A 115,463-nucleotide genomic window follows, 5' to 3' on the forward strand; every position below is an offset into this window, starting at 1 on the left:
ATATTACACAAATGTCATTATTTTTATATTAAACAGTACTAATAAGATTATTTTAATATTTTCTACTTTATTCATACAGCACACCAATATAATATTAATATTTTTAAAATTTCGTAAAAAAACAAATATATATATAAATAAGAGACATGAATTAAAATAATATATAATAACTTACTAATCTATATTATTTAAAATATAGTATTTCTAACAAAAGATTCATTGCGGGAATATTTATTTTAAGCTATCATTCAAATTAAAACTTTAATAAAATCAAATCAAATTAAAATTATTTAATATTGAAAATAACAAAACATACCCCCAAAAAAAAGCATTGTTAGCAAATTTCAATTAAATTTTGATTTCGTGATCCCACAATTGACACTGTTGTCGTTTATTCGTGCAAGTTTACTTGCGCGAATCTGCACCGTCCATGGCACGCCGGGTTTCCCATATACGGACGGTGTGGATACGATGGAGCTGGGGTCCCGGATCTCCTAGTATAAGTCGAAGTTTGTACAAGTATGAGGATAGTATTTGGAGATTTTAATAATGTAATAACGACGATCAATTATGATAATTAATTGAGCAAATAAACAGAAGACAGCTTCATTACCAACATCTTAATTAATTTATTTTTATTGTATTTCGTGGAGTCATAAAAATAAATAAATAAATAAATTGTTTAATTTTGGTATAGAATTTAATGTGGTGTCTAACATAAGAAAATTGGTATGATTTTTGCTTAACAAAAAGGAAATAATTTTATTTTTTATGAAAAAATAAATCCTCTTTTTTTCTTTTTTTTTTCTTAGGCCAGATATAAATTATAATAATTTATATTATTATTATAATAATTCTTTGGATAAACTTAAGGCGAATTTTTTTCTTTGATATTGTAAACTTTGGTTTTTATTTATTTTTCAAGAAAGAAAAATATGGTTAGATTAAATATTATAGTATATATTATTGATATATCTTTTATTGGTATAGTAAAAAAATTAAATAATAAAATATTATATCAAATAATTATTAGAATTTAAATATTAACAACAATAAATATAACAACCATAATAATAATAATAATAATAATAATTTGCGAGTGATGGAATGACTTTAAATGATGTATGTGTTTACTTGGGTGTGTTTGTTTTGGGGATTGAATTTTAAATCTATTATTTATCTCATTTTTTTCTTCTAAAAAATATTAAATCAAACACCTATTTTTTATTTTTTATATTATACTAAAAATCAATTTTACATTCAAAATATCACATCAACACTTATTTATATCATATCATACAACTATTTAAATCCAAAACTTTTACTATTTAAATTCCAATTCAAAATCCAAACACACCCCAAGGGGTTTGTTCTATTCTACGTTTCAACTTTTTGTAATACATATATACATACTTCGTCCAGGATGAATGTATTCTTTTGAGATTTTGTATTAAATTAAAAAAAAATAATAATATGTTAGTTAGTTGAGATTTTGTAATAAATTAGAAAATAATAATATGTTAGTAGTTAGTAGAAGTCTATACAAAATTTTGACAATTTTGCCATTTAATTTTATTTATAAAGTAATTATAGAGTTATAGTTTAAATAAAAATGAATAATATTTTGGTATTAGTGTATTATTATTTTTACTAAAATAGAAAATATATAATTTTGAGTCAGACAAATGAAAATGATAAAAATAGTATTTTGAGTTGAAACGGAATGAGTATTTTTTTATTAAATACTACTTTCTCCGCCCCAATCGAAATGATCTATTTTGAGTTTTGTAATAAATTAAAAAATAATACTCTATCCGTCCCAAAACACCGTGTAACATTTGAGTTCGGCACGAGAATTTAAGTGAGTAATATTAAGTAATATAATTTGAGATAATTCGAAGATTAAGTGATGTGATTGAGGAGATAAATGCATATTTATTTGTTTTTTTTTTTTAGTGATTTGATTGAATAAAGCGAAATATATATTTATATATATATAAATAAATATAACTAATTATTTCTAAATTCGAAAATATTACAATAAATTTGGGATAAACAAAAAAAAGAAAATATTGCAAGTGCTTGGGACAGAATAAATATTTATAACGTGAATGACATTGATTTTAATAAATATAAATTTAAAAAATATTTATAATCTATGGTGCAATCAAGTTTACTTCAACTCCAAATCAGGCTTCCACCATTGATGAATCCCATGAGCTTCCCTGAAATTCTCAGACCGGCTGCAGTGAACCGTCAGGTAACCGGACGGGATCAGGCGAACCGGTTACACAAATACTATTTTATAATTTAGTAATTGTACTACCTACGTAACATAATAAATATCCTTTCAACTTAGACTATATTACACAAATGTCATTACTTTTATTTTACACAATACTACTAGGGGCATTTTCGTCCTTTTCACTACAACCTATTATAATACTAATACTCAAAAATCTACGTGCAAAAAATAAACGACTACTTTGCATCGGGACGGATGGGGTATTTAGTCTGTGTCTAAATAAACTTACATAATTTACCAAATGTGGTAAATATTTTTAGAAGGAAAGAATAATAAGTGCATAAAACAAAAGTGTTCACTTTTGTATCTTTTGCCCGACATGGAATCGATCATCGGCCCTTTTTTGCCCAATATTTTAAAAATCACATTTATTATTTACGTGTAGGGGTTTTGAATATTAATTATAAAAAAATACAATATTTATATATTAACAAAATATATATTCTATTCGGCCACAAAATATAAAAAATTCAACACAACATAATATTTCTTATATTGACAATAGGATTTCTCATATTTAATACTCCACCGTCCATTAACAATTTATTCACTTTTCTATTTTGGTATGTCTCACGGATTGCATACATATATCCACACACATATACATATGCATTAAGCATTCCTGACATACGGACGGTAGTTACACTGAATAATGGTTTAATTGTTATCAATCTCATAGTCAAACTCAATAATCAAATAGATGCATGAATGAGCTTGAATTCGTAACATTTAAGTGTTGAATCGTCAAACAACATTCTAGGTGATGATTTGTAAATGTAAAGAATTTTGATGTGTTTCTAACTTACTAGCTATAGTCAACTTCATTTTTTTATTCCAAAGAATTTTGATTGGCATGGACAATGTAATTATGTTATTTTATTTTTTGGCTCTCAACAGCGAGGTCGAATTCATCATCATCTCCGGCAGGTCGATGTCGTGCACTCACGTCAGCGGCTTGGCGGCGCTGCTGAAACAAGCCCACCCTGAGTGGTCGCCGGCGGCGATCAAGTCAGCATTGATGACCACGGCGTACAACGTCGACAACAACGGGAATAATTTAACGGACCTCGCCACCGGGGACGTGTCCAATCCGTTCTCGGGCCACGTCGATCCAAACCGAGCAACGAATCCCGGCCTGATCTACGACATCGATACCCAAAACTACGTCGCGTTTTTGTGCAGCATCGGGTACAATGCGCGGCAAATTACGGCATTCACGAAAGATTCGTCGATCGTGGATTGCAACACAGTCGGGCTGAAAACTCCGGGGGATTTGAACTACCCGTCGTTCTCGGTTGCCTTCTCCGGCTTTCAAACCGTTGTGAAGTATAAACGAAGCGTAAGAAATGTCGGGAAGGAGGCGAATGCCGTGTGCGAGGTGACAGTGCACGCACCGGACGGCGTGGAAGTGACCGTGACACCGAGGAAATTAGAGTTCGCGAGAAGGAAGACACTCTATCTGGGTCTACAGAGATACGGATAAATCTAATAAATAAATACAATGGTAATGGTAAGAGTAATTAGGAAAACATTTCTCTTTCGTATTTGCAAAGCTTTATTCTCTTGGTTCTGTTGCCACGCAGGTGACCCACATTGCTCTCCAACCCATTGCCACTTAATTTTTAGTACGATTTTCGATTTATATTAAAAAAATATAATATATATAGTTTTGTACAAAATATATAATATATAATTTATAAACTAAAAAATATAATAATTTAACATAAAATATTACTCCATCCGTCCCACTTAATTTATCTACCTTTTCTATATCCATCCGTCCTATATAAATTCTCTCTTTTATTTTTTGGAAATATAATTATACACTTTAATCATATTTTAAAATTTAAAATTTAAAATTTTTTTATTTTAATTAACTATTCATTCATTTTAATTTATAATTATTTTCACTAATATATTTCTTAATTAGTTACTAATTACATCATACCTAAAACTTCGTGCCGGACAAATTAGTTGGGTATTATTTTTTTTACACTACTTTAAACTAAAAATACAAAATTAATACACCAGTAAAATAAATTTTAAATTATTAATCTATTTAAAATATCATTAGTAATATAATAAAATTAATGATTATAAATAAATATATGTAATTGTAGCATTATATTCAAATAAAATATTATATTTTTATAGAAGCAATAAAATATAATTTAAATATAAAAATATATATACATATAATATTAAAAAAAGAAATTATTTTAATTTTTATTAGATTAGATAGGAGGGTAAAATATTGTTGGTAAGTTTTTAAATTAGGTAAGTAACCGTTAGCATAATGATTTTGATTTTAATTTTAATATACACATAAGATTAAAAAAAAAATTATTTTAATTTTAATATACACATGTGAAATTATATATGGAAGTTTTTATTTTAGGTAAGTAGCCGTTAAGCATAATGATTTTGATTTTGATTTTAATTTTTTAATATACACATAATATTAAAAAAAAGAAATTATTTTAATTTTAATATACACATGTGAAATTATATATGGAAGTTTTTATATTAGGTAAGTAGTCGTTAAGCATAATAATTTTGATTTTGATTTTAATTTTAATATACACATAATATTAGAAAAAAGAGATTATTTTAATTTTAATATACACATGTTGAAATTATATATGGAAGTTTTTATTTTAGGTAAGTAGCCGTTAAGCATAATAATTTTAATTTTGATTTTAATTTTAATCTACACATAATATTAAAAAAAGAAATTATTTTAAATTTAATATACACATGTTGAAATTATATATGGAAGTTTTTATTTTAGGTAAGTAGCCGTTAAGCATAATAATTTTGATTTTGATTTTAATTTTAATCTACACATATTATTAAAAAAAGAAATTATTTTAAATTTAATATACACATGTTGAAATTATATATGGAAGTTTTTATTTTAGGTAAGTAGCCGTTAAGCATAATAATTTTGATTTTGATTTTAATTTTAATCTACACATAATATTAAAAAAAGAAATTATTTTAAATTTAATATACACATGTTGAAATTATATATGGAAGTTTTTATTTTAGGTAAGTAGCCGTTAAAGCATATATTATAAATATTCATGATTTTGATTTTGTATACATTATTATAAGTTTTTGTGGCTGCAATGCAAATGCAATGGGGTACGAGCAGGGCAGGGCAGGGGGGGTTCTTGGTGGGGCAGGGGCATGGTGTGCTTACAGGAGGATCGCCAGAGTTCAAGTGCAGTGCGCAGGCGAGTTCGAGAAGCAGAAGCTGGAAACCAGAAAAGAATAGATTCAAACAAGGAGACAATAAGGGAGGGCGATCCAGAGGTCAAGTGCAGTGCTTGGAGGGGCAGGGGCAGGTGGAATTCCGAAGGTTTTCTGAAGAGGGTTCTGGAGAATTTCGGGGATCCAGCTGTCGACACTTGTGTTTGTGTTCTCGACGAGTAAGTTTTGAGCTTTACTTTTACTGCTCTAGTGGTAATTTCATTCTACAATAATTTTGGTGAAGTCTTCAATATTTACAAGGGTTTAGAGCCTTTTTGGCTGCTATATTCATTGGTAAAATACAAATTAATTGTTGCTTTATTTCGAGGATTTCTTTTTGTCTTGTGTTAATCATTCAAGAAATTATAGTATAGCACTTTTCTTGGAAAATTTTAGAATCCAATCTTGGAACTTTTGGTTATGATGTACCTAATAATGAATGCTTTTGGATTTGACTAGTAGCATGTGATTTGTTAGTTATTATGGATCGATGATGTTGTGTGCTTATTTTGTAGGAGATACAAGAGACCCTTCTACCCTCATATGTACAAGAGACTGTCCAAAAAGCTGCTGAAACACATCAATAAAAATGGTGGGATGATCCTATCGGACAGCAGCACCGGTGGCGATGGCATTTCCTCCTCGACAAGAGATTCTAATTCGGGAGGGAGCGGCCGCATGATCGGACTACCGAACATATATAATAGGGAGTAGTTCTTTATTTTTCTTTAATTTTTATGCATTGCATTTATTTTATCATATTGCATATAGAGTTAGGATTATTTTTACGTCCCGGGACTTGCATGCATGCATTAATTTTGTTTCTTAATTTTATACTAACATATATTTTAGTGTTTTTTGCTTGTAGGTACAGCTTTTGGGGAGAGCGGCAGGATGAGCGGACTACCGAAAACAAAACAGGGAGTTTTTCTTACTTTTCTCTTTTACATTTATGCATTTCGTTTATTTTATCATATTGCATATAGAGTTAGGATTATTTTTACGTCCCGGGACTTGCATGCATGCGTTAATTTTGTTTCTTAATTATATACTAACATATATTTTAGTGTTTTTTGCTTGTAGGTACAACTTTTGGGGAGAGCGGCAGGACGAGCGGACTACCGAAAACAAAACAGGGAGTTTTTCTTACTTTTCTCTTTTACATTTATGCATTTCGTTTATTTTATCATATTGCATATAGAGTTAGGATTATTTTTACATCCCGGGACTTGCATGCATGCATTAATTTTTTTTCTTAATTTTATACTAACATATTTTTTAGTGTTTTTAGGTTGTAGGTACAGCTTTTGGGAAGAGCGGCCGGATGAGCGGACTACCGAAAACAAAACAGGGAGTTTTTCGTACTTTTCTCTTTTAGATTTATGCATTTCATTTATTTTATCATATTGCATATAGAGTTAGGATTATTTTTATGTCCCGGGACTTGCATGCATGCATTAATTTTGTTTCTTAATTTTATACTAACATATTTTTTAGTGTTTTTTGCTTGTAGGTACAGCTTTTGGGGAGAGCGGCAGGATGAGCGGACTACCGAATACAAAACAGGGAGTTTTTCTTACTTTTCTCTTTTATATTTATGAATTTCGTTTATTTTATCATATTGCATATAGAGTTAGGATTATTTTTACGTCCCGGGACTTGCATGCATGCATTAATTTGGTTTCATAATTTTATACTAACATATTTTTTAGTGTTTTTTGCTTGTAGGTACAGCTTTTGGGGAGAGCGGCAGGATGAGCAGACTACCGAAAACAAAACAGGGAGTTTTTCTTACTTTTCTCTTTTACATTTATGCATTTCGTTTATTTTATCATATTGCATATAGAGTTAGGATTATTTTTACGTCCCGGGACTTGCATGCATGCATTAATTTTGTTTCTTAATTTTATACTAACATATTTTTTAGTGTTTTTTGCTTGTAGGTACAACTTTTGGGGAGAGCGGCAGGATGAGCGGACTACCGAAAACAAAACAGGGAGGTTTTCTTACTTTTCTCTTTTACATTTATGCATTTCGTTTATTTTATCATATTGCATATAGAGTTAGGATTATTTTTACGTTCCGGGACTTGCATGCATGCATTAATTTTGTTTCTTAATTTTATACTAACATATTTTTTAGTGTTTTTTGCTTGTAGGTACAGCTTTTGGGGAGAGCGGCAGGATGAGCGGACTACCGAAAACAAAACAGGGAGTTTTTCTTACTTTTCTCTTTTACATTTATGCATTTCGTTTATTTTATCATATTGCATATAGAGTTAGGATTATTTTTACGTCCCGGGACTTGCATGCATGCATTAATTTTTTTTCTTAATTTTATACTAACATATTTTTTAGTGTTTTTAGGTTGTAGGTACAGCTTTTGGGGAGAGCGGCCGGATGAGCGGACTACCGAAAACAAAACAGGGAGTTTTTCGTACTTTTCTCTTTTACATTTATGCATTTCATTTATTTTATCATATTGCATATAGAGTTAGGATTATTTTTACGTCCCGGGACTTGCATGCATGCATTAATTTTGTTTCTTAATTTTATACTAACATATTTTTTAGTGTTTTTTGCTTGTAGGTACAGCTTTTGGGGAGAGCGGCAGGATGAGCGGACTACCGAAAACAAAACAGGGAGTTTTTCTTACTTTTCTCTTTTACATTTATGCATTTCGTTTATTTTATCATATTGCATATAGAGTTAGGATTATTTTTACGTCCCGGGACTTGCATGCATGCATTAATTTTGTTTCTTAATTTTATACTAACATATTTTTTAGTATTTTTAGTTTGTAGGTACAGCTTTTGGGGAGAGCGGCCGAATGAGCGGACTACCGAAAACAAAACAGGGAGTTTTTCGTACTTTTCTTTATATTTATGCATTGCATTTATTTTATCATATTGCATATAGGGTTAGAATTATTTTTATATCTCGGGACATGCATGCGTTAGAATTACTTTTCTTTTATATTATTTTGTTTTTCCTATACATATGTACTAATATCTATTTTAAATCTTTTTAGATGCATACGAGAGGGAGTGGCCGGATGATCGGACGACCGAATACATCATAGGGAGTAATTCGTCTTTTCCTCTTACATTTATGCATTTAATTTAATTTAGCATTATGCATATAGAAATAGATTTATTTTTACGTCCGTCCCGGGACATGCATGCATTAATTTTGTTTCTATATTTTATATTAACTTATTTTTAAGTGTTTTTACTTTGTAGGTAAAGCTTATGTGGAGACGAGGGGATCCGCAAATATCCTTCGATCTCGATTTCAAATCCAAGGTAAGTGATTTTAATATTATTTTGTTGTTTCCTATACATATGTACTAATATCTATTTTAAATCTTTTTAGATGCATACGAGAGGGAGTGGCCGGATGATCGGACGACCGAATACATCATAGGGAGTAATTCGTCCCTTTCCTCTTACATTTATGCATTTAATTTAATTTAGCATTATGCATATAGAAATAGATTTATTTTTACGTCCGTCCCGGGACATACATGCATTAATTTTGTTTCTATATTTTATATTAACTTATTTTTAAGTGTTTTTACTTTGTAGGTAAAGCTCATGTGGAGACGAGGGGATCCGCAAAGGTCCTTCGATCTCGATTTCAAATCCAAGGTAAGTTATTTTAATATTATTTTGTTGTTTTCCTATACATATATACTAATATCTATTTTAAATCTTTTTAGATGCATACGAGAGGGAGTGGCCGGATGATCGGACTACCGAATACATCATAGAGAGTAATTCGTCCCTTTCCTTTTACATTTATGCATTGTAGTTATTTTAGCTTCTTACATATAGTAATAGTGTTATGTTTAGGTTCCGGGATTTGGATGCATTAAGTTTGTTTCTAAATTTTATCCTAACTTATTTTTTAGTGTATTTAGTCCGTAGGTAAAGTTTATGTAGAGCCCACTACTATCCAATCCATATACGATATGAAAAAAATAAAGATTTGGGTCTAAAAATTAGATCCAAACTATTTATAGGTCGGGCCAGCCCAGCATGGTTGAATAACCAAACCGATTCGAGGCCTCTGCAAATTGTTACGTGCTAGGCGCAGTCCAATTTATTAAAATAATTTAAGTAAAAATATTTTTTTAATATAATATTAGCTTTAAAATAAAATTAATAATTAATTATTTAATTTCTTAATTATCAATAAAAGTATTTTGTTCTAATTATATCAATTTAGATTAATATAATTTATTGTTTAATAAAAAAGGCAAATTATTTATGAAATCTAATATTAAAAATTTGGGCTGGGCTGGCCCGGTATAATTTGAAACCGGGCCATGCCTTGGTTTGGGTTTTCAAGCCCAATGCAAAATCAGGCAGGGCCTATTGGGCTTGAATTTTAAAACGGCCCGCGCCAACCCAAAAAAATATTACTCCCTCCCTCGCAAAAAATGCACAAATTTTTTGCATGGCGGGGGAGTAATACCAGCTTTAAATTGCCATATATTTTTTTTCCAAATATGATATAACTTCTCAAATAATGGAAGCAAGATACCTTGAAATATGAATCCACCAATATGCTGAAGCCTTTTTCTTTAAATCCACCGATATGCTGAAGCTTTTTCTAGGAATACATTTGTATCGAACTGCAATTGTGCCAGAGAAGTCATTTCCCAATACTTTTGTATATACCTCTTGAAAGTAAGAGATTTAAGTAAAAAAAAACACAAATCAGGCTTACACTGGTCTTTTATATAACTGTTATTATGAAATTGCCCAAAGCATTATTATTACGAAATACAGTTCATCAAATTTTCTAAACTAAAACTACTTTAGTACCAGCTCGCAAACAATATGTTCATAACTCAAGGGAAGACAAAATTGCCCGTGAGAAAATTATTAAGCACAAAATGACAACTATTTTAAACGTTTTAAATAAAATTTGACCCATTTGCCTTATGGAAATATGTTCAACAATTAGTGGAAAAAAATTAATGTTCACACATACATACACATGAATACTAGAAATCATATTACTCTTTTTGTACATTTTTTTTATTTTAAAACTCAAAAGGTAACAAAAAGTACATATTCATTTAAGTAACAGGATGCAATACTTCAAACACACATTCGACTATGCATACCAGCAACGCCCCTAGGTCTATTTGCAATAGTTTTATTTGTAAGAGGAAATAAAATATATTAATTGAGAAGATAAATATTGCATTCAAATAATATAATTTAAATAAAAGAAAATTTCTAATCCTCCTCTCTTTAATTTTTATTTGCAATAGTTTTATAATTGTTTTTTAATTATAAAATAGAAAAAAAAAATGAAGCTATAAAAATTTTTTTAAAAAAAAATCAGAATATTTCACATTAAAAATAATATATAATAAATACTAACCTTCTACTAAAATATTATGGTCATATTTGGGTTGCGAACGAAAATTTTAAAAATATTGATATTATATTGATAGTTGATAAAAACTATGAGTATAAAAAATAGTAGAATTTGTGTAACAATAATGAAAAAATAAAATTAAATCTGCAGGATACGTTACATCACTAGTGATTTCATTAGTATTATAAATATAAAAATATTAATATTTTTAAATTATAAAAATTTTAAAAAGTTATTTATAAAAATAAATAAAAACAAAACGGTCATATTTTAAAAGATATATTTTTTTTTATAGTAATCATTTCATTAGTATTTTAGTAATATATATATATATATAATATGAATAATTTTTAATTTTAAAGATTTTAAAAAAAATAATTGTAAAAATAAATAGAGACCATAGCGGTCATAATATAATAATAAGATTTTAAAAAGATCTTATGACTAATGGTTTTCTTAATTACTAATCACCAACAGACTTAGATTGGGCAAGAACAAAGAATGAAGGAAAGGTAGACGAGCTAGGGATGGAGATGGAGATGGAAATGAAAAGTATTCTGAATAAAATGAGACAGTCGAGAGAGTTAGTTACTTACTTGAGCATAGAGAGCAGAGAGCATTGCAGCACATATTTCCCATACAGAATGAGTGATGCATATACGTACCCCCATCCCTCCTCAGCAATGCCCACTCACTCTGCTGCAAGAAAGAAAAGGGAACACATATAATATAACATCCAATACTTTTGTTTTTCTTACAGCAAAAAAAAACTTAAGTCGACACAACGAGACCATAAAAAATCTATTTAAATAAATGATGGAATGAATGAATGAATTAAAATCTGCATTGTGACTGACATTCATGCAATGTGACTGATGCTCTCTTAATTACCGAATCATGTGACCTTTTTAGCTTTCTGACTTCCTCCAAGAAGGATCTCTGTTGATTGAGAAAATCTAGATAAAATAGATACCAAAATTGACATGTTATAAAGTTTTCACTAGCATATAGAATAAGACTAACTGTTCAGAAACTGGTATGCCAAAATGCATTCTAGCCAAGTTGATAGAGCTATGAATCTCCATACATCTAGCACTAATGTCAGGTTTGATGGACAAGTGCTAAGGAGGATGCTCATGGAACAAAAAGTAAAAACCATATGTACGTAGATATGAAATCCATCAGTAGTACAAATAATCACTGTGATTTAACTAAAACAAAAATTTGTTGAGTTACCTGATCCATTGAGAATCTTGATAATGTTACGAGTAGCACCCCTAACCACAAGGCGAAAGTCTCTCTTCAAACCAACATACTTGGCATATTTCTACACAACAAAAAAATAAATAACTAATAATAAATGAGAGACCAAATTTCAGAATCTATATCAACATGATGAGACTATAGATATAATTATAATTGGTATAAAAAAACTTCAAATTGCACTTTAAAACAATTTTTCAAATAACAATACATTATATATATATATATCAACATTGAACTTCTCGAACCAAAGCTCCTCCATATTGGTTTAGGCATCAAGCCAGTGATACAAAGCAAATATAATAAGAAAATTCTAGGAAGATGAATGTGCAACAAGTTGCTTTTTACCTCATTGACAGGTGCCTCATTGTCTCTTATAACTGCATCATGCCCGTCGATTTCCTTTCCAAATTCTGTCTTCAGAAGATCCCCGAATTTCCAACAACAACACAAGTTTGAAACATGCGAGGATGAAAGGGTGGCTTTGCAGGTAGGAGCACATTAAGATGTTCCTCACAAACAGTCCTGTTGTAGCATTTATCTCCTCCTCTACAATGATAAGAGAATAAGAGGAAATAGACATTGATAAAAATTTCAGACTGCAGTTAATTTTTGAAATTGAACACCCAAAGACAGCATACAGCATACAGCATGCACTCTCCCCTTTGTCACTATTCTCACCTAATTCAAACACCAAATTGCAACAACCAACCAAAACGAAACCAAGATCTTAAATGAGCACGGTTTTGTTCTACAGCGGGTGCTATCTTCTGCTCATTTTCTTCCAAAATGCCGGGGATCATTTACTTGTGCTTTTATGAATCTTTTTGCAAATACAATTTTCTATACCTCGGCTCTATGCAAAAAATCAAATCAAATCAAACCACTATTTTTCTATTCAAAAAATTCAAATCCAAAACATCGAAAACATCCCGAACCCCACAAGTAAACACTAGCAAGATCTCAAAAGCCAAAGCCAGTATAGTAAATCAACTTTGAAGACCCCATCCATGAGAAACAACTAAAACTGCAAAAGCATTATTCTATATCATCATCCAATCACTCACTGATCTTTAATCTACTCATTGAAATATATCAGGATCAGATCAGATCAGATCATCACCATAATCATCGCTACACTGCTACAATACTCACAAGATGATCAACATAAAGATGTATTATTAACTGGAACAAGGAGAGCTTCGAATTCATACCTGATCAGAATCGCTGATTCATTCACTCACACAGTAGGCTTCCGCTCGAGTTCATTCCCAGGATCATCCGTGCTCGGAAATGCCTGAATTCCAGTCACCATAGCATCAGGCGGACCTCACCTCTCCTACACCGCTGCTCCATCTCCTCAACCTTCTCCCGAAAACAACGCCTCCACAGATCCATCCCCTTCGCATTATCAATCGTCCAATTCCGATAGAACACACCTTGCACTCTCCCCCTTATCACCATTCTCACCTGATTCAAACACCAAATTAGAACGAAACAGAAATTTATTAATGAAATTGAGAAATCGCTTACAGTTTTGACAGAGGCCTCCTCCTGCGGCGAGTTCAGCGAGGACATAGTAGAGAATAGAGTGCGTAGACGGCGTCGGAGCAGAGGAGGAGGAGGAAGACGAAGACGACGGTGCAGCGGAGGAGGAGGAGGATGAGGAAGAAAGAGAAGTATGATGAGGCCGTAGCGTAGAAGAAGAGGAGGTCGCGCGAATGTCGGCGGCAGAGCGCATTGGCATTGCTACGCCATTGGAGATGCTTCAGAGAAATCGTGGGTTGGATAGCGATTTTGTAAGGGTTTTGCTTCAGAGAAATCGTGGTTTGGACAGCGATTTTTGTAAAGGTTTTGGATTATATTTGATGGATAAAAATATAAATAAAAAATTATTTAGATGGTAAAATATGTAAAGATATGTAATAATTATAAATATGGAGGATGTGGAATATAAATAAAAAGCTAAATAAAAAAATGTATATGAATAGAAACCGATAAAAAAAATGATTCAGAAATTAAGACTTTAGGAGAATTAACCAAAATATATATATTGTTAGAAAATTTTAATTAAATTTTGATTTCGTGGTCCACAATTGACACTATTGTCGTTTATTCGTGCAAGTTCACTTGCGCGAATCTACACCGTCCATGGCACGCCGGGTTTCCCATATACGGACGGTGTGGATATGATGGAGCTGGGGTCCCGGATCTCCTAGTATAAGTCGAAGTTTGTACAAGTATGAGGATAGTGTTTGGAGGTTTTAATAATGTAATAACGACGATCAATTATGATAATTAATTGAGCAAATAAACAGAAGACAGCTTCATTACCAACATCTTAATTAATTTATTTTTATTGTATTTCGTGGAGTCATAAAAATAAAATAAATAAAAAATTGTTTAATTTTGGTATAGAATTTAATGTGGTGTCTAATATAAGAAAATTGGTATGATTTTTGCATAACAAAAAGGAAATAATTTTATTTTTTATGAAAAAAATGAATCCTCTTTTTTTCTTAGGCCAGATATAAATTATAATAATTTATATTATTATTATAATAATTCTTTGGATAAACTTAAGGCGAATTTTTTTCTTTGATATTGTAAACTTTGATTTTTATTTATTTTTCAAGAAAGAAAAATATGGTTAGATTAAATATTATAGTATATATTATTGATATATCTTTTATTGGTATAGTAAAAAAATTAAATAATAAAATATTATATCAAATAATTATTAGAATTTAAATATTAACAACAATAAATATAACAACCATAATAATAATAATAATTTAATCTGTAGTGATTATGAGGTTCAGAATTTAGAGCTCAAGTTGTCGAATGATGATTATATATTAATAATAATGTAATAATAATAACAACACTGACTAATTAGAGATAGATCATATCATAGTAATTTGCGAGTGATGGAACGACTTTAAATAATGTATGTGTTCACTTGGGGTTTGTCCTATTCTACGCTTACAACTTTTTATATGTATATATACACTTCGTAGTCCTAGACGAATGTATTCTTTTGAGATTTTGTAATAAATTAAAAAATAATAATATGTTAGTAGTTAGTAGAAGTCTGTAAAAAATTTTGATAATTTTGACATTTAATTTTATTTATAAAGTAGTTGTATATATAATTACAGAGTTATAGTTTAAATAAAAATGAAGGATATTTGGGTATTATTGTATTATTACTTTTACTAAAATATGAAATATATATTTTTTGAGTCAGACAAATGAAAATGATAAAAATAGTATTTTGATTTGAGTATTTTTTATTAAATACTACTTTCCTTTCGATCTATTTTGAGTTTTGTAATAAATTAAAAAATAATACTCTATCCGTCTCAAACACCGTGTAACATTTGAGTTCGGCACGAGAATTTAAATGAGTAATATTAAGTAGTGTAATTTGAGATCATTTGAAAATTAAGTGATGTGATTGAGGAGATAAATGCATATTTATTTGTTTTTTTAGTGATGTGATTGAATAAAGCGAAATATATATTTATATATATAAATAAATATAACTAATTATTTCTAAATTCGAAAATATTACAATAAATTTGGGATAAACAAAACAGAATAAATATTTATAACGTGAATGACATTGATTTAAATAAATATAATATTTATAATCTATGGTGCAATCAAGTTTACTTAAATAAAAAAAAAAAAACAAAAAACAAATTCTATATTTATTTATACAGATAAAAATGACAAAAATATACTTTTATCGCCCCCTAAAATTAAAATACTATTTTTTTATGCTAAATTTATATTATTATCTTAACAAATAATAATCAATTTGATACTAATTTTTTATTTATTCTACTATTTTTATCAATTTTTTTAATAAATTTCATCATTTTATATTTTATCTACTTTATTTAAATATTAAAACTATTACTCTATTTGTCTCAATTGAAAGTACTATTTTTATCATTTTTATCATTCTTACTAAAAATTATTCATTTTTTATTATAGTAAAAATAATAACACATTAATATCAAAATACTCTTAATTTTCATATAAATTACAAACATATTACACATATACATAAAATACAAAGTACAAAAATGTTAAACTATCTCACTCCCTCTGTCCCAAACATGGTGCAACACAAGATTTCAGCACAAGAATTTAAATAGGTAGTATCAAGTAAGATAATTTGATAATCAAGTAATATGATGATAGATATAAGTGTATATTTATTTAGGCGAAGTGATGTGATAAGATAAAATATAATATAGTATAGATAATTATTTCATATTTCGAAAATATTGCAAAGTATTTAGGACAAATCAAAAATAAATATTGCACAATATTTAATTAAGACAAAAAAATTAAAATATTACTATATTTACTCTATTATAAAAATAAAAATATATACTTTCATTCGAAGTATAAAGAATATTACTCCCTCCGTCCTATTGAAAAGTTGTCATTTTCCATTTTCGTTCGTCCCAAAATACGGTTACCATTTTCTAATTTAGTAATTGTACTACCTATCTAACATAATAAATATCCTTCCAACTTACACTATATTACACAAATGTCATTACTTTTATATTATACAATACTACTAGGGGCATTTTCGTCCTTTTCAGTACAACCTATTATAATACTAATATTAAAAAATCTACATGTAAAAAGTAAACGACTAATTTGCATCGGGACGGAGGGGGTATTTAGTCTATGTCGAAATAAACTTACATAATTTACCGAATGTGGTAAATATTTTTAGAAGGAAAGAATAATAAGTGCATAAAACAAAAGTGTTCACTTTTGTATCTTTTGCCCTACATGGAATCGTCGGCCTTTTTTTACCCAATCTCTTCACGTCCTTCACATAAAGTAATATTACTTCTATTCGATTTTAAAGACCATATTTATTATTTACATGTTGAGGCTTTGAATATTAATTATTATATCATAACATAGTACATATCACATAAAAATGGCAAAAATATTTTTATTAATGACTTATAATACTAATATAATGATTTTTGTACAAAAATTTATAAAAAATTCTTACATCACATCATCTACACCAACACTTCACTCAATAATCATCTCTAGAGAGAAGAGTGGGAGCTAAGCATTTTATTTAATTTACTTTCAATATTTTCTTATTTATAAATAGATATTTTTAAACTATACCCTTTTTTTTTTTTTTTTGTCTTACATATTGTATCATATTTATTACCTACATACAATTTTAGTAGTAGCATACTTAGTAAATAATTAAAATTATATTAATAAAAATAATTAAAATATAATAAAAGTAAATTAAAATTAAAATAATTTATTAGTGTATTTAAAATTTTAAAAATTATAGAATAAAAAAATTAAAATTTAATTGGAATATATAATAAATTTTCAACAACATGCACATAAAATATAAGATTGAGAGAGTGATTTATATAAAAAATCATGATATCTAATGTTCGATTGCAATTTAAAATTAATTTGAAATGAAATGTTTATTTAAATTTTTATTGATATAATATTTTGTAAAAAAAAATATTTTTTATTGAAAATCATGCAAGTCGAATAATATAAATTTGTGTTTGAAATCATCAATAAACCAAAAAAACCCAAAGTAAACAAACTGAAGGGTATGTTGTTTGGTTTGGATTTAAATTTGAGTTTAAATTTTGTAATTATAGTTTGTACCTGTTTGGTATTTTATGGAAGAAAATTATATACTTTTATTAATAAATGATATTTTAATAAATAGGCCAAATTAAATCCTCAACAATAAATATAATAAATAATAATAATAATAATAAAATTATTGTACTGTATAAGTACATATAGTGCAGTTTCAAAAGGGGGAACCAAAATGTGTTTCCCCACTTTGCCCCAAAATATGAACTTTTATATATTCCCGTGTCCATGTAATAATTATGTTTATTTATAATATATATATTTTTTATATAATACAATAAGTCATAGGTGAATCATGTGTAATAAATAATATTTAAAATTATCAAAAATTTTAACTCATAACTTCAAAATCCCAAGTCTATTCCCGCTGCACCAGATAATTTCTTACAAGACTAAAACACTTGTTTGTTTGTGGGGTTTGAGGTTTGACTTTTATAGTTTTAAAGAGTAAAATTTTGAATTGAAAGTGTTATGAGATATTTTGATATAAAATTAAATTATATTATTATTTATTATATAAAAATTATGTGTTTGATTTAATATATTAAAAAAAATTTCAAAAAAAAAATAAAACACTCGAAAATGCTATAACCGAATATACATGTTTGTTTAAATTTTAAAATTTTAGATATTTATATTGTAAGACAAACAATTGTGAAAGTACTGTACAAAATATATAGCTAAGTTAAAAAAATAGAGTGTGTTTGTTTAGGAGTTTGAATTTTGAGTTGAAATTTGAATATTAAAAATTTTAAATTTGAATAATTGTATGATGTAATTTAAATATGTGTTGATATGATATTTTTAGTGTAAAATTAATTTTTAATATAATATAAAAAATAGGTATTTGATTTGATATTTTTGGAAAAAAAAAAATTAGTGAATAATTAAAAATTTTGGAAATCTTCTAAACAAACACAACCTTAGTGAACACTAATTAGGGTTTGTTTGTTTGGGGGTTTGGATTTTGAGTTGAGATTCGAATAATAAAAATTTTAAATTTGAATAGTTGTATGATGTGATATAAATAGGTATTGATATGATGTTATGAATGTAAAATTGATTTTTAGTAAAATATAAAAAATAAAAAATAAGTATTTGATTTGATATTTTTGGGAGAAAAAAATGAAATGAATAGTAAAATTAAAATTCAATCCCGCGAACAAACACACCCTAACATATAGCTTTTATTATTATTATTATTATTATTATTTAAATACCAAAATAACAAACCTCCTGTTTTTTGTCCGGTTTTGTACACGGCTGCTGATTGGTGCAATGGAAAGGAAGAACACGACTTTTCTCTAAAAGCGTGTTTTTACCATAACGATTTTACTTTTGGAGAATCGATTCATGCTTACGAGGGCTTTAAAAGCGTGCTTTTGAGCTCAATTTCAACATACACACATATATAATTTGTACTATTATGTATAAATTTTATTTGTTAAATCATATCCACAAATTCATAATCAATTATTCCTTTCATGATGTAAAAATAAGTTTATTTAATTTAGATATAAATTTCAATATGGTGGGTGAAATATATTTTAATTTAAATTTATAAAAAATCTTGAGTTATTTTATTTTATAAATTCATCTTGTATTGATCGAAATAATGTATGGAACTCTTTAGATGTAAGACTTTGAGAGAAAAAACAAAATGATACTTCATCCGTCATAAGACAATGTATTATTATTATTATCATTTCCGTTCATCTAACTAAAAATTATCAATTTTTTAAATTATAGTAAAAGTAATTATATCTATATCAAAATATCTTTATTTTTTTTAAAAAAATATTTATTTCATATGTATTTGTAAAATTATTTTACATACTTTCACTAACCAATAAAATGTTACTATTATTATTAATCCACTGAAACAAAATGCATTGAATTTGGACGAAAAAAAGTACAATTTATAAAATATATATAACTATATACTGTGAAATAAAGAAAATAAATATAAAACCAAGAAGAGCCAACTGTAAACTATCATAGTTTTATAAATAAGCAAACATAGAAATAATTTATACTCTCTTTATTATAACTCAATGTATTTATTTTATTATTTTCGTTTGTCTCACTCAAAAATATTTATTTTAATTATTGTAAAAGTGATTCATATATAGACATCAAAATACAACAATTTTTACCAAAAATATTAATTTTCTTTATCGTTACAACGGTGGTGAAAGTATATCCTATTATTTCTTAATTTTCTATAAAAACAAATGTATATTTTGAGTAGGGACTAAAAGTATTGAAAATACATATTCATAAAACATACACTTCCTAAGTTTTTGTAGTATTGAAATTTTTAAATAAATAATAAAATAAATTATTTGACGTGATTTTATTTATTATTATTATTTAATTTATATGAAAAATGCCAAAATTTGAGAAACATGTAAGTAAACAGAGCCATAATTTTAATTTAAGAAAATGTCAATCAATTCAATTAAAGTTTCGATTGAAATATAGACAATGACAATTACAATTACAGACGATATTTGCTACTTTTACGAATGGCAACAAAATTCTTTTTTTTTTTTTTTTTATATAATAATAATAATAATAATAATAATAATAATAATAATAATTAAAGAATTATTCATACATTGTAGTGAGTGGTAATTTGACTTTACGTTGAGTTCACATTAATTTAATTAATGGGTAAAAAATAGAGTTGACAAAATTAAAGTGAACAATTTTAGGGGTCAAATAATTGTTTAACGAAATTAATTGACATGAAATAAAATAGTATATTAATAAATAGGTAATTAATAATAAAGTGGATGGGAATATAAACTATTAATGGGGAGTGTTATGCAATTTGGCTGTAAAGAAACTAAAAGGGGAATTTTTCAGCTAAGCATTAGTAGGAAAAGAATTAGAATATTCCCACTTTTGAAGGATTAAAATATAAATATAACACAAATACATTCACACACACATCCCTAATTGGACTGTCCTTAAAATTCACCTCCTTAACATTCCTACATTCGGAATTTCAGGTCTTTATACTTTACAAATTTAATTCAAATGTATTTATTTTGTCATTTTTTATAATTTAAATATAAAATATTTTGTCTTTAGTAAGTATGAATTTAAATTTAAATTTAAACTTATTTATATCAATATCGTTATATTAATTTAAATATCTAAATAAGATTTTTTTTACATATTAAAAATATCATCAACTATCATTAAAATTTATTATGAATATTGATAATATGATTTCCATTTACGAAGATTATGGTTTTAGTAATTTAAAAAAATATAAATGTGTTTCCTTATAAAATTATTTAAAATTTTTCTAATTGATAGTTATTTTTTAAGAATAATTCAAATAAAAACACACATGTTTAAAGTAGGATTAATATATCTTTTTAAATTAAAAAGAAAAAGGAAAATGCAGGAAGCTTCTATGGAAACTGTAAGAGCATTTATAGAAAATAAACATTACTCCCTCCGTCCCACATAATTTGTTCCTATTTTTTATTTTTGTATGTCCACGTAACTTGTCCTTTCTATTTTTGGAAATATAATTATGCACTTTAATTGCATTTTAAATTTTAAATTTTATAATTTTCTTAATTTTAATTAAACTGTTTACTTATCTTAATTTATAATTATTTTTTTAATTTAATTAAACTATTTACACCCATATTACATGGGACGGAGGGAGTACTTTATTACTCCACTTTCAAAATATATTTTTATTTTATTTTTTCTCAAATACAATATATATAAGTAAATTTAACTATATTGTATATGAAAAATATTTTAAATATACATATATATATTTATATTAAATAAAAAAAATTAAGACAGATAGTTTTACATACTAAAAGTACATTAACTATTTTTTAAATAGTAGTATCATTTTTATTTTGGCCAAAATAATAAATACATATCTGTTGTTGGACAGAAAAATAAAAAAATAATAATAAAAAATGAAAATAGGGATGGATAAATTAATAATAATAATAATAATAATAAAAGTAAAAATATTATTATTATTATTAAAAAAAGGTGAAAGAGAAAGTACAGCTGGGGTGGAATTGGATTGTCGGATAGTGCCATTTTTATTTTATTTTTATTGTCCCTTGGCTAAACTAAAATGATTTCTCTATTTTATTTTATCTTTAATTCGTAGAATCCTCCAGATTAATTAAAGAAATAGTTAATTTTTATTTTACATTTTATATTGATTAAATACATATAATTTTTATTATTATTTAAAAAAATTGTTGTTATATTTTACACGTAGGAATACCATTCTTGAGTGGGGAATACTCTTCAAACACACTTTAAGAATAAAGTTACTTGTACATGTATGATGTATCATTATTATTAGATAAAATATATATATATATATATATTGTACTAGTATTTATTATTATAATGTTTTAATATACAAGGTTGGTTTGTCAATGTTTTATTTATTTATTTTTTTTTTTAAAAAGAATAATTAATGAATATAATATTTTTTAATAGAAAATAAATGTTTAATAGTTTGTTGTTATATAGGAAGAATAACTCCTTAATATCTATAAATTATTTTTGACACATATTTTTATAAGTAATATATTTAGGGTGTGTTTGTCTGGTGGATTGGATTTACATTATTCATTCAATTTTTTTTTCCCCAAAAACATTAAATCAAACACCTATTTTTTATTTTTTATATTATACTAAAAATTAATTTTACATTTAAAAGATCACATCAACGCCTATTTATATCACATCATTCAACTATTCAAATTCAAAAATTTTACTATTCAAATCCCAACTCAAAATCCAAATCCTAAACAAACACACTTGGATTTCTACACATCAAACTAAATTAACAGCATTCAAGGAAAAAAAAAAAAAGGTTATTGTGATATTACGTCAATACTTTTGTTAGTGCATATATATTATGTGTAAGTATACATTTGTAAGACTTCATATTTTACACAATTTGATCGTGTTTGTGGATTTTTTTTTATTTTTTATTTTTGATGACGTGAGAACCCGCAACTGCTACTCAAAAGTGCGCATTGGATAAACCTCCGGCCGAATCTAATACCTTGCAAACTAAGTCTTTTTGGTTCATTCACATATTTTACATGCTACAAACATATTATATGATTTTTTTTTTGATATATTTTATGAATTTATCGTTTAGTCGTTGTGTGCAATAGTATTAGGCGAGAGCTTCGTCTGGATTAGGATATTCGACCCCAATATATTGTAATACTTTGACAATAATAGACGATAATAGTTGGACAAATGAATGACTTAGTCGCGTTGTCATTCAAGGATTAGACTATTGTAGTTGAGATATATTTAATTTAATCATTCATGGTAGATGTTGATTATTAATTATAGAAGCTCCTAGTGAAATATACTGGTAGTTTATGATCATATATCAAATTACAAACGCTACTCCGTTAGAGAGCGCAAAGAGGAGTAGAATTTTCAGATTTTTCTTTGATGGTTTGAGGTTCCACGGATTCTATTACATTATATGGGGTAGGATTATACATGAATGTACTATATTTTTTATGAAACATTATTGGACGTCTGGTGGTTAATGGCGAAAATGTCTGTTTATGGGGATTCGTATAGCAAGTATATGAAAGTGACAGAATGACCATTATATTCTTATGGATTTAGCAGATCTTTTCTTTTTGAGTCGATATTTTTTAGCTATTTGTTGATAATGATCTAGTGAGTTTGGTATTATTATAGGGTCGATATTATTCGGATCTACTCAGTCAGATGGATATATATATTTGCATTATTAGTTGAGTTCGACAACCTTATTGCATTATTTCACTGGTAGCATAACTTGATACTTATTTTATGGATAACGTAAGGTTACACTTTGTTTTATGCTGACATATTTTATGTTTAATTTTTAAAATGAATTTAATTCTACACTATTAAAAAAATATCTAGTTAACGTATGCATAACACCTTCTTGACATGAGACGGTCTCAGTATATAAAAAGATGGGCTGAGTGAGTAACTTTATTTTTATGTATTACTCTCTCCGTCCATTATCTATCTATCAGTTTGTTTTTTGCACGAAGTTTTAGAAATATTATTATTATATTGGAGTGTGATATGAATAAAGTAAAAAAGATTAAAATAACTTTATTAGTATTGTGTGATATAAAAGTAATGACATTTGTATAATATATTGTAAGTTGTAAGGGTATTTTTAATGTTAGTAAAAAATACAGTTACTAAAAAAATAAATATTTTATTATGGGACGAACCAAAATAGAAAAATAGATAGATTGTTAAGGAACAGGAGAATATATGTTAATTAATTACTAAGTAGAAAAATCTCATGATTATAGTGTGTATTTTGTACAAATTCAGAAACTGATTTGTATGAGTTAAAAAAAAAATGATAAACTTACGTATGACTCTCTTTATTATTTTAAATTTTAAATAGATCATGAAAATAGTTCCGCAAGTAAAAAATTTTCGTTAAAATAATCTATGTGTCACTAACGTGACAATGATATGATAATTGTATTAGCGCCGGCGAGTCCGGCGCCGAAGGACTATTTTAGCAAAAAAATTTACTTGTAAGACTATTTTTAAATATGATCTATTTAAAATTTTAAAATAATAAAACGGGTCAAGTATTGAACTAAAAAACCAGTTTACTCTTAAAAAAGATATTTCTATAGTTAATTTCAATCGTAATTGTGTATTTTGGATCTATAGTAGAATATGACGAATTAATGATATAGTGTGATTATAACATATTCAATATGATCCAACTGAAATTATTACACTAATGCTATACATAGTCCACTGAAATTTCTAAAGTTATAAATAAAGTTACATAGAACATTGAAAATTAATTATATTTAAAATATTATATATTTAAATAATATATAATATATTATTGATTAATTATAAAAAATTCAATAATTTATATTATCAATATAATTCATTGTATTTGTCATGAAAAAATAAATTTATCCAAAAATAGTAAATTATCAAATCCAATGTATTTTTATTTTTTATTTTTTGATAACCCCAATGTATTTACTTTTATTAGGTCAGGGTTACGTGTAAAATGACATTTTATTTAAGTGTTTAGTTATATACACACATATACTTAAACGTCACATTGGCAATAATTAACCCCTTAAATAGTTTAGTATATCACTTGTAATTAAAAATAATAAAAAAATAAATATTTAAATGTGCTTTGTTGATAATAATATCTACTTGGGGATTGTTTGTTTGAGCGATTTTGCAAAAATTCTACTACTAATTCAAAATATATTTTTCAAAAGCATCAAATCAAATATTTATTATTCATTTTCTATATTATTCTAAAAATTAATTTTATATTCAAAAATTATATCAACATATATTTATATCACATCAAACAGTTATTCCAATTTAAAATATTTACGGTTCAAATCTCAATTCAAAATTCAAACCTCCAAACAAACACACCCTACATATATCATCAACTATATCGTTGATGTAATGATTACTGTCGTTATATTCGTTAATTGCAAATATAATACATGTCTCCTATTTAATTATTTATTTAGGGTATATATATATTTATTTTATTTTTTTTTTTGGTAAGAAATATTTTTCTAAAAAAATTAATTCTCTCTATCCAACATTTTCGTGTATTTCCTATAAATAGGAGAATCTAGGTAAAATACAATAAGTAAATAATCAATAAGTATATTACTAAAAACAATTGTTATATAATATAAATAATTATAAATTAAAATTAATATAACTAATTAATTTAATTAAAATTTAAAAAAAAATATTGACTATAACATTTAAACTATAATTAAAATATATAATCATTTTTTCTGAAAAAAAAAAAAAGAAAAGATAAATAAGATGAGATGGAGATAAATAGAAATAATAGACGAAACAGTGGGATGGAGGAAGTATATTACACACATAAGTTATTTTTTATATTATCTATCAATTTTTTATACCTTACATTAAAAATAATATATCTTCAAACAATTTAACGAAATAAACTATTTTTTGGATTTTTGTTTTGATTTATGTGATAGTTAAATAGCAAAAGAAATTTACAATGTAATTTTCTAATTACTTTAACTCATTTGATGTGATAGATTGGATTTAAGAGTAGATTTTAAATAAATGCATTTTAATCTTCGTGTAAACATAACGCATGGCTTGAGGATAAAAATAACGATTTTTGCAAACATATACTTCCTCCGTCTCCAATCTATCTATCCATTTGCTTTTTGCACGGAGTTTTAGAAATATTAATATTATATTGGGATAAAGTATAAATAAAGGTAAAAAAACTAAATTAACCCTACTATGATATAAAGGTAATGACATTTGTGTAATATATTGTAAATTAGAAGAGTATTTGTAATGTTAGGTAGACAGTACAATTACGTAGAAAGGAAACGGATATTGTGTTATGGGACGGACCAAAATAGAAAAATGGATAGATTGTTAAGGAACGGAGGGAGTAGAATATATTTTGTTAGTGTGATAAATAAATAACAAGAATGATAATTGAATATACATGAATGATATTTTTTGTAATTTTCTCTAAAAATATTTATTTTTATTGAAAAAAAATTAAAAATAGAAGGATTTAATCTTGCATCGTGTATGATATTATGGAATTATTTAACTTAATTTATATTTATTAAATATATTTTAAATAAAAATAATTTACTAAAAATAAAAATATGTCAAATTTGTTATAGGATGAATGAAATATTTTTATATATCCAAACATACATATACATTTTTTTATATATAAAAAATAATAACTTTATTATATATATTACAAATAATTATAAGCTTATATTTATTTATATAAATATTATTATATTAAATTAAAATACAAGAACACAAACTCTACATACAAAATATAAACTCTACCAAGTGGCATTTTAAATATAATATTTTTTAATTTATTAATTAAAAGTAAATATATATCTTTGTGATAAATAAAAATAAAATATTTTAAGAATAAAAAATAAATACACATTGAACCCTAACAATGAATACTCCAAAAACAAAAACACAAACAAACACAAATCCTTAATAAAATGGAAGTGGTGATAAGATAAGATAAGGCATTGGCTGGCCAATTAAAATAATGTGTAAATCTTTAATTTAATTTAATTTAAATTAAATTAATTATTTAATTAAACATTTGCATGTGATCATGATTAATAGGAAATTATTAAATTAATTTGAATGTTTACTTAATTTAATTTAATTTTATAAATTAGTGGTGACTGTTTAGTAATCAACATCATTAGTACATCTTATCAAATGTTGGGTTGGGCATTTGCAGAAACATCTGCAATTATTTTCTGTCTGAATTTTAGATATATGCTTTAATATATGGCAAAATTGTGCAAAATTCTAATGTCGTTTCACGAAATTGCATCGAAATTTTTTTATTTTTAAAATTGAATCAAATTTACTCGTGACGTTTATTTCATTCGGTCATTTTTATTACTCGTGACATTTATTTCATTCGGTCATTTTTATTTAATTATATTTAACCTATGCGCACTCAAACTATGAATGAGTTTCAAAATTTAGATTTCTAAACTTTTGAAATTATAAATATATTCATTTATTTTATATTTAACTTAAATAATAATAAAAAAAAAGAAATAGAGAAAAATATATTTTTAAAACAGACCAGACCTATTCAGCCAAAGTCTGGCCTGGACTATTTTCATCCCTAATCAGTCTCACATAATTTATCTTTTTTCTTTTTAGAAAAAAAATTATATACTTTAATTATATTTTAAAATTAATCATTTATAATTTTTTTAATTTTAATTACACTATTTAAATATTTTAATCTTAATATATAATTATTTAACTAATATATTTTTTAATTATTCACTATTTATATTTAATTTAAGCAAATATTTGAATATTATCAAAACAAAAATAATAATAATAAGTAAAAAACAAAATAGGAAGACAGAACAATACAAACCAAACAGTATTGGTACAATTGCATGGAAATAATTTCACCCCAAATATTTGAATTATGAAAGTGGTGCCCAAAATAGGAAAACACAAATAAATACTATAAATAAAGAAAATAAGTTTATTACTCTCTCTCTTATCTATTTTTTTTATTTTTGTTCGTCCCACATAATTTGTCTTTTTTTATAAAATATAATTATACACTTTAATCATATTTTAAAATTCATAAATATATATTTTTATTTAAATTAAACTATTTATTTATCTTAATCTTAATCTATAATTATTTTATTAAATCATAATTGTTGTCACTAATATATACTTTTTAATTATTTACTAATTATATAATATCTAAATTTTCGTACTTAAATTAAAGAGGACAAATTAGCTGAGACGAAAATAATATTATTATTATTTTTATTATTTTAATTTATAAGAAAGTGTGAGAAAAAAAAAAACCAAAAAAACCAAAAAAATGAAATTGAAATTGTCCCATGTGAGAGGGACAGAGGCAAATGAATACAAAGTTACAGTACAGATTGAATAATTGAAGTGGGCTGAGCCTGAGTGTCCTGTTTTTTGTGGGCCCCTCTCACCACCATACATCCATCACATGTCACTCTCACTTTCAATCCAATAATATTCATATTACATTTTTTTTAATTTTTATTATTCATATTACATTTGTGTTTGTCTGGGGGTTTTGATTTTGGATTGGGATTTGAATAGTAAAAATTTTGAATTTGAATAGTTGTATGATGTGATATAAATAGGGTTTGATGTGATGTTTTGAATGTAAAATTGATTTTTAGTATAATATAAAAAATGAAAAATAGGTGTTTGATTTGATGTTTTTGGGGGGAAAAAATTGGATGAATAGTGGAAATCCTCCAAAATCCTTCAAACAAACACACCCTAACTGTATTTATATTTTATTTAAATTTTTTAATCTATAATAATAAATTCATATTACATTGAACGAATAAAGTACTATTCTCTCCATTTCGTAAATATAGTCTTAATTGAGTTGGACACGAGATTTAAAGAAATATTGATATTATATTGATAGTTGGTAAAAAATATAGATAAATTTTTTTTTTGTCCTTGTGAGTGTATTAGTGTAAAAAATAGTGGCAATTGTGTAATAAAAATGAAAAAGTAAGGATAATTTTATAGTGATATGATTATTTATGAAAATAAGACTATTGTTTTGGAACGGACAAAAATGATAAACAAGACTATTGTATTAAGACGGAGGAAGTACTATATTTTAATAATAATTGGTGATTGTTTTGGTATATAAAAGTATTTTAAAATTAATGTGAGAAAATTGATGTAAATAAATATTAACGTGAGAATACCGAAAAAGAAAATAGCTACTTTATATTTGAATAACAAAATGTATATTAGAAATATAATATAATTTGCAATCAAATACTTTCTATTAATGTATAGATATTTTTTTTTTTTAGTAATTGTAGACTTCCTTATTAAATACAAACATTCCAATTTTATTACATATTTACCATTATAATATTAATTTTATATTCAAAAGTAATAATAAAATTATTTTTATATTATTTTTAACTGTTCATTATAATTAAAATACTATTTCATTTTGTCATGTAAACTTATGTCCATTTGACTGGACATAAATTTTTAAAAAATAGATAAAAATATATCATTTTATAGTAAAAAGTAGAAAAAAAATAATATTTTTTTTACTAAAACGAGAAACAAGAATATTTTTATATGACAACTAAAAAAGAAAAGTAGACATAAGTTTGAATGACAAATATTATTTTTTAAATTCTATTTTAAAAAATCATTATATAAATTAACATGTTGATCCGGCTAAGTCAGCATGATGCTGATTTGACTGGATCAACATATACTATAGTGGTGACCATCGTATATTTATACATATCTCAATATATTTATAATATAAAATATATTATATTAAATTTAACATATACTATTTTATATCAGACACAAATGTACTTGTTAATAATAAGTACTATAAGATTGGGGCGGAAGGAGCACTCGTGAGTTGACACGGGGACTATGGAAATTAAAAATATTGTTCTTTTACATTAATTATAATATTAGATAATACTTTTTTCGTCCGTTTTGAAAGGGACGCTTTGGGTTTTTATAATAAATTAAAAAATAATAATATTTTATTAGTTAGTATAAGTGTGCAAGAGATTTTGATATTTTTCTCCTTTAATTTTTTTATAAAGTAACTGCATGTGTAATGATATGTTTGTAATTTAAATAAAAATTAAAAATATTTTAATATGAGTATATGATTAATGTTATTAAAAAAAAAAATTGTACTTTTGAGTTGAACGGACAAAAATAATAAGTTGAATTAAGATAGAGGAAATATATTTTTTAATAAAAATATATTATTTTAATATATAATAATTACAATAATAATAATTAGGAGAGTGTAGCCAAATAGAAAAAATGTTTCCAATAAATGAGGGTAAGATGAAATAGGGAGGTTCATAAATGTACACACTATTTTCAGCAAAGCATAAATGGTCTCTCACCCTATTGCTCTTTTTGCTTGACACTTGTCTCTCTTTCTCACTCTACTCATACTCATATTCATACCAATAACATTTTTTTCCACACTTTTTTTTTTCTCTCTCTCTCTCACTCCTTTAGCTAATATACCCGTAACGAGTTGGATCGAGTCGAACTTAATTTTTTTTATTATTTTTATCTTTATATTTTAATTCGAGTCAAATTTTTATTTTTTACTTTATGCGTCTGTTTCTAAGGTCACATTTACTTTTTACGTAATTGTATTTAATATTAAAAATATCTTTATATTTGTATAAATTTTTATACAAATGTCATTCTATTAGTATTACAAGACGCTAATGAAAATATTTTTGCAATTTTTTCTTAACTTGTACTACATTTTGATATAATAATTAATATTAAAAAATCAATACGAAAAAAATAAATAAGATCCTTAGAACCGAATGGAAATTGTATTATTTTTATCTTTATTTTTCATTATATTTGAATTCGAATCGAACTTTTTTTTTTCCAACTAAAATGTGTTTAAATTAAGAATAATCTTATATAAATAGTGTGTTCTTTTATAAAATGTGGTTTAATTTTTTCATTATATAAATATAATATTTTAGATGAAAATACATAATTTTATTTAATAAATAATCACATTCAAATTACTGTTAAAACTAAAAGAATATAACAAACTTATAAAAAAAAAAAAAACTGAGTTTTGCAATAACTTAATAGTTAATACTCAACCTATTATTCAATTTTATGTTCAAATATATGAAAATACATTTTTAATGAGAATGAATAATAATTGATACAAGTTTTATAATAAAAATATAAATTATAAAAGTATATTTTTTTTGTTCCCGATAAAAGTATATATTTAAATTTTTTGTTGTAAATTAAAAATAATAGTATTTTATTGGTCAGTAAAAGTGTATTAGATAATTTTAATATTTTTATCCTCTGTATTTTATGTATATATAATGATATATTTGTAATTTATATAAAAATTTAAAATATTTTAGTATTAATACCTGATTATTTTTATCCTAATATAAAATAAATATTTTGAATTAGATAAATAAAAATGATAAAAAAAAATAATAATTTCACCTAAAACCGATGGAATACCATACTTTTTACTAAAAAGATAAAAGAATTATATTTTACGATGATAACAAAAATAAATAAATAAATAAACATCCAAAGAAAAATTATACTTTTCCCGTTGTATTTCAAAGTATCATTTTTATTATTTGCATATGTTTCATTCAAAAGTATTTTTTTTTTTATTTTAGTAAAAATAATCATTTACTAATACCAAAATATCTTTAATTTTTTTTTTAAATTACAAATATATCATTATAAATATTCGTACAATATTATAAAATTAATTAAATTGATTTATATTTGTTAAATATATTTTAAATAAGAATAATTCACTAAAATTAAATATATGCCAAACTGTTATCGGATGAATGAAATATTTTTACATATCCAAACACACATATATAATTTTATTTTTTTTTATAAATATGTTAAAATTATCTTATACACTTATATTAATTAATAAAATATTAGTATTATTTTTTTTTATATATTATAAACTTCTAAAAAAATATTGTAGAACAAGACGAAAAAAATATACTCTCTCTGTCCCATAAGTAAATATCCGTTTGTTGCACGGAGTTTAAAGTATATTAATATTATATTGATACATAGTAAGAATAAAGTAGAAACTAAAATAATCTTATTATTAGTATTATGTGATATAGAGGTAATAACGTTTGTGTAATATATTGTAAATTGTAAGAATATTTGTAATGTTAGGTAAATAGTAAATAAATAAATAAATAAATAAATAATGGACCAAAATGAAAAAAATTGAATAATTTATTATTTGTTTATTAAAAAAAGATACTCCCACAATCCTACATAATTTGTTTCTATTTTTTATTTTCGTCCGTTCCACATAATTTGTCCTTTCTATTTTTAAAAATATAATTATGCACTTTAATCGCATTTTAAATTTTAAATTTTATAAATTTTTTAATTTTAATTAAACAGGAGTAATAAATTGCTAAAACAAACGATGGTACGTTACTTACCTTTTTTACCGGAGCCAATCAAGCGAAAAGGGGATTGTCATATTGCCAATTAGTCCTTCAAATTTCCAAACTTTGCACAAGAACCCCCCTGCATATTTTTACCACAATAAATTAAATCGCCTCTTTGCTTACGTACACACAAACTTTTTCTTCTTCTTCTTCTTCTTCACTTTCACCAAATTCTCATTAAAATTCTTCAAATTACGACTGTTCCAAAATTCCCCAAACCTTCAAAAGAGCCAACACAGCAACAAAGAAGCTCAGATTCCCTTTCAATTCTCTCTCTCTCTTCTCTATCTTTGTCTGCTGCTGTTTTTTTTGCTGCTTCTGACGCCTATATAAACGCCCATACCTCCATTGCACTGATTCTCCTTCTATCTCTTCCCAATTCCAATTCCAATTCCATTTTCAATCCCCACCTTGTTTGCTTTTATAGTATTTCATTATTGTTGCTGTTTCTCTCTCTCTCTCTCTCTCTCTCTCTCTCTCTCTCTCTCTCTCTCCTTCTCACCTCTCGCAGGAAATTAGAGAAATTGAGGAAAGGATAAGAAGCAAATGTATGCAGAAGCTGGAATATCGTATCCTTACTTCCAGAGTTTTCCTCAAGAAGCTGTGCCATTCGATGACTTCTCCTGCTCGCAGAAGCTCAATTCTTCATCGGTGATTGATTAAACCCTAATTTCTCTATTTGCCGCTAAAATTTGGGGATTTTTTCGTTTTCTGCTTTTAAATGCATCATTATTGTGGCCAATTTTATTGTTATTTGGTATATTTTACTATATCTTTAGTTCCAAATCAATTGGGACGATTAGACTAAAGTTTTGGAAAATTTTGAAAAGAAAGTATAAAATTAATATTTGATTTGATATTTTATAATAAAAAAATATATTTTATATAATATTTTTTTAAAGAACATAGATAATAAATGAGTGAAAGTTAATTAGGTAAAAAAAAAAAAAGCTTTTTTTGGGGATATGGACAAATTGTTGGTTAAAAGTCCCTTTTGTTATAGCGAAAATGCTGGTTTAATTTAAGTATTAAAAAAAGAGTAATATTTGTGTAATTCTTATGTATTATTTTTTTATTAAAAAAAAATTATAAAATAAAATACTTTTTGGGGAATTTGGACATTAATAAAAAACTAAGGGTGTATTTGTTGGTTTTAGTTTTTGGATTTGAATTTTTGAATAATAAAAAGTTGAATTTGAATAGTTGTATGATGTAATATAAATAGAGGTTAGTGTGATATTTTTGGATCATAATTGTAAAAATGGTAAAACCTACAAAAAGAACACAATGTAAGGCAAAAAGACAAGTAATTTCACATTTCTTGGGGGGATTTTTTGGTTAATTCTTTTGGATGTATGGAAAGAATAATGAAAATAAATTGAATTGAATAGAATTAGATGAGCATGAAGAATGTTTGGTGTTATTCACTCAAATTAAATTTGCCAGCTGAAATATAAGGACAGAAATATGCTTTCTCTTTTTCATTTCCACATAGACAGTCTCTCTCTCTCTCTCTCTCTTGAATTCTAATTTTGTTTCTCACTCTCTAGTATTGTTCTTCTTTCTTTCTTTCTTTCTTTTTGTCAATCTTGTGATGTTAACCAGTTGTTAAAGATTCAGCACTGAAGATTTTAAAAAGGCTTAGAGGATTGATTGGCTAAAGTCTAGTGGGATTGGGATCATTATTTTCATACATCATTAATTCAACCATTTTATTTGGATTTTTATTTTTATCACATTATTAGTTTGATTTTTTATTATTATTATTATTATTAAAAATTATGCTGAGCAAATTGATCGCAATTAAATGGAACCTTTATTGGTGTTATTTTGGGGAGGCAAAGGCTCCAGGTAGGTGCTTGTAGTTTGTTTTTTTTTTTTTTTTAAATAATAATTTGATATTCGGAGATAAAATATATATTTTTAATTATAATAAATACTGGATTTTTATTATAGTGTGTGAAAGAATAATAAAAAAGCCATGAAAAGAAAGTTGAAATAGAACATTTTTTTTTTGTTTTTGCATTAATTTTACTTTACAACTATCATGATTTTTTATAAACATATGTCCCATAGGGTCTTTTGAAATTTTACATTAAATTAGAAAATAAATATTTTATTGGTAGTAAAAATTTGTCGGATAATTTTAATATTTTTGTCCTTTGTAATTGTATTTATAGTGTAATGTTTGTAAATTATTTTAAAATTAAAAAATTATTTGGTATTAGTTGTAATTTATTTTAAAGAATAAATTTAATTGGGACAAAAGGGGTATTATTTTTTCTATAAAACATTTTATATTGTTTAGATTAAAAAAAAAAATTAAAATCAAAATGCTAAACAACTTAAGAAAGAACACACCTTTGGATGTATTTGTTCGCGTGTTTTGGAGTTTAAATAATTATTTGATACGATATTTTAAATATAAATTAAATTATAATATAATATAAAAAATTAAAATTTTACTTTAGTTTATTATTTTTTTTAAATAAAAATTAATAAAATAAAAATTATTGAATAATAGAATTTGAGTCAATAATAATAATAATAATAATAATGTCCTGTGGCGTGTGGGGTGTGGGGGACATGGAAGAAGCTGTCGAGCAAACAAATTGTACTTTGTTTACTTGCCTGTATTTATTGTCTTCTGGGTTCACATATTTTTGTTTCGTCTACTACGTTGTTTGTTTGTTGTCTTTATGAAATCTAAATATGTCCTGCTGTTCTTTTTCTTTAATTAGACCTTCTACAACTCTTGGATTCCAATTAATTCGGTTCGGTTTGGATTCGACGGTTTAATTTTCAGGGCAACGTCGCCGTCGCCGCACTCGATAATAATCTCTGGGGCGGCGATCTCTTCCAGGCTCCGATCGACGACCCGATAATCAACATTGACCCGATGACGGCAGCGATCTCGATGATTTCGTGCGGGGACGACATCATATCGACGCAATCGCTGGCAGTTTCGGACATTGAATCGTCGATTGAGAGCGGACAGATCCTCAGCGAGGTGTTCTACGAATGCAGGAAGGATCTTTTAGCGAAGGAATGTAATAACGGCACGCCGCTGTCGGAAATCCCAGCCAGCGATTCGGGCAGTTGCTGTCTGAATTCGACAATTACGACGACGACGATGACGGACAGCGCCCAGGAAGCTCAGCTGAAGCCCGATTTCCTCGATTTCCCGATCCTCGACTTTAGTACGGTTTACGGGATGCGGAGAGCCTTCAGCGAAGGCGACATTCAGGTCTAATTTAGTTATAATCGATCGCATATTTTATTTATTTATTTATTTATCAAGGAATACATATCGATGAGTATTCGTTTAATCGTAATTAGCTCGTCCGATGTATCGAAGGCGATCGAACTGAGAAACGTTTAGATGTTTTCTGGTTGGCATCTTCGACAGGATAGGGCAGGGTGATTGATTCTCGGTTTTTATGACAGACTCTCGGACATTGTAGTAACGTAAGCTTCGTACAGTCGCAAATCGAGCAGCAGCAGCAGCCGGCGCCGAGGTTTATTACAAGCAGCAGCAGCTTCCCGTCCGAGGATCGGAGGGAAAAGCTGTCCAGATACCGCAGCAAGAAGTCGAAGCGGAACTTCGACCGCAAAATTAAGGTAACTAAGGGTGTGTTCTTACCTACGTTTTATGGTTAGAGTACTGACTAGAGTTAATTAACATCTCTTATTAGCCTTAATCAACGTATGAAATATTCTCCAGTCATTCAAATTTATGTCAACTTTTTTTAGTTCTTCCGAAAAAAATATAATTTTGATTTCTTTTTTAGTGAAAGAAGTACAAAATTACTACAAAAACAAAAAAATGTTTTAAATTTTGTCCATTGTTATTAGAAAATCATGCCAAACTAAATGGTCGTTATTTTCGACTATGGAGGGAGTATAATTTTACAGTACATGATTTGAATTAATACAATATATGTTCTATAGATTGTTAGTATGTGTTATTAGTTTTTGTAATGTATTTGTATTATGTTAACATATACTTCATTCGTCTCAGAAAATTGGTTTGGTTTTTTTTCATTTTCGTTTGTCTCAAAACAATTGTTCTGTAACGGTGGTTTCTAAATACAAAGAACTATCCATACTTTTATGCAATATTTATACAAATATCACTTTAATCTATTTTTTCAACTCTAGTAAGGGCAAATTAGTCATTTACATTATATTTTATACTTACTTTGAATTTAATATTATTATTCCTTAAATTACATGTCTATTCTCAATAAGACATCTCTTTTGGCATGAAAAAAGTATTTTGTATCGTCAGTTTAGACCTCATGTGTTGTATGAATAATATTTCATGTGTTGTCAGTGTAATAATCGTCATCAAATTGTATAGTAAAAAAAAAAAAAAAAAAGTAAAATTACGATGTCTTAACATTTGGGTCGATGGTTTGATTTCATTTGACGATGGATTGGTCGAATTTGCAGTATGCGTGCCGGAAGGCGTTGGCGGACAGCCAGCCGAGGATTCGGGGAAGGTTTGCGAAGACAGAAGAGACGATGGCAGCGACGACGACGGCGGAGAGCTGGAAAAAGCAATGACTCATTAGAATGTTCGTTTGTTTGTTTGTTTGTTTGTTCTTAGGAAGTAAGGAATGATTAGTTATTAAGGAAGCAATAATATTGTAATAGTAATAATTATTATGATATATTAATTATAATTATAGTTTATGGCTATGTAGTAATTAATGAATGAGTAAATAAGGATGGCTTGTACTAGTATTGCAATAAGAATAAATAATGTTGATTATTGTGTCTCTATTTATGTTTGTGTATGTATATGTAAAATGTACCTTGAAGATCTGTCTCATTTGCAATTAAATCCATGCAGTTTCTAAATTTGTCAATCTACTCCATAAGATTTTTTGTAATTTTCACTTCTCCCACTCTCTTTTTTACTTATGATCATGGCAAAAACTTTTCTCAATCTGCACTTTTTCTTCTAAACATGCTCAAAATTTGTCAATGATCTGATTTCTAGTTAACAATCTAAAAATACAGCATTAGAAGTATATATATATAAATTTCGTACAAAAAAAATTGTTCAAAACATAACAAAATATTATTATATTTATCACATATCAATCATTAAAAAAAAAAAAAAAAAAACAAATCTATATAAAAGCGCTGAAGGGAGTTAATATAATGTGTACACAATATATGTTAATGATTGGTTTTAGTATAAAATTTATATTAATTTAACACAAATACTTGTTAATAATTTATTCAAACACATTCCAACTTAAATCTACACTAAAATGGGAGTAATTGTTTTGGTGTTGTTAGCTTTACTATGATGTTTTGTTTTGTTTTTGTTTTTGTTTTTTTTATTTTATTTTATTTATTCACAGTTTAAAGCTCTTTCTAGATAAAGATTTTTTAAATTTATTTTGAGAATTAATTTTTTTTTAAATACTAAAAATTAAGTATTTCACGTAATATTGTTTATTTTATAATTAAATAATACAGAAAACATAATAATAATAATAAGAAAAGCGCCTCAATGACTTGTTAGTTATAATTAGACATTAAATTGAACACGAGTGATCAAAATAATCAATCGAAAGCCAAAAAAAAGTAAAATAAATAAACTAAGACCAAAATTACTAAAATAAAAATCATTAGCAAAAGACAAAAAAGTATTAAACTTTATTCTGTTACGAAGCAGAAATACACGTAAATGTAACAAATAGCCTAAACTTAGTACACAAAATTGGATCAATATTCATACCCATCTCTTCTTACACTCAAATCTATTTCAAAATTACCCTTTCAGGCAACACCCCGCTGTTCATCCAAACTCCACCGGCGCCGGCGCCGGAGAATTTTGTCCGTTCCCTCCAAACCACCTACCCTAACAATTTTCTTGCCCATCTCTTTGTTTCTTACACACAGATTTATATATATATATATATAATGAATTATCAGACAATTAGTTCTTACATATAGATTAATTCTCCGACGCCGGAGCACACCAGAAAACCTCCGGCGGCCCGCCGGCGGCCGTTATTCTGAATTATACGAAAACCAGAAACAGAAAATTCTTCTGCAAAAAAGAAATTCGAAAGCCATAAATACAATAATGGTCAAGAGACAGTAACATTTCAGACAACCTTAACAAAAAGCCCAAATCAATTCAGACCTCCATGGCAGCTACCTTCGTATTTGTCCGCACGCCATTCTTTCTTTCGTTTTGTAATATTGCAAGAATTGGGACTTCTGCCATTCCTAAATTCGAAGCTTTTTTTCCTTCATTTATTACTATTTTATTATATTGTCTTTGTTGTTGTTACAGGATGAGTTATTACATACACTTAGTTTGTATCTATCTATACATCCCTCTCTCTCCTCTATATATATATAAAATAACTGAGTCGTTCTTTTCTCTCTCATAGAGAAGAGTCGCAGAGAAGGTGGATTGGCGCAGAGATCCCTAACTTCGTTTAACAATTTCAATCGGACGTCGGCAATCGATTCCGCCGTCGGAATTCGATTTCGCAGCCGGAGATTCGTCTGCGCGGCGGCGATTTTGATGGCGGAGAGCTTCGGAAATCGCAATTAGGGTTTAGGGTTAAGCAAATTGGGGGAAATTGGGGAAGATGATAATCAAGCGCAACTTGAAATCGGTAATGCCGATTCTGAAACGGTCGCGCGCCAGAGACTCTACCGGCGGCGACGACGACGAGTCCTCGTCGGCGGCGAAGCGGAAGAAACGGAAAATCGCGAACGGTTACTACCCAATCCATCTCCTCGGAAAAGCCGCCGCCGGTCTAATTCCATACAATAGCTACGGAATTAAGAAGCTCCTCTCAATCTCCGCCGCCGGAGAAATTGAGCGCGGCGGCGAGGCGTCGGAGTCGAGGTCGAAGCCTGAGGAGGCGGCGAAGGAAGTACCGCGGCCGCCGCTGGTCAGAACTTCGCGGGGAAGAGTTCAGGTACTGCCGTCGCGATTCAATGATTCGATTCTCGATAATTGGAAGAAAGAGAAGAGCGTAATGAAAAATCCAGAGAAGGATAAGGACTCCGACATGGACGCAGAGTACATTCCGATTAAGGTCAAGGACAAGAAAGCACAGAGAATTAGGAAAAGGAATTCGGACAAGACGACTAAGTTCTCGCCATTGTCGGAGGATGAAATAGCAGAGCTTAGGGAAGGGTTGAGGAGCTGCGACAGCAAGAAGAAGCACAAAGCTTCTCGAAACTTCGACGACATCGACGGCGATGAGCTCGACGACCACATTCGAATCCTCGGGGTCGATAGACTGTACAGCTGCAATGATTTCGGAGAAGGCGATGTAGTGTGGGCTATATCGGCGAGGAATTGTCCGGCGTGGCCAGCGATCGTGCTTAACCAAGACTCGCAAGTTCCATTACAGGTTTACAATTTCAGAGTCGCCGGAACTGTCTGTGTAATGTTCTTTGGTTACTCCGGCAACGGCACTCAGAGGGTAAAAATTTCGAAATTGCTTTAGCTATATTCTATTGTTTTTGATATGTTTACGACGAATTTAAATTTTGAAGTACTTATTTCGACTATGATTTGATAGGATTATGCGTGGATTAGAACCGGGATGATCTTCCCTTTCGTCGATTATGTAGACAGGTATTTTTAGAACTTTTGGCACTATTCATTATTGACGATAATTTTTTTTTTCAAAAAATCACATCTAATAGGGTCGTTTATACAGAAACTTTTGAAGTTTTGGTAATGATTGGTATAGGTATTTGATTGGATGTTTACGAAAAAAGTTGCTTTTGAAGAATAGTATCGAAAGTTTCAAAAGTATCTATGTAAAGAGAGGCCGATTTTTTACTATATATTCAAAAGATTTTTCAAAATTCCAAAATTTCTGTTAAATTTGTTGGTTTAGGTTTCAGGGACAGACGGAATTGAAGGACAGTGAGCCCGGTGTTCTTCGGTCGGCGATAGAGGAAGCATTTTTAGCCGAAAATGGCTTCAACGAAATGTTGATGGTTGAAATAAATGCGGCTGCTGGTAACTTGGAATATCTCCGTTCGTTTACGCGAGGTGTTCTTGAAGATTCTGATGCAAATCAAGATCAATGTAGCAATTTTGTAGAACAGGCGAGTTTTATATCACCGATCAAAAAATGCATTTGGTTACATTAAAAGCATAATTTATTGATTGATGAAAGAATATACGATTATGTTGATCAGGATATACACGTGACGGAAGGACTACAAACGTGCGAAGCCTGCGGGCAGAGTATCGAGCCTAATTGGTCGAGGAAAATGAATAATTCAGCTGCACGTACCAATCGTTTGTGCTCGGCTTGCGCCAGGGTTTGTGAATGTTCTTTATTCATTTTCTCATGTCGTCGTTTTCGGAAATTTCTTCAACTTGTTAATGATGTGTTGTTTGTTTCAGCTGAAAAAAATTAAACACTTTTGCGGCATTTGTAAAAAGATTAGGAATCAATCAGACAATGGAACTTGGGTAAGCATACGGATTGTTTGGCATATGGTCGTGGTTTATTCGACTGGTAATCTTATACCAATTTGTCGTTTCGCTAAAATTTTTAGGTGCGGTGTAATGGCTGCAAAGTTTGGGTCCATGCCGAATGTGACAAATTTTCTAAAATCAAGATCAAGGTTGTTTCTTTTGTGAATATATACACAGACTATATATCTTTATGTAAATTGGGGTTTTGACTATCGAGAAATCGTGTTTGCTTGTATTCTAGGATTTGGGAACGGAGGACTATTACTGCCCCGAGTGCAAAGCTAGGTTTAATTTCGAATTATCCGATTCAGAAACTTTCCCGGTTAAAGCGAAGTAAGTTATACATCGAATATATCATCGCCGGAATCGGTTGTAGCTTATAACTAATATGATTCCGAATGCAGAAATTGCAAAATGAACGGAAAATTTGTGTTGCCGGATAAGGTCTCCGTCGTTTGCTCTGGTGTGGAGGGAATTTACATCCCGAGTCTTCATTTGTAAGAATTGATCATTCTAGAAATGTCGTCGTTTGCGATTGAATGTTCGGTTAGAAGCAATTTCATGTTTTTCACTTTTTGCAGAGTTATTTGTAAATGCGGATCGTGTGGAATGGAAAAGCAAGCCCTTAGTGAATGGGAGCGGCACACGGGCTCCCGAACGAAAAACTGGAAAACGAGCGTCAGGGTGAAAGGTTCCTTAATGTCTCTCGAACAATGGGTCAGTTCTCGAACGCATTTAGATATGTTTTGAAAGTGGTTTGGAGTTGTCGCAGAATAGTTATTTGATGTGATATAAATAATTACATAATGTGTTAATGTTGTATTGATGAATAGTGCAAAAATGATTTGAAAATATAGGTAAACAGAGCCTAGTTTTTTCGATTTTAGGGTAATTTTCGACCAATCGAAGATGTTTTACCTTATTTTTCTACTTGTCTTTTCTCCTAACAGATGCTGCAGATGGCAGAGCATCACGAACGGAGTCTTGTTCCAGTGAAATCCGTCAAACGTCGCTCTCTCAAAGAACGGAAACAGAAATTGCTTAATTTCCTTCAAGGTTCTCTCCTAAGTATATGGTTTTCAGTATTGCCGTGCACGGATTATAAAAATTAACTCTGCTGTTGTTTTATTGCAATAGAACAATATGAGCCGGTTTACGCCAAGTGGACGACGGAGAGATGTGCGGTATGTCGCTGGGTCGAAGATTGGGACTTCAACAAAATTATTATTTGCATTAGGTAATTTCAAACTTACCTTGAAGTAGTAGTACTAGTAGTATTAATACAATGAATGTGATGTTTTGAACGTAAAAAAATATGGTGGTTTTCCGCTGTTTTTCTCAGATGTCAAATTGCCGTTCATCAAGAATGCTACGGTGCAAGAAATGTTCGCGATTTCACTTCGTGGGTTTGTAGGGCGTGCGAAACGCCCGACATTGAACGGGAGTGTTGCCTATGTCCTGTCAAAGGTATAATGATCGAGGAATAAATTTACTGTCTTGTTCCATTACGGATTCCTTGTTCTATGAAGTTGAATTATTGTTAGATAATCGAATTTGATAGATAGGTGAAGAAATGAAGAAAAAATAGGTATTTAATGTTATATATTTTGAAAAAATAGCGTTAGCTGATGAATAGTGTTAAAAGTGATATTGTGTCGGATGTTTAGGGGGCGCTTTGAAGCCTACGAACGTTGCGCCGTTATGGGTTCATGTTACGTGTGCTTGGTTTCAACCCGAAGTTTCTTTTGCGAGTGACGAAAAGATGGAACCGGCGCTCGGAATATTGAGAATCCCATCTAGCTCGTTTGTAAAGGTAATTATCTCGTTTTATTTTGTCGCCGCTAATTAGGTATATTATTCGACTTGTTTCGATATTTCAGATTTGTGTGGTGTGCAAACAAATTCATGGTTCCTGCACACAATGCTGCAAGTGTTCGACATATTATCACGCAATGTGCGCGTCGAGAGCCGGATACCGTATGGAGGTCAGACGACAGCTTGTGGTTTACGATTTCATCGTTTATTCGAAATTCTTAACATGTTGTCGAAACTGCAGTTGCATTGCCTGGAAAAGAACGGGAAACAAATTACGAAAATGGTTTCGTACTGCGCCTATCACCGGTACTGATCCGCACTGCTTTATTACACTTTGTCTTTCATTCGAAGGTATAAATGAAAATGATCGTAAATATCGTACAGGGCCCCAAATCCGGACACGGTTCTGATCATGGAGACGCCGAAGGGGACTATCTTGGCTAAAAGCCTTATCCAAAGCAAACGCCACACGGGCGCGAGGCTAATCTCGACTAACCGGTTGAAGCTCGAGGAACCGCCTGTCGATGCAGATGAAGTCGATCCGTTCTCCGCTGCTAGATGCCGTCCCTTCAAAAGAACGAAACAGGTTCGTAAAATGTACTATCATCTTGCCGTATGAATCGTATTTGATTATAGAGATGGAAAGGGTTAGGAAATACGATTTGTTCTTGATTGCGTCGTAGATTGGAAAAGAAGCCGTCGTGCACCAGATCATGGGACCTCGGCATCATTCCATGGGCAGAATACAAAGCTTGAATATAAATCGGGTACGCCCACGCCCTTTTAATCTGTTTAGGGCGTGTTTGTTTGGGGATTGGATTTCTAATTCACTATTCATCCTATTTTTTTCCTCCTAAAAACATCAAATCAAACACCTATTTTTTATTTTTTATATTATACTAAAAATTAATTGTACATTCAAAACATCACATCACCACCTATTTATATCACATCATACAACTATTCAAATACAAAATTTTTACTATTCAAATACAAAATTTTTACTATTCAAATCCCAACTCAAAATCCAAACCCCCAAACAAACACACCCTTAGATTATCCATGTCTTCGAGTAAGTCGCTTACGCCTTTCCTGTCTGAAACAGAAGTTAGAAAAGCCGAAGGACTTCTCCACGTTTAGAGAACGGCTTCATCATTTGCAGGTAATATCTGTTCGGCGCTATTGATTTCTGCTGCTTAACTTAATCGCTCACCTTGTCAACGCTTTTCTGCTAATCCAGAGAACCGAAAAGGACAAAGTCTGCTTTGGCAGATCTGCAATACACGGATGGGGCCTGTTCGCCCGGCGAAACATCCTGGAAGGAGAAATGGTACGCAAATTATTTATCGATCAATAGAACTAATTTCAGCACATATAATCGTACACACATCATATACTACTATTGATTTCTTTATTCGATCAGGTTGTTGAGTACCGTGGCGAGCAGGTTAGGCGCAGTGTTGCGGATCTTAGAGAGGTGCGCTATCGATTGGAGGGGAAAGATTGCTACGTAAGATCATTTTCCTACGAAATTCCATTCTACTGGACCCCAATCTGTTCGTCTACTCTAAAATTCTCTAACTTTCCTACTCAGCTATTCAAAATCAGCGAGGAAGTTGTTGTAGATGCTACAGATGCTGGAAACATTGCTCGGCTGATCAACCATTCCGTAAGTAATGTTGATACGAATGCCAGCGAGATATTTTTAAACTAAAAAATCTTGGTTTTTTTTTTTTCCAGTGTATGCCCAACTGCTATGCGAGGATCATGAGCGTAGGTGACGATGAAAGTCGGATCGTACTCATCGCCAAGACTAATGTGCCTGCCGGGGATGAACTAACGTACAATCTCTCTCTCACTTTCTTTCTCCCTACGGCTAACATATTCGACTAAATGTCATCAAATCTGGGCTAACCCGATATCTAACCAATCGGTCGGGCGCGCAGGTACGACTATTTGTTCGATCCGGATGAGCCAGATGAATTCAAAGTACCCTGTCTATGTAAAGCTCCGACCTGTCGAAAATTCATGAACTAGACGAGGGAGCGCGGCTACGATCCCACGAGATGTCGAGAACATATGTTTCTTCAACAAAGGAATAGATTCTTCATTGTGAGTTCTAACACAGTTAGGTCACACTGACTTAGGACACTGTAAGTCATTCACTAGGGAAGGAAGAAGATGGTTGTTATTCATTAGGAAAGGAATATATACATATATATATATGTTCTTCCCCTTTGCCTCTTCGTTGGCCTCATCATCTATCACCACGATATTTATAGTGGCAGAAAGTAACAGACAGTATAGAGTTTCAGGCATTCTGTATAAATCAAACATACAGACGAAGTTTCTGATTCGAAAATGTAAGACACGATGTACTTCAGAAAGCCCTAATTTCATCTAACTAGTTCGTTTCATTGTTAACATCTTCTCTAAATTGCTCAGAATTGCCATTTTCTATGTTAATTATAATAATTGCAGCTTCAATTGCAGGTCTTTGTAAACAAACACCAGTAAAATTAACAGTAACGATGGTGATGGTGGCATAGTGTCAACAATTTCGCAGTTCATCGTCAAGAGTACCAAAAGTTCCAGTAAATCAAAAATTACCTCGCCGTAGTTCAGGTCATCCTCTGATCGCCGGAGAAGCCTTCATCCGCCGCCGCCGTCACTCAATTAAGCCTTGCCTTCTCGGCTAGTAACTTCCATCCATTAAGATCCACAACCTTCTCCATTCAAAAATCAGATTCAGATTGAATTCTATGTATCTTCCGATCGGAAGGAATCTTCAGCAGATTTTGCTACGCACAGTTTAATTCTGCATCTCTTAAAATTTCGACAACTCGTTCTATAATTTAAGGGTGAAAAGTAAAACACAGTAAAGCATCAAATTTATCTTTGGGGGGAATTAGCCTACAGTTAAGGCGCGTACGGTGCGTGCAGTTTGAATAGAGGTTCAAGTAGCTATAAAAGGACAAAAAAGATATTTCACAAATGGCGGACGCATTCTTGCGAGCGACTCATGTCACAACGCTCCAGCCTCTTACTTGCACGCAATATTCACGTTCTTCGTCGCTATTAATTCCACTCTTCTTCTATGGTGATTAATCCAGCCTCTCGTCGTCCTCTCCGTTCCGGTAAGTCGCTGGTGAGTTTTATTTCATGGAATCACCGATCAATTCAAGGAAATAATTACAGCAGATTTTCCGATGTTTTTTACTGGATGTAATTGATTAATTTCAGTAATATAAACTTGTTTTGTAGTGATTTTGTGGTAGTATCTGTGGATTTATGGAGTTGATGATGTTTGCTCGGTTTGACTTTGACATTGAGCTACAGTTGGAAGTTTTTGCGAATTTCATTTCTCTTACTTATGTGTGTGTGCTGTTACGCAGAGAAAACAAATCGATCGAGTGCGTCGATCCTGTTCAGATTGTGATGGCGTTATGTCTTGGAGTAAGATCGAGGTCGTTGTATGATTTCGCCGGAACGCCAAATTTGAAAGCGGTGAATCGCAGCAATTCGTCGATCAGACTAGGAAATTTACATTTGGTTGCAGGAGGTAGTTGCATTAGAAACCATAGCAGTATCATCAAGTGCTTAGCTTCGAGGGAAAATGTTAGTGAATTAGAATCTGTGGAGAATGCTGGTGTGAGTTACTGGGAGGAAGATGATGATGATGATTTTAGCCATGTGATAAAGTTTAAGATGTCCGACTTTAAGATTCATGATCGTGTTAGCATTGGCCTCAAAGATAGGGTATGTGAAAATTTATATGATCGATGGCGGCACCATTACTGTTATGGTAATATACTTGGTCTGAGTTGTGATGCAGGGTGATGAGCTAGTTTATGAAGCCACTGTGAAGGAAGCTAATAGGTTTGTTTCGATAATAGGTTCAGTTTGCTGTCTGTTAGTGACACAATCGATGTGATTTACAAGTTATAATGCTAGTTTCTTTCTAGATAATGCAGTCCATTGTTTAACACAAGGGTTGTGCTCCGGCAACTAATAAGTCCTCGGGCTAAACGAAGGGGGAAAAGGGCAATTGAGGTATGATGCTGTGGTAATGTTCTTGTCGGGGATCTTTATCATACTTAACTGTCTTCTTATTGCATCCTTGTTCTAGGTTTTGAAAAGATTATCGCGCCAGAGGCTAATGTACCATTCTTATTCAATGCAAGTACATGGGTATGTTTGCTCTCCCACAACCAGCGACAGTGGTTCGTTTGTTCTAGTCCACGGCGTAAGTTGCTTTCTCTGGAATTTTTATTTATTTATTTATTTCTTTGGATGAGTTGATTATTGATGATTAAGTTCTCTGCATTTTTTAAAATGCAGTATCATGGTAGTTATTCCTTGAGACACTGGTTTCAACAATCAGATTGGCTTCCAACTCTGGAAGCTACTCTTGCTTTGGATGAGGAATCTGTCAGGAAAGTTGGGGATGATACTGTAGGGGGTCCTGCAGTTTCGCGCCAGCTGCGCCTTATTCGAATTTTAATGCGAGATCTGTTGATTGGAGTATGATCTTTTTCTTTTTTTTGAATAGGAATTTATCCTTTTCTGTGCCATAAGGATTGATAATTCATGGAGTTTGTAATCTTTTGTGCTTGTTCCAGGTGAATTATTTACATAGCCATGGACTTGCACATACAGAATTGAGGCTTGAAAATTTGCATATTAGCCCTGTGGACAGGCATATCAAAGTTAGTATAACTATTTCGCCATTTTCGTAATTTTTAAACCGAGTTTCTTGAATTACATAATATTTTTGTTTTTTTTCTACATTTCATCGCAGAGATGGAGAACCTAAGACTGATATTGAATCACCCATTATTGGTGCTATTGTATTCAGACAGTCGAATTGTCTAGTTAACAGGGTTTAATATGCTATAAATTTTCTCGTGTACAGTTTCATCGTTCTCCGGTGCTAGTCCTTTGTTCTTATCCTTGTCTCTGCTTATCTTAGGTTGGGATATTGGGAAGTGCTGCCGATCTTCATGATTGCAGTCCAGAAGACAACAAATTGGAAAACTACTTCGATAGGCGAAAGATGATGATTGCATTCGACATGAGGTATCTTTGCTCCATCATATTAGTCCTCGTAACCTTTATTTATACCTAGCCTTAGAATGAACTTCATACTCGTTCAATTGCATTTTCCAGATGTGTAGGATATATCATGTCTAAAATGGTCCTGAGAGACCTCATGGATCCGACAATTTTTGCCAAGTTCAAAGCATTCCTCTCCAAGGTAATTTCTTCTTCATCATCCACATCGATCAGTTTCCTGAATCAATACCTCCAAGCTGAATGTCATATCCTTCATTTTTCTTTCAGGGAAATGACCCTTCATGCTTGCGGGAGTTTTTGATGCTTATTATTGGTCGAAACTCTTCTCCCGAAAATTTGGGATTTCAAGTAAGTGTATATTTTTCTTTCCCCATAGTTATGCCGATAGAGCAAGATTCATTGATTAATACGTTCTTGTAGATACTTGATAAGAACTGGGGGGCTGGTTGGAACTTGCTCTCTTTACTTCTTGCAACAAAACCCTCACAGAGAATAAGGTAGATGAGTTTTCCTACTTATGGTTAGATCTCACAATCGAAATGAACAAAAATAAAAATGAAATACAAAGATCATATATTAATGCTAGAATTTTTACTATATTAACATACAATTTTGTGATGGAATCAAATATAATATCGTTGTTATCATCTTCAACTCTTTTAATTTAACGAACTCAAATTATCTACTTCCACAGTTGCTTAGAAGCTTTGAGGCATCCATTCCTCTGCGGACCAAGATGGCGTGTCGACCCGAAAATGGACATGATCAGATGGAGCTTGGGTTCAACTGCTGTCCGAATCACCGAAGAATACATTTACGGAAGGCAGCAGGTATTGCGTGAATTTTCCTCGTCAAACTCTCAACTGTAATTATCTAAAAACAACTTGTTTTAGCTTCCGGGATTTGAAATGTCGCGGTTGAAGAATGCTGATCAGATTTCTTCGATAATACAGTTTTACCAATCCCTCTTCATTTGTTTCTTCAGCGACGAAGAATTGCACACTTCATCGAGCTAATGGAAATGTTGAATCCTTATTCCAAGCCGAAGGTAAATACATTATAACCGAAGATTTCAAGATAAGAAATGCATAATTTTGGTATTTATATTGTCTTGCGTTATTCAGCATTGGGTAGAACTGCTCCCCGGCAACTGGCGCCTTCTATACAGCACAGGCCAACAAATCGGGCTGACCCTCCGACAGCCGTCAACCCGAGTCCTCATCCGCGACGTCCGCTTAAAAATATCGAAACTCGCAAAGCCCCACGCGACGTTCTCCATAGAATCCGACGTCAGCTTCCGGGTCATGCAAGGTCGAGATTGGGCGCACGACAAAGCTGGAACCGAAGGAAAACTCCACGTCGAATCCCTCTTCAAGCTACGAGCCGGGAGGCGACTGTACATCAAGGAAGAAGAAGCCGCCCCGAAGATTCGATCAACGACCACGCCGGATGTTCGGGACTCGGTGATGGCGAAGCTATCCAGCAAGAAATGGAGGAAGATCGTTCCGATCAAGGAATTCCCGTCGACTCTTCCGGTGGCTAAACTTGCGGCGGCGAGCGACGTGGAGATTAGTATGAGGTTGGAGGAGCCGCTGAGCCGGGAAGTCGAGACGGCGAGAGGAGTCATTCGTGAAGCGATGCTGCAGCTTCCGCCGGAGCTTTTCGACGTGTCGAAAATCGTTTGCGGGACGTACGTTGATTCGAGGTTAGTTGTGCTTAGAAGCGTAAATGGGTCTGCCCTTTTGCTCGCTAGATCGTTTGTAAATGAAGTTGGTAGTAGTTAGGCCTTAGCCCCTTCTTACACTTGCATTGCGTCGCTAAATTAAACAGTTGTACTAAGTAGTAATAATACCAATTGTTTGCACGCACACCCGCACACACCCGCACCTATTAGCCCTTATTTTTGTTTTCTTCTCTGGTTTTTTTTAACGTGTAAATCTGCGCCTGCTACAGGTAAATTCATGCAAACTTGATACCCTGCATAGTAGACACGATATATATTTAATTTTATATATTATAATTATACTATTATTGAACCCATTCGGAAAAATTGAATTCAATTTTCAGGTGTAGGACTCTAGATTTAGGGTTTTTAAAAAATGGGTTCTGAAATACCCTAATCGTCTACAGAGCGTTGACTTGCTCCCCAGATAATCAATCTACTTCTTAATTACACTCTAGTTGAGTCTTTGAAGTACTTTGGGATTATATCCCACTCCTTATAGAGATTTGTTAAATCCTTATGCATTTTTTTAATTGTTCAGTCAAAATATCTCTATTTTTTACTTTTCACCTTACTTTTCAAAAGTAAAATAGACATTATATTATATTATTATACTATGTATCTATAAAATATACACAAGTAAAACTCAAAAAAAAAAAACAAAAAACGAAGAAGTATATTAAACTATTCAAAAGAAAATGACAACAAATGTAAAATATACTCCTTCCATTCCTGTTGTCGGCACGAGTTATATTTGAAGATGTTCTAAAATACTTATAATTTTACTACTTTGTACAAAGTTTTTTCTTCTTTCATATTTATCAATACAATTTATAAAATTACTATAAACAAAAAAATAAAAACAAGATAGTCCAAAAACATATATATATATCAAAATTATATGACTTGAAAAATAGTGCCGCAACATAAATTGAAATTGAAACGGAGGTAATAGCACAAATTTAAATCTAATAATTAATTAATAGTATTATAGTAATGCATAAGTATCAGCTAATCATTTTAATAATCAACAAAAAAGTAAAAAGCACGGTAAACTAAACAAGGTGAAGATGACATACCAAATTGATTGGTGTGTTTGTTTGGGGGTTTAAATTTTGAGTTGAGATTTAAATACTAACAATAGTTGAATTTGAATATAAAATTGATTTTTAATATAATATAAAAAATAAAAAATAGGTGTTTAATTTGATATTTTTTTGAGAAAAAAATTAAAATTAACAGTGAAAATCTACACAAATTCTTCAAACAAACACACTGAGTATCATCTTAATTCATATAAACTTATACTATTTGATGTTTATTTATAAATTAATAACATTAGATGAACAATGTCAATAATTCTCTCTCTCTCTCTCTCTCTCTCTCTCTATATATATATATATATATCAATATAATAAGTGTAATTATTTAACCACGTACAAAAGTTTGAAACATATACTTCAACCCAAAAGGCAACTCAAGGCAACTCACCAACTTGTAATCCATCAATATTATTTTTTATCATTAATTCCTATATAAATAATAAGACATATTTTGTCCTTAGACCACGTACAAATAACTGATTGTTATTACGCTGAATTTTATAATATCAAATCTAGCATACTTAAAGTGTTTTGATTTATTTGAAATATTTTGCACAATATATATTAAATACAATATATTTCAAAAAATTGATATAATTAGCATAAAATATATTCTTTCTGTCTAAATTCAAATATCATTTTTACCATTTTCGTTCGTTTCATTTTAAAATATCATTTTTTTATTTTAGAACAAATAATCAATTGTTAATACTAAAATACCTTTTAATTTTTATTTAAATTATAAAGATTCTATTACACATATAATTATTTTATATCTAAATCAAATGACAAAAATATCAAAAATTCTTACACACTTCTACCAATTAATAAAATATTACTATTATTTTTTAATTTATTATAAAATTTTAAAAATCCCACTTAGTCTTATAAGAAGAGGGAGTATAATACTAAAAAAGAAAAAAGATTTAAAACATATCGTACACACATTAATTTCCCGTCGGACTTGATTTGCTAAATATTAGATTCGATCGAAAATTTACCCAATATGCATTTTCGGATAGCAGCTGCGGTTCATACGTTATTCTAAAAAAAAAAAAAATTAAATAAAGTTGAATATTCTTTGAAGTTGTAGCCAGAAAAGTGCATGAAAGGTTTAGGGTCAGTGTCAAAGAGATCAATTGTCACTGTGCATGTGCCCTTCCTCACCTTCAATCATTGCTCTGTCATATTTAATTTTAAGATCCCTTTGACTTAATTTTTTTTTTTAAATAATAACAACTTAAATATACAATATAAATTTTATAAAAAAAAATAAAAATACTTATTTCATCACCGACCATTTTTTTATTTTTGTTTATTTCACTTATTCTGACATTTAAAAAAAATTATATATTTTAATTTTATTTTAAATATTTTTATTTTAATTTAACTAATTAGTTATTTTAATTTTAATTTAAAATTATTTTTATTTACACTCATACATTTTTAAATATTTACTAATTATACATCTTTTACATTCTTATAAATTTTGGGGAAAAATTATGATATTGTCTTATTGATTATCAAAATAAGGAGTCTATGTGTATAGACAATACAAAATAAAGTCGATAAACTCAAATCTAAGTAATCTAATATATGAATAAGATCAAATCTACGTATAAATATAAAACTGAATATGTAAAATATCTCAACATTCTCCCTCAAACTCAAGTGGTATAACAGAAACCAACTTGTGTTTGATGAGAAATTTGAATATAAACGCAAAAAGAAAACATTAATAAAATTAGCAGTTAACTCTCTACCCACATGAGTAAAAAATGAGATGACTCTCCACCGAAGCAAAAAATGAGATGACTCCACCGGAGCCGAAAACAACATGACTCTACCGGAGCCGTCGAAAACAAGATGACTCTCCACCGAAGCCGAAAACGATATGACCATTGGAGCCGAAAACAGACAAATCGCAAACATCGGACAGATCAGATCTCATGCATGCAACAGATAAATAACAAACAGATGGCAGATCATAGACAGATTTTCGCCAACAAATAAACAATGAAAGATGGCAGATCGCACGCAGGCAACAGACAGGCAACGACAAATGACAGATCGCACGCAGCAACAGACAGTCAATGACAAATGGAAGATCGCACACAACAATAGATGGCAAATCGCACGCAGCAACAAACAACAACGGACATATGGCAAATCGTTTCAGATCACTCGTAGGCAACAGACAAACAGCGAAGATTTCATATTGCACACAGGCAACAGACAAGCAGCAGACATATGTCAGATCGGAGACGAGACGAGACAAATTTGCAAAAAGACAACTTGCAAAAGCATTAACTCAAAATCACAAGACCTCTGGGTACAATCCAGGTTGAATGTACCCGGAGAAATACGGGTTGGTAGGCTATATCTGCGGCATGAGAAAAATAGGAAATAGGCTGATACTATGTTAGAAATTTTGGGGGAAAATAATGAGATTGTCTTATTGATTATCAAAATAAGGAATCTATATATAGACAATACAAAATAGACTCGATATACTCAAATCTAAGTAATCTAATGTATGAATAAGATCAATCTACATATAAATATAAAACTGAATATTTAAAATACCTCAACATTGTATGTACAATAAAATGGACACAGTAACACAGACGGAGAGAATAAATATTTGAGTATGATTTTAAAAAATATACTCTCTCGATCTACACTTAATGCATCTATTTTACCATTTTAATATATTCATCTTTAATGTATTTTATTCATTTTTTCGTGATTGTGATTTTTACTTAAATAAAAAATATATGTATATTTTACACAATATTATAAAAATATATGTTAAAAAATATATATATTTACATTGTGAGTAGACGGAGGAATCATATTAATAAATAGTATTAAATTTTTTAAAATTGTAAATATAAACAAAGTCGTAATTGTTAAAAATTCTTAATTTATTTTAATTTTTTAAATTAAGGAATAAGAAATACTCGACTATTTATTTAATATTCTTTATTTATAATTATATATATTTCTATTGAAGGGAATTATTGATTATTTATTTCTGACCCTTTGGGAGCAGAAAGGACTGAGTAGACAAGTTGTGTTTTGGTTAGCCACACCATTGCTGCAATGGCCAATCATTTTTCTTCCTTTTTTTTTTTTTTACAATTAAATATATAGAGCATAAATAATTATAATAATTTTTTTACATATATTTTTAATGCAAGTATCATGTGTAACATATATACTTCCAAAGCTAACAGTAATTAGTAATGTGATCATTTTTAGAATAAAATATTTACGTGAATAAAGTAACCTAACCTCAGGTTTGTACGGAGGCTCGGAAATAAGTTGCAGGGTTAAATATGTAATTTCCTACCCCTAACACGTTAAATGCATTGCTGCGGTAGGTGTTGGAGTGTTAGATCTCACCTAACACAATTTAATAAAATGATCATTACTCAATTTAATAAAATGATCATTAATAAAAATTATTATTTATTGATTTAGTTTAAATTTCTATTATACATTAATAATATTCTTTTTTTTTAAATAATATATATATATATTGGGTTTGCTTACTTTATGTTTTTTTATTAATGTATTTTTTTTATGTTAAATATGGATAACTGTCAATTGTATTTGTAACATAAAAGTACTTATGTATTAATAAAATGGTTAATTTTTCATGAATAAATAAAATATATATTATATGGTGATAATGTATGTATTGTATTTTTTAATAATAATATTCATGAAAAAATTGTTCTTATTTAAAAATACAAACCTATTGTTTATAATAATATCAGTAGTTATATATTTTAAATACCTATAAAGAAATATTCATTTGTTTTTTCATGTAGTTTTAGAAATATTAATATTATATTGAGATATAGTAGAATAAAATAAAAATGACTAAAATAACCTTGTTAGTACGTGTGATATAAAGGTAATGATATTTGTGTAATATATTGTAAGTTGTAAAGGTATTTGTAATGTTCGGTTGATAGTACTACTATAAAAATGAAATGGATGCTTTGGGACGGACTAAAATAGAAAAATGAATACTTTGTTATGGGACGAATGAAATATTATTGAAATTGATTCTCTAACATTAAATTATATGATTCTCTGCCAACAATTTTAAAGACTAAAATTAAAAGAAAGATTCCAAAATTAAATAATTAGTGTATAAAATTTAAACCACGTGTTATAATAAAAGGGATTTTGTGCTTTTTTTTTGTGATAATATTTATTATTATTATTATTATTATTATTATTATTATTATTATTATTCTTTTGTTGTTCTTTAATCAAACAAATTCTTTTTCTCAACCATCAACTTTTATTCCACCACTTTACTTTATTATTATTATTATTATTATTATTATTATTATTATTATTATTATTATTAGTATATTTTGAATAAAAAATTATCTAATGCAATTATATTTAAAATAAATAAGTCAATCATTTTGTATGACTTGATAAATAATGCCATAAAATCAAGATAATGTACAATGAAAGATTGTGTGTTTCCTTAAAGTTTTTATTATTCTCAATAATCACTCTTATAATTATTTTTTATTGAAATATATATTATAAAAAAATATATCATATTATTACTACATAAATTCAAATTACTAACAGAAATCCAAATAAAACAAACTAGGATTTTGTTCATTTTGTATCTTTATATGGATATTTTTTTTTTATGTTAAATATGAAAATCGTATCGATAATATAAAAAAATAATATTTTATATTGAATTATTAATTTTTTGTGAGTAAGTAATATATATTATATTGTGCTAATGTATATATGTGTCTATTAAAAATAATATTTTATATTGAATTATTAATTTTTTGTGAGTAAGTAATATATATTATATTGTGCTAATGTATATATGTGTCTATTATATTTTTAAATAATATTTACAAAGAATTGTATTACCAAAAAATTGTTGCATTGAACAAACCCGAGGTCATTGAAAGGTAAAATAAAAAGATCAATTATTACTTGTGGTAAAATTTGTTTGTGTTTCAGGGTTAGTTGAAAAATATATATATATTTTTTTTATGATATAAGAACCCGCAGCCGCTACCCGAAAGTGCGCACTGGGTAAACCCCCGGCCGAATCTAATACCCCGCAAACTAGGCCCGACAGGAAAGTCACACTAAACGAACCGTGTGTGACAAGTGACCTGAGGTGTCAGGAGGTTTGAAATAGAGATTTTTGGAGTTTGAATTATATGAGATGAAATTAGTATATCATACATAATTTCTTTAAAAAATACATTAATTGTTGATGAATAGCTTCAATTTAAAAACTTTATATATATAAATAGAACTTAAAATTTTGAAATAATAGTAGAATTTAATATTTTACATAAAATATAAAGTTTTGAACGTAATATTTTTTATTTTTTTAAAATGTAAAAATTATATATAGTCACAATAACAACAAACTAAAATGGAATAAAAATCATTTTGGTTTTGAAAGCGAATGCAGAAATTACTTCATATAAAATTGGTTATCATGTGTGTGTTTACCTAACTATTTTTTATTCTTCCATTGATATTATTAAATAATATAATATACATATATAATGAATTATACACATATATAACATATATATATTATTTTATTTAACAACAAAAAAAAGTTAACAAATTAATACAAATACTCCATCCGTCTACTCATAAAGTATACAATTATTTTTGGCGCGGTGTTTAAGAAATAATAATATTTTAATTATAGTGAGTAGTTAAAAGTAGTGTACTGACACTTTTGTCTTTTACTTTTTGGTGTAAAAGTAATGATGTGATGTAACGTAAGCGTGTTTGTGTAAAAAAATAAGATATTTAATAAACTGTTTATTTTGTAATTGGACGTCCCAGAATAGAAATATGTATATTTTCTAGTTGGACAGAGAGAGTATTATTTTTATATTATTGACACAACTTTTGATACAAAAAAATCATTTATGAAAAATACAAAACAAACACAAATATAAACATAATTATATATATGTTATATTTTATTATTATTATTTTAAATTTGGATCTTTTTCAGAAAGTAAAGTATTTGTAATTACACAATTTTTTTTCTACAATTATTTATCAAATAAATTATCAAAATCATACCTTTTGAAAGACCATACAAAAATAAATAAATAAATATAAAATTGAAAGAAGAAAGTATATGTAAGGAATGTTAAGGTGCTGGTGTATTTGTTCGGGGGATTGGATTAAATTTCCACTATTCATCATATTTTTTCTCCAAAAAAATATCAAATCAAACATATATTTTTTATTTTTTATATTATACTAAAAATCAATTTTACATTCAAAACATCACATCAACACCTATTTATATCACATCATATAACTATTCAAATTCAAAATTTTTACTATTCAAATCCCAATTCAAAATCCAAACCCCCAACAAATACACATACGAAGTGAAAGTTGACTTATAGTATATTGTTTAAATTAATACAATATGCATTATAAATTTATATATTTTATTTGAATTATGTTAACGTGTCCTGTGAATTATATATTACAAATTATAAGAATATTTTTAATATATACAGTATAATTAATAAATATTTTATTTTGAAATCTACTAAAATAAAAAATATTTTATTAAACAAGGAAAGAAATATAGAGTCTGTTTGTTTACTGTTTTTATTCTAAGTTTTTTTTGATTAAATTGTACAAAATTTATACGTGATTTCACGAAATTGTGTCAAATATTCACAAAATTGTGTCAAATCTTCCGTTCTTCTAAAACTGCGTCAAACTACCTCGTTATTTTATAAATTATGCATCTAACCCCGATGGTATTTATTTAATGGTATTTGACCTAAATGCGCCTCAACTGCAAATAAATTTTAAAATCTCAATTTCTAAACTCCTAAAATTACAAATATATTTATTTTTCTTATATTTAACGTAAAAAAACAATAAAAATAAACTCTTAAAACCTGAGAAAAATAACTATTTTTAGTATATTTACTATTTTATGAGACTAAAGATAAAGAAAATTGAATATATTTGTAATTTTAGAGTTTAGAAATTAAGATTCCAAAATTCATTCACAGTTTGAATAGCATTTAGTTCAAATATCCTTAAAAAATGACAGCCAAGTGGTCAGTCGCACAGTTTATGAAATTACAAAAGAATTCGACGCAATTTTAGAAATATAAAAGATTTTGCCCGATTTATGAAAGTGAAGGTAGGTTTGATGCAATTTATTTTATTTTATTTTTTCATATATTTGTATAATTAATATAAAAAATATTAATATTTTATACTAATATTGATTTTTGTAAAAAGGAAAATAAATACATATATTGATAGTGATATGGAAAAGAATGTCGGCAATCAAATCCAAAATTTTAGTAAAGAAATAAAATATTTTTAATCGATATTAAAAAAATACATTTTTATATAAGTAAAATATAAAAACACAAATTAAAAAATAAAAATAATATATATATGCAAGCACGACAACTTTAGGCTGAAATCGCCGGACGGTTACAGTTACAGTTACATATAGCCGCGTCTTTCAAAATTATTAATTTCCCCGAATGGGTAAGTGCGATGTATGTATGTCGTCATGCCTTACGTCACTCTAATTGAAACTCAAAGACGACGTCGTCCTGTGCACCATCGGTTAACAATTTGGTATATGTCGTTGTTTCGGGTTTGATGATTTTGTTTGGTTGACCAAATTATTAGTTTTAATTAATTATTTTTTTTACAGATATTTTTTCTGTTTGTTAGAATTCTTCTGCCTGTCTGTAATAAAAATACTTCACTCGTCGTTTTGACTGGGTTGTTAGGGCAAAACAGTGGACCACGGTCGGGACTCCGGGGGCTCCCATAGAAAATTTTCAATAACGTGGGCGTAATTATTTGTTCTGGACCTCTGATCCAGGGACCTTTCAGCTGGTTCGAGGTTTTACCCGGCACGAAGCGGTTAAGTTCGGCTCCGAACCTGGAGGCGGCTTGACGGCATTCGGTTGAAAAGACGAGTTTGCCCTCATTACGTCAGCCACATAGTGGGCCCCACCACGAGCGGTTGTCGCGTGCCGCATAGCTCGGCCGCCACGTGTCACTTCGCATTAAACTGGTGAGTCTGACTGTTTGTTTCGATGTTGTCTTTTTGCCTGTCTATTAATGTCATTATTTTTTAAAATTTATTAATTATTGATTTGATAAGTAGATAAAACTTCATCCTTCCCGACTACTGTTCTTTTTATGGTAGATATGGAAATTAGAATGAGTAAATAATTAAAATATATTAGTAAAAAAATTGACTGTATATTAAAATAATTTTAGATTAAAATTTAAATAATTTAATTAAAATTAAAAGAAATTATAAATTATAAATTTATAAATTATAAAATTTTAAATGAGATTAAAATATATATAATTTTTTTTTAAAAAAATGACAGAATAAATGGAACAAACAAAAATGAACACTGTAAGTATAAATAGGAGGGATAAAGTATTTTTTTTTAATACTTACTTTGTCAGAAATAAGTTTTTAAAAATTTTATAGTAAATTGAAAAATAAGTTATTTTTTTCAACTATTTTAATTAGTGATATAATATTATTTTATTATTTTTATAATTTATAATATTGATAATTTTAAAATAAATTTAATATATATATAATTAAAAATCTTAAGAATATTTATTTAAATATTTTTAAAATTATATAGTAAGAAAAAAAATATGTGCAATATGAAAATTATTTTGTAAAAAAAATAATATATTCATATAATACAAATAATTAAAAATATGCTTATTTATTTATAATTAATATTAACTAATTTTATAATAGAAGTGGAGTTTTAAGTGTAAATTAAAATATTTTTTTTAAGAGATAGATAGAGTAAATAAATTTTGAATGAATCCTAGTGATTTATGATATGTATCACGTACTTAATTAAATTGATTTTATAGCCTATTAATGGATGACATAATGGTGTGAAATAGACTTATATCCGTGAGGTCATGGTTCAAATTCCGACGCTTCCAGATCACCAGGCCTAATTTGTCCGAGATTTACACAGTACACATTTAGCATAAAATAAAAAATACATAGTATATTTTTAATAACGGAACATGACATATATTCTGGTGATGGTATAAATAATAGTTTTTGTATTTAATATTAATATTTTTGTAAAAATATATGAAATGTATTATACTTTTTTCGTCCATCTAGAATGTTTACATATTTTTATTTTGGGACGTTCAATTACAAAATTAATATTTCATAAAATACCCTGTTTTTTTCCACAAATACTTTTACTATACATCACATCATTACTTTTACAAAAAAAAAAAAAAATAAGAGCAAAAATGTCATTACACTATTTTTAACTACTCACTGCCAAAAGTAAATATAAACTTTGTAAGTGGACAGATAGAGTATATATTAAGAATATATCGCAAACAAAAATTAATTGGATGAACAAATTATGAACATTTTGTGAGAGGTGAATAACAATAATGTAAAAATTAAAAATGTAAACCAAACAATAAATGAATGATATGTTGTGAATTTCTTTTGTTGTCGTAATAATATACCCAACCTGTCCAACATATTGTGCAATATTTAATTTTCAGCATGAAAATTTAAATGGATAATAATATTAAATAAAGTAAATTGAGAATGAAGTAATGTGATGAAAAAATTGTATATTTATTTTTTATTTACTTTATCTATCTACACATTCTATAATATTTTTTAAATAAATAATTAATTATATCTCCTATCATTATATCACTCAAATAATAAAAAATGGGATGATTATATCAGCAATATGTTGATTTTTCACATCAACGCTCGTTATATATACAAACGACACACATTGCTATTGCATACAACACATACATACTGTGTATAATAAAGGTATGTAGTGTTTTTTTTAATAATAATAAGTGTGTTGTATACAAGTATGTCATGTACTAAAATTAACTGTTGTGTGTATTTTACGAGACTATAGCATATTTTGTTAGTTCATATGCTGTATTTGTATTATATTAACACATGTAATGTGTTGTCTATAATAATATTGTGTGTTATTGAGACTATAACATGTGTGTTTTGTTTATGTATTGTATTTGTATTATATTAATATATACAATGTGCTGTTTGTAGTAATATTATGTGTTGTCTAATAGACACGATATATTGTTTAGCACAAATGCTGAATTTTAAATTTTGTAGCCGCTGCCAAGAAAATATATACATCTTTTTTTAGTACACTACTTAATTTTTAATTTATTATATTTAATATTGCCTACCTAAATTGCCGAAACTCAATATTTTACCATATGTGGAAGGACGGATCATTATTTTTTACTTTTCATGTCCGAACATTAGCCAAGAATGAGTTTTATTATAAAAAAAATTAATATTCAATATAAAATATTATTTTTTATTTTATTGATATAATTTTTTTATCTAAAAAATATTGTAAACTAAAAAATTAAATATAACAAACATCTTCATAGATACTATTCTCTCCGTCACACCTAAGTCACACCTAACATGTTCGGTTAAGATTCCGTTACCGTAGACACAATAATTTAAAATAATTATAATTATTAAATAATATATTAATAAAAATAATTACTAATGTTAAAATTTTAATTAAACTATTTATATTTAAAAGAATTATAAATTAAAAAATTTAAAATATAATTATTTTTAAAATAAAAAAGTAAAATGAGATGCGGAACAGTAACCAACGGTAACCATAACCGCAATGTGAACATTATAAGTGGAAAAAATATATTTATTTATTTTATTTTATTTATTTATTTATGATAGAACACAGTTTGAGAAGTCTTGCCCATTCTATAAATCGACACACCAATCGGCGCGGCGAGGCATCGCGGTTTGCACACTCCTCCACCACAAACGGCGGCGGGTTTCCTCTTCATTTCGTTCTTCTCAGTAAGCATCTCTGTCAACCCTAGCCACGCCATCCTTATCTGTTTTTTTCCCTAATTTGCCGTATGTGAGAACGGATTTTTGAAGCTCTTGTGTTCTTCGCCGTCGTTGATATTAAGGACTGTTTCTGTGAGGTTTTATGCTATTTAATTTTTTATATCTTCGTTTTTTCAGATTCAGGATCGTTTAAATTCGGATCGCTCGTTCAGTTCCTGAAGATCAGTGGTTCTAACTGCTTGAACCTCCTCAAGTTTCACCGAGATCTGACGGGTTACGTTCGTGTGTTTGTTTGACTAAAATATTAATATCAATTTTGAAGAAAAGAAGCTGAGAGAAGTTACAGTCCGTTCCGTTTCGGTAATTTGGGGTTAAGAGAAATATGTCGGCGGTTTCTGGATCGGGGATTCAGGTTAAAGGCAGCGGCAGCGGCTGTGGTGGTGGCGGTGGCGTTGGAGGTTTGGTGAAGCCGAAATGCGCCCGGAGCCACCAGCTGAATGCTGTGTCGGCTTTAAGCGGTAAGGCTGGGGTTTCTCGGGGATTTGTGGGTAGGCCGAGGAAGGTGAACTTGTACAATAGATTTGTTCACGGCGCGAGGCTGCGGAGCGCTGGTGCAGCTACTGGCTCGGATTTCTCCTCGGGATTGCAGAGTTTGCATTTCTGGCGTACGGACGGGCCGGGCCGGGCTCCGAAGCTGAAGGCGGTGGTGAAGAATGCTTTCTCGCAGGTCCCCGAGAAGCCGGTAGGGCTTTACGACCCATCATACGACAAGGATTCGTGTGGTGTGGGGTTTGTGGCGGAGCTTTCTGGAGAGAGCAGCCGGAAAACGGTACAGTACTGGTCACTTGCAAATTGTTTACACTTCAAATTTTTTTTTTTAATTTTTTTTATTTTTATGTATGTATTTGTTGATAATTCGTGTTTTGGATGAGCAGGTTACCGATGCTATAGAGATGTTGGTGCGCATGGCGCACAGAGGGGCGTGTGGTTGTGAGACAAACACTGGAGATGGAGCTGGAATACTCGTGGGCCTTCCGCACGATTTTTTCAAAGAAGTATACTCTTCTACTCTTTGGATCTAAGGAATTTGAAAATTATGATATATGGTTATGCTTCTAGTTTCTGTAGTTGAATTTATGTTTATTTGACATTTTGAATGAAGATTTGATGGAGGGAAGTTGAAATCTGATTTGTTGAGATAAATGGATTAAGTCATATTCGAGCTCAGTTCATCTTCTAACAATGCATAGTGCGATCGAATCTTGAATTTTGGTGTTGATGGTTATGAGGTAATGTTTGCAGGCTGCTAAAGCGTCTGGTTTTGAGCTGCCCCCACCCGGAGAGTATGCAGTCGGCATGTTTTTCTTGCCGATTTCGGAGTCTCGGAGGGAGCAGAGTAAATCTGTATTTGCTAAGGTAATTGGAGGACAACACCTTTTGTGATTTTCCTGCTATGGTTAATTTTCTGACACATGTTTTGTTGGTCTGATGAAATTATAGGTGGCTGAGTCACTTGGCCATACAGTTCTTGGATGGCGTCCTGTCCCTACTGATAATTCAGGTTTGGGACAGTCTGCCATTGAAACAGAACCAATCATTGAGCAAGTGTTTCTCACACCAAGTCCGAGGTCAAAGGCTGATTTAGAGCAACAGGTATTTACAATTTCAGGTTTTGAAATTATCATTCTAAATTGCAGAGTTATTCAATAGTTTATTTGGCATGTTGTATTTACGATTTCAGGTTTTGAAATTATCATTCTAAATTGCAGAGTTATTCAATAGTTTATTTGGCATGTTGTATTTACGATTTCAGGTTTTGAAATTATCATTCTAAATTGCAGAGTTATTCAATAGTTTATTTGGCATGTTGTTGGCAGATGTACATTTTAAGGAGGGTAGCAATGGTGGCTATCCGAGCTGCATTGAACCTTCAGCACGGTGCAGTGAAAGACTTCTATATTTGTTCGCTTTCATCAAGGTTTGTCTGCTCCCGGGCTCTGTTCTGTCGATGTCATTGTGTAATTTTTAATTTTATTTACGGTTTTTCACAGGACTGTTGTCTACAAGGGTCAGTTGAAGCCCAATCAATTGAAGGAGTACTACTTTGCAGATCTTGGTGATGAAAGGTTTACGAGCTACATGGCCCTGGTAAATGTTTTATCCATTCTCTGTTTAATTTCTCTGCTGACTCCATACTTCGGCAACGAACAGCATGGGATCACGAATGATGCAAGGCTGAGGAATGACTTCTGAAGCATTGCTGTATGATCTCTTAAGTTCTTCCATACCCTTGATCACTATTTGAATTTGGATGCTGGATTGGATTCTTTGGTTGAGTCGGTAAGGAACCTCATTATGAAATAAATAATGTTTGCAGAAACTTGGCGTTCTCCTAACAAACCAATTTTAAGACCAAATCCTATTGTACGGTAAATTGGAGATCGTGATTGTCCAGTTAATCTATCGGGTCACTATATGATTTGTAACGGCTTTGGTGTATGATGCCCTGTAAACAAACTTCAGTCTAAGTTGTGAATACACATTTAGTGATATCTTCTTCCTCTGAATTCTTTGTTTAGGTCCACTCCAGATTTTCGACAAACACATTTCCTAGCTGGGATCGGGCTCAGCCCATGCGTGTGCTGGGGCATAATGGAGAAATAAATACGCTAAGGGGTAACGTCAATTGGTAGGTATCTTGCTTAAGTTTAATGTCGCTTGTATTTTCATTTCTTTAGATATCTAAGTAGCCTTTTAGATTTTACAATTCTCTATTAAATTTGTATACGCCTTTAACCCCTCATGTGCATATGGTTGGAAATTTTAGGATGAAGGCTCGAGAGGGTCTCCTAAAATGCAAGAAACTTGGCCTTTCTAAGGCCGAAATGAAGAAGCTGCTGCCAATTGTGGATGTCAGCTCGTCTGATTCAGGTTCTTCACTTACCATAAATGCTCGCTTAATTAGTTTGGATGGGAGTAAAATTGTGCTGGTTCGAGACTATGTACCACCATGCTCTGCAGTGTCAAAAATATATTTGGTGTTCATTGGGCTTGCTGTGTTTTTTGTTTAGGTGCATTTGACGGTGTGCTTGAGCTATTAGTTAGAGCTGGCAGACCTCTCCCTGAAGCCATGATGATGATGATTCCAGAAGCGTGGCAGAATGATAAGAACATGGATCCTCAACGAAAGGCTTTATATGAATATTTTTCTGCTCTGATGGAACCATGGGATGGACCTGCTCTTATATCCTGTATGTGTTTCTAGAAGATGATAATTTTGTGTGACTGTGCAAACTTCTATCTTCTTATGCTAGTTCCATTTTCAGTTACCGATGGACGATACCTGGGAGCTACATTGGATCGGAATGGATTACGCCCTGGCCGCTTTTACATAACACACAGTGGCAGGGTTATCATGGCAAGCGAAGTAGGTGTTGTTGATGTTCCCCCGGAAGATGTATCCAGGAAAGGAAGATTAAATCCTGGTATGATGCTTCTTGTGGACTTTGAGAAGCATGTTGTTGTAGATGACGAAGCCTTGAAGCAACAATATTCACTAGCAAGACCCTATGAAGAGTGGCTCCAGAGGCAAAAGCTCCAGTTGAAAGACATCGTTGACTCTGTTAGGGATTCTGATAGGATACCTCCTTCTATAGCCGGTGTTTTGGATGTCAGTACATTGCCACAAGTTCTCCATTATTGACGATTTTATTCATTTTCACAGACTAACATGGGTAATTGCATTCTGATTTTTAGGCATCTGCTGAAGATGAAAATATGGAGAACATGGGAATTCATGGATTGTTGTCACCATTAAAGGCATTTGGGTATGTACTCTTATGCTAAATGCAATATATATATATATATACATTTATTAATTTTTTAATGTTACCAAACAAGAGAATAATTATTGTTTCTGTGCAGCTACACTGTTGAGTCCTTGGAGATGCTGTTGCTCCCTATGGCAAAAGATGGCATGGAGGCCCTAGGTTCGATGGGAAATGATGCTCCTCTGGCAGTGATGTCGAACAGAGAAAAACTAACATTCGAATATTTCAAACAGCTGTTCGCTCAAGTCACAAACCCTCCTATTGATCCTATACGGGAGAAGATTGTTACTTCCATGGAATGCATGATTGGCCCGGAAGGAGATCTTACAGAGACCACAGCAGAACAGTGCCACCGGTTGTCACTTAAAGGACCTTTGCTCTCCATTGAAGAAATGGAAGCAATGAAAAAGATGAACTACCGGGGCTGGCGAAGCAAAGTTGTTGATATTACCTACTCAAAGGATCTTGGTAGGAAGGGATTGGAGAAGACTTTAGACAGAATATGTAATGAAGCACATGATGCAATCCAGGAAGGTTATACTACACTAGTGCTCTCTGATAGAGGTATTATTCTGAACCATGGAACTATCATTAGAACAGCATTTACCTTGATACTGTATGTTTGGAACTATGATACTTGATCAATCTAATGTTTTATCCTATATTTCTGTAGCCTTCTCGTCAAAGCGTGTTGCAGTCAGCTCCCTCCTGGCTGTTGGTGCTGTACACCATCATCTTGTGAATAATCTGGAGCGAACTCGTGTTGCACTGATTGTTGAATCTGCGGAACCTCGTGAAGTGCATCATTTCTGTACACTTGTAGGATTTGGTGCGGATGCTATCTGCCCGTATTTGGCAGTTGAAGCCATTTGGAGATTGCAAGTTGATGGAAAAATTCCACCTAAAGCAGCAGGTGAATTCCACACAAAGGAGGAGCTTGTGAAAAAATATTTTAAAGCTAGCAACTATGGAATGATGAAAGTCCTTGCCAAAATGGGTATCTCAACTTTGGCATCGTACAAGGGAGCGCAGATCTTTGAGGCTGTGGGTCTTTCTTCAGAGGTGATGGAGCGGTGCTTCAAGGGAACTCCGAGTAGAGTGGAGGGTGCCACTTTTGAAAATCTTGCAGAAGATGCATTTAACCTGCATGAGCTGGCTTTCCCAACCCGTGCCTTGCCACTTGGTAGCGCCGAGGCTGTTGCACTCCCAAATCCTGGAGAGTATCACTGGAGAAAAGGTGGTGAAGTCCATCTTAATGATCCCCTGGCCATTGCAAAGTTACAAGATGCTGCCAGATCCAACAGTGTAGCAGCGTACAAAGAGTACTCTAAGCGTATCCAGGAGTTAAATAAGTCCTGCAACTTGAGAGGACTAATGCGATTTAAAGAGGCTGAAGTAAAGATTCCTTTGGATGAAGTCGAACCGGCAAGTGAGATTGTAAAACGCTTTTGTACTGGTGCCATGAGTTATGGTTCGATATCGCTGGAAGCACATACAACTCTTGCCATGGCAATGAACAAAATTGGGGGCAAGTCAAACACTGGTATGCTTATTTATTACTTATAATTTTCTGTGTAAGGGCAAATGAAGCACCTTATTTTTTTTTCAAATTTGAATTTTCTTGATCTTTTCCCCCTTGGATAGGTGAGGGAGGCGAGCAACCATCCCGCATGGAGCCTCTTCCTGATGGTTCAAGAAATCCAAAGAGGAGTGCTATTAAACAGGTTGCCAGTGGAAGATTCGGAGTTTCTAGCTATTATCTTACAAATGCAGATGAGTTACAGATAAAAATGGCTCAGGTACTTCACCTTTCTATTACGACATGCTATTTTATGGTATGTGCTGTATTGTCCCTCTTGTTTCATATGCTTGCATTGAAACAAAGGTTCTTGTTGTTTATGGATTTGCATTCATGGACAGATGATGCCGTGTCAGCAAAGCACCTTATAGTGTCTTTGCATCCTTAAATGTAACCTACATTTGACATTTGGTGAGAATGTATATTTTACATGCTTTTGGCACGTATTTGTTAATCTTTCTAATATTGGAATTTTGATTCGACAGGGAGCAAAACCTGGTGAAGGGGGTGAACTTCCAGGACACAAGGTCATTGGTGATATTGCTGTGACTAGGAATTCAACAGCTGGAGTGGGGCTCATTAGTCCTCCTCCCCATCATGACATCTATTCGATTGAAGATCTCGCACAATTGATTCACGACCTCAAGGTAGTTGTTCATCATCTTGCCGTTGAATTCTGTGGCTATCCGTTGTGACTAATCTTGCATCATGGTTCTTCTTGTATTATGCTAGCAGTTGATTGTTTTCTTCCTTGTTTGTAGAATGCCAATCCGGATGCTCGTGTAAGTGTGAAATTGGTTTCTGAAGCTGGCGTTGGAGTGATAGCTGCAGGTGTTGTCAAGGGTCACGCCGATCATGTCTTGATCTCTGGTCACGATGGAGGTACAGGAGCTGCAAGATGGACTGGAATAAAGAATGCCGGTCTTCCATGGGAGCTCGGTCTTGCAGAGACCCACCAAACCTTGGTTGCTAATGATCTTCGTGGTCGGACTGTCCTTCAAACTGATGGGCAACTGAAAACTGGAAGAGATGTCGCCATTGCTGCTCTGCTTGGTGCAGAGGAGTTTGGTTTTAGCACTGCTCCTCTTATTACACTCGGCTGCATCATGATGCGGAAATGTCACAAAAATACATGCCCTGTTGGTATTGCAACTCAAGATCCAGTTCTCAGGGCAAAATTTGCCGGTGAGCCAGAGCACGTCATCAATTTCTTCTTCATGTTGGCCGAAGAAGTCAGGGAAATCATGTCTCAACTTGGGTTTCGAACACTGAACGAAATGGTCGGTAGGTCAGACATGCTTGAACTGGATTATGAAGTGGCCAATAATAACGAGAAGCTCAAGCACATTGATTTATCCCTATTGCTTCGACCGGCTGCTGATATCAGACCCAATGCTGCGCAATACTGTGTGCAGAAACAGGATCACGGTTTGGATATGGCTTTGGATAACAAACTGATATCTTTAGCTAAGCCTGCCTTGGATAAGGGTCTTCCAGTGTACATCGAATCGCTCATCTGCAATGTAAATCGAGCTGTTGGAACTATGTTAAGCCACAACGTGACGAAACGCTACCATCTGGCAGGACTTCCTTCGGACACAATCCATTTAAAGCTCAGCGGAAGTGCTGGACAGAGCCTTGGCGCGTTTCTGTGCCCCGGCATCACATTGGAGCTTGAAGGAGACAGCAACGATTATGTTGGGAAAGGTTTATCCGGAGGTAAAATAATTGTTTACCCCCCTAGAGGCAGCAAATTTGATCCGAAAGAGAACATTGTCATTGGAAATGTAGCACTTTATGGGTCCACAAGCGGAGAGGCGTATTTCAACGGAATGGCTGCGGAAAGATTTGCAGTTCGTAATTCCGGGGCTAAAGCTGTTGTGGAAGGTGTGGGCGATCATGGATGCGAGTACATGACTGGCGGAACTGTCGTCGTACTTGGCAGGACTGGAAGAAACTTTGCAGCTGGGATGAGTGGAGGCATTGCTTATGTTCTTGATGTTGATTCCACTTTCCGATCGCGATGCAATGCGGAGTTGGTCGATCTTGATCCGGTTGAAGAGGAGGATGACATTATGACGCTCCGAATGATGATTCAGCAGCATCAGCGCCACACGGGAAGCCTACTAGCTAAAGAAGTGCTCGCCGATTTTGACTCTCTGTTACCAAGATTCATCAAGGTCTTCCCTCGCGACTACAAGCGCATTCTGGCGAGCAAGAAAACCGTGGAAGCAGCCGCGAAAAAGGCCGCAAAAGAAGCGGATGTGAAAGAAGAGGAAGTGTTATTGGAAAAGGACGCTTTCGAAGAGCTCAAGAAAATGGCTGCTGCGACTGCTAATAACAATCCAACTCGGGTAATTCGTCTTTCTTCCGCAATTGAACTTTACAATAGGAAATAGTGCTGTGACATTTTCTAACCGGATTTTCCGAATGAATAGGTTGAACAAGGTGAGCAGGTAAAGAGACCTACACAAGATGAGCCATTAAAGAGACCTTCCAAGGTTGATGATGCTGTCAAGCATCGGGGCTTCGTAGCTTATGAGCGAGAAGGCGTTTCATACAGGGATCCAAACGCTCGGATCAATGACTGGAATGAAGTTATGGAAGAGTCTAAACCTGGGCCACTGTTGAAAACCCAGTCTGCTCGGTGTATGGATTGTGGTACGCCATTTTGTCATCAGGTAAGCAAAGTTTTTGTCGAGCATTTATCGAGGTGTTATTACTCTTTTCTGTCGAAAGATGCGGCTTAAAGAGAATGCAACCTTGCAGGAGAACTCGGGATGCCCTCTCGGGAACAAGATACCCGAATTCAACGAGTTGGTTTATCAGAACAGATGGCGCGAAGCGTTGGACAGACTTTTGGAGACGAACAACTTCCCTGAGTTTACAGGCCGCGTTTGCCCTGCTCCTTGTGAAGGTTCTTGCGTACTCGGCATCATAGAAAATCCCGTCTCTATCAAGAGTATCGAGTGTTCCATCATTGATAAAGCTTTCGAGGAAGGCTGGATGGTGCCACGACCCCCTGCCAAGAGAACCGGGTAAATTTTTACTGTATTTTATTTTCCGATGTGTATGAAGTGAATTTCAAAATGAATGTTGGTTTATCCCGTCTCGTCTCTCTATCAGGAGAAGTGTCGCTGTTATCGGAAGTGGCCCTGCCGGCTTGGCTGCTGCCGATCAGCTAAACAAAATGGGTCATGCCGTGACAGTGTTTGAGCGTGCCGACAGAATTGGCGGTCTAATGATGTACGGCGTGCCAAACATGAAGGCCGATAAAGTCGATATAGTGCAGAGACGGGTCGACCTCATGGAAAAGGAAGGAGTCAAATTTGTCGTCAATGCTAACGTTGGAAAAGACCCTTCGTATTCGCTCAATCAGCTTCGTGAGGATCACGATGCCATTGTTTTGGCCGTAGGCGCCACAAAACCGAGGTGCGCTATAATAACCCCTCCCCTCGATCTCCGATTCTAAATAAATAAACTCGTTGAGAAATTTGCCGAATCGAAAACTTTTAATTTTGTAGGGATCTCCCTGTTCCGGGACGAGACCTCTCCGGAGTCCACTTCGCCATGGAATTCCTACACGCCAACACGAAAAGTTTGCTCGACAGCAACCTTCAGGACGGTAAGTACATTTCGGCTAAGGGCAAGAAAGTCGTCGTGATAGGCGGAGGTGACACCGGCACGGACTGCATCGGCACATCGATTAGACACGGCTGCAGTAACATCGTAAACCTCGAGCTTCTTCCCGAGCCGCCACGGACGAGAGCTCCCAACAACCCGTGGCCTCAGGTTCGACTCGCGCTCTTGAGCTATTTATATCTCGGTTGAAATAAATGCCCGTCAATAAAAAAAATGCGTCGAATGTTTTGACAGTGGCCTCGTGTATTCCGTGTGGACTACGGACACCAAGAAGCTGCGACCAAATTCGGTAAGGATCCGAGATCGTACGAAGTGCTGACAAAGCGCTTCATAGGAGATGAGAACGGCGTCGTCAAGGGGGTCGAGGTTGTCCATGTCAGTTGGGAGAAGGATGCCAGCGGGAAATTCCAATTCAAGGAAGTCGAAGGTTCTGCGGAAATTATCGAGGCGGATCTGGTGCTGCTGGCGATGGGATTCCTCGGCCCGGAACAGGTCAGCGATACAATGCAATGAAAGAAAATTACAATAAAATAGTTGATGTAACGTGTTTTTTTTTTTTTTGTCGATTATTCAGACGCTGGCGGAGAAACTGGGATTGGAGCAAGATGCGCGGTCGAACTTCAAGGCGGAGTACGGGCGATTCTCGACGAATGTGGAAGGGGTGTTTGCTGCGGGGGATTGCCGGAGGGGACAATCGCTGGTGGTGTGGGCGATATCAGAGGGAAGACAGGCGGCGGCACAAGTCGACAAGTATCTGATGGCGGCGGAGGGCGGTGATGCGGCGGCGGAATGTGTTGAGAGCCAACAGGACAGCAATAGGGAGAGAGTGATGACATGAAATGAAATTAAAGAAGGTATGCTCTGTCTGAATTTGAATTAGCTTTAGCTGCCTTGCCTTGTGTGTTCACTTGTTTGTTTGTTGAAAGAGAGAGGGAACGAAGGAGGATTTAGGATTTGTTTCGTTATGCATTTGTTTTTTCTCTGTTCGTTCTAAATAAGAAATATTGGTAAATGGTAATGACTATGGTGGTTGGTACCTAGTAATAATAATGTACAGTGTTTAGCGTGTGTTCATTTGTGTTTAATATTTGTGATGATTTGATCCGGTCAATAATTAAGACAAGACAGATATGCTATATATATATATTTAATAGTAGTTTAATGGAGCATTAACATAACATAATATAATTATATTTTAATAATAAATGTTTGTTTAATTAATAAATAATACTAAAACGAGCACAAGTGGCGTGGGCCAACCAGTCGTTGTTCTTAGGTGCATTTCATATCCAAAACAGCGCATCGTATAATGTTAATATAAATACAATATATATATATATATGTTATAATAACAATAATTAATTTTAGAATATAATATATTTTTATATAGTATACATATATTATTATGAAAAAATAGCTGTCTTGTCTTGTATGTAATAAAAATATATACTATTTACATATATTATAGATGCTGATTGACATGTAAGAACAAATATCACATATTTTTATTATATTTGTGTATAATAAAAATATGCTATTTACATATACACTAATTTAAAAAATCTAAATATATAATAAATATATTTGTGCTATTTATATATATTATAAATGTTAATTTTAACATGTTTCCTCCGCCGCCAATTCTGACGCGGCCGTCAATCCTCACCGTTCATTGTCAATCAACGCCCCAGATCCTTTCTTCCCTACCACTATATATTCAACACGTCAACAATCCATTCAAACCACCCACCCTACAAGACCCCTTTTCTACAAAAACATATATTAACAAACCTTCATAGCCTTTTGAACACCAATTGCACACAAACAAACTATTCGACAAAATGCCTCCAAGAACCCTCTTATTATTAGCATTCCTATCTCTCCCAATCCTTCTCCTAACCTCCCATGCCCAAAAACCTCACAACACATCCCTTTGTACCACTTCTTCTTGCGGAACAACCACCATCACCTACCCTTTCCGACTCCGGTCCGACCCGCCCGACTGCGGCTTCCCAGACCCGTTCTTCGCCCTCGAATGCCATACCAATAGCCCAATCATCACCATAGGATCGCAGCATTACAACGTGCAAGCGATCACCTACGGCAACTATTCCATTAGGCTCACCGATCCCGGGATCACCCCCGGAAACTACTCCACATGCCCGACCTACCCCTCCCTCGACTACGGCAACTCTTCCCAATACATGACCTCTGTTTACATCTACAACATATATTTTGCGTTCATCACTTGCTCCCGACCGGTGAACAATCCGGCGTACGTCGCGAATCCTAGCTGCGGCAATGCCACCGCGTTCCCAAACGCTTCGCAGGTTTATGGCTACGTCGCAGAGAATGTCAATGCGTACAACAACTTGGATAAGTCTTGTGTCGTGGATAAGGAGGTTCATGCGTCGTCGGCGACCCCTTTTGAGGTTCGGACCTATCCATATTCGACCATCCACGACTTTTTGTCGCATGGATTCGAGTTCTCGTGGTATCAAGTTTATTGCGGGGACTGCAATCCTGCCAATGGGAGATGCTCGGTGGAGAACGGCAAGGTTCGATGCCGGCATTATTGCTTCGAACATACGCCGTTATCGGAACGAAGCTTTCGATGTAAGTGATGATGTTCTTGATCTTCATATCCTTCAAATCTATTCATCTTAAATGGATAAAGACTGTAACTTTCTTCTCCGATTTTTGCAGGCAAATTGGAGTACTATTACCGTGAGATGATCCCTCCAAATTGATTGGATTTCTTGTTTGAATTGTTAGCTCTTTGAATGTTGATTGATTCTTTCTTTTGTTTCTTCTTAATTGCAGCTTATATTTTTCTGATCATCCTTCCTGCCATAGGTAAGATTCAATTCAATCCAGATGAATTTGTTAATGATAAATCCACTAACCTGTTGAATTTTGGTCTTCTTCCTAGGTGGAATCTTACTGCTGAGATGCTTGTGTGGAGTTTCATTTGCTGTTGCCGTTCTGCGGTCCAGAAGAAGAAAGCAGCAAGAAGGTGCTTCCATGGCGGACGAAGAAGATAAAAGTCAAGCTGTAGAATCCATAGCATAGCCTGAGTGAGCGAAGAATGTATAAATTAATTAATAATCTGGAAGGAATTTGTGGTTGGATGTGTATCATATATATTATTGTATAGGAATTGTAGTTAATTTTGATTTTGATTTTCCCCAAAATTAAAAATTATGTGTAGTGAGTGATAAACCAAACCCTAGCCTAGAGTTAGGAGTATGAGAGATTCTCTACCAATAAGTGTTCGATTGTGAAATAACCATAATCCATTGAATGAGCTACCAATTTCAACATTATCAAGTCAAATTGGAATTTTCCTACTTGAAGAAACACTAAATTCAAACAACGGTTGAGTTGAAGACGACGCCAGAAAGGATGTATTGATTTTGTGCGTTTGTTTGTTTGTGTGGATATGATGTAGTGTGAATTTAAAGTGCTAACCGTTGATTTTCCTGTAGAGATATGGCAGCGGCGGTTGTTGTGTGTCTTCCATCTCCGACCGTCTCTGCTGCAGTGAAACTGAAAGTGAAACCTAACCGTCATGGATACACTTCTGCTCGACATCCGCAGAGGAGCCTAAATTACGAATCGCTGAAAGACGATCTTATCCGTCAAGCAAATGGCGGTCGCATCCGGGAAGCAATCTCCACTCTCGATTCGATGTTCCGGTCCAATCTCACCCCCGATCTGACCGCCTACTCGGTGCTCCTGAAATCCTGCATCCGCACCGGCAACTACGACCTCGGTCGATTGATCCATTCCAGAATCGTCGATTCACGCCTCGACCTTGATTCCATCGTCCTCAATTCGCTCATCACTCTCTACTCCAAAAGCGGCGACTGGAGGAAGGCGGAGGAGATCTTCGCTTCCATGGAGGACGAGCTCAAGGATTTAGTCTCCTGGAGCGCCATGATCTCGTGCTACGCGCACAACGGATTGAATTCGGCAGCCATTGCAGCGTTCGTTCAAATGCTAGGGTTTGAGAAACTCCCCAACGAATACACCTTCTCCGCTGCGATTCGAGCTTGTTCGAATCCACAGCACGCGACGATCGGATTGACAATATTCGGATTTCTGATGAAAACAGGATTCTTCGATTCCGACGTCTGCGTAGGCTCCGCTCTAATTGATCTGTTCAGCAGAGGCTTTGAGGATTTAACTTCTGCACGGAAGGTGTTCGACGAAATGCCTAATAAGAACACCGTGGCTTGGACTTTAATGATGACAAGGTCCACACAATTAGGCTCCGCCGGAGCAGCAATCACCTTATTTCTCGACATGATCGGCTCCGGCAACGTCGCCGATCGCTTTACGTTCAGTAGTTGTCTCTCGGCCTGCTCGGAGCTCGGTTCGTATCAACTCGTCTGGCAAATGCATACATGGGTCATCAAGAACGATCTTTCTCGGGACGTCTACGTCGGATGTAGTTTAGTCGACGCATACGCCAAGTCGGGATCAATCGATGAGTCGAGGAAAGTTTTCGACGCATTGCCTGAGCACAACGTAATGTCGTGGACGGCGCTCATCACGGGATATGTCCAAACCGGGAACGGCGACGGCGAAGCCGTCGCTATGTATATCCGGATGATAACCGAGGGTCGTGTCGAGCCGAATCATTTCACGTTTTCCGCCTTGTTGAAAGCGTGCAGCAATCTTTTCGACCGGGGATTAGGCGAGCAAATTCACGGCCGTGCTGTTAAGGCGGGAGTCGCTTCGATTAGCTGCATCGGTAATTCGTTGATTAGTATGTATTCCAAGTGCGACCGGATCGACGATGCGCGGAGAGCCTTCGAATTCTTGTTCGACAAGAATCTCGTCTCTTACAACGCTATGGTCGACGGGTATATTAAAAGCCCGAATTCTGACGAAGAGGCGTTCGCGCTTTTCAATTCTACGATTATCGTCGATTCTTTTACGTTCACGAGTCTTTTAAGCGGCGCCGCGAGCATCGGCGCGCTCAGTAAAGGCGAGCAACTACACGCCCGGTTACTAAAATCCGGGCTCGAAACCAACGTAAGCGCGTGCAATGCGCTTATCTCGATGTACACGCGGTGCGGCGACATCGAAGCCGGGTTTCAAGTATTCAACAAAATGAACGACCGCAACGTCGTATCGTGGACGGCGATCATAACGGGATTCGCAAAGCACGGACTTGCCGAAACGGCGCTCGACTTATTCGACCGAATGCTCGACTCCGATGTCCGACCGAACGAGATCACCTACATCGCCGTCCTCTCCGCGTGCAGCCACGCCGGGCTCACAACTGAAGGCCGCAACCACTTCAACTCCATGCAAACCCGACACGGAATAACCCCTACACGCGAGCACTACGCGTGCATGGTCGACATCCTCGGCCGCTCCGGAAATCTCGACGAAGCGACCGAATTCATTGCCTCGATGCCGTACCCCGCCGACGCCCTAATCTGGCGAACGCTCCTCGGCGCGTGTGTCGTACACAACGACGCCGAGCGCGGCGAGCGCGCCGCTGAGACAATCATCGAAATCAACAAGAGGAACGGAACCGTCGATCCGTCGACGTACGTTCTTCTATCGAACCTCTACGCCTCGGCTGGGAAATGGGCCGAGGTGGCGAGGGTCCGGAAATCGATGAAGGAGCTCGGAATCGCGAAGGAGGGCGGGTGCAGCTGGATCGAAGCGTCCGGAACGGTTCACCGGTTCTACGTCGGCGACACGGCGCATCGGGACGCGGTGGCGATATATGAAAAGATCGAAGAGTTGATGGAAAAGATTAGAGGAATTGGATATGTTCCGGACACGAATTTTGTGTTGCATAAGGTAGAGGATGAGGAGACAAAGGAAAAGTATTTAGGGCAGCATAGTGAGAAATTGGCATTGGCTTACGGACTGATTCGGACAAGTAAAGATAAGAAGGTAATAAGGATATTCAAGAACCTTAGGGTTTGTGGGGATTGTCACAATGCAATGAAGTATGTGTCGATGGTGATTGGGGATAGGGAGATTGTGGTTAGGGATTCAAATAGGTTTCATCATTTTAAGGATGGGGTTTGCTCTTGCAATGATTATTGGTGATTAATTTTAATTAGTATATTAAAAATGACAGACAATATATTGTTTTAATTATACTCAGTTTATATCTTATTGTGTGTTTTATGAATATTTTAAAATTAGAGCAAAAACTAACTTTGTTGGTCTCATTCAATATTAAATCACAAAGTGATCCGTATTTGGACTAAGTCCGTAGTAATTAGTTTCTAAATTTTTCAAAATTTTCATACTAGCTGGCGCCCGCGTTTATATGTCCATTCAAAAATATTTTTTTTATCAAAATAATTACACATTACTATCAACACACTTTTTTACATATGCTGCCAGGAAAAAGTATTACCCCTTCCATCTTAATTCAAAATACATTTTTTATTATTTTCGTTTGTACTAATCAAAGTATCTAATTTTTATTTTAAAAAAGATATACATACACTATTACCAAAATATTCTAAATTTCTATTTAAACTACAAATATACCATTCAATATACAATTACGTTATAATACGTAAAAGGCAAAAAATGTAAAAAAAAATAAACTCATATATTTCCACTAACTAATAAAATTCTATTATTTTTTAATCTATTATAAAACTTCAAAAGATCTATTTGATTTAAGACAAAAAAAAATTAATTTTTTCTCTTACAAAATGCCCTTACGTTTTACATTTTGAAAGATTTTAAAAAGTAAGTTAGAGTAATAATTAGTGATAGTTTAAAAAATATGAATAATTTTGTGGAGACCATATTTACTAAATAAGAAAACATGTCAATTATTTTGGAATAGACAAAAATAGAAAAACAAGACAACCGTTTTAAGAGTATTAACTCAAAGTATAATCAAACATGTCTTACGTCTCCATGAAATATATTCCCTCCGACTCGATCCTAAAAAACCATTTAAATTTTATAATAAATTAATAAACAATAATATTTACCATTTAAATTTTATAATAAATTAATAAACAATAATATTTTATTAATTAGTTGAAATATATAAGAGACTTTAATATTTTTTATCTTACAAAATTTTATAAATTCTCAGTATCATTCAAATTTATGTTATTTGTTTTAGTTGTCCAAAATATTATTACTTTATTTGTTTCTTTTTATTTTTATATTATAAAAGAAAAAAATTACTTTTACTACTTAATTTTAGATGATGGAGAAAATACTTATCTAAATATAAAAAGTCAAACAAATATTTTCGATGTAAATCAAAAGAACCACCATCAAAATATCATTTTCGTTGTCTTTTAAACAGTACATGAAAATAAAATGGAACTCAATGGAACTATCATAAAATTATAAATTTAAGTGAAAAATATCTCACTGACATATACACACACATTCCATGGATCATATACACCATCTTCCCAGTTTCAATAAATTAAATTAAATTAAATGAAAGGAAAAATGCCTTCAATTAATTAAAGTTAGGACAGTAGTGTGACACGAGGTACGAGGTGAGAGAGAGTTGTGAGACACGTGTCGGCTTACCCGTCCAAGTGGTCAACATCCCAAAATCTTCCCATCCCATGCATTAAACGTACTTCCTCTCGTCACGCCCACGCGCCACGTGTCCTCTCTCCCTATCGCTACAGCCTACACTCTGTCCCTCTCCCTACCAAATCCACGCGCCACGTGTCCTCTCAACCAATGGCAGCCGCACACGTACGCCCCCGCCGGATCCTTAACACGTGGCGCCGATCCGCCGCTCCGTCGTATTTATTGCTGGACGGTTCAGATTCCGCTTCTAAACTCACTACTGCATTTTTTTCAATCTCATGCAGCGCTTTTCGTGTTCCGTGCCGGTTTTTGCTCCCCATCGGAGATGATTTTTGGGAGTTTGAGGCAGAGATCTCCGGCGCCGGAGGAGAGTTGCCGACGGCTTAAGTCGCTGTCGGATTCCAAGGTTGAGGATGGAGATTTGGGGGATAATGAAGCCAGGAGGACGAGAAGCTTTCGCCGGAAAAGGATGGAGCTCCGGCGATTTAGCAGGTCGCTCTCCGCCAGTAAATCGGAAGAAGATCTATTGTTTAGAGATGAATCGGTGAATCGAAAGCGATCGGAAGGGGAGGAGGAGACGACGACTGAGGAGAAGTCATCGGAGATCGACGGCGGATGCTCCGGATCGGAGGCGGCGACCGCGTCGCACGGAATGGTGTCGATCATCGGTCGTAGGAGGGAGATGGAGGATGTGGCGACGGCGGAATTAGGTTTTCTGAAAATAGGCGGTCGGAGCTACGATTTCTTCGGCGTCTACGACGGCCATGGCGGACGCCGCGTCGCGCACGAGTGCGGCGTGATGCTGCACAAGGTGCTCGCCGGAGTTGTGGAGGAAGACGAAACTAGCGGCGGCGGCGGCGGCGGCGAAATAGACTGGGAGAAGACGGTTACCGCCGGATTTAAGAAGATGGATGAAGAGGTGAATAAGAGCGGCGCGGCGGTGGCGACTATGGGTACGACGGCGGTTGTGGCGGTGGTAGGCGAGACGGAGGTGGTAATCGCCAACTGCGGCGACTCCAGAGCCGTCCTCTCCCGCGGCGGCGCCGCCGTACAATTATCCGACGACCACAAGGTAACAAACACGTGAAAATTCCTCAAACAGAACTCCAAACTAACAAACGATTCAGAAAATTTTCCACCAAAAACTACTCCAAATCACGAAATAAACACCATAAACACCACGAAATCGGATAAATCACTTGATAATCATCTATTACTCTACGCTGCTAATAATCGCGTACCTTTCTGCACACGAATCTCAACGAGCAGGCAACCACACTTAATCACCATTGCTGCTTAATTTTCTGCTCCGCAGCCTGACAGACCCGACGAATTAGAGAGAATCGAAATCTCCGGCGGTAAGGTCATCAACTGGAACGGCGAACGAGTCCTCGGCGTCCTGGCCACATCCAGATCCATAGGTAAAACACACATCTAGAAACTTCTAGATTTATAGCGATTTCAGCTCAAAAATGGCGGTTACTACACACATCTAGAACCTTATAGGTTTTTCACGATTTCAATTCAAAAATGGCGGTTTCTGCTGCAGGAGACTATTATCTGAAGCCGTACGTGATTCCAGAGCCGGAAGTAAGAGTATTGGAACGAACAGACAAGGATGAGTTTGTGATATTAGCAAGTGACGGATTATGGGATGTGGTTTCGAATGATCTTGCATGCCAGGTTGTTCGGCGGTGTTTGTTCGGCCAGATACGGCGGAGGACGAGCAGGAGGAGGACCGCCGCCGCCGCCGGAGTGAGTATCGCCACCAGCCCGGCGGCGGAGGCGGCCGCAGTGTTGGCGGAGCTAGCCATGGGGCGGGGCAGCCGTGACAATATAAGTGTGGTTGTGGTAGGGCTGGAGAGCAAGTGTAGTGTAGTCCTAGTGAATCAGGAAACTAAGGTAACGGACAATTAATTAATTAATTGGAATTATTATTGTTATTACCATGGACGTGTTTGTATTATTACCAAGGTAAGGGTGTTTGTTGGTCTGTTTTATTGCCATGTGAAGATCGATAATTTTTAAGAACACAGATCAAATGAGATCAAAAGTACAGACATCATTTCCTACATGAAAAGACTGAACTTAGTACAACATACTACTGTCTAAATGCAATAAGAAATAAGAGGATGAGTTATTGTTTATGCTCAAAATATACTTTTTTTTATCAGTAAATTTTTTATTTGATTTTGTACTGTGATTAAAGTAAATTAATATTATATGGATTTATAGTGTAATAAAATATTATAATATTTATTATATTCGTAAAATTAAAGTAAAAATAATGTGATATTAAGGTAAAAGTAATGTAAAAAAGTAAATTGAACTATTAGTGCCTAATACAAAACCTGTAATGTATTTGCTATAGTTGGATCTTTATCTATTAAAATTATAGTCAATTATAGTTGGATCTTTATCTATTAAAATTATAGTCAATTTTATTAAAAAAATTATTGCTTGTTTGTGGTGATTAACACCAACAAATAAAATCAACGTACGATTTTCTTTCAAAGAAGTTGTGTCTTTAAAATCAATATTATCTGAATTTTGTCATTAATCCAAAATATGCTTGTAATAATAGCATGTTAATCCCACTTGATAAATTTTAAGTTATATAGGTCTTTATTTTGCAATCTTTGCAAATATTTTAGGACTTTTTTAATATCCTCGACTTTTTATATTGTGTCCTCTTAAATCTTTAAGATCTTACTTGATAAATTTTAAGTTATCTTAATTTTCATTTTTTTTAATCATTAAATCATGTGAGACTTTTGGAGCAAGTCTCTACATGTTAAGCCACATCGATTCGAGCAACATGAGCTTAATCTATTATCAAAAAAGAAAATAAACTTTTTGGATAGTGGTTAGTTGATATGTGTGTTTAAATATAAACTTAAATAGTTTGTATTTATCGTTCTCTTTCAATTGAATTTTTATCATAGTTTTATACTTAATTCCTGTTATTGTTCGTGGAGTTTTCATATTAATAATTTTTTTTATCTTCTCCCCATATACTTTTGGTACAACAAAAATTATTATGAATTTTATATTTTTTACTTGATCTCTATGCATTTTGCGTCTTTTTATATAAAATATATTTTCTTAGCATAGGTTGAGTAAAACTAAAATGTTTTCTTCTCCATTCTCAAACTTCATTCTAATCTGTTGTATTTCTGTAGAAAAAATATGATGATTATTCGTTTCAGCACTAATTTTCATATTCGTAAAATCTAGAAGACGAATACTTAATCATTAGTAACTCATCAATTTTTATTATATATAATATATATACATTACTAATAAATATGCACAATATGAAAGTATAATCAAAATACAAAATAATAAAGAGAAGGAATCAAGCCTGCCTACAATAACAGACCTCACAATAAAAATAAATAATAATAATAATAATAATAATAATAATGAATTTAATAAAACAATGAAATGAGTTAGTCGGTCAGCATTTAATATATTTTGTTCAAAAGCAAAAAAAAGAAAAAACGATTTTAAAGTCTAAAAAAAATAAATATTTTTTAATTTTTCCAACATGTCGAAGAATATACACAATATAATCAACAATGTAGCATAACAAAAAAGGAATAAAATGATTATTAAATTTGGTATAAATTGATAAGTAAGCGACGGAAGATAGTTGCGAAGTTTGAGAAATTTGTCTTAGCTCTTTTCATCCATAATTATGATTATTGAGTGTTTTTCGATCTTAAAAGGTTGAGGCGGGAAAAAAAAAATTTAAAAAAAAATGAATACTATAATAAAGACCAATTTATAAATAAAATAAATTTAGATTTTGGTATTAAATAAAATAAACAATAGTAGTAATAATAACAATTACAGATGTTTTAATTGGATATGATAGACCAGATAAATTAGAAAGATTTAGAGTGACAATTCCATTATCTATTAAATTTCTTTTCTTCCTTATATTCATTTGAATCAAACATACCCTAAAAAACATAAAAAGAAAAGGCATACCTTGCTACCAAACAAATCTCATTATTGTTGTTATCAGTGCTGCTTTCTAAGAGCAGACACCATGGAAACTTGTATTCAATGCCTTTGTTCAGACCCTCTCGCCAGGACGTGTCAAAATCATCAAACTCTTCTCCAATTATATTTTACTCACAGTTATTATTTACAAATTTTTTATCTCAAACTCTCATTCTACTGCCCTCCTGAGTCCGACAACATCAGCATTGGAGAGACTTCCCTCCCTTGAAACCACATTCAATCTTCATGCTCCAATAAGTAATTATTCTCTATTTCTTTTCTTTACATTTTTTCTTTGTGTCTCCTCAAATTAAATAGAACGTGTTCATTTTAAATAGCAAATTTTATTCTTCGACACCAACCCCAAATCAATAATGCAAACCATTTCTCAATCGAAGAACCCTAACAAAAAATTGCATATAGAAATTTTTATTTTTTTTTCCTATCAGACAAAAATTATATTTGACACACTGTATAATTGTAATTTGTCCCCAAATCCTTACCTTTGTTTAAACCATTCGGCGGAATCCCTTCCTCGGTGTTGCGGGAACTAGACAACCTCGACATCATAGTTCACACTCGTCAATACGAGATTCTTTCCAGAGAGACAAAATAATGAATTTCACAGATGTGTCGGTAGAAGAGGAGAAGAGAAATAAGAAATTGAGAGAACACGTCGGTCAAAGTGGTCTTGCCTACACCAAGCGCAAGCGATTTGAAGTCGAGATTCTGCTGTCAAATCTACGGTCGTTGCAGAGTATTTTTTTAGTACGTGAGGCAACACCCTCAATCTATAATCTCAAAGATAAATAACAAAAGTAATAATATGATGGTAAAATAGAGTATTTGTAGAAAATATAATATTTTTGAAATAATACAATTCAAAATAGAAACATGTATAATTTGTGAGCAAAATGAGATAGTATAAAAATTTTTAAAAAATTAAAATATATGTTTAATTATTTCAATAATTATATTTTGCTAAATATATATCATATGAATATTATTTTGTAAAAAATACTTATATAATACAAATAAATAAAAATAAAAATATTTATATATAATTAATATAAATTAATTACAAATAAATAATTTTTTTTATGTATATAATATATTTTTTATTAAAGTAAAAAAAATTAAATAAATTTTAAGTGTCTCGTATAATATATATTTTTAAAAAATAAAATTGAAAGTATACAGTAGTAACTTTTTATATAATATTATTGTATTCCCATAGTATTCGTAATTCCGTATCCATATTTGTATTTGTATCTGTGTTGCATTCGTATACCGTATCCATATACCGGAAAAGTACGAGACACCTCCTCACGACTTACCACATCTCCCCCAATTCTCCTTCTGACGAAAGCGACGCCCGAACTTCTGGATTCATAACATTAATGGCCTATTTTTTCGCATTCTGCGTTTGCTAATTGTGCCCCCTCTGCAATTCTGCTGCCAATTTTCTGTTCCCTTGTTTCAGGAAATTTTCGGAACATCGCCAGCGAGCCACTGGTGCGTACTGATGTGATTTCTGTTGAATTTCTGATCCTGCAATGTCCTTGTAATTTTTAATTCCTAAAATTTTAATTAGAATTGAGTAAGTTTTGTGTCGTCGGATTTTTATAAACCCTAGCATGCTTTTGGATTGCAATCTTTTCGTCGTTTTGGTGTAGTAATTTGTCATTTTGGCTACATTTCGGATTCGTCATTCTGTAGTTGCCTGGAAATTTGCTACAGTATTTTGTATAGTGTTCTTCATCTTATTCATATTTGTGTTTTGAGGTTTAGGTTTACAGTTTTTGCAAATTTAATGAATGTATTTACACCTGTTTTGAATTTGTTCTTTTGCTGTTTCCAATTTTCATGTATCCAAATTGATGATTTTTGTTTCGGATTTAGTGTTGGTGCTGCTATGCATAAACCCTTACTTTAGTTTTATATATTTTTCGGGTGATCAGAGACTGGAGACTCAGAAGAAAAGGATAATATATGGAGGCCGGCGTAGGAAAAGATTCGGAATGCCCGAGGACTATGGATGGGAGTGTGATTAATGCTGAGACTGTTGCGATCCCATCTTGTTGTTTGAAAGCTAAGGGGTCGGATCCGGAGCTCGATGCCGTATGCCATTCAACTGTAGTTTCTGGATGGTTCTCAGAGCGCCGGTCATCCACTGGTATAACAACATATTTTTGTCTCTGTTAATGTTGTAAAGGCAAAATTGCATAAAACCCAAGTAGTTTCGTGAAATTGCGCGAAATTGTTATACTTCCAAAATTGCGCCAAGACTCCTTTATGGTTTCATAAATTTTGCACCTATCTCTCTTAACTGTCCTTATTTAAGTGTTTGACCTTTACGTGCTCAAACTGTAAATAAGTTTCGGTCTTTGAGAATCTCAATTTCTAAACACTTCAAATTACAAATATATTTATTCTTCTTATATTTAACTTCAAAGAACAATAAATATATTCAGAAATTTGGTTCCAAGAATTATTTTTATTGTTCTGAAGCTAAACATAAGAGGAATAAATATATTTGTAATTTTCAAAGTTTAGAAATAGAGATTCTGAAATTCTTTCGCAGTTTGGGTCCGTGTAGGTCAAACACGGTTACACAAGAATGGCTAAGGGAGTTAGACACATTGTAAGTTTGACACACTTTTGGAAGTACGAAGATTTGGACCAATTTCGTGAAATCACAAGTCGATTTTGTGCAGATTTGCCATGTTGTAAAATATAGATTGGGGAAGGCCTCATGTTTAATGATGTTTGTTGGAACTATTTCAAACTACAGTTTTAACTCTCGTGTTGTAGTAATGATTGCTTGATGTTAATTGCAGATGGAACTGTGAAGGAAGTGTTCTTTAATAATCCCATGTGGCCAGGTATTTCATTCTATTCCAAATCGAAATGGTGAAATGAATTGGGCGAAAATTTCATTTATCAATTTGCATAACTGGAATTAGGAATTGACATTGATATTCAAGTATTACTTTGTAATTTTCGTAACAAAAGCACCTTTCTGAGCCTTATTTCACCTTTAGACTGATTTCCGAATTTAATTAATTCTGTTCTGCGATTCGCATATATTAAAGTATTCTTTGGATGTGAATTTAGAAATGAAAAGATAAGAATATTCAGGAACTCTTGGCTGCAACATTTTTCTATACACAATATTTTAGTAGTTGCTGTGCTAACCAATCTTTGATACAATTTCTCCGTTGAATAAAATTATAATTATAAGACGAAAACTAGAATAATATTGATGTTTATCAGAACAAGATTTTTTGTTTTTTCAGAGAAGGATTGATTACTCATATTAATCAAATTCATTTCAACTCCCGCATGATTTGTTTAGTTTCATTTTCGATACAACTGTTTCATTTTGCAATGAATTTATAAAAAATTTGTGATTCTCAAACTCTTCGGAACCTTGTTTCCTTAGGAGAAGCCCATTCCCTGAAAGTGGAAGAAATTTTGTTCAAGGAGAAATCGATGTACCAGGAAGTTATGGTGTTCCAGGTTCTGCTTCCCGACTGTTCCTTTTTAGTCTAGTGTGGTTTTTCTGTTTTTTGAAGCTCAAATCATGGGTACTTCGGCCTTCTCTTGTCTTTGCAGTCCACAATGTATGGGAAAGTGCTAGTGCTAGACGGCATTGTTCAACTGACCGAGAAAGATGAATGCGCTTATCAGGAGATGATAGCCCATCTCCCTCTCTGTTCCATCAAATCCCCAACAAATGTAACCAACATTTTTTACAGAAATTTGCTCCCCCCTACATTTTTTTTTGTTTTTACACGTCTGCTTACACCGATCAAATTCTTTAGTGAAATTGTCAATTGGTCCTCAGGAGTTGAATTATATATTGGTTGTGTGATGCTAGAGTCGTAAACTCTTGATCTGTAGTCTAAACTTTTTTATATTCCCTTTTCTGGGAATGCAGGTATTGGTAGTAGGTGGAGGGGACGGTGGAGTTCTTAGGGAAATTGCCCGTCATGATTCGGTGAAGCTGATTGATATTTGTGAAATAGATCAAATGGTTATCGATGTAGGTGAATTAATTCTGCTGCATTGTTACTTTCGTAGATATCATGTATTCTGTTTTACATTATGTTCGTGCAATTAATGCTATATGGTTGCCTGCGTTGCAGGTAAGCAAGAGATACTTCCCGGATTTAGCAACCGGTTTTGAGGATCCTCGCGTGCATCTTCATCTTGGTGATGGTAATCCTTATATCTGTTATACGTCCTCAAACTTGTAACGGGCGTGTTTGTTTGTGGATTTGAATTTTTAGTTTGGATTTTCTAGTAGAAAAAAATTGAATTTGAATAGTTGTTTGATGTAACATAAATAGAAGTTAAATATAATATTTTGAATGTAAAATTAATTTTTAGTATAATATAAAACATAAAAAATAATTATTTAATTTGATATTTTTGGAGGAAAAAAAAAATAAAATCAATTTTAAAAATCTTATAAAAAATCTACAAAAGAATGATGCAGTTGATTTTATTATATTAAAGTAAAAATTTGAGCTAATCTTTTGCTTCGACTCGTGGTTTAATATAACTTCTTTCGCATTTAAAATGGAACCAATAAACAGCTCTTTCGATGAAATGTTTGTCTGTCTAAAATGACAATTCCTATTTCTGTGTCTCGAGTTAGTAATCATCCAGTTATATGCCATTTCTCTTTCGACAGCTATCGAATTCCTTAGACAAGTGCCTGAAGGAAACTACGATGCAGTAATTGTAGATTCGTCAGATCCTGTGGGTATGGGATGCCTTCATTCTATTTACTTGATGCACCGATCTATTTTGTTCAATTTAATGTAGCTTTGTTTTCAGCGTGTTCATGATATGTATAACACTAATAATTCTTTGTGTTCACACTATTCTTGACAACGAGCCTTTATTACAACACTTGCTTCTTACAGGCCCGGCTCAAGAGCTTGTAGAAAGACCATTCTTTGATATGATCGCCCGAGCATTGAGGCCCGGTGGGGTTCTTTGCAACATGGCGGAAAGTATGTGGCTTCACACACATCTGATTCAAGATATGATTACCATATGCCGGGATACGTTCAAAGGTTCTGTTCGCTATGCCTGGACTAGTGTTCCTACATATCCAAGGTATAAAAAAAACTCGCCTGAGCTGCACACACACTCTAAACTACGTCTTGGAATGCCCGTTTTTGTTTATTCTTTTTGGGTAAAAGTACGTATAACTTTTAATTCGCATATGTGAAATGTGATTTATGTATAATAAAAATACGGGTTAGGTATGCATATATATATATTCTTGTTAACTGGTTGTTGTAGAATAAGGTTTGTTACAATGTGATTGTTATAGTAACAATAAATAGGCTCGGTTTGGATAAAGGTTCTTTTGTAGTTTTGGAACTTTTTATATGATGTTTTGTGAGACGAAATAAATATTTGAGATTTTTTTTTAAGTACTGTTAATGAATAGTGTTTATTTATTTATTTTTTAAGTATCTTTGTCAAAATTTTCGAAAGTATATATGTAAACAGAGTCTGAATGTTTGCAGCGTTTGTATGTGTGTATGTTTTCAGTGGTGTAATAGGATTTGTATTGTGCTCGACGGAGGGACCTCCCGTTGACTTCTTGCAGCCGATCAATCCTATAGAGAACCTTGAGGAGAATTCCCTTGAGAACAAAAGGCAACTTAAGTTTTACAACTCGGAGGTGACTTTTTCGACTTGTATTGTAAACATACCCGAGATTGAGCTTATTGACGCTACTAAAGAAACTCATTTTCGTTAACCTGGCCGGGTTTTGTTTTGTATTCGCAGGTTCATCGGGCGGCCTTGGCATTGCCTACTTTTGTCAAGAGAGAGGTTGAAGCTCTTAGAGATTGAATTGAAATGAAACCTTCCTTCAAGGTTGATTCATCAAGTATATATATATAACACAGACAATATTTGATGTTCAAACATGTATTTGGAGATATATATTATTGAAATTATATTTTTGGATATTTATTTTTTATTTGAAATATTATAATGTATTTATTTATAAGAGTGGGTACGATTTGGTTATGTGTAAATATACATATATGTGTGTGATATTGTTCTCCGAAATGATCGAGTCATCGGACAAACTTCACATTTGTGGAATAAACTAATGGAGGTTGGCCCGGCATGAAAAAACCAAAGCTATCCGAAATGACCATCTCATAAGTATGTAGTAATTATTACTAGTACTTGTATTGAGTATTATTCTTCCGTTACAATTTAAAATTAATTTAAATTAAAATAAATTTACCATAAATCAATTATATAAAAATAAAAATAAAAAAAAAGCTGAAAATTTACGTAATAAATACCATACTAATAACAGTTATAACAATAATATACATACATCTTACAAACACCACCACCAACGTTGAAGCCTTCCTATAACCCCCCGCCCCCCCCAAAAAAGAAAACCCTTATAATACATTTCTAATAATTAATAATAATAATTAATAGAAAAAAAATTCGACCGTACCGTACCGTACAATACAACACTTATTTTCCAAATTTCCTTACTTCTCTTCATCGGTGAAGTCTGGCTCCGCCGGCTTCTGCAGCAGTATCGGCGATATCCTCTCCGGCAGCCGCGTCTTCCTCGTCCGGTTCCGCCGCAACGCCCGGAGCGCGTTCGCCGCAAATCGCGACGCGTAAATCGTGGCCCCCAAGCTCGGCGAGCTCCCACCCCCCCTCGCCAGCGCGTCCTGCAGCCGGTTCTCCTCCTCCTGGAGCGACTCCTCCAGCTTCTTCCGGGTGTACCTCCGCCACGCCGCCTGTATGAAGCATGCCGCCCACGTCCGCCACTGCTGTGAGTAGAATCGGAACGTGTGCCGCAGCTGCTTGCTGTGCAGGCGCCGGAACTGCGACGCCACGAACTTCAGGTCGTCCGCCACCAGCGCAAACGCCTCGACTTCCGAGAGCGCCTGCACCGTCCGCGTCGAGATCGGGAGGTTCGATGACGAGTGCGGGTCGAGCGCCCACGTCAGGAGCTCCTCGCCGCAGAAGTCGCCGGCCTTCAGCTGCTCCGAGTTGAAGAACCCGGTGCGCCCGCCGTTGGTCGTTACCGTGAGTAGTTTCCCGCGCATTATGAACAGCATTTCGTCGACCGGGTCGCCCTCCCGCACGATGTAGCTTTCCTCGGTGTACAGCACCGGTTTCAGACGATCGCACATCGCATCCAATAGTCGATCGTCCATTTTCTCAAACATCGGCACCTAAATCATAAATAAAACAAAAAAGCAAAATTTTCGAAACTCAGAGTAAATTTCCCTTTAGTTTAAAAATTGCATAACGTTCTCTTATACTTTAAAAAATGTTTGAAATAAAACCCCTACATAGTTTCACAACTCAGTGTATTTGATATAAAACCTCTACATAGTTTCACAACTCAGCGTAAATTCATATTTTATTTTAAAATTTGCATAGCGCTCCTTATACTTTAAAAAATATTGTATGGAACCCAACAGGGAAGTTTTCATGCAGTGAGGTTTCATGCAATATTTTTGAAATTATAAAAGAGCGTCATACAATTTTTAAAGTATAGAAAACTTTTACGCTGAATTTCGAAACTACAGAAGAGTTATGAACAAATTTACCATAAAAAAATTTTGAAACGCTCGAGAAATCCGTTGGGCGAGAAGAATCAGACAAGAAACTCACCCGCCGGAGTAAATCAAGACAGAGATGGCGTTTAATGTCTCGTCGCAAGTCCTTAGGAAGATTCCGGACGAGATTCTCTTCGTCGACACCCCTCGTCTCCTGCCATTTATATTGCTCGTATCTTCGGATTCGTTCTTTTAAGCTGTAAGGAAGCAGACGGTGCGACATCCATTGCTCCGCATCGCGTCTTTTGACGCGCATCTCCTCTAGTCTCAGCGTTGTCGACTGCAGATACGTCTGTCGAACGGCATTTTTGTAGTTTATTAGAACTTTGCAATAACAAAATTGCTTCTAGTTTAATCAAAAAAAAAAAAAAACAAATCGAAACAACAAACGCACCTGCATATTTCCGATAAGAAACGAGAACAGCACCAAACCAGCTATAGATATGAAAACGGCGAAGCAAATCTCCCAGATATACGTACTCGTTTGAAGGTTCTGGCCGAGGGAGCTGCAACATTAGACGAGACTCAAAAATGTATACTGGATTCGGAAAACTCTACAAGCAAACAATAAATCCACAGTTATATACGTCCACTTTTTTCACTTTGCGCAATGCCGATTATGTATATCCTTAATAAAAGAATTTGAAAAGAGAACAGAAGAATAACCATATGCTCACCAAAATAAAAAACGGTAGAAAAAATTCCACAACAGCAGGCGAGAGCCGATGTCTGATCATAACAAAAAGTAATTTCAGTGCATAAAAAATTTAGGACCAAAAAAATACCTTAGATTCTGCAAACCCCACCAGAAACAGTAAAAGAATTTCTCGGGAAAGTTCTTTGATTCAACAACACCAGATTGAAGAGCATCAAGGAATATCCCGAAGTCAAAAAGTGTGGCATTTGGATCCAGTATCGGGCAAGAGTTGTTCAAATATTGTGTGAATCCTCCTGAATCCTTAGCATCACAATAAAACGAAGAAGAACGACATGCAGATTGATCTCCGCAAGCTCTCTTCCAGCAATTTGTTTCACGTTCTATAGAAAACAAATACCAGAAGGCTCCGAGCACCTAACAGGGGTCACAAGTAAAGGCAGGAATATCAGGGTGGTGTGGATATACAATCAGGGCTTGTTTAACATAAATATCACAATTAATACTCCAACAAAGTAAACATGTACAATTTTAGACTTTAGGATTTACGATTACTCGTATTTTCTTAACAATATCAATTTATTTATTTTTTCCTCCATACTAATAAATCAATGGACAATTTTCTTACAACGCATAATTATGATGTATCATGCAAGTGTTTTCCAGATCTTGTGTATCAAAACATTTTGACATAGGTAACTACACAATTTGTGATTAGCGGCAAAATGAAGATTGCCTTTCCCTTGAAGAGGGTCGGAGATCATACATTCTAATGTCATTTTTGCACGTGTGAGTGGGGTTATTCAAATACATACTTGTTAGAGAAAATTCCTACATTTTCCAGTATAGATTTTTCTTGAAATGAAGGTCCTACTACTTTGCAACTCTATAGAGCATATAAACGTGGAGTTGATGTGTTGCATAGACAACATTTGGGAAAAAAGTCATCCACATATCACTTACGCAGTTGGGACACTCAAAGTGGCAGCGAACACTAAGCCAGCAATAGGGTTGAGTGAGTGGTGTCTAAAAAGATTAGTTATGGCTAGTGAGGCTATTCTTGTGGATGTTGTAGGCATATGTGAATGCTTGTTATGCTTGCTTAGATTTGTTTAATGGTGTTTTAGATTTTATTAGGCGAAGCATATTGTAACTTGAAAAGAGGTATATACATAGGCAACCTTCCAATCTAGATTATCAAGTTTGTGTCCATTTTACCTTTTTTGTCTTTGGAATTTTCGAGTGTTATCAGAAAGTTAGCAATTATTCTAACATGCATTGACATACATGCTCTTACTTTACTAATCTTGATTTTCATGTTGCATATATGTACCCCATCTTACGCTCTAAGAATAATAGCCAACCCCATATACAACTGTATATATATAAATATATATTCCAACTAAACTTATTTCCAAAATGACAAATGAAAGATACCAAAGTGCAGTGCAAAGATAACAAGCAAGTATCATTGAAAAGGCATGCATAGGGTAGCAATTAAAAGAATATAGGAAATGAGCATGGTTTAGTATACTTTCATGAAGCTTCGTAAACACACTTACATGACTGGCGAGCATGTACAGAAAAAGATTGAAGGCAGCACCAGCCCAAGCTGTTTCAGTGAGTATGCCTGAGGTTCTTGTCACTTCTTGATATAATGGATAGACTCGAAGAAGCCTTGGTATATATTGAAGGATCACCACAAATTTTAGCAAATCCTTTGCGTTCAAAGATCTATCACCTTTCAACTCGGGAATGATGATGAGAATTACAATCTGAAAAGTTGCAAGATTATCAGATACAGAAATAGACACCACATCGAAATAAGTTAGGTGTAAACTAACTCATAACAACTAAGGATCTGAAACAAAAAGGTGGGCACATCTAAAAGTTCATTCTAATATTACAATATATATATATATATATATATACACTCAGACGTACAAGTGTGCTTTATCCCACTTATAGTTACAACAAAATAGCATGCAAGAACGACACTTTTACCTGAGGAAGTGGAAGAACAGCAAGGATATCAATTACGAAGTACGAACGCAGGTATCTTTTGGCTATTTCCCAGGAATCTTGAATCAGGATGCCTCTTCCAAACACCCGCGAAGAAGGGGCAATGAATCCCGTACGAAATTGAAATATAATATGTGTGAGGTAAAAGAGATCTGTGAAGGATCGCAAAATGCTAGCAGCAAGTTCCATCTTGCGGTCCAAATCAAGGCATTTTTTATCATTGTTGATAATGGGGATATAGAAAAACAAGGGATCCAAGGAAATGGCAATCACACAAGACAGTACAAAAATCTTATTCCATTTCTGAAGAAATGACCCTTGAGGATCAAGAATTTTCTTCCTCGATACCCCACCATCTGCCCGAGACTTTCCAAAAGAGAAGGATCTTATTGTTCCAGTGAACCTCTTGATCCTTTCAGAACCAGATTCAAATCCTCTCTGAAACTTGTCTGAGACCAAATATGCTGCTGATCGGAGTCTTGATAGCTGCACTCCACCTTTACTAGGCGATTGTCCATTAAAACTTTTCTCAGATCTCCAGTCTTGAAACCTGGAAGGTAAAATTAAAATTGTTTGAAACAAAGACATAAATTTGTTAACACTAGGCGAAAGCTGTGAAGGTGAAAGTAACAGAGTAACAGAGAATATACATCTACAGAACTTATCTAAACCCAAAACTATTGAGCAAAGATGGATATACCAAGGTATGATGAACAGACCTCACAAACTTCTCCCGGTACATAACTCCCACTCAAACCAGAATTGATGCCAAACAAACAAATGACCTCAAATTATAGGAGCAGAAGGACACTTGCTACTGATTACAGTGGACTTCGGTGAAGGTCAAGCCCTATAAATGTGATTGAGCAACTTTCATTAGAAATAGCACATTCCCAGAAAAAATTCTACAGCACAAACTGAACTCTCAATCACTATAGCAGAATCACACAATATGCAGAAAAATGGACAAAGACCATAAAAAAATAAAAAAAATAAAAAAAAAAAAAATCGTTAGAGAGCTGATTACAAATCAATGTAAAAAATAAAAATAAAACCATATCAAATACCTTATTATTTTTAGCTTTCCATTAAATCATCCACAAGGTTTGATCAGCAAAAAAATGGTGGGGGTTGATAAAATGCAATCAATACATTTTCTATATTCAAAGTGTGGATAACAACATTAGTTTAGAATTAACTATCAGTTATCAATTTCCAACTCAACCTTCCTAAATCGACAAAAAAACCCCAATAATTTCCTACCAAACATAACCAAAATTGGTTACTTCATCACTCATCCAATCAAACACTATGCTCACGCAAACCAAGTCGAAAAACCTAAATCAAGGACAAAAATACAAAAATCGAAAACCGAATCCAAAACAACTAGCAAATAGCAGACATCAAACAATCACCACACAACATTAAATCCCAATTCCTTCTCCGATACACCAAAAAAAAAAAAAAAAAAAAAAAAAACCCCGCCTACCGAATCAAAACTCACCGGAGCTGACTAACACAAGAATCTAACACACAATCAAATCATACAAACAGCAGCAATAATACCACGCCGTAGTTATGAGTTGTTTCAATACAGTCCACAGAGGTCAAGGAAGCTTCACGGATGCTTCCGGCTCCCTCTCCCCAATAATTGACCCGATTTTGCACCTTCCGCCAGTAAAATCTCTCCGCAAGTTGAGCTAAATCTTGTGAATTAGCAGTTGGATTTTGGAGAGAGACGGAGTCAGGAGTCCACCCATAGTACAGTTGAGATGAACAAGGATGGCTAGGGAAAGTCATTGGCGGGACCCATTTCCTTTCCGGGTTACGACTTTTCTACGATCCGACCCAGTCGTCGTTCCTTCAACCCTTTTATAGTGCAGCATTTCCTTCTATTTTCATTTCGCTCCTTCATATATATTGCCTTTTCTGATTCTGCCCCTTGAGGAGTTATTGTGATTATACTATGCTTAATTGTGTTTAGTGGGTTGTTAATTAATGACAATCTGATAATTATGTCTCGTTAATGAAGATAACTGATAATTAAATTATTTTCTTTTTTTATTTTTTTATTTTTCTCTCACTTGTAATAAATATAAAGAACCGATAAATAAAAATATATTGATTCTACAATTTGTTAATATATTTTTTATTTAACTTTTATAATATTTTAGCAATAATTTAATGGAATTTGATGTTAAAATAATAATAAAAAATAAAGAAAATTTTGAAAAATTTAACAAATTATCAATCTTATTCTTATACACTTAATTATTTATAAATAATTATATATAGGGTTGAAAATCATAAATAAATTCATATACAATATAAATATTACAAATTTTTATAGTTGCACACTTACACTAGTATTCTATGTTGTGTTATATAAAAACACATATTGTCCTGTATTTATATAGTATATTGTGCTATTGCCTCGAAATCGATAATATATTAATATCTTGTGTTATTTTCTTTTGCTTCTAAAATTTATATACTTTTATTTTCGTCCGTTTAATTTAAAGATTTTTATTATCTTTTAAAGTAATTATGTATCATATCATTATTTTTTTTTATAATATATTATATTATATTATTAAATTTAAATCAATAATATATTTATGTTTTTAATGTTTATATGTTTATATTTTGGTTAGTCTAATTCAAAATTTTATATTTTTTTAAATTTATTTATTATTTTATTTTTACTTTATTATATATTTATATCTAAAAAGTAATAATAATTTGGTCTTTATGCTATTATATATATTTTTTAATCCAATAAAAAAAAAGTATATTACTTTCATCCATCGCCAATCTATCCATTTGCATTTGGCATAGTTATTTTTAACATTAAAAATATTTTTATATTTGTATAATTTTTTTGTACAAATATCATTACATTAGTATTATAAGACACCAATAAAAATATATTTTTTTCGTTTTTTCTTAATTTATACTATGTTTTTATATAATAATATTTAAAAATTAACATGCAAAAATAAATAAATAGATAGATTGACTGTAGACTATTACATTATCATATATTGATTGGGCCAAATCAAAATTATATTAGTTTGATCCGATGTGATATCATATGATATGATAGGATAAGATATGATAGGATATGATTTAAATTTTAAAGTTATTATATTTTTTTTTTCGCCAAATTTATTTTTACTTTTATTTTTCATGCTTTCGTTATATTACTTATATTTTAAGAAGTTAGAAAGTCCAAATTCCCTAACTAAACCGCGGTTAATTCTACCTTAACCACAGTTAAGGTTACCGATAAAAGCATATTAACCCTACAAGTTTTGAGGACCTAATCCACTGCAAATTCTGTTTTTCAGATTTTTGATTTGCCAATTACAATTTGTCCTCTGCGTTCGAGGTTTGACTGTAGGATTCAGTCTTAAGGCTAATCCCAAAAGGAGGGAATCCTGACGAAAACCGAATTCCAAAATAAGGCGGTAATATTCCTGTTTGCTTTTTAAGTACTGAATTTTATTTGAATTTTGGAATATTTGGCGTTGAATCAACGGTTTCCGAACAGTCTGTGAATTTGGAGCGATCCTGTTGCTTTCGTTTTCTGAATCATCCGAGATCCATTACGTCGGCTCATATTCGCGGAACTCGGTATGTTATCTGAATTTTGAGTTTCTACTGTTTTCGGAGTGTCCTTACCGTAATTGTTTGAATCGCTATTTCTGATTTCTAATGCTGTTGGAATATGGTTTTTATGAGTTGTTACTGTTTTTACCTTCGGTTTTGATTTAATGCGTTTTTGAGCTATCTGTAGATATCTTCAACATAACTTGTCCATGAATCAGGTGTTAGATGAGAGCGAACCTTAGATCACTGAGAATGCTGTGAATATATATATATATATATATTATACATACATAAGGAAGAAGTGATAGAACCGTTTTGAAAGTATGGAGTGCAATAAGGAGGAAGCCATGAGAGCAAAATCAATTGCTGAGCGGAAGTTATTAGAACAAAAGGATTTCTCCGGTGCAAAAAAATTTGCTCTGAAGGCAAAAACTCTGTATCCAGATTTAGATGGTATCTCTCAGATCCTGACAACTCTCGACGTATATGTTGCTGCAGAGAATAAGATAAATGGAGTTGTCGACTGGTACGGTGTGCTCGGCGCAAACCAATCAGAGAACGACGAAACAATAAGAAAACATTACCGGAAGTTGGCTCTTGCCCTGCATCCTGATAAGAACAAATCAGTTGGTGCTGATGGTGCATTCAAGCTTATCTCGGAGGCGTGGAGTTTGTTATCGGATCATGGTAAGAGATTGGCGTATGATCGGAGGAGAAGCTCCATAGGACTTCAGATGTCGTCAGTTCCTAAAACTCGAAAGAATGGTTCGAATGTATGCTCTGTGCCAACAACGCCTCCATCCTATCGAAGAACCGATACTTTTTGGACTCTCTGTCATCGATGCGGGATGTATTTTGAGTATTTTAGAAAGTACATTAACTACTCGCTGCTTTGTTCGAATTGTCATAAATCGTTCATGGCTTCCGAGACAGTTCCCCCTTCTGGTGTTTACAAAACAATGGATCAGTTTCCGAAACAGAGACCTCAGAATGTCCCGATTCCTCAAAAACCAGAGAAAAGTAGAGGAGTTTCGAGCTTTAATCCTTCTACAGAGGCTAAAGCAGCTCAGGCCGTGCGTGTGAGTCAAGATAAGTTGAAGAGAGTGTACGTAGAATCGTATGATTATGCAGGAAAGGAAGGTTTCGATGAAAGGAAAAAGCTTGATGATAAGCCGGGAATTACCAGAGATTTGAATATGTCCGAAATTCGTAAACTGTTGATTGCAAAGGGTCGAAAGGAGATTATACATACGTTGAGCATTCCGCCATCAGAGATGACGAGAAAAGCTTCGAACAAGGATCGATGCAGCTATTCCGATCCCGAAGCCTCGGTGATGACTGTTCCAGATCCCGACTTCTACGATTTCGATCAGGACCGATCAGAAGCTTCTTTCAGCGACAACGAGGTCTGGGCTGCTTACGACGACAACGACGGAATGCCGCGATTCTATGCTTTGATCAGCAAAGTAATCTCCCGGGAGCCATTTCGGTTGAAGATCAGCTGGCTTAACTCCAAAACGAACAGCGAATTCAGCGCCATGGATTGGGTTCGATCCGGATTCTACAAAACTTGTGGAGAATTTCGCGTTGGCAGATACGAATCGTGCAGATTCATGAACGCCTTCTCGCAGAAAGTTCATTGGTCGAAAGGCCCTCGCGGGAGCATCGTAATACTCCCAAAAAAGGGCGACGTCTGGGCTGTCTTCAAGAACTGGTCCTCCGATTGGAACAAGAACACCCCGAACGAAGTTGTTCGTAAGTATGAAATGGTTATCGTGCTCGATGATTACATCGACAAAAAAGGTATTTCCATAGCTCCTCTTGCGAAGGTGCTCGGTTTCAATGCGATTTTTCGAATTAATAGTGATCGAGAGGCGATCAAGAGGATACCCAAGGAAGAAATGTTCAGATTCTCGCATCGTGTGCCTTACTATTCGATTACGGGTAATGAAGCTCGAAATGCGCCTAAAGGATGCCTGGAGCTCGATCCGGCAGCTTTGCCGCTCGACCTCGTGCAGGCGACCGACGATGTTCTTGTGGCTATGTAGAGTGGCTTAGAACACGTCGGAATTCGATTCGGGTATGGAAATTCGGAAAAACTCATCGTTTTCATGGGAATATCTTGCTGCATTGCAATGGAACCAGGTATTTGAATTTGGCTATGGCTTTTGTTATTGAATATTACTACTATTGATTGATTATATGTATATATATATATATCCATATTATATGGAATTAATCGTATTTTTGAAAGAGAAGTGAGTTAAAATTGAAGTTTTCGCCATCAATCATTCAAATATGTGATATCTTCTTTTGGTTGTCTTAATCAATGGTTTTTTTTTTGATGTGATGGCGTGTTTTGGAGTTTTTTTTTTGTTAGTTTTAGAAAATTTTGGCAAAAAATTTAAATATTAGATGTGATATAAATAGGTGTTGAATATAATATTTTGTGTGAAATTAAAATTTTAAATAGTAAGTATTCTTTCTGTCCCTTGTTAATCTTTTCTATTTTGATCCATATGCATTTTCCTTGTAAGTAATTTAAATATTATAAGTAATTTACTGTATACTTAATATTATAAATATTTTTTCAATTTACAGATGTCTTTACTTTATAGTTTAATTTTTTAAAAAATAAATGGATAAATAGATATGGGACAGAGGGAGCATTTGATATATATATTCGAAAAAAGTTAAATTACTATAGATAAATAGTGTTAAGTGATAAAGAAATGTTCATTTCATCTAGTAAATTATATAAGTTTGTTTGGTAACGAAGATAAAAGATAATGATAGTTTAATGTTAAAAGTAAAAATAGGTAAAAAATTAAATTGAAAGTATTATAAAAATTAATTAAAAGATTAAGGTTAAATTGCACAAAATTCATGAAATTACACCAAATCTTTCGTACTTCTAAAATTGGTCCAAACTCTTTTGTGGTTTTATAAACTTTGAGTTTAACTCCTTCAACGGTCTTTAGGATAAATATAAATATAAATAAATATATTTGTAAGTTCAAGAGTTTAGAAATTGAGATTCTAAAATGTGTTCGCATTTATGTCAAATACAGTTACATAAAGACCGCTGAGGGGGATTTGATGCAGGGGATTTAGTACAATTTCATGAAATCATGAGTGGATTTTGTGCAATTTAACCCGCATATTAATACAAAAATAGTGATGAAATAATAAAAAATAAATTATTATTTATTAAAAAATATATAATTATATATTTTAATAAATTTTAAATTTTTTAGAACAGACACAAAAGATGGAATGACTGATTGATCTACAACAACTTGGCTATTATTTACAATTTCATTATTATTATTTTAAAAAATATTATATTTGTACAGGAGCATAATATATATTATATATAACACAATTTGAAAAACAAAACAGATAACACATCATTCTTATTCGAAAGCAGAGTTATTCCACACAAAATTGACACATTTTGAATACTTTATTGGACAAAAAATTGTCACATTTTGAATACTTTCGACTGTTTTTGTTTTTTTATCTCATGATATAAAAATTCGCAATTGCTACCAAATGTGCTCTAATTTTCCGACAGGCCACCCAACATATAGCACACAAAATATCCAAATGGAACTGAAGAAGCATATCATTTTTTCCTTATAAAACATTGTTCATAGAAGACCAAACGCGTGAAAAGAAAATCCATTTACACACAAGCTATATATGATCTCAAAGGATTTGTTTTCTAAATGTTCCAATTTCAAATTCAATTTGATTTCATGTTTGGCCAACGAGGACATCCTTATATGGAGTGGGGGCCTCCATGGCCATCTCCGCCGCCCTCCGCCGCCGCTGCTCCTCCGTAAGCATCACTCTCCTCTGCTCATCGTCTTCTCCGGCGATGAGGGGCCTCTGCCCCTCCCTTATCTGCACCAACCGCTCGTGCGCGCCGCCGCGGAGCTTCTCCAATCTCAGCCCGTTGCACTGCTGCATCTTGAACACTTTCACCACGTTCGCCAGGCCTCCGACGAATAAAACGAAGCTTCCGATTAACCCTAGCCACACCCACGACTCCCCCTGAAGATGATGAACAATTATTCGAGAACTGTTCTTTTTAAAAAAATAAACATATACGTTTTCTCTAAGATATTAATATATCACATATATATTCATTATTTTTATATTTCCTACGCAGTTTCCATCGCTCTACATATTGCACAGATGCATGTTATTAATAATGAAGTCAGAGATCACCAATAAGCATGATACAAATCTAATAAACTCAAATAATAACCACTTAATCTAATAGACTAACCACTGAGCTTTGAATAATAAATTTGGTTATATTCTTTTGTAGATTTTACCATTCAGATTTTTTGTCACATCAAAATTATCATATCAAATAATTATTTTTTACTTTTTATATTATACTATATATTTATTTTTTTATTTAAAACATCACATCCATATATATTTATATCACGTCAAAAAACTATTCAAATTCAATTTTTTATTATTAAAAAATTCAAATCCAAAATCTCAAACCCACAAACAAACACACCCAAAGGGTTATAACTAAGGGTGTATTACATAATTTTAAATTTTCTATATACTAACTATTAGTCTGGACTATAAGTAATGGTTATAACTAGGGATGTGTTCCTATATCAAATATCCTTAGATTTCTATTATTCACGAAAAAAATCTTTTTTAAAAACATCAAATCAAACATGTATTTTAATTTTTTATTTTATGTTAAAAATTAATTTATATTAAAAATATCACATCCAGAACCAATTTATGTCGCATTAGACCATTATTTCGAATACCCTAAACAAACACCCTAAATAATAATAATAATAAATACGTCAGGGAAATTCTGCAATAGAACTCACCAAAAGCTCGACGCCGTGGTGGTGGTGGTGGTGGCGGCGGTGGTTGTGGCTCATCTGCTCGCGGCTGTTGAAAATGGAGCCAACGAGAAATAGCAAGCTCGACATGAGGAACGGAATCAGGACGGTCTCCTGAAGGATCTGGACATGGCTGTCGGACCTCTCGTAGATCTGACACGAGTTGTGGATCGATCCTACCAGCCATAGAATCGGCGCGGCAATGTACATGCTCAAGGCCACCTTCTCCATCTTCAAGTGCTTGTACCCTTTCTCTGCCTGCAATTTAATGGTGGTTAGTTTTGAAAAATTGTTATTATTACAGATCATTTACATTTTGCGAAAATTTTCAAAATTGTATAAACTAACTCAAATATAACAATCTAATCTCGTGAATATAACCAAATAAGAACAATATGAGGTAGATTTGGAAGGTGACTCGGTCTTTACCAAAAATAGATTCGAAAATGTAACTTACTCATAATGGAATTAGAGTTATAGACAAACTCCACTCGAGAACGGACATTTATATCAAGGGTGTGTTTGTTTGGAGGATTGGATTAAGTTTTCACTGTTCATTCCATTCCCCAATAATATCAAATCAAATACCTATTTTTTATTTTTTATATTATATTAAAAATCAATTTTTTCATTCAAAACATCGCATCAATACCTATTTATATCACATCGTACAACTATTTAAATTCAAAATTTTTACTATTCAAATCTCAAATCAAAATCTAAACCCCCAAACAAACACACCCTAAATAAACATCATTTAATGTGACATATGTCGGAAATATGTCTTCAAGTTCCATTGTCTCACTCATTCGTGGATATGGGGATATGTTGATTAACTCCCATAAAATAATTCAACTACATTTTTACAATTTTCTGTCAACGTATCATTTTTCTAAATAATTACACAATAATATTAAAATATATTAATAAATTACACATATATTACATACACAATTAATAAAATGTCAACAACCTCTTGTACAATTTTACTACAAAAACCACAAGAGGTTCCTTCCCTCCTCAATTGAGACAGTCATTAACCTCAGTGATTGGCTAACTACTGAGAAAAGTATTCTAGATTGAGCTTATATAAAAATCTGTAGGAATTATGTATATTATTAATAATGAAAATAGGATATCTAATATATATAATCATATAACAACACATTAATCAAGATAATATTAACAAATTTTCTAGAATATTCCAGACTCACCTGGATGAGAAGGAACAGCGTTGCGAGGAAGAAGAGTACGGCGCCGGCGCTGTAAACGACGGGGACGGCGAGCTCAACCAGCGCCAATTGCATATCGTATTCCAACAACGGCAGCCGGTAATCGATTCCGGCGAGATGTGCGATTAAATCGTGAACGTTCACCACGACGATGAAGAGAAATCCGATGAGCAGCAAGACGAGCCCCGATCTCGGCTCGCTCGAGAACTGAGCCGCGAAGCCGCTCATCAACAGCACCGTCGCGAAGACGTACAGGCCGGCGTTCATATATTCCGACCGGCTCCGGGACATTCTCGGCCCGTACGCTCGCGACTCTCGAGCCGACGCTAACTTCACCATTTCCGCAACCAAGTAATTCTCTGCAAAAATTTTCGGACACAATTGGAATTATATATAAAAATCTCGAAAATGCTTTGCACTGTCTGAATCGCGATTTGGGAAGAAGAATCAGTCAAACGAAGCAGGGAGCAGAGAATTGGGGGGATTACGTGGCTTCGTGCATGAGCAATAGGTACAACTGCAAGCCTCAGCGCGACACGTATACCCATGGCAGGAGGTTCTCTTGCTTCCTAATCGCATCGTTTCTCGTGCCTAAATTATTGTTTGAAAATTTCGATTTGATTATTTCAATTTGGAAGATTCCGCTCCGATTCGAGTAAGGATTTAGGGTTTCTCAGTGAGAGCTCAAGCTTGATTACGAGAGCTACCTGTTCGACGTAATGCTCCTACGGATTAATGATGATTGATGTTGAATTTACCTTTTCTGATTTAGCGCAGATGCTCGAGGTTGAAGACGATTCATTTATATAACTAACCGTTGGAGTACTCACTGATCGCCATGGATCCAGCGAAGGAAGCTTCTCTGGTACAGTACAAACTTTGTTCTGCGATGTTTCTACTTTCTAGAATTTATTGATTAAAAAGGAGTAGAGAGGATACAAATTATTCCAAAACTCCATGGAAGATTTGCTTAATTTCTGCCTATGTTTGCATCAGTAACTGCCAATTGCATCTGCTGCTGTTCTTCATTCGCCTTAACATATTCGCCTGATGTCTGTTCTTCACCGCCTTCATTGACCGGTAAATGTTGGATGAATTTCATCTCACCATTGATTTCCATATTCCATTTTTGAGGTGCTTCTGTGGCTTTCCTTTTCCTGTATCTGCAGTAGAGCAGTAGCTGGAGGATGCCGAGAGGGCATCCGACCAGATTTGGAGACTGTGGAACACATTATGAGATGTATTTGTTAGAAATTCATCCATTTACATAGAATTAGGGGTAAAGTAATACTAAGATTTAGGTATACTGAAAATTTCTGTAACATACTTGTTTTTACATATTTTGATTTTTGGTATTGATACCAAAATTATTTTAAAAATTTTATTTAAAAATTATCAAATAATTTTAAATTTCGATATTTTAGTATGAAACTGCATATTGACCGCAGATCCTTTGCTGATCCGGCCATATCAGCACAGTGTTAATTTGACCAACATAGGGCATATGGATGATCAGTATATATTCATACATATCTCAGCATATGCATAAGACAACTGAATTATAATAGTATAATATATGTTATGGTATGAACAACTTTTTATATAATTTTTTTTAATATGTCTGAAAAATCTGCTATTGTATATGGTATGATCTAGTATTTTTAGTACACCTTATTTGTAAATAGTAAAAAAATATTTGATACGATATCTTTTGAAGGAAAAATAGGTATTTGATGAGTTGTTTGTGAAAAAAAAAATTATTATTGATAAATAATATCGAAAGCATTGCAATAAACGGACATGTTCTTGATGAGGCAGAGATTGTTATGCTTATTAGCTTACTGCTAGAAATAAGTCGTGGCTAAGAAGTCCGTAAGCCATCCAAAGGGAACTCGCTAGGAACGAGAACAACGACAAGTAGAAAGGCATGAATTCGACGCTCTTAGTTTGTATCACTTGTTTCTGCAAGCATAGTTTACGAACATACAATGACTTCATAAATGCTCGATTTTTTGTTAAACAGGGGAAGCAGAAAATATTTGTTCGTAGGCGAGAAAGAACTCACCACAGCGAAAAGCGGCGAGCCATACATTGCGACAGATGCTACAAGTCCGACGCTGCCAACAAATACCTTCAGGTGCTGGTGATCATGAAAAACAAACGTCGATAGCAGTGCAACAAGGCAGGACACTACGAGCACAGGTAACATCCCCATGGCCATCTTCCTCTGTAATTTCATCGAATTATCATATTTATGCTTCGGCTTAAATTTATTTGCGTATTACGAAATGGTATGAAAACATAACCTTTTGATTAGCCGAAGAGAAGTAGAAATATATTAGTATAAAAGAGAGCTCGAGGAGAACTCCCAATCCATTAATGGTGAACACTAGAAAGTTTTCCCACTTGTAACTCACGACTGGCGACGCATACCAACTGTAGAGAAAACAGTTCAATAGGGCGATGATATATGGCACACACGAAAACTCTTCGGTGCTTTTGTTTCTTATCACTCTCGAGAAAGTTAATCTGAAATTATTTAGTGCACAATATAAGTCGGTACACGTAGTCTACATCGTACATACATACATATATATGTGCGTGTGTTTTTTATGGTTTTAACGTAATTAACCAAATAAATAAACGGTTTTGTAGTTACATCGGTGCAGCGTAGAGCAGCATCGAGGCAGCATTCCCTGCAAGAATCGTCGAAAAACAGGTTACTCGTTTTCAAGCTTTCACATACTTTACATATGCAATACGAACAAATGAAAATTTGTCGTGAAAGTACCTAGAATGCCTACTGCAAATCGAAATCTCTCCTCCATGTTTCTTGATGCCGAAAAATTACTCGGAAAACCTAATAATTATTCTAACTTCTCGAACTACATAGCATGATTGCATCCTTTAGAGGGTATATATAGTAGAATATCAACATGCGATAGGAGTAGCCGATCGTGTGCATGTGAGGCTCAAAATACTACCTTTAGTGAGTTGGCATGAATGAAGTATTCTTACTTAAGAGTTCTATTCATATTTTTCGGTGTTGTTATCATAAAAGGGGCGAAAAGATTGAAAATTCTCGATGTTTGATTAAAGATGCATTCTTTCGTGACCAATTCTAGGTGACATTAAATAGTAAGTTAGGACAATGAAAGATTTAGCCAAATGGATATCTCATTCAAGAAAGTCGGTAGTTGCATTCCCGTAAAAGGAATGCATCGGCCGTGAGGAATATGCATGGTCGATCCGAGCATTTGTTTGTTTCGTTTTGTCCTTCATTTCATAAGATTTTATTACTCGATTCTTATCGACATATGGTTCCGTTGTGCTTCGAATTGCTCTGTTCCTTGTTGATAGTTTTTTCTTTGTTGTTAAAGTTGTATTTGTTTACCATCTTCTTTGGGTTAATCTCAACAACACTCTCAAGAGAATTGGCCAAAGTATATAATTATTTTCCAATTAAAATTAAGATATTAAAGTAATATTATTAAAATTAAAAAATTTAAAATAAGATTAAAATATATAATTTTTTTCTAAAAAAATGTCAAATCATTTTTCTAGAGGATCTCCTCTCCTACCACACTTTGAATAAAGTAGAAAGATGATCGTTTTTTGTTTTTTATTTTTTATTTATTATTTTTGTACATTTAATAACAGGGAGGATAATAGGAACATGGCATGTTCGTCACCTAATAATGTGAGTTTTATCTCATGCCCTTGTGCTTGTTAGTTTAGTGTTTTTATTTGAAATTATTTTTTGAGGTGAGGTATAGAAATTGTGTTGGTAATATAAAAAATAATATTTATATTAAATGTTGACTTTTATGAGATGATAAAATATATATATTGTAAGTCGTGTTGAAGAAGAAATTTGAGAGAATTTTTTATCTTGAAAAAAAAATAATAAATTAAGATACAATCAATTGACATAATAATAGATTGTGTCTATATTTTTTATTGTCTTTCATCCCCAAAGACAACTTTCATGGGAGTTCTTGATCCAACACCCAACTTTTTCCATGAACGCAAGACTATTATTTGTGAATGTGATTTATTATATGTGTTTCTAAAAAAGTTCCAAATAAAAGATCAATTAAAGATACAATATCTTGTGATTCTTGCCGAAAATTCTAATAGCTTGACATTAATGGAACTACTTTGATTCTTGTGTACTTTGCATTTTCAAAGATGTATCGATATTGATCATTCTTGCTAAGAAGAAAATGATCGGTTGTTTTTGCCAAAAAGGAAATCCTAATATAGGAAGAGAGGAGAGGGAATCCGAGGCAACTATTTCTTTATGTGTTTGGTTTATTTGTTTTCTAAGGAAAAGGGAAGAGAGGCGACAATTTTAGAAGAAAATTTTTATTTAGAGAATGATAGATTTTCTTTATTATTATTATTATTATTATTATTATTATACGTCACATAGTTGATTTTACGATCATTGGAATAATTCGTATCAGGAATGGGATGGTCGGCTCCTTCTTTACCCAACTACTTCACTTCCTTCACATAAAATAATATATATGTATATATATATTATGTATATGTGAATATATAAATATATGTATAATTTATATATGTGCTTAAAATATTTTTATGCGATTTATCAGAGCAAGCTTGCCAAAAGTCAGGTGGGTTCTTAGACTTCCTCCAGAAAGGATCCAAAATCGTATTCATAAAAATAATTTTAAAAAATGTGAAAAATGAAATAAAGATAAAAGAGAAAAAATAAAAAAATTTGCTCAAAAATGATCTGAAATCGTATTCGCAAAAGTAATAAATTAAAATAAATAAAGGTGAAAGAAAGCTGAAAAATATAAAAAATGAAAAGAAAAACAAAGAAAAAAATAAATAAAATCAAGAAACAATTAATTAGATTTTATTTTATTAATATCTTGTTATTATCCCAAATTTATCTGTAGTTAGATATTATTTTATTTGGGTCGTGACTTAAGTTTGGATCTTTGCTTGAGTTAAACAATTAAATTATCTTTTCTTTCATTACACCCAAATTATATATATATATTTTTTTGGATTACCATAATATAATAATATCTATTTATATATTATATTATATATATATATATCTATATATTTTGACACTGTGTATTAAAAAAGATTGAGAGGAAGGGCGGGTACATGGGGCCAACGATCCCATACCTTCGTATCAATATATGAAATCAATGGTCAGTATATGATCATGTATACTATAGCTGCCAAATCAACGGCCAGTATTTGATCATGCGCTATAGCGTGAACTTTGAAAGCATAATATTTTTTTTATTACTAAATCTTCGTAAGCATTTTAAATTCTACATTTTATAACCAAAGAAATAATTCAAAAAAAAAACAAAAACTATTAATAAATTTAAATTATTAGTAATTGGCTCCCCTTAATTATAGCCAATTGACAAACAGGTACCAAAGAGAAAATATACATGTACGCATATCCTATTTCTTCTTTACACCATCCATTTTCTCGTCCGTACACATATACATACACTACATATTATATATATATATAACGGAATCCTTCCCCCAAATCAATTCATAACAAACCCTAATTTGAATATCAGTAACAAATTGACGAAATTCACTCTCTTCCTCTCCCTCCCTGCGGCGGCTCCACCACCGTAGCAGCTCAAATTCATCCACCGCAGAGGGGAGAATCACAAATAATATCACAAAGTTTCCGATCCAAATATGGAGATGTTGTTTGGCAGAATTCTCGCCGCTATCGTCATGATGCTGTTGGCGTCTGCCGCCGCCACGGCCACAGCCTCCGCCGTTGATGCCCCCGCACCTTCCCCTACCAGCGACGGTAAGTGAAAATGCGTATGGTTTTTTTCGTATTTTATTTCATCGATCAACGGATTGAGGCAGTAAAATGGAACAGAATCGTGATTTTGTGATTTTTTTTTTTGGTATATATTTTGTAATTTTGATTTCAGGAACAACAATCGATCAAGCTATTGCGTACCTTCTGATGCTGTTGGCTTTGGTGCTCACGTACATCATTCACTAGATTTTTTATTTTCTACTCTTTGTTTTTAACTGATTATCTCTGATTCAAATGTAGACAACGAAATTAACTTTCGAAGAAAGAATCTGCATCTTTAATTGATTTATCTGTCGTTCATTTCGTGTATATTTCTTCGATCTGCTCCAATTTTTTTTGAAGAAATTTCTGGTGCTTATAGGAATGTTCATTCTTTTTTGATACTGTAAACGTGATCAGCTAAGAATAATACGAATATGATGCAAGTATGATTTGAAAAGGACAACAAGCGAAATGTGAGTTTTGTTAGTGGGTCGGCCCAAATAAATAAGGTCCATTTGTATAAAATTATAGGGATTTTGGGCCTATTTGAAATATATCGGCAAGCCCAATAATAAGTTTATTGTGCAAATATAGAGGCATAAAATAAAGGACATATCATCTTTTCATTTGGCAAGCACTTTCATAAACTAGTTTATTTTTTTAAGGTTGCAGTTATTACGATGCTGATTTTCTAAATTATCATTTGCAATATATATCAATAGCATATGTTATGTGAAATAAAGGTATATATTATTTGTTTATAATTGCAAGCATATTGTATAAAAGTATGTCATATGCTAAAATTTAACTGTTATGTGTAATGTATGAGACTATATCAAGTGTTGTTTATACAATGTGGTATCTATAATAATATTGTGTATTGTCCAACAACACACGATGTACTAAATTGCTGTTAATCAATACATAGTAATTAGAGCGGTTAAATAAACTAAATGAGTTCCTGAGTATATGCTATTTGAGTTCATTTCAAATATGAATTTGAAATCGAATTAAAATATGATATAATTTGAGCTTGACTCGCAAAGCTCGAACTCGATCTCTAGTTCAGAGTTCAATTTGAAGTTTATATATATATTAGTAGTAGGTGTGTTGATTGATAAACACCATTTAGAGATGGTGTATTCATTGTAACTTATATTTCAATGTTTCAATCAAATTTTATTTTCTTTTTATTTTTTTTCAATTTATTTAATTTTTTAAATTTTCTTCTCCTTCTCTAATTTCTTTATTATCAAAAGTTTAGGTAATGCATTTAATCTAAATTAAGAATTTAATCCCTCTAATTCCTCCAAAAAGAAGCCCATATGATTGAAAATTTTTTAACCCACGTTGACAAATGTATAGTAATAATCACACTTACAACAATTGATCACAATTGAGTTGTTCTCTCTTTCATTAAACTAATAATTTCTTAAGCCCAAATAATATATATATATATATTTTTTGGGATAACAAATACAATCAAGCTACTATTAATATAAATATATATTATAAATTAGAAACAAAAACATATTGAATTATTATTCAGCATTGAATCCAAGACAAATTATAATTATAAATAGAATCCCAGCATTTAAAAACTTTCTAGCAGTTGGTGCAAGGAAACGTCATTTTCAAATACTCTGTAATTAATAAAACATATCAGCCCAACAAAAAATTTTTTAAAAAAAATAAAAATAAAAAAGATTAAAGAAAAATTGAAGGTCAGAAAGCAGTGTTATTACATAAATTAAAAAAACAAACAAATAATCGAGCATCGCCTAGAAATCCTAAACGAATTAATTGCGTTATTGGGAATAAGAGGCTGTATTATTTTCAAGTTTTATTTTAGTTTTTTAGCTATATAAATATCAATTTTTTCTCATAAAATATAAATTAAAAATAAAAATCAAACATTGAAAATTTGATTTTTTTTTCATCTGTTTATTAATATACTCTCTCAACCCTTTAAGTAAGCATATGTTTGCTTTTTATACAAAGTTTAACATATATTAGTACTAAATTGATATATAATAAGATTAAAATAAAAATAACTAAAATAATTTTATTAATATTGTGTGATATAAATTAATAACATTTGTATAATATATTGTAAATTGTAAGTATATTTGTAATGTTAAGCAGATAGTATAATTACTAAAAATGAAATTAATATTTTATTATTGAATTAATCAAAATGAAAAAATTGATAGTTTGTTAAATAAAAGACCGAAAGAGTATCTTTTATTTTTATAAAATATTTCATTCAATTACTATTAAAAATTAAAATATACACAATTGTTTTTATTTTTTTAAAAAATTAAGTAGGCCTTGTTTGTAATTTTCTTTTTACCCATGCAAAATATCTCACCACTTAATCTATAAGGATTTGATAGTTTAAATATAAAATATTTGGCTTTTGAGGGTTGTTTTAGGCTGTTATGACCATAGACACGGGTGTGTTTGTTTGGGGGTTTGGATTTTGAGTTGAGATTTGAATAGTAAAAATTTTAAATTTGAATAGTTGTATGATGTGATATAAATAGGTGTTGATGTGATGTTTTGAATGTAAAATTGATTTTTAGTATAATATCAAAATTTTAAAAATAAATGTTTGATTTGATATTTTTTGAGGAAAAAATGAGATGAATAGTGGATTGAAAATCCAATCCCCCAAACAAACACACAGACATGTGTTCTCTTTATTTTTCTATTTTACACATTTTTTTTAAAAAAAATTAATACATTATTCACCTTCATTATTTTTATATTAATTACACAATTTTTTATATTTTATATAAAAATATATTATTTTATTAAACAAACACACCATGGTAGTGGAATGTACCAACAAGCGCCAATATTATTTTGTAATTTATTTTTACAAAAATATCTCAGTTTAGAAAAAAAAAATCACTATCGAAATTCCACCAAAATAGCTTCGTACATTTTTTTTTATGACTTCTTAGTAAAAAAAAGTCATCAATTTATATTAAAATTATAATTTTTTTCCCGTAACTTTGATCAATTTTTTATTTATTTATAGTGATATAGTCAAATGTGTATGTATTAATTGAAAATCGTATATCATAAAATTATTAGATGAAGCACACCTTATTATGTAGTAAATAATTAAATAGAATACGGATAAATTAGGTTACCTACAGTGGGATAAATTAGGTAAGAAAGGGACACAATATATGTGAACGGAAGACGCTGCGGTGGCTCGGCTAGTCCGGCCGGCAGTCGGCTCAGCTGCCACGCCGACGCCGCCGCCGCCGTAATTTTCGTGCGGATGGATGGCGATAGATAGATAGGATCGGATACAATAATTAAGAAATGATGAGGCAATTAATGATATAATTAATGCATCTACTGTCTGTCTGCTACCTGCATTTAATATTCGGACAGGGGCAGCCCGCCATTGTCATTACTCTCTCGTTATATATATTACATATCTTTTTATAATCTTATATTATATATATATATATATATATTTTTTATTTTTTTCTTACCACTAATCGCTTTGGAATAAGCAACGCACCTAAGCTTCATATATTCAAAGTTTTGCCGATAGAAAATATTGGGATTTGATTAATATATACAATGTCAATTAGGGATTTTACCTATTCCAAGTATATGTTTACCAGCAAGTTTGAATATTTTTATACTATTATTATATATAAATTTCTCTCGTAAAATATTAAATTAAATACTACTAATTTTTTACTATTTAAAAATTTCTAAAACTTTAAAATTCCTCAAAGATTTTCATTTTTTTCTTTTTTACTAAATGGAGCCCTAAGTCATTTCCTCAACAATTATACAGATCAGAATTTCACATAATTATTTAGAGATTGTTCAGACAATATGTGAAAATCATATTTGTACACAAGAAAATTAACAGGTTGATATGTTGATCTAGTTCGGATTTCTAAACCTTATTTTGACCGTATCAATTCAGAAGAAATTCCACTGTCTTAACCACTCAATGACAAGACATAATGAACTCTAATTTGCTCTCAATCATTTTAATTCTGTAAATAATATAAAAATAATAAATATATATAATATATTATTTTTTTCAAAAAATATATTAGTTTTTTTTTATAAAAAGAACACACCCCGGTAATATTGCAATATCAGAGTGTTAATCACTAATGTGATATTTGAACTTCCTTGGGGAGGATTATAGATTGTATATCCAACCTTCAATTACTTCTTGATCCAATTCTTCATCTAGTTTCTAGGTTATTGAAACTTTTTTTTTTTTTCCTTTAAATCTCTCTTGATTTGAAGAAAAAAAAAAAGAAGAAAAGTTTAATCATTTAGTTTTGAAAGAGTGAGACCAAAATTGATTAAATTTAGTTATATTTGAATAAAAATTGATGATTTTTTTTTAATGAAATCAAATTTGATTAATTTTAATCTTAATAGGACTTGTTTTATTTTTTCTCTAATTAAAACTAAATTTTAAAATAATACAATTTATATAGGCACTTTTATTTATAATAAATGAAATTATATGATCCTATAATAGTATGTTAAGAGATTCATGTGGTATCTACTTTACATTTATTTTCATTACTTAGGTTTAACGAAAAGGATGTCCGAGTCAAAACAATTTAATAAAAGTCAAGCCACGTGGTACGGACACGTGGCGTCATGTTGCCACCGGAGTCAAAACGGTGGCACGGAAAAAGTTACGTGACAGATTTTAAACGGTAATTACTAGTTAATCATGTTTTTTGAAAGAATAAATAAATAATGACTAAGATAATTATTTTTTAGGTTTGGCTTTTTTTTAAAAAAGAAAATTACTCTAAATAAATCATTTATATTATTATTTTTTTAGTTCAATTTTATATTTTGGTTTGTTTGTTTACTGTTTTGAGTTAAAGAAATTTTTTTATATAAGATATAAAATATTATATCGATAATATAAAAAATAAATTTTATATTAATTTTTATTTTTGTGAAATAAATTATATATATATATATTGAAAATCATGTTTGAAAAATAAAATAAAATTAGACAAACATTTCCATACAAAAAATACATAAATTGTTAAGTGTCAACATATTCGGAGAGAAAATAATTCACGGTATTAAGTGTCAACAAATTAAAATAATAAAACGAACATATTTTTTAATGAACAGACAAAATTAATTATTATTTTTTTCTTTTAATGAAATAGTGCATTAAATAATTATTTTATAAACACACAAAGAAACTAATACATCAAGTGACAAACCCCCATTGTCTTTTTACTTATTTTTTCAATTGAAATATCACACGTTGTGATAGTTTAAAATATGTGCTTACAATTATACTTTATAGGTATTATGATATATTAGCAAATAAATATTTATGTGATAGTATATATTGTATAAACTATTAGCATATACTGTTAATTTAATTTATTTGTTACAATTGTAGTATTACTATAAACAATGCATTGTTTGTGGCATGCATAAGGACCAAGAAATCATATAGCAGATTTGAATTAATCAATATTAATATATTATAATCGGGTTATCGTGTCGGGTTCGAGTCGAGAGCCTCAATCTAACCCGTTTACTATCGTGTCGGGTTCGTGTCAACCCGTACACATAATCGAATTGAAATATTTGACCCAAATCCAATTATTTTGTGTCTGGGTCAGTTTTTGTCAGCTCTACCTCTGTGTATGTCAAGAAAAAGACAAGCATTTCTTGCTTAAAACACACATCATGCATGCACAAACATTTCAATATAAAAGCGTGTTTCACTCTGCCGAATTAATTCATTTATTCATCAACAGCGACTTTAAATCATAATATAATTAATAGTATTAATGTCCATTTATTTTTCCATCAACACTCACAATTAATGTAATGCAGTGACTAGTGAGTCATCCAAAACGTAAATTTGAGTAATTATTGGGAGATTAATGCAAAAACATAGGATTGGTTTATAATATGGAATGGTTTATGTAATCAATTTTCACTCATTTAATACTAGTCATTTTTAAATGATATTATATCAAATATATTTTTTTTAACAAAATATCAAATTAAATATTAATTTTTTATTTTTTTAAAATTTTCAAAAATCTTCAAAAACTTTTATTTAAACGAAGTCTTAATTATTACTATGTATATATTTTATTCCATTTAGGTTTTACACCATTTTTCAAGAAATCTACCATTTCTAGGGTTCTTAACATTAATTGTTTTTTTTCCCTTTTAACATCTAAATCTTAAGGTTGTGTTTCTTTACTTCTTATAGGTTTTACTTTCTTGTTTAGTACTTTCTTCTCTTAGATTGAATATATATTTTTTATTTTTCTAATAAATTAAAATTAAAATTAATGTTTTATTAAGTAATAAAAATATAAATATTTTTCATATTTTTTTCCGTTATAAATTCCAAAGAAAAAAGGTCAACTATTTAGATAAGTTGATTTTGCGTGTGGAATGAAAAAATTGTGTTGATAATATAAAAATAATATTTTTTATTAAATAATTAATTTTTTTATGAATAAATAATATATATTTATTTACATTTTCTTTAATAATATTTATAAAAAGGTTAAGCAGACATTGGCTAATTGAACGGAAAATTGAGCAAGTGATGAGCACGATCCACCCAAATTAGGTAATTATCCCACCCAACTGAGGAACCTCCTCTACAGTTAACATGTGCCGATGTGTGCGGTTAATCGTACAGCGTATCCCACCATTCCCAGCCGCCGCTCCGGCGAGTAAAGCACAAACGCCAAGGGCATCAGCCACAATACTCGGAGCGTGGACAACACGCGCCCGTTATACGCGTTTCCGAACATTCCTCGGAAAATGTAAATACTAGAAATCAAGGTAAAACCCAGAGAACCGTACGAACCGGAATTGTATATGGCGCCACATCCCAGGTTGCCCGCCACGTGGTTCCTAGCTGTAATTAAAACAATTAATTAATTATTTTAATTAGGTAGTAAGAAATAATTACCTTTGACTCACTCTTTTATACGGTCAAAGCGGTAAATAATTCTAATTTTATTTATTTATTTATTTAAATTGGCATGGCATAGCATCCAGCAGGACCAGCACTCACGTGACTGGCCACTCCTCCCACGCGTACTCCAAGAATTATTATTTTCTTAAAAAATTAAAAACAAAGACGACCGTTCCCACATGCGTTGAGCGCAGTTGACTCAGCACCATTTCGT

General features: G+C 32.1%; 12 protein-coding genes and 3 long non-coding RNA genes across 30 annotated transcripts; 10 read left to right on the forward strand and 5 right to left on the reverse strand.

Moving 5' to 3' along the window:
• Positions 1–2,010: 2,010 nt before the first annotated feature.
• Positions 2,011–14,040, reverse strand: LOC127256240 (uncharacterized). 7 transcript variants are annotated; one of them, XM_051282134.1, is made up of 8 exons: positions 13,753–14,040; positions 13,434–13,689; positions 12,568–12,768; positions 12,193–12,283; positions 11,848–11,895; positions 11,553–11,655; positions 10,108–10,198; positions 2,011–2,243 (listed from the first exon to the last, which is right to left on the reverse strand). In XM_051282134.1, exons 4-8 carry the CDS (start codon positions 12,199–12,201, stop codon positions 2,174–2,176), a joined length of 321 nt encoding a protein of 106 aa, XP_051138091.1. In that variant the 5' UTR covers positions 12,202–12,283; positions 12,568–12,768; positions 13,434–13,689; positions 13,753–14,040; the 3' UTR covers positions 2,011–2,173. The 7 variants fall into 7 exon arrangements, 2 of the variants coding, with proteins under 2 accessions (XP_051138091.1, XP_051138093.1); XM_051282136.1 differs by having other exon boundaries at positions 2,026–3,770; XR_007839816.1 differs by lacking the exon at positions 2,011–2,243 and having other exon boundaries at positions 8,073–10,198; positions 11,814–11,895.
• Positions 14,041–32,735: 18,695 nt separating this feature from the next.
• Positions 32,736–37,412, forward strand: LOC127256107 (uncharacterized). Its single transcript, XM_051281941.1, has 4 exons — positions 32,736–33,233; positions 35,389–35,829; positions 36,030–36,203; positions 37,038–37,412. Exons 1-4 carry the CDS (start codon positions 33,129–33,131, stop codon positions 37,149–37,151), a joined length of 834 nt encoding a protein of 277 aa, XP_051137898.1. The 5' UTR covers positions 32,736–33,128; the 3' UTR covers positions 37,152–37,412.
• Positions 37,413–38,654: 1,242 nt separating this feature from the next.
• Positions 38,655–46,025, forward strand: LOC127256149 (histone-lysine N-methyltransferase ATX4-like). Of its 2 annotated transcripts, XR_007839771.1 has the most exons (24): positions 38,655–40,057; positions 40,157–40,212; positions 40,481–40,694; positions 40,788–40,913; positions 40,999–41,067; positions 41,154–41,222; positions 41,315–41,406; positions 41,478–41,570; positions 41,655–41,790; positions 42,024–42,129; positions 42,211–42,310; positions 42,416–42,540; positions 42,741–42,886; positions 42,954–43,058; positions 43,130–43,194; positions 43,273–43,474; positions 43,572–43,655; positions 43,994–44,050; positions 44,129–44,218; positions 44,312–44,398; positions 44,483–44,557; positions 44,629–44,729; positions 44,835–45,251; positions 45,382–46,025. XR_007839771.1 is itself a non-coding variant. In XM_051281997.1 (23 exons), the coding sequence occupies exons 1-23, from the start codon at positions 39,209–39,211 to the stop codon at positions 44,923–44,925; spliced, it is 3,138 nt and encodes a 1,045-aa protein (XP_051137954.1). In that variant the 5' UTR covers positions 38,655–39,208; the 3' UTR covers positions 44,926–45,308. The 2 variants fall into 2 exon arrangements, 1 of the variants encoding a protein (XP_051137954.1); XM_051281997.1 differs by lacking the exon at positions 45,382–46,025 and having other exon boundaries at positions 44,835–45,308.
• Positions 43,320–45,646, reverse strand: LOC127256151 (uncharacterized). Its single transcript, XR_007839772.1, has 3 exons — positions 45,499–45,646; positions 43,548–44,203; positions 43,320–43,455 (listed from the first exon to the last, which is right to left on the reverse strand). It is a non-coding gene; the product is annotated as an uncharacterized LOC127256151 (long non-coding RNA).
• Positions 45,890–49,942, forward strand: LOC127256150 (probable plastid-lipid-associated protein 14, chloroplastic). Of its 2 annotated transcripts, none has more exons than XM_051281999.1 (14): positions 45,890–46,036; positions 46,284–46,647; positions 46,724–46,767; positions 46,863–46,941; positions 47,018–47,134; positions 47,230–47,412; positions 47,511–47,597; positions 47,861–47,967; positions 48,058–48,145; positions 48,232–48,312; positions 48,385–48,461; positions 48,659–48,794; positions 48,950–49,012; positions 49,089–49,942. In XM_051281999.1, the coding sequence occupies exons 2-14, from the start codon at positions 46,327–46,329 to the stop codon at positions 49,746–49,748; spliced, it is 2,043 nt and encodes a 680-aa protein (XP_051137956.1). In that variant the 5' UTR covers positions 45,890–46,036; positions 46,284–46,326; the 3' UTR covers positions 49,749–49,942. The 2 variants fall into 2 exon arrangements, with proteins under 2 accessions (XP_051137956.1, XP_051137955.1); XM_051281998.1 differs by having other exon boundaries at positions 45,890–46,025.
• Positions 49,943–61,633: 11,691 nt separating this feature from the next.
• LOC127256298 (glutamate synthase 1 [NADH], chloroplastic) lies at positions 61,634–71,866 on the forward strand. 3 transcript variants are annotated; one of them, XM_051282232.1, is made up of 23 exons: positions 61,634–61,753; positions 61,925–62,576; positions 62,683–62,802; positions 63,050–63,163; positions 63,248–63,400; positions 63,625–63,725; positions 63,799–63,895; positions 64,327–64,436; positions 64,575–64,678; positions 64,819–64,998; positions 65,074–65,417; positions 65,504–65,574; positions 65,672–66,141; positions 66,251–67,120; positions 67,222–67,376; positions 67,642–67,803; positions 67,918–69,510; positions 69,595–69,837; positions 69,926–70,194; positions 70,283–70,588; positions 70,681–70,948; positions 71,033–71,290; positions 71,373–71,866. In XM_051282232.1, exons 2-23 carry the CDS (start codon positions 62,130–62,132, stop codon positions 71,634–71,636), a joined length of 6,699 nt encoding a protein of 2,232 aa, XP_051138189.1. In that variant the 5' UTR covers positions 61,634–61,753; positions 61,925–62,129; the 3' UTR covers positions 71,637–71,866. The 3 variants fall into 3 exon arrangements, with proteins under 3 accessions (XP_051138189.1, XP_051138191.1, XP_051138192.1); XM_051282234.1 differs by lacking the exons at positions 61,634–61,753; positions 61,925–62,576; positions 62,683–62,802; ... (2 more) ...; positions 63,625–63,725; positions 63,799–63,895 and adding an exon at positions 63,991–64,171; XM_051282235.1 differs by lacking the exons at positions 61,634–61,753; positions 61,925–62,576; positions 62,683–62,802; ... (2 more) ...; positions 63,625–63,725; positions 63,799–63,895 and adding an exon at positions 64,112–64,176.
• Positions 71,867–72,558: 692 nt separating this feature from the next.
• Positions 72,559–73,977, forward strand: LOC127256206 (uncharacterized). Of its 2 annotated transcripts, XM_051282075.1 has the most exons (4): positions 72,559–73,414; positions 73,505–73,525; positions 73,622–73,654; positions 73,731–73,977. In XM_051282075.1, exons 1-4 carry the CDS (start codon positions 72,640–72,642, stop codon positions 73,868–73,870), a joined length of 969 nt encoding a protein of 322 aa, XP_051138032.1. In that variant the 5' UTR covers positions 72,559–72,639; the 3' UTR covers positions 73,871–73,977. The 2 variants fall into 2 exon arrangements, with proteins under 2 accessions (XP_051138032.1, XP_051138031.1); XM_051282074.1 differs by having other exon boundaries at positions 73,622–73,977.
• Positions 73,978–74,095: 118 nt separating this feature from the next.
• LOC127256204 (pentatricopeptide repeat-containing protein At3g49170, chloroplastic) lies at positions 74,096–77,166 on the forward strand. Of its 2 annotated transcripts, none has more exons than XM_051282072.1 (2): positions 74,096–74,205; positions 74,287–77,166. In XM_051282072.1, exon 2 carries the CDS (start codon positions 74,291–74,293, stop codon positions 76,877–76,879), a length of 2,589 nt encoding a protein of 862 aa, XP_051138029.1. In that variant the 5' UTR covers positions 74,096–74,205; positions 74,287–74,290; the 3' UTR covers positions 76,880–77,166. The 2 variants fall into 2 exon arrangements, with proteins under 2 accessions (XP_051138029.1, XP_051138028.1); XM_051282071.1 differs by having other exon boundaries at positions 74,110–74,216.
• On the reverse strand, positions 75,496–79,715 carry LOC127256207 (uncharacterized). Its single transcript, XR_007839807.1, has 2 exons — positions 79,603–79,715; positions 75,496–75,549 (listed from the first exon to the last, which is right to left on the reverse strand). It is a non-coding gene; the product is annotated as an uncharacterized LOC127256207 (long non-coding RNA).
• On the forward strand, positions 78,194–80,392 carry LOC127256205 (protein phosphatase 2C 51-like). The gene is made up of 3 exons (XM_051282073.1): positions 78,194–79,433; positions 79,677–79,782; positions 79,911–80,392. The coding sequence occupies exons 1-3, from the start codon at positions 78,687–78,689 to the stop codon at positions 80,276–80,278; spliced, it is 1,221 nt and encodes a 406-aa protein (XP_051138030.1). The 5' UTR covers positions 78,194–78,686; the 3' UTR covers positions 80,279–80,392.
• A 3,265-nt stretch (positions 80,393–83,657) lies between these two features.
• LOC127256102 (spermine synthase-like) lies at positions 83,658–88,463 on the forward strand. The gene is made up of 11 exons (XM_051281934.1): positions 83,658–83,887; positions 84,334–84,548; positions 85,213–85,257; positions 85,818–85,894; positions 85,991–86,113; positions 86,316–86,420; positions 86,524–86,596; positions 87,075–87,146; positions 87,310–87,505; positions 87,950–88,082; positions 88,190–88,463. The coding sequence occupies exons 2-11, from the start codon at positions 84,365–84,367 to the stop codon at positions 88,253–88,255; spliced, it is 1,074 nt and encodes a 357-aa protein (XP_051137891.1). The 5' UTR covers positions 83,658–83,887; positions 84,334–84,364; the 3' UTR covers positions 88,256–88,463.
• Positions 88,464–88,704: 241 nt separating this feature from the next.
• Positions 88,705–94,537, reverse strand: LOC127256306 (cyclic nucleotide-gated ion channel 1). Of its 3 annotated transcripts, none has more exons than XM_051282259.1 (8): positions 94,256–94,537; positions 93,409–93,539; positions 92,672–93,239; positions 92,230–92,442; positions 90,798–91,084; positions 90,407–90,518; positions 90,068–90,304; positions 88,705–89,622 (listed from the first exon to the last, which is right to left on the reverse strand). In XM_051282259.1, the coding sequence occupies exons 2-8, from the start codon at positions 93,429–93,431 to the stop codon at positions 88,924–88,926; spliced, it is 2,139 nt and encodes a 712-aa protein (XP_051138216.1). In that variant the 5' UTR covers positions 93,432–93,539; positions 94,256–94,537; the 3' UTR covers positions 88,705–88,923. The 3 variants fall into 3 exon arrangements, with proteins under 3 accessions (XP_051138216.1, XP_051138217.1, XP_051138218.1); XM_051282260.1 differs by having other exon boundaries at positions 94,194–94,537; XM_051282261.1 differs by lacking the exon at positions 94,256–94,537 and adding an exon at positions 93,757–94,134.
• A 1,494-nt stretch (positions 94,538–96,031) lies between these two features.
• Positions 96,032–98,580, forward strand: LOC127256146 (uncharacterized). Its single transcript, XM_051281993.1, has 3 exons — positions 96,032–96,159; positions 96,243–96,325; positions 96,520–98,580. The coding sequence occupies exon 3, from the start codon at positions 96,625–96,627 to the stop codon at positions 98,347–98,349; it is 1,725 nt and encodes a 574-aa protein (XP_051137950.1). The 5' UTR covers positions 96,032–96,159; positions 96,243–96,325; positions 96,520–96,624; the 3' UTR covers positions 98,350–98,580.
• A 1,325-nt stretch (positions 98,581–99,905) lies between these two features.
• Positions 99,906–102,831, reverse strand: LOC127256350 (uncharacterized). Its single transcript, XM_051282326.1, has 3 exons — positions 102,408–102,831; positions 101,179–101,451; positions 99,906–100,360 (listed from the first exon to the last, which is right to left on the reverse strand). The coding sequence occupies exons 1-3, from the start codon at positions 102,762–102,764 to the stop codon at positions 100,061–100,063; spliced, it is 930 nt and encodes a 309-aa protein (XP_051138283.1). The 5' UTR covers positions 102,765–102,831; the 3' UTR covers positions 99,906–100,060.
• A 126-nt stretch (positions 102,832–102,957) lies between these two features.
• LOC127256351 (uncharacterized) lies at positions 102,958–106,052 on the forward strand. Of its 2 annotated transcripts, XR_007839842.1 has the most exons (5): positions 102,958–103,080; positions 103,203–103,290; positions 103,422–103,505; positions 104,449–104,627; positions 105,081–106,052. It is a non-coding gene; the product is annotated as an uncharacterized LOC127256351 (long non-coding RNA). The 2 variants fall into 2 exon arrangements; XR_007839841.1 differs by lacking the exon at positions 102,958–103,080 and having other exon boundaries at positions 103,087–103,290.
• The last annotated feature ends 9,411 nt before the right edge of the window (positions 106,053–115,463 follow it).

This window comes from Andrographis paniculata, unplaced genomic scaffold, assembly GCF_009805555.1.
Source record: "Andrographis paniculata isolate CXL003 unplaced genomic scaffold, ASM980555v1 Contig55END, whole genome shotgun sequence".
In the NCBI taxonomy this organism is placed as follows: domain Eukaryota; kingdom Viridiplantae; phylum Streptophyta; class Magnoliopsida; order Lamiales; family Acanthaceae; genus Andrographis; species Andrographis paniculata.

What these genes read in the sequence shown, in the direction of transcription:
- LOC127256204 (XM_051282072.1), top strand. Translation starts at nt 74,291, where the DNA reads ATGGCAGCGGCGGTTGTTGTGTGTCTTCCATCTCCGACCGTCTCTGCT.
- LOC127256240 (XM_051282134.1), bottom strand. An exon ending in TAAAAAGGTCACATGATTCG is followed by an intron (nt 11,656 to 11,847) that starts GTAATTAAGAGA and finishes TCTTTCTTGCAG; the next exon opens with CAGAGTGAGTGGGCATTGCT. An exon ending in TCTCTGCTCTCTATGCTCAA is followed by an intron (nt 10,199 to 11,552) that starts GTAAGTAACTAA and finishes GCACAATTGCAG; the next exon opens with TTCGATACAAATGTATTCCT.
- LOC127256150 (XM_051281999.1), top strand. Translation starts at nt 46,327, where the DNA reads ATGGCGTTATGTCTTGGAGTAAGATCGAGGTCGTTGTATGATTTCGCC. An exon ending in GCATTGGCCTCAAAGATAGG is followed by an intron (nt 46,648 to 46,723) that starts GTATGTGAAAAT and finishes GTTGTGATGCAG; the next exon opens with GGTGATGAGCTAGTTTATGA. An exon ending in CGTTTGTTCTAGTCCACGGC is followed by an intron (nt 47,135 to 47,229) that starts GTAAGTTGCTTT and finishes TTTAAAATGCAG; the next exon opens with TATCATGGTAGTTATTCCTT.
- LOC127256298 (XM_051282232.1), top strand. Translation starts at nt 62,130, where the DNA reads ATGTCGGCGGTTTCTGGATCGGGGATTCAGGTTAAAGGCAGCGGCAGC. An exon ending in TGTCAGCTCGTCTGATTCAG is followed by an intron (nt 64,679 to 64,818) that starts GTTCTTCACTTA and finishes TTTTTTGTTTAG; the next exon opens with GTGCATTTGACGGTGTGCTT. An exon ending in ACTAGTGCTCTCTGATAGAG is followed by an intron (nt 66,142 to 66,250) that starts GTATTATTCTGA and finishes ATATTTCTGTAG; the next exon opens with CCTTCTCGTCAAAGCGTGTT.
- LOC127256306 (XM_051282259.1), bottom strand. Translation starts at nt 93,431, where the DNA reads ATGTACCGGGAGAAGTTTGTGAG. An exon ending in TACCGGGAGAAGTTTGTGAG is followed by an intron (nt 93,240 to 93,408) that starts GTCTGTTCATCA and finishes TTTACCTTCCAG; the next exon opens with GTTTCAAGACTGGAGATCTG. An exon ending in TGTACATGCTCGCCAGTCAT is followed by an intron (nt 91,085 to 92,229) that starts GTAAGTGTGTTT and finishes GACCCCTGTTAG; the next exon opens with GTGCTCGGAGCCTTCTGGTA.
- LOC127256206 (XM_051282074.1), top strand. Translation starts at nt 72,640, where the DNA reads ATGCCTCCAAGAACCCTCTTATTATTAGCATTCCTATCTCTCCCAATC. An exon ending in ATCGGAACGAAGCTTTCGAT is followed by an intron (nt 73,415 to 73,504) that starts GTAAGTGATGAT and finishes CGATTTTTGCAG; the next exon opens with GCAAATTGGAGTACTATTAC. An exon ending in CAAATTGGAGTACTATTACC is followed by an intron (nt 73,526 to 73,621) that starts GTGAGATGATCC and finishes TCTTAATTGCAG; the next exon opens with CTTATATTTTTCTGATCATC.
- LOC127256205 (XM_051282073.1), top strand. Translation starts at nt 78,687, where the DNA reads ATGATTTTTGGGAGTTTGAGGCAGAGATCTCCGGCGCCGGAGGAGAGT. An exon ending in AATTATCCGACGACCACAAG is followed by an intron (nt 79,434 to 79,676) that starts GTAACAAACACG and finishes TCTGCTCCGCAG; the next exon opens with CCTGACAGACCCGACGAATT. An exon ending in GGCCACATCCAGATCCATAG is followed by an intron (nt 79,783 to 79,910) that starts GTAAAACACACA and finishes TTTCTGCTGCAG; the next exon opens with GAGACTATTATCTGAAGCCG.
- LOC127256146 (XM_051281993.1), top strand. Translation starts at nt 96,625, where the DNA reads ATGGAGTGCAATAAGGAGGAAGCCATGAGAGCAAAATCAATTGCTGAG.
- LOC127256102 (XM_051281934.1), top strand. Translation starts at nt 84,365, where the DNA reads ATGGAGGCCGGCGTAGGAAAAGATTCGGAATGCCCGAGGACTATGGAT. An exon ending in AGAGCGCCGGTCATCCACTG is followed by an intron (nt 84,549 to 85,212) that starts GTATAACAACAT and finishes TGTTAATTGCAG; the next exon opens with ATGGAACTGTGAAGGAAGTG. An exon ending in AGGAAGTTATGGTGTTCCAG is followed by an intron (nt 85,895 to 85,990) that starts GTTCTGCTTCCC and finishes TTGTCTTTGCAG; the next exon opens with TCCACAATGTATGGGAAAGT.
- LOC127256107 (XM_051281941.1), top strand. Translation starts at nt 33,129, where the DNA reads ATGTATGCAGAAGCTGGAATATCGTATCCTTACTTCCAGAGTTTTCCT. An exon ending in AGAAGCTCAATTCTTCATCG is followed by an intron (nt 33,234 to 35,388) that starts GTGATTGATTAA and finishes TTTAATTTTCAG; the next exon opens with GGCAACGTCGCCGTCGCCGC. An exon ending in ACTTCGACCGCAAAATTAAG is followed by an intron (nt 36,204 to 37,037) that starts GTAACTAAGGGT and finishes TCGAATTTGCAG; the next exon opens with TATGCGTGCCGGAAGGCGTT.
- LOC127256350 (XM_051282326.1), bottom strand. Translation starts at nt 102,764, where the DNA reads ATGGTGAAGTTAGCGTCGGCTCGAGAGTCGCGAGCGTACGGGCCGAGA. An exon ending in CGCTGTTCCTTCTCATCCAG is followed by an intron (nt 101,452 to 102,407) that starts GTGAGTCTGGAA and finishes ATTAAATTGCAG; the next exon opens with GCAGAGAAAGGGTACAAGCA. An exon ending in ACCACGGCGTCGAGCTTTTG is followed by an intron (nt 100,361 to 101,178) that starts GTGAGTTCTATT and finishes CATCATCTTCAG; the next exon opens with GGGGAGTCGTGGGTGTGGCT.
- LOC127256149 (XM_051281997.1), top strand. Translation starts at nt 39,209, where the DNA reads ATGATAATCAAGCGCAACTTGAAATCGGTAATGCCGATTCTGAAACGG. An exon ending in TTCGTCGATTATGTAGACAG is followed by an intron (nt 40,213 to 40,480) that starts GTATTTTTAGAA and finishes TTGTTGGTTTAG; the next exon opens with GTTTCAGGGACAGACGGAAT. An exon ending in CCTTCAAAAGAACGAAACAG is followed by an intron (nt 43,475 to 43,571) that starts GTTCGTAAAATG and finishes ATTGCGTCGTAG; the next exon opens with ATTGGAAAAGAAGCCGTCGT.